This window comes from Tetranychus urticae, chromosome 2 (genome assembly GCF_039701765.1).
Source record: "Tetranychus urticae isolate SD_2017Ah chromosome 2, NJAU_TeUrti_SD_1.0, whole genome shotgun sequence".
Taxonomy (NCBI): Eukaryota; Metazoa; Arthropoda; class Arachnida; order Trombidiformes; family Tetranychidae; genus Tetranychus; species Tetranychus urticae.
The window spans coordinates 1,949,365-2,050,294 of record NC_142959.1 but is presented as its reverse complement, the minus strand read 5'-3'; the positions used below and the strand labels follow the sequence as shown (position 1 = coordinate 2,050,294).

Below are 100,930 nucleotides of genomic sequence, written 5' to 3'. Positions count from 1 at the left end.
ACTTTAGACGTTTGAATGGCTGTATTTTTGTTTTCATAGCGTCTATGAGCATTCTGATTTCTTCTGAATGAAGAAGAACACGAAAAAAGATTATATGGACAACGTTTTATATTGTAGTGAAAATCAAACATCCTTTTCAATTATCAAGGATAAACCAAATTTTCTTCTGACCTGAATCAAAGCCTGAAGATGAATAGCTTCATTTTGTTCTGAACTAATATCTTTTCTTATCATTGTTATTTCGATGTAATGGATATGATTTGGCTCAGTCAATCGGTAGACTTGAATCGCGGATTGAATTAAGTTTAATGCAGCAATGATCGTGATTTGCACCCAATTTCACTATAAAGATCTTAGTCTAAACGATTGAGAAAAGGACAAAATTGAAATTGTTAAATAAAATAAACGTTGATAAGACGTACATTGAAAATCAACGCAATCAAAATTAATAGTAGGGATATAAATTAATCAGTATTTATTCAATCAGTTTGTGTAACACGAACGTAAATTAGTTACCTTCAATAAACTTATTCATATTTGGTTAAATTTTATGACCTAACCTGTGGCGATAAATTATGTGAATTTTTATGGTATATTTGTATTGTTTGAAATCTCATAATTAATCCACACAGGTTAAAATCATGTGGTTAAAGTAACAAATGACATAACTTGCCTTTAAGAAGGTAACTCTTGACAATTTTTTCCATCATGAGTCTCATATCTATTCTAGTTTTAAACTTGCAGAAATTAGCAAAACATGAATTTCTAACACATCATTTCAAATATTTATCTTCGATAAAATTCGATTCCGATTAGTCACTTTGTTCAGCTTTTTTGCTTTTTATTTCCGTAAATTCTTATTTCCATTACCGGCAGTGCGCAATTAGATCAATGATCAAACTAAAATAAACAACCAGAAATTAGTTAAATTATGCTTATCATGAGGTAGAAAGCAAAAAATGATCAAACAATAAAAGTTGCCTGTTTGTTCGCTGTTAATATTCAGTACATACCACTGAGAATACGTTGAATTGCGAAATGAGCTGATCAAACGAACTACTCATGAGAATCAGTATAAAAAGATTTCATCTCAACGATAAAACTCATTAGTTTCAGTTACAGTATATTGACAAATTTCAGTTAACCATTTGTAGACGAAAATTACATCTTATTGATAAAGAGAAATGCGAATTTTCAGTGATATATCAGTTATCTTTTTCCTCACTATTGTTGTTATTTACAGTCTATGTGAGCGTGCTGTTGGAGGTTCATCTGATATTGAGGATAAATCAAAAGCCGAAGGTGGTGCTGTTGCACGTGTTAAAGCTGATGGTTATGGGTCAAGATTGGAATTGGGCCGTGGAGTTGGTTATAGTTATGGACAAGGAGCTGGAGCTGGAGCTAAAGCTGCTATAGACTTGAGAACTGCTGATGACAATGGGTCAGGAAGTTAAGTTTAAGCTTTTCGTTGGCAGTCGAGTACTTGCAACTACTTCTTTGTCAATTTTCAGTTGAATTTCAATAATCGAATTGTTGATTAACTTGTACTTTTCAGTTCTTTTACTCAAAGTAAAGTTTTGCTGAATTATACATTTGTATCTACATTTGTATTTGCTCTGCACAGGACCCTCTGAAACCTCTTAGTAAGCTTTTCGCTAGTTTTTTCGTTAAAAGCACTTCTAATATCGTATTTCTTTTACATGCTTGACTTTTCTTTCAGAATCCTTTGGTGATTTTTTCAGATGCGTTAAAACTCAATTTTTAACACTCGCATCGGGGAAAGTTCTACGAATCAACGGGGTACTTTTCAAAAAGTGCACGGGACGATACGATTAAATTGACGATTACGAAATTTACGATTGAATTATCAAAATTTGCTACCTCTCAGTGCTAACAGCTGACACCACGTGAAGGTGGGGAGCCTCGGCAGCCTCGGTCAGTTTTCGCTTTCGCCTCCACTTATCATTCCGATCACCAGCCAACACCTAAATAGACATATTTGATAGCTCTTATGATATCAGAGAATGGATCCAGATTATTGTTTCGACAGCCTCTTCTCCAGAAGAGTTCACAAAGGGAATAATCAAGATCTTCACCTCTGACACTTCCTCTTTGTAACCACAACGGTCTCCATTGTGACTCGATGTCATTAGTATGAGCACCGGTGCTGTGGTCAACAAAAGTGACTGAGTGATTTACAGTAAGGTGTAAGTACCAGCACTTCATACGGTTTCCAGCAGTCAGAAACAATAACACTGCCGGGGACAATGGGCTTTTTATGATCGGAATGAGATTATCCCGATCTCTTTTGTTGTCTGGACAAACCTCGAGACGAATTCCCCGAGTTTCAGGATCAATCGCACCGAAGATCCACTTGCCCTCAGCACACCTGCCGCGGTTGTATTTTCTTCGGCCAAATTCCATCTCGTCGATGGCCACTAATTTCCCATCCCCTCCGAGTTGCCCTGAATCACAAAATATGCAAAACCCCTGTATCTAAACGAAGCATACACACTTGCCTTACAATATGAATAGATATCCATTACAGTGGACTTCGAAATTGTAGGGCGGCCTATTTCGTTCACAGCATCATCCACTTTCATTCCACGAGCGAAATAATACTTAATATTTACATAAAACATCCTGAGCCGATATATATTCAAACCAAGTATCTTCGGCCAATGTCCTTTGAATGGAATGCTTTCGGCACATCCATCTAAGATCGAGGCACGTCTGAGCTCCCCTATATTCCCTCCCTGATAGGTTAAGAACTTGGATTTTTTGGAAGAGGTTTTTTTGGATATTTGATCATGAGTACTACTCTTCCACAAAATTTCATCATGATCAGACGTGTGTGCCATACCGTAAAGCAGCTTTTTTTGTAAAAACTTGTTAAATTAATTATCGAGTTTTGGGTATTGGTTTTGATGTGCGAGAGGAGATTGACAGTATTACCTTAATATATCACAGAGACATCACTCATCAAAAGAAATTAAACCGTAAACACAGCCGAAGAAAAGATAGAGATTGGAAAAATTTACAACAAAATATGACATTCAAAAAGAAAAATATAAAAAAGCAAAAAAAGAAATAAAGGATTTGGGGCAAGAAATTGAAGAGTTATCGGAAATTTTAAACGCATCACACAACAGGATTGGCAACCTCAATAAAGAATTTGAAGCTAAAAATGCTGAAATCGCCAGTTTAGAGGAGCGAAAAACGAACTGATTTCATAAAGAAATGGCATCGATTCATTTTTGAAATATATTGATATTAAATGTGAAAAAAGGAATTTTCGGGAATTTCAGGAATTACGATATACACTGTATCACTGAAATTATCGATATGAAATCAAATTGAAGTCATGGAAATATTGATGATTTTGATTTCTCGGTAAGTCAGGCGAAAGGTCCGTAAAGTCTATTTTCCGAGCAAAGCCACTTACTCTGGTTCAGCTTAAGACTGGTGGCAGCTGCTTTAACTTAACTTATAATTTTAATTTTTAACAATTAACTTGATTTAAAGTCAAATTTAATTCGATTTACATTAAAACAGAAGCATTTAAGCACCATTATCAGCAAAATCAAGTCAATCTACTAACAGATTCAAGCCTTTCATCAGATTAAGTCCAGAACAACTTGATATTTTTTCGATATTTTTCATCAAGAATTCATCAATTCTTTCCGTTGGCTTATTCAGCTTTACATAATATCCAGAATTGCTAGATTGACTTGATTTTGCTGATAATGGTGCTTAAATGCTTCTGTTTTAATGTAAATCGAATTAAATTTGACTTTAAATCAAGTTAATTGTTAAAAATTAAAATTATAAGTTAAGTTAAAGCAGCTGCCACCAGTCTTAAGCTGAACCAGAGTAAGTGGCTTTGCTCGAAAAATAGACTTTACGGACCTTTCGCCTGACTTACCGATTTCTCTAATTGCTGGAAATAGCTTGTGTGCATAGCTTAAAGTTTAGGTAGCGACGATTTCAGAGACTCAACTATATTTTCTTTATTCCTTTCTATCTCTACAACAATTTACTTACCTGGAATAACATTAGACTTTTGTATTATGCAGTTAAATTCGAGGGTCTCATTGAGACAACAATAAAATTACTAATAACAGCAACAATGGAAACTTCAGTCTTTTGAAGGACTCATTAGTAGAAATGGTTCATTAAATTAAAGAGCACTTAACTGACAATGGTTGTTACAACATTATTACATTATTACTTGTAACTCTGTTAACATTTTTCTGTTACCCCCTTAACTATTGTCAAAACATTTAGCTGCAAGGCAAAAGGATAGAAATATTTATATGTACAAATATATATATTGTAGGTATATTAGCATCATTAATTGAACAGTTACTCCATCATTTATGATGATAACAATCCATTGGTCACGTGTATAATATCATCTTTCCCTGGAATCCTCATGATCGCCATCATAATCATCAGCAATAATACAAAAATATCAATAAACCATTAAACAGATTAGAGATCTTTACAGTTAGTCGCTTTACAAAGCAATGGTTAGGTCAACGTTGGCTCATAACAATGGTAAAGAAGCAAACCAAAAATGAAGCTGAAGCGTAATGCTCAACAATAATGAAGGCGTCAGTCGAGTACAAATGTTGAAAATTAGAAACAATTATGAGTATAAAATGTCAAGAGAGGGACTTGAAGATATCAAATAACAATTGATAATCAGCTGGGAAGGAATAAGCTTTCAATGGAAATCGAAAAGGCGCGGATTACAAATCTATTTGGCAGCTCTTTTTGGGTCAAGATTAACATTATTTAACTGGATAACTTTGATAATTTATCTTGCCAATTACCTAATGTTATTCAATATTTCATTGCCTAAAGCCGTTGATCCTTATTTCATCTTGATCATCGTTCACTATTAATTATCAATGTTAAACTATGAAAAAAGGTTGCCTGTTATAATGAAAATAAACTAACAAGCAAAATTAACCAGCAAATTTTTGCTTCTAATGTTAACTTTACATTGGTATTAGCTTATTGAAGCTTAATAAGGGAATTAATGGATTAGCTTAGCTACTGTTTACAATGTTTAATTAGAATCAGCAAATTTCAACAGTTAATCTGTCTAAATTAAATGTTAAAATTAACAAGACTCAAGACGCTAGTAATTAGATAAGCTGAATCATCAAACTTGATTATCCTGAACATCTCTTTATGTGAGGTTAACCTTTACATTTTCAACTTGTCGAGCAATTTAGTTGATATTAACAAAATTTGTTGAGTTTCAATGTATTCCTATTGAATGAATGAGAGCAATTTGTGTTATTTAAACAACAATCAACACTTTAATTGTGGTTGATGTCAAAATGTGTCAAACATTTCCGAAGGATTTACTATAAGAGTTGCTCAAATCAAAATGATATTAATATTGACAACACAGTTTTATGATCAATTATGAAATAGGTAAAATCAATTGAGTTGATGATGATGATGATGATGTTGTTGATGGTATTGATGTTTGATATTTTCATCATCGTTATTATCATCATATTTGGTTCCTCATTGAATATGAACAAAAGAGGATAACCAAGACTATTAGACTTTAATAGATTATATTAACACAACATAATTCATCCTTTTTTTGGACTCTTTGCCTCTCTTTGTACACAATAATGTAATCAAGTTACTGATTGCTAGTCAATTGTTGACAATTGTTAACATTAAATTCCCAGTTCTCATTTTATATCAACTCCTAACCTTGTTTTATTTACTTGAAATATTATTAAGTTACATGAGTATAACAAATCAAATCATGAGCAATCTTTTTCAGTCAATTGATTAATATTAACAACACCTAACAAAATGAACAAGATTGTTGATGATCTATTTTTATGGTTTACTTTGACCAAATGTTAACCCAAAAACAGTTTCAAACAAAGGCACAAAAAAAGGACAAGACGTTCAAATCATCAAACACTGATTAACTCTGATCATGAAACATGATTGAATGTACATAAAGTACTCATAAGCACATGAAAGGCGTAAAAATTGACATTTAATGACATGAAAAAGCGCATAAAAACACATAAAAAGCACGTATGAATGATGAACCAGAAAATTTGTAAACAGACCCACAAAGCATTGAAAGACAAAGGTTAATCTCATTTACCTAATGAACCCAATTTAATAGTGTTTTAATCATTCAAATTTAATATCATATAATCACTGGTTTAACCACTCCTATTATTATAATCATTTTTATTTATATTATTATAATAACAAGCATATAAAGTATGAATAAGAAGCGTTTGCCTGCAAGAAATTATGGAAACACACACAAGATCTCATTAAAATGGAAAGAAGATTATCACAAGTTGCACTTCTAATTGGCTTAATCATCTCTTATTAATATTATAACATTTAAACAAATTAATAAACCTAATAATAGATGTACAACAATTTAATTGCGAACAATTTATAAAACAAAAAACATAAATAACAATGAAAAAAGGATATAAAACGCACCTTTACTAACCTGCTTCTAGGTCTCTCCATAAACATAGGACTAGGCCTAAGCAAAACCAACACTTGAAATAAAAAAACAAAGGGAATCAAAGCAATTAGACTAACAATCAAATTGACAATCTTAATGAACAATAAGAAATTAATAATATACTGATAATCAATTGATTGAAACATTTAGTTGGCAGTTGATAATGATGATCCTTTAAGGCCTCAAGTAATGTTGTTAAGATGTAAGCATCAATGTCAATTTGTATTAAACATAATCTTTTTCATCTTTTTCCTTTCACTTTTTTGTTGGCGCTGTTGTACTTATTCCTAATCTTCTCGCACGTTGTTACGATTATTATATCATCATGTCAGTTGATTTAGCTTCAAATTTCAATTTATACTCATCATCATCAACATTATGACCACTTTACTCCTTGTTATTTGATCACAGTTAACAGTTGATCATTTCACTTTCAACTTTTTTCCTGCTTCATCTTTTTCATGTAATCTTCTTTACGCTCAAAGATTGTTCATTATATGCTTCTTATCCTTTTTTTACATCCCAATTTTTTCATCATCATCCTCATCTCTATCATCATCTTCAACTCACTTTTTCATCTTAATTTGACAAAAAAAACAGAGGAAACACACAAGCTTCATCATTTGACAACTACACCTTGAACCATTCACTTATTTACTCTTCATCTTCTTACTGGGATTTATCTGTTATTAGCTTCTCACTCCTATTTTTGCCATCTTCATTATAATCATCATTATAATCATAGACAGTAATAACATCCACAATTGTTGAACATTTGTTACCCATTCAAGATCAACATTCATTACAATCATCACAGATCATCATTACCATCATCAACACCTTTCAATGAGACACTAGAAAAGTCTTATTACAAATTGACACCAAAATCAAGTAAATTAGTGTTAATTTGATTTCCCATTTAAATCCCGTTTTCTCCAAATGTTAATTTGATTAACAGTCAAATGATCATTTAACAATTTAATTGACAGTCAAATGTTTCATTAATTTTAATTGCAACTTTAAAGCAACCTCATTACCAATGAAAAATGTCCTACCTTTACTGATTAATCCTCTTTTTTTCATTTCATGTCAAATTATATTTCATCCTCTTTTTGTCATAATAATAATCATAATGAAGACAGGGATTCAACTGAAATGAACATTGCTCAAGGCAATTGCATAATACAATAGCCAAATACAATTATTATAGTAAAAAGTAGACTAAAAATGGTTCAGCATTTAATTGGTTTGCATTATCATTGATAAAATCAATTAGAGGGCCAATAATTAAATGTTAATCATCAATTGAGTCAACGTTAACAACATGGATACTTCAAGCTGAGAGGTGAAACTTTAACTCGTGGAAATGGCAAGTATCAGGTTGATTAGAAGACGCAATTCATTTGGTTCACTCAATTACATTGATGATCGATCAAAACACAACAATCAATAGTTAACAAGCAAACAATCAAACTTGTAAAATGAAAGGTAAAGGTTGCAAGAAAAGTGAATCAAATTGAATGACAATTGTTACACTTTTACATTCAATTTCATTACTAATACTTGTTAACACTATACATTCAGCTCATTAACGTGTAACATTATCATCATCATTCTCATCGTTTTCATCATCATCCAAAAGTCTTAAGTGAATTAAAGTAAAAAAAGAGACAAACTTTACAAAAAGAAGTGAGTTAATAATAGGAAAAAACAAAACAAAGCTGATGTTATTTTAATCAGCATGTTATTGTATAGAGAGTGAGATGTTGGATGATGAAAATGATGAGGTGAAGATGAGGAGAAAAGGAGAAAGAAAGAGGAACAAGAAAGAGCCAAGGTGGAGCTTGATAAATGATAAACCAGTAAAAATATCAAATACAAGGCTATGGGCGTGAAGATGCTAAAGATGCTAAAGGTTACTAAGGTAACATGGATGCTGAAAGATGATAATAATAATCGCAATAGTAAAAGTATTTGCTCTTTTGGCTTCTCTTTCTTTCTCTATCTTCTTCCTTCTTCTTCTTTTGGACAAAGACCATGAGTTTAAATAACAGGTAAACAAGAGAGTGGAAATTGGATTCAGGGAGTGAAAAAAATGAAATGATGATGATGATAACTGGGAGGTGATGTTAATGTTGATAAAAATGTTTCTCATATCCAACTTGCATTATTGATTGCGATTCAGGTTGAACTAATAGTTTGCACTTGATTGACTCGTTACGTCTTCAAGTTTTTTATGCTTTGTTAACCAACATATGATTGACAAAAATAAAGTTCAATTGATGTGCATCATGGATCCAATTATGTCTAAATTAGGTGATAATTGTTCAAACTCTTTGATTGTGGCTCCAAACTCGTCTTTCTTCATTAAGGATATTCTTTCTGAGTAATTAGATTTTTCTTTAAATAATTTTTCCAATCTTTGCTTTTTGTCCAACAATTCCAGTTTGATTTGCAGAAATGAATTAATTTAAATGTTTCTTTCTTCTTTTGTTTTCGTGATTTGTGTTTGATCAAAGGAAAACATTGGAAACAAGTCAGGATATCAAAGAAATCAGGGATTCATATTATCATCACCATCATTCTCCTTCAACTGGAAATCCATTGAATTCTTATTCTTCCAATGGTTATCATTGCTCATTCCATCCAATCAATGGTAACAATCAAACAATTTTACCAAACAACTCAAATGATCCATCAAGTTTAGCTGCTGCCGCTGCCGCTGCTGCTTTACTTCATCCCTCTTTTGCAGCCTATTCAGCAAGGTAAGTCTCGATCCAAATTTTTGTCAATCTTTTAATCTTTTATCCATTAATGATCCTAAAATCCTGAATCTTGATCTAAAATTGTTTATCATAAAGTCACCATCATGATTTAATACTGCATCATATGCAGAGAGCTGCCTCGGAAGCAGCAACTCATGTTGCCTCTCATCGGCGGAGGAAAGCCAGAACGGTGTTTTCAGATCATCAGCTGCACGGTCTTGAGAAAAGGTTTGTTTCTGAAAATGAAACAAAGAAAGACAATTAACTAATGTACTTTTTAAATATTTGATCAAGATTTGAAACTCAGAGGTATCTTTCAACACCTGAACGATTAGATTTGGCAACAAGTTTGAATCTTAGTGAAACACAAGTGAAAACATGGTTTCAAAACAGAAGGTAAGATTATAAACCTTTATCAACTATACTTTTGGGATAACTAGACATTATTATTAGTATTATATTATTAGTTGAAGTAATTATAATTTCAGAGAGTATTAAAAATACATTTCATACTAAAAAGCCTCATTATCAACCGATTTGTACAAGATTTTTGTCGAGACATGATACTTTGTATTGTATGAACATGATAATCATCATCATCACTGAAACTTACAAATCCTTCATGAAAAGATAATGTTGATATTACCTGAAAATGGTTTCCAGATAGTTTAATATCTCTCCAGTTTGCCTTAAGTTAAGCTTAACTTTTGCCTTTTTATCCTCCAGAGAAAGACTAGTTGATATAAAAAATAGATCCAAAGAGGATAAATTGGTAACTATTAATATCAGATTAACTCTTTCTTTTTTTCGGCTAACCTTAACTGTTCATAATCGTTTTTTATCCGACTGCTTTTTACCAATTGATCAAAATTGATAACCATTTAGTTGAGCTTATCATTTGAAATGCTCATTGAGGTTGACAATCCAATTGTTATGGCTCAATCCAAAATACAGACAAGAATATTAAATAGGAAACCGATAGATATGAAAACCTGTAAAAGTAAATACAAGATTAGAGATACAATTGATGTAACAGGGAATTATTAAAGTTAATTGTGTTTTGCTATAATTTCCGTATTGTTATATGATCCAGAATGATAAAATTGACCTTTTCTCACCATAAATGGCAAATAATTGCACAAATTATCTAACTTTAATTGCTAGAAAATAATATTAATGAGAAAAGGAGCAATTTTGATTCAATGGAAAACAAAATATTTTGTCAACTTTTGATACTGACAAGGCTTGTAAGACTGGGACTGAGAAGATATTATTGGATGTAAATGCGTTTCTATTATTAGTATTTTGATATATTTTTAGACCCATTTATTTTTTGATTACAGACTTTAATCTGTTATAAAAAAAGCATTTTTAGAGCTAAAAATATGGTTGATTGGAAAAACCCTTGATATTTGAGCAATTGAACCATTTAGTGAACTGAATAACCAAGATACTTCAATAGGAATGTTAACTAACTATTATAACAAAACTATTATCAATTGAATTGATGAAAACTATGATAGCCAAACTGTTAACGTCATTATTGTTTCAAGAATGTATCATAGTGCGCCACAGAAGGGATGAAATTGTATGACTTACAGTGAGAAAAAACTAACATTGCTTGTCATGTTATTGAATCAATTATTATTACTGATGCATCGTGGATTAAGATTATCACAATTATTATTATTAATAAGATTGCGAATTTCTTCTTCTTTCTCTTCCTTGTTCATTAACCAGGATGAAACATAAAAAGATGATGAAAAAAGGAAACACTAATAATAACACCAATAATAGCCAGCAAACATTGACAGCATCTAAAGGCTCACCTCATTAGTAGCTGTTGGAAAACAATGAACCCTAGAAACACTTGGTACATATCAATCCAGATCCCTATCACGGATGGAGTGTCACAGTCCCAGTTAACTGTAAATTAAAAAAACAATTCAAACAAGGTAAATAGATAATCAAACTAACTAATACAACAATTACAAACCAAAGATGGGCTGCAAAAAAAATCAACACTTGTAAAAAATTATGGTTACATTAGCTTTAAAAATGGCCAATTTCAATCCATTTATTGATAGGTTTGATGAATCCTTTGCTGATGGATAACACAAAATCAAACTTGTACTAATAATGTATTAAATTTCAAATTAATAGCCATTTTTATCCACAATTAAATATTAAATACAATTACAAAAAAGATGATCAACTTGTTGAGCCATTTATTTCACATTGTCATAAGATATTAAAAAAGAAACCGCGATTATGCCTTTCAAGCGGTCAATTTGAATTTATTAATCATCTCAATTTTTCATTTAATTTTTTTATTTATAAAACTGAACAGCTTATTGATTGATAAATTAATCACAGCCATTTGAGGTCAATTCAGAGGCACAAATTGATTTTTGATTGAAAAATGGAAGATTCATATTGACAGAAGTTGTTAATTATCAGATTACAGCTGACAAAAGCCAAGCATTAGTACAATACATTTTAGTTGAAAATGTCTCTTGATAATTGACAGTAAATTGCTGCTAAATGGTTGTTCAATTTTTGTTCAATTGTTGATTAATTGGTGATAAATCACGTTATAAATAAGGGTTGAAGCTGTCAGTAAAATGATTAACACAAAGATTTTCCTACAAAAGACTAAAATGATGATCAAAATAATGGTCAATAAAATGGTAAAAGACTTGAAAAGACTAATAACATCATATTCATCCTCTATTTTCATCTTGATTCTCATCATATTTTTTTTCGTATTATCTTCAACACTGATTTCAATTCAATATATCAACTGTTCAACATTAAAATACTGTAACATCATCAGTTATTGTTGTATTTTGGATGCATCATTAGATAATAATGCATTTCTCGTTTACAATTTACATTGTACATCTCATCTTAATCATGTTCATCTTTTTTCCTCATCTTCTTGACTTAAGCACCATTGAGATGAAAATAAGACAAATTTCCTATTCAATTGCATTTATAGTTCAACTTTTGTTCATAATCAGATTAACAAGCATCTTATTCAACATTTAAGCTTCTTATTGTTTTTACATTCACTATTAACTTAATCAAATTGATAACGGAACCATTTTGAATACATAATTAAACATTTAGCCAATTTACTTTCCAATTAGTATCATTCCAATTAATTTTGATGTGTTAATAAGCAACTCTAATTGGTAACAATGAATGTGTTTATTAGACAATCGCTTTTTACCATCGAAAAGGATAATTTCAATAACCATGATCATCATCATGATTCAATAGCAAGGAATGGGTTTGAAAGATAAAAATGAAATGTAATTTTTGTGGATAAATTGAATGTTTTGTTTTAATTTTGATAATTTATTCATTTAACATTCTGATATTGTTGATTATGTTTAAATTGACAAAATAGCACAATTCTGATTGCAATAGCAGATGGTTAATTGTGAGGGTTAAACTAGACAAACATAGGAAGAAATGTTTATTACAATTAGATTATTATAATTTAGTTTTTTGGTTGTTTGGCCGGAAGCACAGGGCATTCAGTTAAAGGAAAGATTAACATGATTAGTCAATGATTGACATCATGTTTCTTTTTTCTTAACATGACATTTTAGTTATTGTATGTTACGAACATTGATTGCAATTTCTGCTTATTTTGATATAAGATTTTTTTATGTTTTTAAGCTTATAGCAAAAAAACAAGATAATTATTATAATCAATGTAAAATTATTGGATTAATTGTGAATATATATTCATAGGGGATTTATGGTTATAATTGTTGTAAACCTTGTAAATCATATGTTAGTTATTTGCTGTTGTTGGTTACTTTTGCTTTGTACACTTGATCAATCCATTATACAATATGTAGACTTTTTTCGTATCTTTGTGTTAAACTGGGCAATGAAAGATACGATGATGATGATTAAAACATGTGAATGATCAGCTGAAGGATGAAATGTTAACAAAATTGAAAAATGGAAACAATTTTGGGAAATAAATGAAGGTTGACTTTGGCGTATAAACTAGACTGTTACCAAAAATGGTTAATGATGATGTTCAGGTGAAGGAGAAGGGTGAAGACAACAGCTATTATTGATTTGTATTTAGGCAATGGAATGCCAATGATGATAGCAGGTAGTGAAGAAGAGATTTGGAAGATGAAATGATTAATTTGACTTGTTAATCAAATTTCAAAGGTGTAATGGTTTAGAGTTGGAAGTGAGAAAATGATCTCCAATATGTTATTTTGCTGTCTCCTGCAGGCTTTGGTTGTACAAAAGTGTATTATTAGTATGTTTAGATTAAAAAAGGAGTTGATTAGTGGTTAGAATTAAGAGTTTAAGGATTAGGGATTAACAATTGTTTAGGTAATGAGAAAAAGTAACAAATCAATCACAATAATAAGTTAATAAAGGGTTGAAATGCTGGAATTATAAGTTTGATATAAAGGCGCCTTTTGCCTAGCAACGTAGACGCTTCATTTTGATAATGATTTTACAGCGGAATTTTTAATTAACAAGGCTTTAAACAATTGTTTTTGATTTTTCAATATTTAACCTTATATTGTAACAATTTCAACTTGATTTGCTCATTTACTTGTCCCATAAAATTAAAATTGGAATATCAATGATAAAATAAAATGAATAACTGATTGAAATAAATGTAATTAAATTAATTCGTATAAATATATGCTTTACATTAATCTCTTTAAGCTATTGATTGCTGATAAATGCGTGTTAAATTTAGTGTTTGTCTTGTTGCGATGTTTGAATTAGATCAGATTTGGATCCTTCAATCTAAATGGGTCTTGAAATGAAATTGATTTTGGGTAAAAAATTTTATAATTTGATTACAATTACAAATGTCGATTTGTTGAACAAGGGAAATATTTCGTCAAAAATAATTGGATATTTTTCAGTTTTCAGTCTGAAAAGGATACATGCATTTTGTTTTCAACGAACAATCAAATATGATTTGTAGATTGCAAGACAATAGAGATAATAATCAGGTAAATAAAGGGTGGGAGTGGAGGTTTTTTTTGCAACAGTAAATGACAAGACAACTTATTGAACAATATAATATCTATATTTGAAGCTCCAGTCAGCTGGATGAAAATAAACAAAAGTATTTAACCCAAAATTCATGATCAAGTTAAAGCTTCAAGTCTAACTGTAAATCAACTGATATAAATTAGCTTAACTTCAACATGGAATCAAACATCAATTGTTGCCGATACTTTTGTTCATTTAAATCCCTCTGGTGAAGCCATATGCTTGAATAGATTGACCATAATGTTTATGATCATAAACATACGGATTAACGACAAGAAAAGGAGATCAGACAAGGTCGAAGAATCAATTGTTAATGCAAATCGAGATAAAATGCAATTTCGTTGTCTTTCTTGTTTCTCTCAGTTGTTATCCTCTTCATCCAACCCATCACCATCTCTTCTTCAATCGTATAGCAAAAATTAATTTATCTCCTTGCGTTTTTTGTTGATAAGGCATAATTATATTGTTATTTTCATCTATAACTTTAGGGCAAAGACTTCTCTGGCAGAGTAACTTGATTTGATTTTTACTTTCGTTTCCATTATGTAAATTTGAAAAATATGATCATATGATGATAAAGATGATGATGACGATGATAGAGATAATTATGATAATGCATAAAAATGGAATCAATTATCAATTTATTGGTGATGGTGAGCTGTTATACGATGTTTCACTATGGTATTCGTGATACTCCTCGTGTGATTTTTTTAATGTGTATTTTGCTTTGCGAATTGCCGTTAATTTTTCTTGTGCATCTTTTAATTCCTTTTCTTTCCTTAAAATTTCTTCTCGAGCTAAAATTTCTTGTGCAATAACGGGAACTCTTCTCTGGCTTATGACAATACTTTGCTCCTCGTCATGCTGTATCGCTTGTTGAGCAGACTTGACCAGATTATCAGTTGCCTTTATAACCGCATTACCGGCTCCTTGTAATCGTACCATTGTTTTGGAGTAAGGATCTGCTTTCACTTTACAGGCAACTAAAAGTTGAGCTGTAGATGATGCGACTTGTTTAGCTGATGAAATCAATCTTTCCTCAGAAGCGTGACCTTGAACCAAAGCATTGGCAGCTTCAACAAGGGAATGTGTTGCTGCAGCAACATGACGAGCTGCTGAGATAAGACCTTCTGACCATTGACCATCGACGGAAGTTGATATGGGTCTACGAGCAACTTTGCCAGTGGTAACAAGTTCTCGCTGGGCCGCTGAAGCAGCACGGACTAAGGCTGAGGTCGCAGTTGTAATTGATTTGGCAGCTTCTAAGATCATTTCATCAAAATTAAGATCCTCATCGGGGAGCTGTAGAGATATTAAAGTTATCAAATGAAATAAATTAGTTGCTTTTGAAAATTGAAAAAATGCGAATTCGCTGGAAGCTTGAAGATGAGCAACAATAATCAAACAAGACTTTACGCTTACAAATAGAAAAGGTTTGATTTTGATAAAGGTTGACTTTCATCCAAATATTGGATAAGATCACAGATATAGATGATTATGAATTGTTATTTTATTTGGCAATCATTAAGGTAAGCCTTTTAATTTTTGTAAGCGTGAAATCTTGCTTATGCGGAATTGATTAAAGCAGAATTGATGATTTTTTGGTAGCGATCCTGAGCATATGTCTGATTCTTGGTTGATTTTGCAAAAATTGACAACCAAGAATATCAAACATATCTCAAAAGCGGTACATTTATGAGACAAACTAGACAGCTTTAACAATAAAGAGTTTGAGCATAGCAAAGAAGATAAAGGCAACAATAGCGATATAATTAATAAACAAGGAATCTTAAATCACCTTGATACTTGTTCGTCTTGGTTGAAGGGATGCTAATTTTTTGGCAGCTGCATCGATGGATGATGCAGCACCAAGAAGTTCAGTTTCAGCAATAACAGTAGGATCATTTGGATCGACCCAATCGCCTTTGAGTGTTTCAACACAAGATACAATTTCGGTAACTGAAGAGGCAATGTTGCGTGATTTCTCGATTAATAGTTGTTTTTCTTCACTTGAAGCTCCACTAGGACGTTGGATGCACTGATGAACTAACTCGAGAAGAGATTGGTATTTAAGAGCGCAACTTCTACCAGTGTCAAGAACACGCCTTGTCATTTCAGGTGAATCGGCTGAATATGCACATTGTTTAGTGGTAACAAGAAGATCAAAGATAGCTTTTCGTCCCATATTAGCAGCAACAATAACATCATCTTGTTTACCACTATTACCTGCAGCAACAGCTTTTGCTGTGGCAAGAGTAACGGGTTTGTGAACTCTAAGTAAATCATCTGGAGACCCTTTTTTACTTGGTGGATCACCTGAATCAAGAACTTTAATCTCTTGATCAATGGCCTCTATGGTGGACTCCAAGGCTCGAGTACCTCGTTGATGTTCATCTTCAACTATTTTGACCGTTTTTAATAAGGATGTCACATTGTTAATCATAACCTAAAAGATAGAACGAGAAAAAAAATGTTAGACATAAATTGTTTAAACATAATTGTAAACATAAACAGAAAATGTAATGAAAAAATTCTCGAAATAAATATTATCATTAATAAGAACGAGGATAATTGTGGATATAAATTTGAAGATTATTGTTGACTGAGTTGGTTTTGATGTGATGATTCGTCTGATAAATAAATATGAGACAAATGCAATAATTTGATACAACCCTTTCAAGGAAAACTTTGCAAGATTCTTACCGTAAGTTAATTATTTAAAGACTGAAAGAAAAAGGGAGAGATAGATAAAAATGTCATGAAGAGGTGATAATGAGATGGAGTAAAATGTCAAAAAAGAAGAGAAAAAAGATAGAGGATCGGAGAATCACCACAGAAAAGATGAACGAAGCACGGATGACAGAATGGTCTTTGTGAGATTTTTGCTGATTTTCAGACCATTTCTTTTGTTTCCTTTTCACCGTCAACCTTTTTGTTTTGTTTTAGTCATTTGAATAAGTTTTGGATGGAAAGGTGTAAAAAGAAGAAATAATAATAGAACCTTGAAATGAATTGTATGTAATAAAATATAAAATCAAGTTGACAATAAAGGAAAATTTGCCCTCAAAATTAGTAACATTGTCTCAATTAATAAAACAAAAGAAATAACAAAATCAAGCTTTGATGGTCTGAGACAATTAAAAATCACTACTGCAAAAAGTCTACCAACAAGACTTTGATGAGTGTGTTAATGAAATCATTTATAAAACCGACTAATAATAAGGAACCACTAAAACGTGCAATGGAATCAAATGCAAAAAATGAAACAAAGTTTAAAAAAACGTGAAAAATCAGGACTCTCATATAATTAATAATGATACGATTAATGAGTTGAGATTTAGATTAATTTCCATGAGCGTTTCAAGCAAATAAAATGTATCCAAAGTTTGAAATGAGTAAATGCAAAGTAAGTGTATGTTAAGCGAAAACAGTCAGCAACAATTGTTTGTTAAATTAATTTAAATACCACAGGCTGTTAATTAAATCTAATAATGTTATTATAAGTGACTAACCTTTGCGGATTCTTTCAGTTGGACCATAGCCGGATCTTCATTATCTTTGCCGGATGCTGCCTTGGTTGCATGGATAAGATCACCTAAAGCGGCAGTCACATCTTTGATTGCATTAAGAAGTAAAACTTGAGCCTCTGAATTACTTGATCCAAGAGAGGCAGCATCTAATTTAATTGTTTCTGAAAGGTGAACAATCGTGGTAACCGCATTTTGGGCTGCATTTACTAATTGTTCTTGATCGGAAACAGCTCCCAAAACTAGTGATTTTGTATCTTCAACAAGAGCCTTTGCCGATGTTAAAATGGTTTGCTTGTGGGTGGCAAAACTGTCTGATTCACTTTCGGGATTTAAGGTTCCTGCGGTTGCAAACATAATTGTTGTATCCAAGTCACCTATTATACCGCTAACAGTGGACACTGCGTTGTTCCAGGCTTGATTAGGATAACGAGAAGGTGAAATTTCACATCGATTGATAACCTTTTCACTGAGTACACTACTGGTTGCAGCAATTCTCAAGTCTTCAGCCGCTTTTCTCAAAGCAGATTGGGATACAGAATCTTCAGGATTGGTGGCACAACCTTTGGCAGCCTTCATGAGACGAGTTGATGCTTCAGCAAGAGCTTTAGCTGCAGCTAATAGTCTTCTTTGAATATCTCCTTCTTGGTTTTTTGCATTACTTTTAATGTCCACTATCAATTGGATTGTAGCATGAGCTAAAACTTTAGCTTGACGGATAATCTCGGGCGGATCGCTAGAAGAAGTGAAAAGTCGTTCAGTTGCATCAAGAATTGTATCAACAGATCCTTGAGCTTCAGAACAGCGACCAGCAACGCTAAGTAAAATCTCTGAAGTTTCCTTGTCATAACCTTCATATTCTTCGTTGATAGTTGATAAAACAGAATAAGAAGCAGTTTCAACTCGATTGGCAGCTGTGATAAGAGTTTGTCTAGACACTTTAGTACCAGGTTCGGCTGCTTTTAGAAGATCAGAGAAAGCATTACACAAATTCTTAGCAGCCTCAATGAGGCCATCACCTTTTGTATCATCATCCATAAGGGAAGCAATTAATTTAACATCTTTTGACATTTCAGGCAAACTGGTTGCTATGGTAGAAAGCGCTGCATCTAAAGCTGATGCATCAATCTCATCTTCAGGAACTGATGTGAGGGAAACAATCTTTGCTGTGGCTGCATTCATAGCAGATAATTGTGATGAAACGGCAGATCGTTTAACATCCAATTGATCACGTTTCGATTGAAGTGATATTGAATCCGAGGTTTGGAAGTAAGGAGCATCGGTAGGCTCGTCTAAGTCTTTTTCAACTCGAGCAATGGTAATTCGGCATGTTTCGGTAGTTGTAATGAGAGCTCTTTGAGGACTTGGGGTTCCATTTGTATAAATGTGAGGTACTTTTGGCCCTGTGTCGGATGGCGCAGAATGGCCAACATGAGCAGTTCCTTTGACTGACGTTAAAGAAGCAGGTGGAATCTCTTTGGTGACGATTGCTTGAGATCCATTGGTTCCAGCTCGAAGGATAGCAGGTAAAGCAATGTTACTCATCTCAGGCTGGGCTCCTTTTGAAAGTGTTGAATATTGAAGGACAGTAGCTTTATAAGGAGACACCGAGTCTTCAACCATGGTTGACCCTTCATCACCTTCGATACCAAAATGATCTTTAGCTTTTTTTCGCTTCAAAATAATATCGATGTAACCAGCAATCAATTGAGAAATTTGTTCCCCTTCTGATGTTTGAACTGAATAATAAGAGTCAGCATAATCACCAAAGTCGAGTGTAAATGAATTAGGTGATGCTGCCCATCGTTTAACAGTAGTTAAAGGCCATGATTTTAAAATTTCTTTCGTCTTTTCATCTAACCGTAATACAGAATCTTTAGTAACACCAAGCAATCGAGGAACAAGTTTATTTTTTCTATTCATCTTTTCTTTAACCAAGAAAAACGTTACCCCATAAGTTTTAAGTGATCGAGCTAATTGAACATATTTTCCTTTTGATTCTAATTCAGTAAGTCCAGCGTGTTTCATGTGCTGTTGAAATATTTTCTTCTCAATTCCTTTTATCTTAACATAATCTTTGGGCACGAATTCTTTTAAATCTAAAAATCCAGGTCGATGTTTACCTTCAACATGGTCACCGAATTGTATTTGACACTGAATACCAGCAAATTTACAAGCTTCTTCAACAGCTACTGGATGAGTTCCAGCAATTATAGCATCACGGGTTTGAACATAAAGTAAATTAAGCTCAACCGGATCTCTTTGGTCAATATTTTGATCGGAGAAGAAAAATTTTCGTCGAAGGAGTAAAGTTTCATCTTCACCAATACCCTGTTCACTAAGAGTTAACGAGTGATCAACCCAGTTAAGATCATCATCAGTTTTCAATTTTTTCTTCAACTGTTCCATTTTTGCATCAATAGTTTTATCTCGATCTTTTTTGTCTCGTCGAAGAGTTAACGTACCAGTTGAATAATTGGCATTCTTTTTATCCTCTGGAGGTTCCCTGACCAGAGAATATTCGTCATGATTTGTGATTCCTGAAGAAGATAAAAATTCATAAAATTAATAAAAGTTGATTCAGAAAAAATTATCAAAATAAGAAAAAGTTTTTTTCCCTTTTTATCAAAAATAAGTTGAAAAGGTAGGCGCCATCTAGTGATGACAAGTTTATTGTCACCAACTAATTTTTCAATCAACTTTGAAAGGACAATTCAATGCATCAGTCAGATGATATTGAGCTCATGAAAGGAAACAAATTACCATGAAATCGTCAAGATGAAAATTTTGGCTCAATAAAGAAGTTTCAATTTTCTTCATTTCATTTCAAACCAATTTCTTAATTACATGTTAATTGAAAATGATGGACATGAAAAAATGCAACTTCAATCAATCTTGTTCTTTAAGAAACTGATCAGAAAGAAACAGCTACTGACCTGATCTAGCTACTTATAATGTTTTTTAGGTCATCGTCCAATAAAGTTTTCAAATTCCTATTTCATTCAATTTAACTAATCAATGTGAAAGTTTTTTTTCACCATAAAACCACCCATCTTTCATCCTCAATCATCTACTTTTTTACTCCGACTGTTACATGTAATCCATTTTTGCTCATATAAGGTTTGACGGAAGTCACCAGCAAGAAGAAAATATGATGAAAACAAATTTCAAGTGAATCAGGCTAAGCTTCCGATCTGAGTTCCGTTTATCAATGCTTCCTTTCAACAAGGTTAACCATGTAAATTATAGCCTTTATTTGTTTTTTATTTCACAGGTAAACTAGATTAAAGGGGAAACAATCTGACATCTGTGAAATTCATGATTATTTCAAGTAAATATAAGAGTTGGTTCAACTCAATCAACAGGTAATTTTATCTTATCAGCTTGATGGCTATCAATTTGAAACAGATTTGAGTAAATGTCGAAAATAGAATAAAAATTTACAACTCATTTTCAATATACTCAAATCATTAATATTATCAGTACTTAATTTTGACCCTCACGTCTTAATCAGATTGAATTAAAAAGTCAAATATGTTCAAACATTTCAATTGATTAACCTTTTCGCAAATTACAGCAACACTCACACACAAATCGAAAAGATAAAATACCAAACTGATGAATGAAAAACTTTCATGAATGAATGCGTGGCTGGAAATTTGGTGTATTTGTGTGTGAGTGTGTTAAATGGCAGTAAAAAATTTTCAGTATACAAGTTTAACTCATAGAAAAATATAGCCAAAAGTAAGTAAACAAGAACCAGCAACAAGACAAGACACAACTTTTTAAGCTGATTCAATCTTAGGAGTGTTTTTAAATCATTGCGTAGGAGCCTTAAACCGACCTTTCCAAGATTCAGATTTTTCCTTTTATAGCAATATACAGAATATCTTTCTTATTATTTTTCATCATATTCATCTCTCAATCATTTTCTCTCTCTCTCTTCCTTGCCTCTCACAACATCTTGTTTCATCATTCCGTTCGTTTTCTCCTTGTTCCCTTTGACTGTATTTGACTGTACTTTGTATGTTTATATTGACTCTTTTCATAGCTTCCTTTGCTTTCACGGAACTGTCTGCATGTTAACATAAACTGTATGTTTGTCTAGTCTTTTTTACTTTTTCTTATAATTCTATGTGTGAAGAGCGAAAGAGTCAAGGAAATTTGAATTATAACTTCTTATCCGGTTCAATGGGACTCAATGAACATTTGAATTGTGCTTTAAAGAGCGAGAGAGAGGGAAAGAGAGAGAGAGAGAGAGGGAAAAAGGAAAAGGCAAAGAGAAGTAAAAATGAGTTTAACTTACCGATTTTGGTACAAATAACGACCATTAAGTTGGCAACATTTTGACTATCATCAACCAATACTGTCTTTACGGATCCATCCAGCATACGAACTCTTATCTTTCTCTTGTTTTCTTGATTTTCCTTAAAAAGGAGTGAAAAGTAGTGAAGGACAACGAAATTTGAGAAGAGTTGAACAAATAAAACATGTTAAAACACAAAGTAAAGTCAACAATTGACATTAACAAGAAAAAACTAACTAACTTGCTGTAAAGGGAAAAACATGAGTATTCGTAAATTTTACTAAATAATCAGGAATAAATGATGAGTCAGAGAAAGTAATACTAATGTTAAAAAACTGTATGGAAAAGAGGAGAAAAAAATGCCAGAAGAAAACTGTTAAAGTGTAGAAAAGAGAAGCTTCACAGTATGAGCTAAATATTAATAAACAAACGGCAAAAAAGTACAGTAAAGTTGAGATGTAAAGAAGCAAGAAACTGAAAAAATGAGAGTGATTGCCAGATAAATCCATAACATTTAAACGAAAGAAAATGTGACAACAAAAAATGCAAAATTAAGGGTTTAAGCACAGACACAGATTGAAACCAATGACCGTTCACATGTTTGTTTAACCATTTCAATTGTTGAACTAGTGTAAAATTTGAAACAATCCTGAGGTGAAAATGATTGATTAAGGCACAATTAATAATCTAAAAAATATTTGAATTACCCTGTACTGAAGATAACAAGAGAAGAGAGAAAGACACAGAGAGAGAGAGAGAGAGAGAGAGAGAGATAACACAAACATCAATAATAAACAAGGCAAGAGAAACAAGACTTACCATGATGAAAAAAAGTTAATTACTGCTAGTTGATTGTTAAGATGATTAGCTTAAATGTTTCAGAAGTGTAGACAAAGTTTTGTTAAACCACAATTAATAACAAATTGATTTGATTCATTAAGTGATGAACACAAAAAAAACAAGAAGAAGATGAAGAAAGTTTAATCCCAAAACAGTTGAACCTTTAGGTGAAAGAAAAAATTGACACAGGCAAAGCTAAAAAGATTGCCTGTTACTAAAAAGCTGCTACTGATCATGCGTTAATAACATGTGATGCGCGAAAGGTGTTTTCAAAATTGACTGTCCTTTTTAATAAATTAATATAAGTGAATTAAGTTATCTTGATACTGGTTTTAATAAACGCCTGGTAAAGGGTGCGAAGGCGGTCATTTCTACATGTCATTCTTTAAAATTAACGAAGAGCTTAATGCTCTAAAGTTTAAAAATCTGGAGACACCTGTCCACGTGGGATCAAGAAAACCTGATAGACAAGAAATTCATAAGTGTGGATTTTTTATCCAATTCTTCCAATTGCTTTTTTGATCAACTAATGGTTCATGTACGAGCGGTGGATAAAGAGAAAATTGAGCAAAAATCAACAATGATCAAGTCGATATTCAACACAATATTTACGAAATTGGCCAGTGACGAGAGTAAAAACTCAATAACTTACAGCAACAATAATGTCAATAAAATGTGATATTCAAGAAATCAAAAAAAGTGTAATGGAAAATAATGTTGTTAACAAAAACATGGCTAATAACCAGAACCTTTTGCTGAAATAGTCAAAGAAAAACCAAAGAATAAATCGTGATTTTTAAGCCAAATCAAGATCAAGATCGTGATGATGTAGCAAATGAAATCGCAAATGTTGTCAATAAAGATAAATGTCATCAAGTCCAAGGTATGGTTCGAGTTGGCTATCAAGATCACTTCATCAAAAAAAGATGTCATTGAAAAAGCTCAAATAATTCACTCCGAACTTGGAAATAAATCGAAAATTGAAAATGAAAGGAAAAAACATCCGACGATCAAAGTTGGTTACAAGAAAAGAAACCAAAAAAGATGAGGAGACCTTTAAGACCAGGAACCATCTGGATGAAAATGATGAAATTAAGTTACTCTTTCAGAAGAACTTTAAGTCAGGAATAGAAACAGCTACTGACCTGATCTAGCTACTTAAAATGTTTTTAAGGTCATCGTCCAAAAAGTTTTCAAATTCCTATTTCATTCAATTTAACTAATCAATGTGAAAGTTTTTTTTCACCATAAAACCACCCATCTTTCATCCTCAATCATCTACTTTTTTACTCCGACTGTTACATGTAATCCATTTTTGCTCATACAAGGTTTGACGGAAGTCACCAGCAAGAAGCAAAATATGAAAAAACAAATTTCAAGTGAATCTGGCTGAACTTCCGATCTAAGTTCCGTTTATCAATGCTTCCCTTCAACAAGGTGTAAATTACATGCTTTTCATGTAATCATACTTTTTCGCAAATTACAGCAACACTCACACACAAATCGAAAAGATAAAATCCCAAACTGATGAATGAAAAACTTTCATGAATGAATGCGTGGCTGGAAATTTGGTGTATTTGTGTGTGAGTGTGTTAAATGGCAGTAAAACTTTTTCAGTATACAAGTTTAACTCATAGAAAAATATAGCCGAAAGTAAGTAAACAAGAACCAGCAACAAGACAAGACACAACTTTTTAAGCTGATTCAATCTTAGGAGTGTTTTTAAATCATTGCGTAGGAGCCTTAAACCGACCTTTTCAAGATTCAGATTTTTCCTTTTATAGCAATATACAGAATATCTTTCTTATTATTTTTCATCATATTCATCTCTCAATCATTCTCTCTCTCTCTCTCTCTTCCTTGCCTCTCACAACATCTTGTTTCATCATTCCGTTCGTTTCTCCTTGTTCCCTTTGACTGTATTTGACTGTACTTTGTATATTTATATTGACTCTTTTCATAGCTTCCTTTGCTTTCACGGAACTGTCTGCATGTTAACATAAACTGTATGTTTGTCTAGTCTTTTTTACTTTTTCTTATAATTCTATGTGTGAAGAGCGAAAGAGTCAAGGAAATTTGAATTATAACTTCTTATCCGGTTCAATGGGACTCAATGAACATTTGAATTGTGCTTCAAAGAGAGAGAAAGAAAGAGGGAAAAAGGAAAAGGCAAAGAGAAGTAAAAATGAGTATAACTTACCGATTTTGGTACAAATAACGACCATTAAGTTGGCAACATTTTGACTATCATCAACCAATACTGTCTTTACGGATCCATCCAGCATACGAACTCTTATCTTTCTCTTGTTTTCTTGATTTTCCTTAAAAAGGAGTGAAAAGTAGTGAAGGACAATGAAATTTGAGAAGAGTTGAACAAATAAAACATGTTAAAACACAAAGTAAAGTCAACAATTGACATTAACACAAAAAACTAGCTAACTTATTTAAAGGAAAAAAGACGAGTATTCGTGAATGCAGTAAATACAGAACCATCCAGCATACGAACTCTTATCTTTCTCTTATTTTCTCGATGTTCACTTATAAATTTCTTCAACTCCCTTCAAGAAAAAGAAGGTGGAGTGAAGGGAGGCAGCCAGAATAATGCTCTGAATACTGATAGTAATTTCAAGAAAATTGATCAAAAGTATCATTCCCTTTTGCACAGATAAGCATTATACATAGAAGTAACCATTCTTGTCATGAACCTTTTTTTGCTTCACTTTTATAAGAACTTTATAAGAACCTATCACAGGGAAGACACACCTTTTCCACTCCTTCCATGAGCAATCTCAGTGGTTTCATTTCTTCCCATTGGACTTTACAATTTGAAAGGTTATCTTTCAGTTCTGATGAAAGAAATGCTTTCGCTCTTTCTCTTCTGAACCCCTTAAATATATTAACATTATCACACTGGGAATGAAAATTTATCATTATATTTTTCTTTATATTTCAACTTATATCAAATCTAATGTATCATCTTATTCTTTACAGATTTATCTTTTCGATTTCCTCCATTATTATAACTTCAACCTGAAGATAGGAATAGGAAATGAAGATTCCTGAAAGTACATGTAATTATGATTTGAAAAAAAGAGTAATCTAACATTCTTGATACAACCTTTCATCAATATCATATATTCTGAATTGAAACTTTTACTGGCCGAGCAAGTAATGAATACGCATTTCCAGTTTCACTTCATGCCAAAGTACAGTTCATCATTCCTGTGCTAATCCAGTTGATCAAACAAGAAGTTAAATAGGAGATGAAGAAACACAAGACCAAAGTAAAAAACAACATTAAATCAAGAGAAGAATAGATGATAGCATGGAAGAGTAAATGAATCCATTTTTGTGTTCATCTTTTCCCTCAACTTCTAGAGAGGAATGGTTCCTTAGCAAACATCTTTCATTCACTTGCATCTTCTTTGTCCCATTTTTATTCTCTTTCTGGGACTTTTTGGCCTTATTTAGGTTCATAAATCAGAGAAGCATAGAGCATTGAAAAGACCAAGTTGAACTCTCTTTCTTTTACCATCATAAAGGCCCGATATTTCAATCAATGGAATGACAAGCAATGAAGGATGCGGATGAACCATGGAATGAGTAAAGAAAAATGAAAGATAAATCGATGAGTAAAAAGTACAACAAGAATAACAACAACAATCTTGTGGAACGAAACAAAAAGAAAACAAGAAAACATAAAGGAGAAGGAAAAAAATTGCCAAAAAAATGGAGAAATTCAATATGATAATATACTGATCGACAGTTCATGTCCCGGGATACTGGGAATCATCTTAAGGAAGGAAATGAAAAGGAATACACTTGCATCATAATAATGATAATGTTTATAATGATGAGTATGATGATGAAAGGCAAAGCAAAAGAAGAGTATCGGGACAAAGGAAACAACAATACAAGTGATTGATACAAAAAATGAGCAACTGCAGCATCTATTAAATGATGTGATAGAAAGGCCCAAACAGCAACAAAAAAAACTGCAACTATGGCCACTTTTGTTGAGGATGAAAATGATTACTTAAAGTAGTCGCTCTGTTGCTATCCAATGGATTATTCCAGGAGCTTTGGTAAATCCCAATATTTTTATTTCCAAATGTAAATCTCTTTGCATGTGCATCATCTTTTTCAACTTACTTTACTATTATTTTGAATCTTGAGTACAAAACAAAAAGGACAACAACAACACTCCCAGTGCAACCTCCAAATACTCAACAGCGTAATGCTCAATATAACCTTATTAATCTTGCCTTTTCTTCGTCTTTTTTACTCTTTTTTTGAATAGGTCAACTTGTTAACTGGATGTGTTTTTTCTCGACTATTATAATATCATTGAAAAGAGGAACCACAGAAAACATCAATTACATAAAGCCATTTTATCCTTGCTCTCGTGGGATGATTATCATTTAATCAATTGGTTTTTGTAATGATTGAGAAAACACAATCAAATGTAGAGCAATGTTGAACAGTTAACTCGTCAATTTTCATTTAAATGGGTTATCAACAAATTGTTACCAGTTATTTAATAAATTGCCGATTCTCGTCAAGGGACATAAAGTTGATCAATTTACAGAAAATTGTTTAAAGCATTGGTTCGATGTGATTTGCTGGTTGATTCCATTCCCATCTTACAATTTTTAAACAAAATTAAATTCTTCATGGGAAATGAACAACAATTTGAAAATCAGAATTCGTCATCCGACTGATGCAGATAATTAAATCAAAGAAGACACAAGATCTTTTCACAATTTCATTGACCTTGTTCAATGAAAAATCTCATTAAATTCAAGTAAAATGCTTGTTAAAACATTAAGTAAATCAAAGGATTTGTCAGAAAGTGAAACAATCAGATAAACAATCAATTCATGTCATTGTTACCGAATTGTAAACACTATTTGATCACAATGTTTAATTTAGTTCACTTGAATCAAGACTATCTTTTACTTACAACTTGACTACCTTGTGTAGTTAACAATTGTCGTTATTTTAGTTACATCAAAACAAGTTGTTAACAAAGCTGACTGTGAGATTGATTAACCTTGAAGAGGGTAAACAAGATTTGAATTGCTAGTTATTGACCTTGATTAAGTGAAAAAATTAAATGATTTAACTATGATTTGCATGAAAGTCAAGTGGTTTGATCAATTGCAAGGGACAATTCAATATTCATCTTATAAGATTTCTTCTTCCAAACGTAATAATTTGAATAACCTGAAAATAAACAGCATTCATTAAAATATCATAACACTCACTAAAAATTGATATTGCTCATCAATGACCTCATCACAACTGATCAATTGATAAAACTAATAATTAACTTGTTACAACCTTTCAAAATCTTCAAAATCATTGCATTCAATATGAGAAAAAATTAACATCAAAAGTTGAAACAAGCTTGAACCTGATTTGAGTTTATCAATCTTTTAAGAAACCATTTAAGAAGCCAATTTATACAGAAATAACATCCAAATTGTAATTGTAAGAACTGTTCAAGTAAGTTGATTGTGTGAAAAGGCTGAGACGCCATTTTGAGCTTCTTGTCTTGTCAGATTGAACAATCCCTGAGTTCGTCGCCATTTTGAAAATATCTTGAGAATCATGAAAGCTTTTTCCCTGAAAATCAGAGAAGTTTCAATTTCATCTTGTTCAGTGGCATGTCATTGGCCAAGAAGAAGCAGTTGAACAATGAAAATACAGGAGCAGATGAAACAGAGTGTGTAAACACAGGATTCTGTGATTATTATAATAACTATGAGATTGCGTATTTAACCTGTACTATTAGCATAATTTAAATAATTTACAGATAAATGCTTTTAATAAATAAAACATTTACTGATTGCTGTTAACTTGACAAAATTTTTACACTAAAAAATGGTCAATTTCAATAGCCAATGAAGTTATTTGATTCATACGATAGATTCAGCTTGAACCGAACCAAGGTTCAAATGATATGAAATGAAGACGCATTTGAATTAGTTAATGCAAAATCAAATTGGTTGATATATTAAATTAATGTTAACATAGATGAATGTTAATGCATTAAATTTACTAATAGGTTAAGTAACCAACAAGATGACGACTTCTCAGGACCAAGTTAATCCATGTTTAGTGTTAAATAAAGTGGTTACTCTGTTTACATTAATACAGTTAAAAGATGAGGATGATGAGAGGAAAGATGATGCAAAAAACTGTAACCTTAAACAGGGTTTAGTATAAACAAAGTGCAAAATGTCAATGTGGTTTTAACATCAATTCAATCAATATTAACCATTTTGACTGGAGTAAAAAAGGAGATCTTTTTCCTATTGAAGAGGAACAAATCAAAAATGTTAAAGATGAAGATGATTATGATGGTGATTATGTTGATGACTACAATGATGACTATGATGATGGGTATGTCGATGAGAAGGATAAAAGGGAGAAGAAAAGTTAACACAATTAAGTATATTGAATTGATCAATGTTGATCTTTACTCGATACTTTTACCGTTTATTCACAATTTAAAAGATTCTGGCTAAAGACAAAGATTTAAACCATTCACAAGATTAAATTAATCATCAATAATGGCTATTGAAATAATTGTATCATTTAAATTAACTGTTTAACTGTCTAAAATCAACTTGATTTTATTTCTGTTCATTTGCCTTTTTGTTTACATTTTTTGTTCATTTTTTGTTTATGTGCTAAACCCGCGCGTTTTGAAAAACAAATTTACTGTAAATTAAAGATTAATGTTTATTAAGCCTTATCGGTGAATAAGGATAATCATTCTGATGAGATGGTTTTATGAAAAAGGGAAAAAGATGAAGATGAAGTTGATATTGATTGTTGAACATTAAACAAAATGGATAACCAAACAGGCCTGAATCAATGGGGACAAAACATGTATTTGTGAATGTATTGGGAGTGAATGAGGGTTAAGAGTTAGGACAAGATCAATGGGATTGACACTTTGGTTTAAGAAGAGAGTGACTTTTGGACAAAAGAGAGGGGATTCAGTGAGATTAGGATGATAAGAGATGAGATGATAGCCTAATTACTTGAAAAATCATTCAATGCCTTGAAAAAAAAGGTTTACAATTGGAAATGGCGCTCTTGACTTTATCTTGTTTACATTTTTACGCTACTGGTTGTCAGCTATGTTGGCCATCTTTGACTGTCGATACCAACAAACGCCAATCAAAAAGGTAAGATAAATGTTTTATTTGTCATTTTTATTATTATATTCAAGTGAAAAGGTTTTCCTAACTCGGTAAAGGTCCATCTTAATTTGATTTAGATTGATTAAGATAACGTCAAACCATTTTTGTTATGCACATTTTACTCTCACACATTCATAAGTTAATTGTACTCTGGTGAGTTGAAATCTTGTTATCAAAATTTCCTAAATCGCTATTTTTCATCTGCATCATCTTCATCTTGCAACCATTCCCTCTGTTTACATTTTATACAGATAGATTGGTCACAAAAATGCTAAGAAATGACCATTTATTTTTTTTTTCGCCATGTTTACTACTTATCAGAAAATTACTCAACTTACTTTATTCAGTTTTTATCTTTTACATAAACAATCCATAAAAACTGGCCAAATACAATAATTACAAAGTCTATCAGGTTTTATTATTTCACTCCAAGTTATATAAATATCTATTTATCATCATTATTTTTACCTTTTATAATTTAGCTTCCAATGCCTGGTTTGTTAATAGTTCAATCTAATCAACTATATGCATCTTTAAGGCTGTCCAGTTGATATATAAAACTTTATACTCCATTTACAAATGACCAGCCAAATGTTGGCAATTTACTTTTCTTTTGCCAGGATCGCCATTACGTAAGTGTCCACCTAATCCATTCAAATGATATTGTGGTCAAGTTTATGCGTCAAGGAATTGAAAATGTAAAATTGGCCAATCAATCAATGGTTATACAATCCAGTCCAATGGATGATCAATGCAACGTCTTCTCGTCTCATTTCAATCAGCAATTCATTAGTGGACTTGATAATTCAACAATAATTGTTCAGCTTGATTAATCGTTTCATCGGTTGGCTCCAACATTGTACATCTTTTGATATAAATATAAGTTCCAATCTTAATGAATAATACAAAATTATCATGGAAATGATGAAGACGTCAAGCTAATGATAGAGAGCATGAGCTCAAACGATGGTTCAACTCGGCAAAGCATCTTAAAGATGCTACTGATCCTGTTGATGACGAAGTAAACTTTATAGGACTTTATTTGGGCCTCCAACTTGTCTTCAATTTTATCCTCTATCTTATTCCCATCTTTGGATAACAGGCTGTAAAAATATGGCCAACATGATTACATTTTTTTAAAATGTTCAGCTTCTCCAGCTTTTATACCATTTCTTGTAAGACAATCACATAATTTATTATTCAATATTAAATTTTCCTTGATTATTTTGAATTAAAGCTTGGTTATTACGGGTAAAGTTGAATGAACAGGCAACAGAAAAATGTCTCACAATCCATTTATAAGATGAAATTTGGCGATGACCTTTGTCAACAATAGAAAGCTTATCGCCATTATCCTCTTACTTGCTCTACTGTAGTTGTTGATGTTGCTGATGATGATGATGATGATGGCGATGATTGAACAACGAATTGGAAAATAATTTAATTTTATTTGATAAATGGTATCACATTTGGTTTAAGGGATTTTCATTTAACAGCAAATAAAGTGAAGAGCAACTGAGGAAGCAAAAAGACGAGAGGGAAAAATTTGCATTAAGGCAACTTTCAAAATGTTGACAATGCAAAAATAATAATGATCATGATGGGATGATGATGTTTATTAATATAAATTGTTGTAAACTAAACACCTTGTTAAGTAATTTAAAATATAACAGCAAATGATAAAGACTATATCATTTATTTAAAAAAAGCAAAAATAAGAATAACAAAACTAAAAGCAAAAGTAGCCGCTCTTTTGGATAAATCACGTGACGTTTATAAGCATTAAAAGGATTGATTCAGCATTTTTGCTCAAGTATTATCAACATAATTGAGACGTATTTTATAATTTGTTTAACTATATTTAATTTATTATGTGTTATCTACCAACATTTAAACACTCCTAACATCTAATGGTTATATTACTTGATTGAATTTTGGCGATTCTTGTGTCTAAAACTATCATAAGGTAAGTACCGTATCAACAAGCATTAAGCCTCAGTGCTTTCAAATGAGTAGATTTATAAGCACATTCAAAAGCATTGTCCATGTGTGATAAAAATCTGTTTGGATTAGGACAATAGATTCTAACTTGGTAGAAAGAAAGCCTTTCGATGAAATTCTGGCTTTTTTCAGACAGCAGTCACTCAACAGTTCTGATTTATAGATATAAGCTGAGGAAGCTCAAAAATTGAAAATTGTTTCAGGTAAATCGGTTAATAATTGCTGAATTTGGTATCTCAATTAGTAGCTCATGTGACTGCTTGTGGATTGTTATGTGCTTATAAATGGGTTCATTTCACTGTTAGAATCACTGTGCCTTAATACGGTTCCATAATTTCTTTTGGATGGACTTGTTCAGCCAACCTTGTTTGGATGGACATTCCTAGAGTAAAGTTGAATCAATTAACCTCTTTCCTGCAAATATTTATCAAACTTTAGTTATGGAGAGACTGTGCCTTATAAATAATGGATGGCCAATGGGATGCAAAATTTACTCAATAAAGTGATCGAGTCAAGGATTCCATTGAAACACTGACAAACATGTAACAAAATGGATGAATACGAGAACCGTAAATGCAAATGGGGCGATGAGAGCCGATTTATCAGCGTCTACGCTTACAATAAAACCGTGTTTGATTTGGTTATTATTATAATATTTTTAAAGTATTATACGTTCTTGTTTCTGTTTAGCTCGTTCTGTGGATGTTATTATTTAACACCAACATAGTTATGGTGAATCACCATCTTACTTGGCCCTGCTTTCAAGATCACCATCTTTTATTTTCAATGTAAGCGTTGACATTTTTATTGTCCACTTGAATAAAGTCTTTTAAAAAGAATCTAACATTTCTCCCTTTCTTTATCATTTTTAGCTTGTTTAACCCACCCTCAGCCACCCCTTGATCATCATAACTGTAATCATCATCGTCATGATCATCTTCCAAGGAAAAGGACTTTTCTATCGCTCTCTTTTTTACAACATTTCAATTAAGGATGAGGGAACATTAAGTGAATGGCTTGAAGATGAAGACGAAAAAGCTTCCGTTATATACATTGGAACCATTATACAATGGACTTTATTATTCTCCTTGTTGATGATAATGATGATTGGCCTGTCTTCTCGTCTTCTTCATCATCTTCTCTCATCCTTCTTTGCTCTTACCAAAAAGCTTTAATGTTATCCTTCAGTCTCTTCAACATCTTATTCATACTCAATGGGACTTTCACATCATCATACGTCTCATTTATTTTTGTCTTTACAACTGCACATTTCAATTTGATCAACGGTTATATGGCGAAAAGAAATTGCTTCAATTAATCTTATCGTTATTATTATTATTACCATTATTGTGATTATGATTTTGCTGATTATTATTCCCATTATTCATTTATAGATGTTAAAGAGTCTCTTTTTCGTTGTGTACTAAACCTCATCTCATTGAACAAATTGAATATGTTTAATAACCTTTCTTTATTGACCAATGAATATTAATGGGGTTAATCATCTTTCCTATTTGACAGTTAAAGAAGCCAACCTTAAAACAATGAACAATTCCAGATGAGTTCCTAATCATTACCCATTTGAAAATGTATAAACATGTTGGAAAGGCTGGGATTTCTTGGTTTCAATTCAATACTTGTTTTTAATTCTAGAGCTGTAAGTAAGAATGTTAATGACAACTAAATTGTATAATCAATCAAATTACGTCATTGAGCATAAACAATTGACCAAGTACTTCCTTCATGATACGATTCATGCAAAATAGTGGATTAACAAGATGAAAAGGTTGAAAGTAGCTAATCTATTTGTGCAGTCTCCTAGTCATTTGCTTCAATTGAAATCAAAAACAAAGGTAATTGTAATTGATAGGATTTTTAGGTTGACTTTGTTGATTCGTCTTAATCGTCTTATTGATCACGTTTGAGGCTCCGATAATTAAACGTGAAATGTCTGCTTCTGACAATAAAAGGTAAGATTAACTTAACCATCAATTGGTCAAGTTTTCCTTGATTTTCGACCGACTAATACAGTTATCTAATTGAGACCAATTTTCCCAATAATAAACTCAGACATTCTCAATAGTTGATTCATGGCACAACAAAAGTTATCCTCAATTTTTTGTTATTAATTTTCAAACTCTTTGATTACTATACTCTGATGACTTTACCATTTGGGTCAGTATTAGCCATATGGACAACACATGATTGTTTTAACCCTCAAAATTTCGTTAATTGGACTAAACAGGAAACTAATTGACAATGACAAAATAGTGTTTACAAATTAAGTTTACAAAAGATCAGTTTTCATAATTGATTGCACACTTTAGATAATGCATCAACTGTGCGAGAAGATAATAAATTACAAGTTAGTCTTTACATGAATTTGAATTGATTAGTGTAATTTTGTGTAGTTAAAAGTTCACCATTAGTAAATAGTTGAATAGAAATGTCACTGAATGTAAAATATTTCCATCATTTCTTGAGTGAAACTAAGGCTTGTTTTCTTGATTATCCGTGTTTCATTGAATAAGAATTACAACTGAATTTAAAATACAGAAAATACAATCACAATTAAGATCTGTGATAGGATTTCACCTTGCATATTCGTGCTTTTGAAAGTCAGTTATTTAATCATGAAGAATCATTTCAAGCTCAAAATAAAACTGTAAATCTGAAAGACAATCGATAGCTGAACAAAATGATATTTGAAGATTAAACTTGGAATCACTTGGATGCTTATAAATTATGATACATAAAGATTCAAGCACGATTGTGAATAAATTGATTAGTTATTCTTGATATTTTTGGATTTCATCGCATGAAATTGTCTCAACTGTGACGGATTAAGTTGACAATAAGCAAGCAGCTCATCTCGAGGAGCATCCTCAGCACATGCCCAATCACGGTCCTGGAGAGGGAAAATCATTGAGATAAGCTTCGATCCAGTTTATTGTTATGAAAATCACTTACCATTAGATAAATTGGAATAATAGAGGACAACCAGATTCCCATTGAAACATCTTCACCCTATTTCACAATGAAAATGAATATGATTAGATTTATTTAAGGAGCAAACAAACGTTCAATCTTGTTGATGAGTTACTTGAAAATAATGGAGAAATTTTTTATTCATAGTAATCCAATTGGCAATGTCAGACGAAATTATGTAACCCGAACCACAGGCAAAGGACGGATAAACTGAACCAGGAAAAAAATTTTCAGCCCATTTACCATAGACATTGACCAACATGTTATGTCTGAAACTTTGACAAGAAAAAAATCAATTGAAAATCAATTTAAGATGAATGCATTTAAATTCTCATCTTACTTTCCCCACCAGATTGATTTGCGCTCAGTGAGTAGGTTGATTTTATGTGATATATTAGCCAGATCAATAAAACAATCATCGTCTGTTTTCAATATTAGATCAGCATTCTCTGTAGTCATGGTCCTGTTGATTAAAGAGACTGGGTATTAGTCGGAGGATGGCGAATAATATGGCATAATCAATAATTTCTAGAACCAACCAAGCAATAGCATGGACTAATTTCTCGGGTAGATTACGATAAACATCGATAACATCAACCAAAATGATATCCTCGTGTTCCAGTAATTCATTTTCAAGCTTCACCTTGATCTCACTCAGCTCCTTGTCAAATTCATGATAGTTTTTCTCTTTATCTTTAATCATTTTCAAATAAGCCGACTGATCTGGAAATAAAAATATTTTTTTAACGTGAAAAGTACATAGACTTTATAACTATCGGCAAATTGCTTATTACCTGCCAACTCAATCACAAAAGATGCCATAATTATTTCCTCTCCGTGAAAAACTAGCGATTCATAGTCATTCAAATCTTTATAAACCTAAATTAAGAAGCCATTTTCAAAATCTCTTCACTGATCAGACGAATCTATTTCATTGGTTAGTGTAACTCAACTAACCCTGAGTATTTGAGTAAGTTTGGCAAAGCGATTCCATCTATGAACACGTTCAGGTTGGCAATTCAAATTATCTGTATTGAGCACAAACAACAATCCTGTGAATCCTTTAGGGAGGAATAATATGGGGGCAACAGCTTGATAGTTGAATCCGTAGTCATTTTGTTTTTGCTCGCCAACAAAACTCTGGTTCAATAATATTTCCTATTGAAAAAAAAACAAAATTGGTGCTTAGAAATCGATCAACATATAAAATTTTCTCGACTTTACCTGGGTCAGAACATTTTTCAATATAATAGTATCACAGCGACAGGGGAAAAGACATCCTACCAGTTTCAATAAAATATCTTGGTGGACCTAAAAATAGAAAGAAATAAAAATTGGTTAAACATTGAAAATTAGTTGGGAATACCAGACTTTACTTTGAATGAGAAGCCTCTGAAAATATGAGAGCTGAAAGTATTGCCATAAGAAATTGATTCAGTGTCATGACTGAGCACGTTTGTTTTACAATCTTCCGTTTCATTGTAGACCCATTCCATACAGCTATATTCGTCTTCACGATAATCGATTGGAATACGACAATCATTTTTACCAACAATGAAGTGAAGCTTGATGTTCACATTACCGGTATCATATGTTGACTTGCCATTGAACCAAGTTTCTCTCAATACATTTCGCTTGTCAAAATTGCTTCTCGCTGAAAGCACAAGCCCAACCAAGTCAGTCTTATTCTGATTTATGAACTCTTGTTCCCCATGATAGTTGATTGAAATGTAAGCAAAGAAACTAATAATCACAATTAAAGCTGTCACAAACCAATGAGATGAAAAAAATGTACAACCTGGTCTAGCTGCAAGCATGATACAAAAGATGGTAACAAAGAAAATAAAGATGATATGGAGGATAATGTTGGTGGCTGGAAAAACATGGTTCACTGATAATTTTTATAACATTTTCACAATTAATTGACTTTAATAATTAAACATAAAACATTATAATTAACACAATGTTTACATTATGGAAAGAGAGAAAACTGGTCCAACCTGCTTCCCTCAACATATCCCCTTTTGTGCTGCTGTTTATTCCATTTATGCCAGACTCTTTATGTTCTGTAGGCTTAACCAGTATTGAAGGGAAAAGCATAAAAGACTAAAAGGCATAAACAGCATAAGAATCTGTTCTGGAGTTTGTTGTTTTGCTGAATATTTTTTTATTCACTTCACTTTACAATCACTCCTAGTGATTGAGATTTTTGTTATCACCGTTCAATTAATATTAATTTAAGTGATTTTCGGTAAAGTATTATTAATTTAAGTAGATTTACTATTATGTTTCATGGATACAACTGACTCTAAGGTTGACACTGGTCCAATCTATCTTATAAGATAAGATTTCTGGTATTTTAGTTTGTTTTTTTTTGGTTTGTGACAATCGAATAGTGCTTCATCTCTTAATTGTCATTGATTTTCTCAACAATTTACTAACTTATTAACCTGCATTTTGGTCTATTATCGATCTGATTCAAGGAATAAGCTGTTTAATCATATTTGCTTCTCATCAGGTAAGTTTTATCTTTTGCTTATTTTCCCTTTAAAAACTCGAAATTGTCTCCTCACATGTCTATCCATCGATTTTACTGAATAGGTTTGAAATCCCGAGGTTCTTAGACTGTACCTTATTATTTTTCTTAAGAATTTTCTCATCAAGCTCAACTAGTTGTCTAAATTGCTTGATTTGCTCTAACTCTGAACCTTTCAGTAACTCTGTCAACTACAATGAATTTACAATGTACAATGAATTTTTGTAACTTTTGTTTTATCATTCTTTATTTAAATGTACAGGAAATCATAGCGAATTACAATGAAATTAAATGATTATTGTCCATTGGTGATATGTTTTTTTAGCCTATTTCTCATTGCAAATGGAGATCAGTCTACTGGTAAGTAAATATACGCCATCCTCAGCAACCACAGAATAAGACGTAAAGCTCATTGAGCTGCTCCTCCTTGTCTATTAATAACTTAACATTTTCTTAATTGGTAACTTATTCTCTTTTTCTATGGCTCTTTTTAGGTTCAATTTTTCCACAAGATCTTTTAGTCTTTACCGTTGCCACAAAACCAACCGATGGATTCCTTCGTCTCAATCGATCTTTAAATCTTTTCGATCATCGGTTTGAAGTAAGTCTGCATTCTAGCTCTAATTGATTTAACATGTGTTAATTTATTTCAATTTCCGTCATTTTTTTAGGTTCTTGGCTTAAATGAACCTTGGGTTGGAGGAGATGTTGCCAGCACAACCGGTGGTGGACAAAAAGTTAACTTGCTCAAAAAAGCTTTAGAAAAATATTCAAAGGAACAAAATTTGATAATCTTATTTGTAGATAGGTAGGAACTTCAATATCTTTCAGAAATGTTCAAAAATTCTAATATTATGATTTAATTTTTCAGCTATGATGTTATCATTAATGCTAAACGAGAAGAAATATTGGATCGATTCAATACACTAGGAGCTAAAGTTGTTTTCTCAGCCGAAGATTTCTGTTGGCCCGATCCTTCACTTGCCGTACGTAAACAGCACATTGACCGTCTTCCTATCTGGTTCTAAACCTAACTCATCAACACTTTTTCTCTAATTCAATTTCTCTGAATCTCTCAACAGAAAGATTACCCAGACAAAGATAGAGACAATGTTGGGCATCGTTATTTGAACTCTGGGGGTAAATTACCTTTATAATTGTCATATTTACTCTTTAGACATTTCAAATGTGAAAACATCACCGTTCAAAAATAATTACCCATTTCTAATTCTAACTCTTTTTCAGGCTTCATTGGATGGGCTCCTCAAGTTTACGAGATTGTCTCCAGTTCCGCAATAAAAGATACTGACGATGATCAACTATTTTACACAAAAATTTACCTGAATAATGAGCTTAGGGTAAAATAACTATCTTAATTGATGGAAGAGGGTTAACCTCTTGAAGTTAATTATGCTTAACACAGATGATCATTTTTTTCTCATCCTTACCGTTCATTTCTGATAGACTAAATGGTCCATCAAGTTGGATCATAAGGCCGTGATATTCCAAAATCTTCAAGGCGCTGTAGGTGATGTTCAGTTACGGTTCAATGAAGATGGCTGGGCTTCCGTGCATAATGCAGCATTTCAAACTGAGCCTGTTGTAATTCATGGTAACGGGTTAAGCAAAGTAAGCTCATCTTATAAACTTGATAAACTGTTAGAGTTTAAATATTTTTCACTCGACAGATTTTCTGTTGTTAAATTATTTCTCTTCAATTTATTTTTTGAATATTACTGATGAACTTTTTTTATCTTTTCTCCTCTCAACTGTGTTGTCAACAGGTTGTGCTTAATTCATTAGGAAATTATATTGCCAAAGCATGGTCTACTAAGCATGGTTGCGCCTCTTGTCAAGATAATCGTATAAGTTTGGACGGCTTAAAGGTAATGAAATCAAGAAGGGTTATTGATGATGATAGTCATTATCTTTATATTAAAATTTCAAAAGTCGCATAAAAGTCAACTTGTTTGTCAGTGAATGTCAATGAATCTAAATACGTGTTATTTCAGATTCTAAACAAGTCAAAGTTGAGAAAATGCAGAATTTTCATGCTAAAAAATGAAAAGATACTTTTGTTTATGATGATGTGACAATAATTAAATGCTAATCCATTTCTTTTTTCTCTACCCTTTCACAGCCTGATGACCTTCCATCCGTATTAATCGGCATCTTTATTATTCATCCAACCCCATTCATCGAGAGTTTCTTTGCCAGGATTGTTCAATTAAGCTATCCTAAAGAAAAGATTAGTTTGATAATTTATAATAAATCTGCTTACCATGATAAACATGTTGCTGATTTTGTCAAGCACAATACAAGCGTCTATCGAAATGTCTATGTATTACCAGAAAGCGTTGACAAGGATTGGCAAGCTAGAAACTTAGCATTGTAAGGATTTCAACCCGATTTACTTCAACATCTTTATTGAAATTTCATTGTATTTTAATTCCTGTTTTTTTATCGTTCATCTTTTTTTCACCTTCTCAGGGAAGAATGTGTCAAAATTAACTGTGATTATTATTTCTCAATCGACTCAGATGCACGTCTCAATAATACCAAGACTCTGATATCTTTAATTGAGCAAAACAGGTTAGTAAAAACAACAAATTATAATAATCTTTTTGATTTGATGATATTTATGATGCATGTTTGTATCTTTTGATAACTGGAAATTTATTTGTCCATCGTTGCTCATCCAACCAAATTGTGTTTACACCACCTTTTGTTAACATATCTTCTTGTTTTGGGTACTAATTTGGGTTTTGATTACCCTCCAACTTTGATTATCATTTAGGCGCATTATTGCACCACTGCTCGTCCGTCCTGGTAAACTTTGGTCCAATTTTTGGGGAGCATTGTCCTCTGATGGTTTCTATTCACGATCACATGATTATATTGAAATTATCAAGAATGAGAAAAGGTAAGAAAACATTTACACAAACATTTCCAATGGCTATTGACTAGAAATTTTTAGACAAATGAATGGTTGAAGTTATTGATGGTCAGGTTAACAATGAAGAGTCCAGATTGAAACATCGCAACCATGAGAGCAACATTGCTCGGCTAATCCTGTAGATTTAAAGGAAACACAATTTAATTAGTAATTTTAATCCAAAAATAGAACAGATTGCTTATCAAAATTACTTACCTCTTACTGAGTGAAGGCGGTTTTTCCTCAATTTTTTAATCTCATAATCACTGAGCTCACTTTTCCGACGTGGATGGATTGAACAAACCATTGTTAAAATATCGTGTAACTCTTTTGCGTTACACGCTTTATAAACTTCAGGGTCACATTCAATTGTTGCTAATAGGTTGAAAATTAAAAATAATGAAACTAATGATTTAATCATTTCTGATTTTAATTAAAAAAAATGGATATGGAAAATTAAAAAAAAGTGACTTTTTACAAAGCAAAATGTTGAATAAGCATTAATGGTTAAAAATGAAAATTAGACGAGAAAAAAATGGTTGAAATAAACACCATCTTTGGTCAAACAATTAAACTCACCTTATCTAACAGACAAAAAAGATCAAAGGATTGCAAATCAAATTTAAAAAAATCGTTTGCATTTTGCTTATTCAAGTCTTCAATTCAAAAAGGGACAAAATTAACCAGAAATGCTTATGAATATCAATATTTTGTTTTTCATTATTTTATGAGGAATTTTTTATTTGATTTTGATAGATCAACAATTCAATCAAATTTTACTTTAATTTTATTCTTACTACAGTAGACTTCATCAAAATGTCATTCTTATTATTGGACTGGCTGTCTCCCAGCCTACGACTTTTACAGTCGCCGTCTGTCCCTTGCTACTTAAGTAGTTTAACCTACCTTTCTAGGCTCACCTAGTGCAATCTCAATATGAATTTATCCTCATCGAGATAATAAGGTGATCAATCAGCAATCTAGATTCCATTGTTTTTCACATGCTACTGATGTCTATCCATGAAGTATTTTGAATATTTCATACTATGTAGCCTCAGAAGTGTGAAAAAAGAGCGAATAATTTTCTCCTCATTTTCAACTCTTGATTTTCGAAAGTCACATAAAAATCATTTTTAATTAATCTCTCAGATTAAACATATTGAGCTTAAAAGTTCTGCAATCAAATCTACATGCAAGTATAAAATGATACAATTTATGTAGAAAACAAATGGCACATTGAATGGTAAATTTAATATGATCAAATCAGTTAGTTATAGTTAGACATTGAAAATTGAAGTGATATCCTCTAAACCAGATTTCAATGCTCAATCCTGAAGAGCTTTAAAAATCTGCCTTGAAATGTCTCGTATCAATTGCATATTTGTTATTTGCTTGGCACATGTACGTTCCAGAGTCCATTTGTCGAGCAGGATCAATCTCGAGTTTACTTTTGATTTGGTTCTTCCCAAAATGCCATTCTGATACCTAAAGTAAACCCAAAACATAGTAAAATTAATATCAAACTATTACTTTCACCAAAACTTCAAAGATTGCTTCTGATCTTTCCATTTCAAACGAACAAACTATTTCGAAATGGCCAAATGACTCTTTCCAGTATTAATGACCAGCAATCCTGTTAATCACACAATGTTAACAGTCTTTTTGAAATATTATATTTCCTCAAGATTTCATACAAATTGACTTGTTTTTCATTTTTAACATTGTTCAACCCACAGATGAAGGCTAAATTGATTATAAACACTTTACAGTTGACCCTATCTTGCGAATCATTAGCAAGTTTAAAAACAACTAATCTCAGCACAATTGACTTGGAAAGAGCAAAAATCGGATTCAACTCTCAAGTTTCTTTCCTTTCATTGAATCAATTGACTTTTTGTTTTCACCATCAATTAAAAGTGTCAACCACTTTGAATCCATTCTTATTAGTTAATGATAGAAAGTGCATCTTCATTTATCTTCATCCTCTCATCCTGAAGCTCAACAAAGAAATAATGTTTTCTCATCTTCAATTGAACACTATTCATCCTGATCCCTTCATTTTTATTTCACTAATCGATTCGATCATTTATAAAACAATCTCGTTATCTATTCATTGTAAAATCATTATTTATCTGTACACATCATCACTACAACCATCATCATCATTATTATCATCACTTCCTCTCCCTTGTTCACCTCTTCATCTTGAACGCACAACATCACTTCAATAATTCATAATCATACTCATGTACACTCATAAACTCACAAAAAACTACTCTGAATACAATAGGAAAACAGTGAAAAAAGCATCAGATGATGATCTTCCTTCGCTTGTCTTTTGTAGATTCTTGTTATTTTAAAAGCCAAGTCAAAGCATATTTTTTATTCCTTGCGCTTGATTAAATTTCACTTTCAAAACATTCGCCTCAAATGGTCCGTGTTAATCTAGTCAGCTTTGCTCTTCCTCCTCCCATCGTTCATCCACTTTCATCATCTCTTCCTGAATGTTCCCCTCTTTCCCTGTGACTTCCTCTCGATCATCCTTAATCATCTTGAACACAATCAACAATCAAAAAAGGACAAAATCAAAAAGTTGCTTACAAGTAACAATCTCTTAGAGCAATAATACAAATTGAGCAAATCTCCATTATATTCAATTTAACTTCACAATTTCCTCCAATCTTTGAATTTATATCTCATTTGTTGCTCAGTTATGAATTTTAACATTTATGGCAATGATTCAGTTTTACCTGCATAAAGGGATGTGAAATAATCTCAACTCCATCCTTGAACCAAGTTATCCTCGGAACTGGATCTCCTTTTGCGACACAGATAAGCTTGATTTTATGGCCAAGAAAATATTCATAGTCAAAATGAGATGCTTTCAGTATATTGGCTCCCTTTGTAAATTAATATGATTGCCAGTGAATTTGATGGGGAAAGGAAAGGGTAAGGAGAGAATGAAAAAGTAAGCAAAACATGTAAACAATGATTATCATGAGAGTCAATAGAAAATTGATCTTTGATGACCACTCATTTCCTCATCTCTCCCTTCATCATCTTTCCATCTTCCTTATTTATTCATTGGGCTCAATCAATGAACCTTGTCTCACTGAATATCCAACATTGTTGATTGATTTGTCACAAAATTATATCTCTTCCTTAATGCTGCTAATCTTGTCCACTTTAATGTCCAATATCTCAATTTTATCCAACCTTCATCATTCATCTTATCCTTAACTTTTTTTGTTCATGTTCATATCAAACATCAACCTATACAATCTGAATAGTCTTGTTCATATTAATTGTAATCAAGAGCAACAAAAAATAGTTATTTTAACATAATGATAATCAGATACAATTTATGGTCATTACTTATCCATTCAATATCGATGAGCCAATCACCAGAAAATCATCAAATACTGATGAATCTCGATCATCTGATTACTATTTATAGATCAACATTTAATTCGCTTTTTAACTCGATTGTTTATCATTTGGTTAACAACCAATTTCATTGTTAAATATTGTTACACTGTGAAGGTTGCTGCTTTGATTTTTGATTTGATTTTACATAAAAAGCATAATCCTGTTAAAGATGGAACCATTAGCATGTCAATCATGGTCAGCTTAGATTAAGCACAGTCTGAGAAGCAAAAGCTGACCCTTTACCAACAAAAAGGAAATGACCAGATATAGTAAATTCCCTGGGTTACTGTCATTCCCTTGATTAGCATTTGAATATATTTTCTCGTCTCCATTCATATCAAACTGTCAATTTATACTCATCAATCCTTTCTACTTGTTTCCTTTAACATTTGTTACAATTGAAACAATCCCATACAATTGACTTTGCAAATCCATTTCATTACAAAGTATCAATATTACCCAAAATTATTACACTTTAAACCATTACCATAACTTTATCGCAAAAGTTAAAATTACTAGAGAAATGATTATAAATTAAGATTAATTGTTCAACTTACGTCTGGATGATCATAATAATCCTTTCGTTTTGAACTAGTATAATGAATAATCCGAGGTGAATTATATTTACGCATTTTACTTCGACCACGACTTGCTGATTTAGTTTCAAGGGTTATAATGGATAAGATAATGAAAACCATTGTCAATCCAGTTTGAGTTATTAATAATAATCGAGAGCACAGCATGTTGTATCCATTACACATTATCTAATGATAGAGTTAAGGTAAAACTAACAGCTATTACTTTCCTCCATAATAATCAACTAATTGTTGAAAACATTTGCAACCCCACTCATGGAGACACCCATCACTCTGACTCTCTTAATCAATGATAATAGTCCAAGTTAAAATACTTATCACCCAGTCCTTGAGTTACAATGAAATGTAATGTTTCCCTTCAACATTGTGGCCAATATGGTTTACAATAAACTTTGAAAGGACCGTTCAAACAGACAATTTAATAACATCAAGTGATTCCCAGTTTCAACTGAACCCCAGCAATCTCAACCTATTATTTGATTAGATTACTCTCAATTGTAAAACATTATTTGTAAACCATTGACTTTCCTTTGTAATCCTTTTGTTACAATTTATCCAAAAAATAAAAGGGATTCATTATTTTACCCTTTTCTTTCAGCAATTCTCAGTTCTCTTTTATATTCACTTTACTCTTCTTAATTTGTCTTTGATGCATGTTTAACTCCATCATTTCAACCCTCTTTTACTCCTTTTAATTGTATCAACTCTTTTCATCACTTTCCTTGCAACTTTTTCACATTATTTATGGTTATTTATCAACAATATTATTACTTCAATCCTGGCAAAAGATCCTATCTTCAAGTAATTCACTTTTATCATTTGTCTTTCCATTTCCTATCCAATAATTCATTCATTGCTATTACTCCAGAATCTTTTGTTTAAAAGTTTACTTGCCATTTCCATCAACTTAAATATTAATAGTTAATCAACCTTGTTGACATTTTTTTCATATCAATGGCAATAAAATGAATTGAAATATAACTTGATGTGATAACCATACAAATAATGATCAAATGTATACAATTCAAGTGACAGTTACTTGTAACCACTTTTTTACTATATTTTGTTATTTTTTCAAAATTTTCACTCATTTATTATCATCTTTAAAATCAGTAGCAAGCATAAAAAAGTAACAATAATCAAGTGAAATATCCATTATTTTCATGAGTTTCAACCATTTCCATCAACTTCTTAGTCTTAATTTCATCTTTATTCATTTGAAATGCATTCATTTTATTATCAACATTATTATGAACAATCAAATACTTCATTGGAATGTGAATATCTCTATTGATAGGGAAGGAAAAATATTAACAAGTTCTTGCTTCACTTTACTCTTCATTTTGCTGTCAGTTTTGTACATTTGAATTGGTGAAAAGCAAAATATCATCAAAATCATTCTGATATCTTTGAGATGTAAATGTCTCATCTTTTTCAGATGAAAATCTAACAAAAAAATGGTAATAAACTATCCACAAAGAGATGAAAATGTTGAAATAACTCAATTATCATAAAATTTATCAACAGATAAAAGTTTGGGTAGAGGTTGAAATTAACCGTACAAAATCAATTTGATATAATATATATATTTTGCCATTACCATTATTATTATCATTGTTATCATTATTTTTGCTAGATATTTGTGTCTTCCCATTTCCAAAAAGATGTACAAAGATGACCCTTTTATATCGACCAAACCAGATTACTTTGGTCAATTGAAAGGATTTTTGGTTACAATTTTTGCATTAATTCATTACTTTCATTGACATTTATGTTCCTATTGACGATCATATCAGATATTTTCTGTGTCAACAAGCTCAATCTTTCAAATCAAATTGTGATTGAGTTTGCAAGAAAACAAACAAAAAAACAAACAATTCTTATATAAATGTCCATTCAATTTTATCTTTATTCATCTTTGTCAATGTTGCTGTTTAATGAAGATGAAAAAAAGTTGCCATCAAGCGAAATATTTCTGGACAAGCTTCATCAGATTTATACCCTGGTTTCATATCAATGATTAAACGAGAATACTTTGTTGAAATTGTCCATTTCCGTTATCATGATCAACTTTTTGTCCACAATAAATCAGAAAAGTCTTATTACTGTTGTTGAAGATTAGCCAGATTGGCCTTTTCATCAAGCTGATTCACTTGATTAAATGAACTAATGTTTCATTTTATTTTCACAGAGGCATTTGGAATGTACCACACATAACCGATTGTTACCTGATCAATGGAACCGTATTGAAGGAAGGTTTAGCTGGATTAACTGAATCTGAATCAGATGAAGCCAATATGGTTGATGCACCGATAAACAAGAAAGGAGACACTCCAGATGAGGTCGGAACAAAGAAAATTGGCGAAAAGGTCAAAATTTATTATCCATCTTATAGGAATGATAAAGATCCTTCCATGGACACAGACATGGCTTTCTCTGCCAGCCTTCGGTCACAAGGAATTTTCATTTACGTCTCCAATATAGAGGATTACGGTCATCTGGTTAATTCTGAACCTTTTGAAACCAGCCATTTGCATAATGATTTATACGAAATTTACAACAACCAATATGAATGGGCTGAAAAATATATTCATCCAAATTATTCTGCAGTTTTGAAGGAAGACCATACAATTGAACAACCCTGTCCTGATGTTTACTGGTTTCCAATTGTCACTCCAACCTTCTGTAAACATTTGATTGAAGAAATGGAAAATTATGGCCAATGGTCAGATGGATCAAATTATGTATGTAATTGAATCAAATTATTCATCAATTAATTCTGTTATAGTTGAAGATGGTGATTATGAGAAAAGCTGTGTTTGAAGAAAGATTGTCATGATAGTCATTGCAGAGGATGGATTAATTACATGGGTAATTGTTCGTTAAAATTTAAGCTCATTACCAATCTTTTAGACATCAGGAGAGACATAAAAACATACACAATAACGTCTGGCTTTACATTGATCAATCTGTTGTTTACACTATTCAAGTCTCTTCATCTTCAATCCATCCTCATCAGCAATTACTTAACCAGATGAAAATAGATCAGAAAAAATAGTAACTGTTTTTGTAATCAGTTATCCATCATTTATTTGCTAAAGCTAACGAGAAAACCTTTCAAGACTGTTAGTCATAAAATAACCCAAATTCACTTCTTTATGCTTCTCAATGGAAAACGTCATGAAAATTAACTCTAACCTTAAAAACATTGTCCCTTTACCTCAACATCAAATCATTTTTCTCTACCAATCTAATGAATTTTATTTAGACCAGTTTCCATTCCAATTATATTATTTCTGGACAAGTCAGGTCATCTAAGGTTTATGTAGCCATGAATTAGCTGAACTTGGTGAAAACCGAAAATTTTCATCTCTCATCGATAAACTGCTTTGATTGTCTGTTGCTCTATCTTCATCTCTTTAAGCTCATTCCTTGAAACTAATTGTAAATTAATATACATTGAAACAAATCATTTAGCCAGCAACATACGAATATCACTTAAGAGTTTAGATCGAGAATTATGGACTTTATGTCTCTTTGCATCCTCATCACCATAAGAAAGTTCAATCTCTTTTCTCTTTTTATTTGAATACAAAACTGTTGTCTAGATGAATTTATATGCAACCCAGATGATGATGATGATTCTTTCTAAGGAAGTACCTAAACATGGTTGAAAGATTTCTCTGCTCAATTCTTTTCTTATCTAAATCAATGGAACCCTTTTCCATCTTCAACTTTCTTTTCATCGTTTACAGCTTTACCAGAATTTCTTTCAACTTTTCCGTTTCACCTCCAACTTTTAAAGCTTAATATTTTTTCCTTTTCTCTTAATGTTTTCTCTTTTCTCATCATTTCTGTTTCCTTTTTATTTCCTCTGCTCATTTTCCTCCTCCTCCTTCCTCCCTTACTTTTTCACTTACTATCATTTTCCCTCCTTATTATTCATCATCATCCTTTTATTCATAGGAAAGGCACTTTTTACAAGCAATATTTATATAAAAAAACATTCATTCAAGAGTTTGCCTGATTTAACATCTGATTGATCGTCAATCTAATCAAATTATATCTTAATCACTTTATTCACTTAACAGTCAACTTGATTTATCGAAACAATAATTATAACTTGCATCATCTTCATTGTAATCATTTTTGTCTTCCTCTCATTAGGATCCAAGACTTAACGGTGGATATGAAAGTGTACCAACGGTTGATATCCACACTAATCAAGTTGGACTCGAGCAACAATGGCTTTACTTTCTCCGTGAATATGTAAGACCAGTCCAGGAGAAAGTATTTATTGGCTACTTCCACGATGTAAGGCTCATAAATAATCAGTTATCGATCAGAATTAAATTAATTTTTCTCTTCTTCTCTCTCATCTTTCTTATAGCCACCCAAAGCAACCATGAACTTCATTGTACGATACAAACCAACTGAACAAGCTTTCCTCAAACCTCACCATGATACATCAACTTATACCATTAACATTGCTCTCAATCGTGTTGGTATTGATTATGAGGTTAGATTTTGAACAATGTTTCTTTTACATCGATCGTAATGTTCATTTCTCTAATAATTGTTTCTTTTTTGTTGATAGGGAGGTGGATGTCGATTTGTCCGGTACAATTGTAGTGTTGTCAGTTTGAGGCAAGGCTGGACTTTGATGCATCCCGGTAAACTGACGCACTACCATGAAGGACTTACAGTTACAAGTGGAACTCGTTATATCATGGTCTCTTTCGTGGACCCTTAATCATTAAAATTTATAACAAATGTTTGATGGAAAGAGATTTTTAATCAATGTTGAATTGTGGATTCCTAAAAGACAATAATCACCTCTTTGCTTTGGATATATTTTTAAACTCATTTTAAATTCTGGTCAAATTTCATACAATTACTTGTACAGCAACTTTTAACTGGAACGTTGATTTTGTTGCCTGTCCAAATTGACTTTAAACATTGAGCAACTATTCAACTCTAAAATGAATATAATTATGGAAACATTCATTTTACTCAAAGAGTTAATATGTTAGATCAGTTTTTGAGATTTACATTTTTTCATCATATCAATGAGAACCGGTGGACAAGGTGGTCAACAGAATATGGACAAAAATCAAAAGACTAAACTCAATATTGTACCGTCAATATCATCATTTATTATCATCTATTTAATAATGATTATCTATTTATACTATTTTATTATTAGCTGATTAAATTTGCTAGTAATTTACCAAAAATTGTAACAATGATATGCATAGAGAAAATAAAGAAGCATGAAAATCAAAATAAATTTCCGAGTAAAAGAGTAAAAAATAACGAATAAATCAGTTTTTAAAACAATCCAATGCTGGTAATCAGTAGTTGAATGGCTGCAATTAACAGCCTTGACAGAAATTGAACAATAAAATCTTTCAGATCTATTTGAATACATGTAACTATAGCCTGAAATTAAATTGGAGACTTGAATAATGATCTTTACAAGATGTTGAAAAGCGCAGAAAGTCCGAAAATTTAGATTAATGGTCAGCTGAAAATGATCTTAATTAGATTATTTTAGGAAAAGCTGTAAAAGTAGTTGAATGAGTTGTCAAAGAGGCAAGATTCGTCTTTCTTTTCAAGATTGATGAAGATCAATTTAAAACAATTGAATTGGCCAAATTTGTCTGATCTTTTTGAAAGCTAAACGTTAATATGAGGTAAGATTGATTACAATGTATTTAAAAGCTTCGATTATCAAGTAGCTTTCATTTAGAGGAATCAACGACTAATTAGGACAATATTTCTTCGATAATTTCAATCTATCTCAGTTGATGATGACTCGGTGCAGACAAATTAATGCTTTGCCGAGATACCAGAGATTAAGCCTCTATTTTTACGGAAAATACGGTTAATCAGGCTAAAAGATTTGCCATTAGAGATCAGATAATAGCCTTATTTCAACTTTCGTCTTGAGTTGTTTTGATTATTTCCAATTCTCCTTAAATTCATGATGATTTGTCTTAATAAATAAACCTATCAACATTAGATTGCTTTTATAAAACATTTTGTAGTAACTGCTCATTTCAGTTTTGAAGCCTTTTGTCTTTAAACCACATGTATGAAGTCGCTCAGTTAGTTAATTGTGTAGAAAGTATCATTTATGTAGACTTGGAATGGAGTCAGTTCTCGCTTTCATCCATCAGAATGATTGATTTTTCTTCCAGCATTAATATCTTTGATGTTTGCAATAAAAAATAGTAGCTAGTTGAAGTCGAAAGATGATTTTTTTGATACATAAGTTACCAAAACTTGAAGCAGTTACCAAAATGAAGAAGCACTAGTAGTAAATGAGCAAGAATTATCAATGAGCACCCAAGTTTTCCAGTACATCAACTCTATGGTACCTCATAAACTTTGTCAATTACTAACCAAGCATAGAGTTGTATAGATTAAACATTCGAGGTTGGTTAATCGGGTTATCATTGAAGATATTCTATCATGATGATGGCAAGATGAAAAATTGCTTCTCTTAAACATATTCTCATCAGTCATTGTCTAAGCCACATTTTTTATGCTGTTTGTTCTGTTTCCTTCTTGTAAAAATTTTCCGGTGAGTTTATGTCTTGATGAAAGATACATTCTAGTCTGGTCAAGTCTGAAACAAAATATAAAAAAAGACCTGAGCATTAATAATACAATCACAAATGTTTTTGGCAAAGCAAGAAACTCGCACAATTGAATAAGAAACACTACGGCAAAAATTATCGCTTACCTTTTAAATGGATATAATATCTCACCCAAATTATCCAAAATAAAACAAGTGTAAATCAAATAGCCTAACGATCTCGAAAAAGGTAACTTTGGTTACAATTGTCCGTTCTTCTCGAATTTGAACAGCTGTAAAGAAAAATTCACATCGAGCGCGAGTTTTGAAATTCAATTTGCGTTAATTCCCAAAGCGTAACATTATTTGACTAAGCCCGCCATCTAGGGAGTTATTAGAGAATGTTTTGTCTAAAAATTGAAGCATTAAATTACTTTTTCCAATTACAGAGTGTGTTCAATGAATTTTATATCTTGATCAATGATAAACAATTGGCAAAAAAAAAATAAACCAAAAACCTGAATTTATCTGAACACTAATTGCAAAATTTGGCATCTTACTTACTCCGGGAATTTCAGTGAATTTACTTCAATTTACGTTACAGTGAATAACTTCCTAACTAGAAGAGTTTTTGACTCAAAAATCGAGTCATGATTCAGGTGACATTCATTTTGACTGTTCGAATTTCAAGGTCACTTAAGTCCAATCTGTTATTCAACCTCTAATCATGATTAGCTCATTTTAAAGCGAAAAGAACAATAGTCGAATCGGTCCAAGATTCAGAATGACAGATTTCTTCACCTTCTTTTTCTCTCAAGCTCGGACATAACTGGAATTTTAACGAAATCTTGTTCCTGAACCCAAGACCATCTCTTGCACGAGTTGCTGGTCCATACGAAGGTTCACTTCCATTATTATATGGTGGTGGGTTTCCGAAGAAATCAGTTCCACCAACGCACATAAGTTGAGGCATCCACCGCGATCGTCGGGCCGCTGTGAATTCACCTTTATATAAAGTAATCACTAGCCCATCCTAAAGTTTCACTTGATCTGATTGTGAAACTACTTGATCAATTAAAAACAAAACGAAAAAAGAAGTCACATCTTGAATACTGACAAAATATGATGAAAATTTTCGGTAAATTTACCATGTCACTACTATCTATGAGACTCATCCTGTTCTATGAGAAAACTGTCGGCAACTCAATTTCTCAATCTCCGGATGATGATGACGATGCTTCGAGAACGATTCTCTCATTATAGTAGGTTTAATTGATTGCCAAAAAAACTTAGCATGCTAAAGATATACTAAAATCTAAAAGCTTCGATATGTCAAGTCGATATACTAAAAACCATGTTCCGAAAAGAGTCAAAACATTAAACAATTATTCCGTCGATAAAAAAAAGTTGAAGGCATACCACCAAGTAAATCCTCGATAAAGATTTGACATTAAAAGAAGAAAACAAACTACGATGAGATAGCCCAATTAGATCTCTATCGGTACCAGTATCGACGCCAAAAGAGCATTTAACCCGTGAAAGAAATTGCTCTTTATCAGCACAAACTGAAATAATTTTTGTGTTCATCTTATTAGAAGATAGAGGCAACAAAAACCCTTACTAAGGGCTCATCACTGGACATCGGAGGACCTGAATAATAAAGACAAAAATCGTTTCAACTATTATTATAAAATCACTTTCAGCTACAGTAAATCCCAAAGAGTAATATAAACTGATGTTAAGAGGAGGCAATCAAGAAATCGCGCAGAAATCAAATTTAGTCAAAGATTAATAACTTTTTAATTCATATTGTTGAAATTTATTTATATTAATTAACTCAACAATGATTTTTTACTCACAAAGTTAGATCATCTACTAGAAATCAACATTATTCATAAAATTTTTATTGAAAGTGTTCAAAATCAAAGTTGTTTGAACAGAAAAATGAAAAACAGAGACAAATAAATTTAAACAATCTCAATCAGAATCGAAACAGCATGAAAAGTTTTGTATAAATTTGGTGCACTCATTCTGCAAATCAGATATATCCATGAATTCAGCTGTAATCTCCAAAGCATAAACATTTTTATTTGATATACAAATTTGCCTATTATAAGCGTAATCCATTATGATGTCCAATGTTTCCGTATCAACACCTAGTCTCATACTTTTGTCTTCCTGACCTCTTTTCCATTTCAGATTCGGACTCGGTAAACGCTCATAAAAATATGGAATGGCCGAGTACAATATAATCTTATGGACTTGATATACTTTTTATCGTGTTGTATATTTTAAAATCGCTAAATTTATCATCCATATACCTGGTTGGTGAACAAGTACTTGCCTCGTATTTAATATAATCATTAGAACCCGACGCGACAAAAGATTCACACTTTTCGAACAGGTCAGTGATGGACATTTTAACAGCTAGTTCTTTCAATTTAAATACATTTTCATTTGTTATACAGATAGGCTTATTGTAAGCCCAATAATGATGTTTAATATTCCCGTTGGATGATCCATTTCTATTTCTTTGGCATTTGATTCAAGCATTCTAAATGAAAAATTTGTATCAAAGTATGGGATGGCGAATAAGTCAATTTCTCTATTAGTTGGTTTCTCACAAGAGCAAGAAATCAGTGTTAGTAGATTCAGGGCTGATTTTTGAGTAATTTTTGTTGATTAAAGAAAAGACTCAATGTCACTGTTTAATAAGTCGTCTATCAAACCAATAATCTTTTCAATTATTAAATAGTTCATGTCATTTGTTGGTAAATCAATGTTTATTTTGGTTGACTTTTGTTCATTGTAAAGGAAGTTAGGAAAAGCTCTAACGCTCAGCTATGTTTTAGTCAAGTCGGAGTCAAGCTCCGAGTTTTAGCCAAGTCAATTCATTATTTGACCTCTAACTGACATTGGAAGGTGATTTTGCAATGAACATATAACTAACATAATCGGGTCAGAAAAATTTTGCGATTTCAGAAAATGACCTTCCAATGTCAATTAGAGGTCAAATAATGAATTGACCCTGAGCGTTCGAACTTATGGCTGTGCAATCTGCATAATCTCATCGTTCAAGTCTGAGGTCTGTAGAACTAACAGTAATGCCCGCATTAAGGCGTGAAATGAAAAAACGCCCGGTATTTAACCAAATTCAAATCAAAGTATCTTGAGCAAATCTTAAATCTTGACAACATGTTGAAAGTAGATAACATCGACTATGGTACAATGCTTACGAGCTTGATTAATCAATAAACTTTGTCTCAAGAGTCTCAAGTCAAGCAAGCCTGAAAGTATAAGTTTCAAAAATCACTCTGATTCAGCTCCATCGTCATCATCATCAAGACGATGGAGAAACAGAGTTTCCGACAGCTCAGGACTAATTTCATAGATTAAAGCAGGACAGGAACAACATTGTCGCTAAAACTCCAGTGATACTTGCCAAGCTCGAACGGAAAGTGAGGGCAAAGAAATCTGACATACTTGAGCATATTGTGCCTAAACGATGACGAGAAGTGGACCATCTCAAAGGATAAGAAAGTCACTGAAATGCAAATCAGGCGAAATTTCTGTTTCCTCAAATTATCAAATTTCGGCCTTAACCTACACATCCATTAATTAGTTGCAAGTTCATAGACTTTTCTGTACTTACAAACTAACGACTACGTAGTCGCTCGCATTATAGCCCTGTGCTTGAAAATGAATCAAAAATTTTTCTGGTCGTTTTCTAAATGAACCATTCGTAAGTAAAAATTACCAGGAATTGAGGTAAAAACGTCCGCTTTTAATGTGCTGCTTAAGTTTTGGTAGACATAACTGTGGATAAATGATCCTTAAAACTGGGCAAATGTGCAAAAATTAGCATTTCAATATTGATTAAAAATAGGAAAATTTTATTCTGTCATCAATAGATTTACTTTAGATGATTATATTGTGACAGCCATCGGATGTTTTCAGAGTTCTGTTGATCAGCTGGCCTCAAACCATTGGTTTGGAACTTCAAGTTTAAGGATATAAATGAATGAAAAAAAGGACAAAAAAGACAAAAATAAGATTAATAAAAGTAATCTTTCAAAATTAGGATGAATGTCAATGATAACAAATAAATTAGGCCAAAGTATCTCAATGAAAAGCGAAACACTTTCATTATGTACAATGTTTATTGTGAATCACTTGATGCATCTTTTCAGCCCTTTGTTCATTAGTTTATGATGAATTGCGATACATTAATGATCATTTATGCCAATTGATGAGGACAGTTGAACATTTGAAATTGAAATATCGAGCAAACATTTCAAATAAAAAGAAATGAAAAAGTAAACAAAAAGGAGATGAAATCATTAAGCAAAGATGATGAAAATGATGATAATGAAAATTGCACTGATGGTGAAGATTGAGGTGACATTGATAATGTTTCCCAAAAGTTTCAAGCAAATGAATTTAATTCAAGTTTTTCTATTTTACCAATAATAAGCCAAATCAATTAATTGAATGATGTATATTAATATACAAAAGTTTGAGAAGCAGTTTCTTAAATCGTTTCAATTTATCTGTGACAATGTTTATCCACAATTATTATAATAAATATAATAAATATAATATTGTAATAAAATAAACATCGATAAAATCAATCAAAAAATATCCCCGTGTTCAAGTAATTCATTTTCAAGCTTCACCTTGATCTTCCTTGGCTCCATTTCAACTCATGATAGTTGAATCCGTAGTCATTTTGATTTTGCTTAGAAATCGATCAACACATAAGATTTTCTGAATTTTACCTGGGTCAGAACATTTTTCAATATAATAATATCACAGCCAATGGCTTGGTGGACCTAAAATTAGAAAGAAATAAAAATTGGTTAAACATTGAAAATTATTTGGGAATACCAGAATTTACTTTGAATGAGAAGCCTTTGAAAATATGAGAGCTAACAGTATTGTCATAAGAAATTGATTCAGTGTCATGACTGAGCACGTCTGTTTTACAATCTTCCGTTTCATTGTAGACCCATTCCATACAGCTATATTGGTCTTCACGATAATCGATTGGAATACGACAATCATTTTCACCAACAATGAAGTGAAGCTTGATGTTCACATTACCGGTATCATATGTTGACTTGCTATTGAACCAAGTTTCTCTCAATACATTTCGCTTGTCAAAATTGCTTTCAATTGATTAAATGTAATCAAAGAAACTAATAATCACAGCAAAGTTGTCAAAAAAATGTCACCAGATGAATGTACATCAACATGATTAGCATGGCTAAAATAAGACCAGCAGAAGACCAATTTTAATCTGAAGTTTACAGTGAATGCAAATCGGTAAAAATAGTGAAAAGGTTGACATTGCTCAGAATTTCTTGACAAATATGTTGAATATGATTTCGATGCCTCACAAATGCTATTCAAGCGATTTAGATGGCTCAAATGATAGTAGTCTATCATTTGTTTTTCTGGTTTCAAACCTAAATGCATATTAGGCTATTCTTTTGTGACAGAAACATGAGTTAATTTTTACAATTACAATGTAATCAATTTGATCCATTTGCCATGTTTCTAACTTTATCATTGAATAAAATGAAGTGTAATGAAATATAATGTCCCATTAAAATCTGAAAACAAGAAAAAATGAGCGAAATATGAAAAGATGAAAAACAAGGGTAAGAGGGAAGATGATTAAGATGAAAATATTTTGATTCGAGTCGATTGAGAAAAGGAACAGACGAAGATTTTCATAGTGAGAGAGAGATGATAATGAATATATTCAAAGTTAAGGTCCACTCCCTTAGTAGTTCGTTTCAATAGCCACTTGTTTTTAAATCTAGTCACTTTTACAGGCGGAGTTATTCAATATCATCATTTGTGTAAAGCAAAAAGACAGGTAATAAAGGAAAAGAGGGAAGACAGAGGGAAAAAGAAAGAAGAAGTTAGAGGGAAAGAAAGAGAGAGAGAGAAAGAGAGATATCAGACGATCAACAGGTCTCTATTGACTATCAAAGCAAGGGCGGATTTTTTGTTTCTTTTCCCCTCTCTTTTTCTGGCTCTCTCTATCTCTCTCTCCCTCCATCATCTCTTACCTGTGGGGTATACTCAAAGTTTGCTGTACCTGTAAACCCAGTTTAAGTTGAGTTGAGTTTGTGAGCACAATCAACATCACCATCACAATATTAAGAAAAAAAGAGCAACATTTTGTGATTTTGCCAGGAAAGCTTTTCTCTCGTTTAATTTTTCCATGTTTTTATCTTAACCAATAAAAAGCAAACTTGAGGGCCCGTTTATCAGTTGCGATCGACAAATCATCAAATCTCTTTTGTGTTACTTTGTTTCTTCTGTTGAAAATTAATTAACTGTTTATTTTTTGGTCACCAAGAACAACGGTTATATCAAATTGCCAACAATTTACCGTAAAATTGTCAAAACGTCTTTTTAACCAAACATGTTACCCGGGACTCTTAACTCTGTTAATCTTAACAGTATCAATGGATCCAATATGATATCCTCTGGAGTTTCATCAAACCTTTCAACAACCATTAACAATTGTAACAGCCACACTTCCCTTGATGGTATGACAATAATTTCTTCAATCACATCATCTTCACCTTTATCATCTGGAATCATATCATCATCAATGATCACAGGTTGTCCAAGTCCATCTTTATCAACATCATCGTCTTGTCTATCATCGACCTATGATCCTCTAGAATCATTGTGGCCAAAAGAGATTGATGAATTTTCCAACCTTGCTCTTCAAGCTTGCCATCAAGAAGTTAAACGAGTCTCGGATAATCTTGGCATTTCACCAGGTAAATAACAATTCCCATTGTATCCTACTTCCAATGAATCCTACTAGCGCAAACATATCTAATCCCCACCAACAAATCAATCCATCTAAATCCAAACAAAGATTGTAAGATGACTTTTACTGGTGAAGATAGAAAACCAAAACTTTATATCCAAACATCGATAAAAATCAACCAAAATGATATCCTCGTGCTCCAGTAATTCATTTTGATGATGCTTCATCTTGATCTTCCACAGCTCCTTGTCAAATTCATGATAGTTTCTCTTTTATCTTTAATAATTTTCAAATAAGGCGATTGATCTGAAATGTTTTTTGTTAACATGAAAATTCATAGTTTTTATAACTATCAGCAAATTGCTCATTAGCTTGGAAATACCAGACTTTGAATGAGAAGTCTTTGAAAATACGAGAGCTGAAAGTATTGCCATAAGAAATGGACCAGTAGAATGCCGTTTGAAGCTGAAGTTTCAAACAAAACAGTTTAGCAAACAATATGAAAATGGTAAAAATAGTGTGAACGTTGATATAATGAGTTGATAAATCTCTAATCTCGATCAACAATTCCATCCATCTATAATAAATCCAAACAAAGATCGTAAAATGACTTTATATTAATATTAAACTTTATCCAAACTTTTCTTTCTCTCTGCCATTTCTAGATCCATTCACCTGGACTGTAAATGATGTGCTTTCATGGCTATCCTGGCAAGTCAAACAATCTGGCCTTCCAATGTTCCCTCTCCATTATTTTCAAATGGACGGAATGACATTGTGTTCCCTGAGTGAACAAGATTTCAAAAATCGAGCTCTTTATTGTGGTGATGTTCTTTATGCTCAACTTGAAATTTGGAAGACACTGAGTGAACAAAGTAATTAAACAAGCAATTTACACCAAACTTCGCATGATTGGCAATATTAGTTCATCATTGCAAATCACATCGCAAATGATCAAACAAACAGAATAGCCACCAAAGATGAGCCATTGTTGATAGAGTTCAACTTTCTCCTTTAAATTTCTATCAACATTTCTCATACCTAGATATAACAATTATTTCATTAGCCAAGTAAATCAGACGTCAGTTTAGTCAGTTTAAACAGATGAACCAAACAAACCAAAATTGTTACAATTAGAATGTAACTCAAGAAATATTCAGCAAACCGTTGTAGATACATTGTGAACTTGCAATTCTGAACCAACTATTCCAATCACATGCCAATATTAATTAATGCTAAGCCATCTTATTTCTTCTCTTTTTATATCTCATCCTGATCTACCACCTGATAATCTGCTATCTTGACACCGTGATCCAATGTGATTGTGTTTTTGTGGATTACCAATTAATTGAAATTACTTCACCCATTTCATTACCATCAACATTATCATCGTTCTTCATCATGAATAAAAACATGAACCTGAAAAAAAACAACAAAAACAAAAACAGAAGCATGTAAAGAATCAGACATGATTGTTACCAGTGATTATGGCTCTGAAGGAACCCAAAGTGATGGTGAGTACCAGTAACCCTCATCAAACCAGAATCCAAGAGCAAACCAGATGAATATGATTTTGGTTCATCTGAATTTACTCCATAAATTCCCGTGCTATCATTAGCCCATAAAGCAAATGCCGTTTCTCATTTTCTCAGTTCTTTTCTTTTCTATTTCTTTCCATCTTTCTTTATCCCCCTGTCAAATCCATAGTCTACCATTAGAAGGTTCATCATCAGTATTTTGAAAGAAACTTGTTCTTAACTTTGGCCCCTTTTTTTCATCTCAAACTCCCCTTATTAAGATTCCCTTTAAGGTATATAATATACTTGTTGTATACATTTAAATGGCAATGTTGTATTTTTTGAAAAAGCCAAACCAGGGTCTAAAGCGATCTGAAAATCAATCCTGGTGCCATGACCTTTATTAGCCCCGTAAACCAGCTTAACTCTATCACCATCCTAACACTTGTTTGCCTTTTCATTTGCATCTTCAATCATTCCAATCATCTTTCAATCATTTTTGCTTTGTCTTTTTGTTCAAACAAAAGCCATCTTACAAACTTGTTAAACTATTCACACTATCTTCACCATTCTGAGCAATTGTTTCAATTCACAAGGTTGAATCAAAAAATGAAATCTTTTCATATCAACAGCAAACTCTGCAATCTATTACAAGTTGAAGCCTTTTTTCAATAATCAATATCCATTTTTTTACCATCAATTGCTATCTCTAACCATTATCAGGTAAATACATTAAACCCATCTACTGATTGAATATAAATCATCTGACAGAGTTGACAAATCAGGAGAACACCATTAAAACAATTAACTATTACATCCAATGATTGCAATATTGATACACAGACTACAAAAGGATAATCATATGATTGAATTGTTTCCAATTCATTATCACTTCGCAATAACAATTCTTGTAAGGTCTAAATCAATGCTCACTCAATCAAATCATCAACTAATATCTTTTTTGCCATCAAATTCAATCAACAGATTTCCTTTTTTGTCACTTTTGCACATCAATTCCACCTTGATTTAGTCAACTTTTGTCATTTTTTCACCATAATTGAACATTAATGTTTAATCAAAATAAACCTAAATTAACCCAAATCCAGATTACTTTTGATCAATAAAATCTGACAGACTTTGAAGAGTGAATTGACCAAGAAAATTTTCTGGTTAACAAATAGCTTTACAATTAATTTGTCTGGTTTACAATTATTTAATTACTGTGTCAAAATTAGGTGAAGCTTTTTTCAAATTGAATCTTTTTTTCCCAACCTTATCAATAGCTGAACATTTGTTGATCAGTTTCATGCTTAGTGACCCATCTAATTAACTTGATTGTACCCATGATGTTGATCATCCACCAAATCAACCTCATCTTTTGACAGAAAAAAAGAAGATAAAAAATTTGAAATTAGCACCACTTGAAAGTCAAGTTTTTGTGTTGAATGTTCAATGTCAAGGTTGATATTTCAATGATGATAGGGAGTCCCTACTGGTCAAGGGATGAAGCCAGGGAAAAGGCTGGTTTAATGGCTCATTCAGGGTGATGATGAGGATGATTATGATGATCAATATGAACACTTTGACTGATTTTTAACTTGTATTTGTTTCCTTGTTTAAACCTTTCCGAGTAAATTGTTGCCAATCCAGTTTGAGGTGGATTTTGACAAAAAAGGGTTCCATTAAATGTGTAAATTAATCAATGAGATGTCAAACATTTTTACTTAATTAGGTTATCAAGGTATTCAAAGCTTAGTAAGGATTATATTCAAAAAATCTCAATATTCTGAGCTGAATAAGTGAAGAAAAAAGAGAGAAAAAAAATCTAAATCTGATCAAGAATCTTAAGAGCTTTTATCTTTCATCTTTTATCTTTGATATATTCTGATGAATCCAAAGTTCACCTGTATACGTGTTCAGTGTTATGCAATTAAATACTAAATTTTCAATCATTTGACATGACATTCAACATTAAAAATCAATTGGAAAATGAAAAGATTTTTGAAAAACTCAAAAAACGCTTTTAACATCAAAATTGAAATGAGCTTCTAATCCAAGTCAACAATCAATGAACTGTAATTCAATTTGTTGATTCAAAATCTGTGTTGAATTTAAAGGCAAACTAAATTAAATCCAATTGATTGTAAAGCCAAATCTTTTTGCATTTAATTTCACGAATCTTTTTACATTTAGTTTTCCCATTGCAATTTTAATCACAAAATTAACATTTACCATTATTGTTCAATTAGTAACAAAGTATTAATTTAAAAGTGGCGGTTAAACAAACTAAATCAAGTTTAATGAAAAAGTTTCGGCTCCATTTAAATATTAAATGATACGATATGTTAGTTAATTATATAAAGAAACTAGAAGTAAAATTGTGGTTTAAAGATAAATGGTTAATGGTGGATAATAATGTGGATAACAATCGTGAATCAGTAATGATTAACTAATTTTAATTGACATTAGGAGAAACATTATGAAAAGCATTTCCCAAAACAGTAGCCTTAATATCATGACTTTAAAATTTTAATGGTCTCTCTCTCCATAGTCTTGACCACTATTTGGGTAACTTGAAGTAACCAGAAAAAAATATAAAAAACTATGAAATGAAAAAGGCCAAAAATTATATCAAAATCCCGTTGGGAGGTTTTAAGGTTTTGTTGTTCAACTTGATGGTTATTATTATTATATATATTTTATATCATTTAGCCAAGGTAAAGTGAAACAGACTAAATCACTGAAAGGTATTTTCAGATGATGATGATGAGAAATGGAGAGAGAGAGTCTTTAATAATTAGATAGTGAAGAGCCTAGCGAAGATGCTGATGAAAATGAAGATGATGGTGAAGATGAAAAGCTAAGTAACTAAGTAAGTATTAAATGTTGGACGAAACTAGTTTTTGGAAAATCATTTTTTCTCTTGCAGTTATTTCTTGTTCTTTTTGAAGGTAAGGCCTGGGCTAAAGGGGATCGATGTTTAATATATTATAACCTTTGGCCGAATCTATGAAGATAATAGAGAAAGGGAAAAGAAGTAAGAGAAGAGAAGCTTCTTAAGTTGCTTAAGACCTTCTTTCATCTTTATCTTCTTCTTGAATCCACCTTTTTTACCCAAACTTGCCATTTAACCTTCATACATATTGTTTGCTTGTTGGTGTTTGAAGCGATCTTTTAGGCCCTACCTTAGTAGCCTCTGCTTCTTAAACTTGAAGAGGCCAGGTTAGTCTTGATATTCTCTCCTTGAGTTTAATGCCAATCATCTGAAGATGATGATGAGGGAAGAAAATGCGAAAATGCGAAAATGCATTCTACAGTTTATAATGAATTAGTAAGAAAAAGGTAACATTGAGAGTTAATTCATTGTCAACTCAATGTTGGAGAAATTTTTGTTTTCTCTTCTTCATTGGTTGTTGGATGATAATGGTGAAGATGCTCATGATGATGATGAGAAGAAAAGGTAATTTGTTTTTATTTCTCTTCCAAAGTCAGCTTCTTCTTTTATTCAACTCAAGACATTGATTGGATTCTGAGTAACTTCTTGCTCAACTTTATTCAGTAATGATGGCAAAGAAGCTCAGACCAACCCAGTAATCATCTATTTTCATCATTTATCTTCCATATCTTTTAATCTCTTCTGTTTTGTCCCGTGATTTCAATCACAACTAGTATTTGTTTTGCACATCTTTTCATCAATGATTCAAGTGATGAAGTTTTTTTTTGTATTATTTGCTATTTTCTTTCTCTTTTTTTATTAACATTTACTTGTTTCGATTTTACTTTAAATTTGGCGTTAATTATCTACTATCTTGACCATGGGTCAACAACTTTCCTTTTTAAAATTGATGTTAATCAAGATAATGATAGTTGAGTAGATGAAATGTTATCATTTTGTTATTAACTTGACGACGTTTCATTGGTAAAATAATATTGAATGGAAAGAGCAGAAATATTTTTTCCCTCAAAATACTATTTTATAACAACTTTTACCTCAACAATCATCATTCCAGTCAGATTTAATTTCAAGAGGAACCAATCTTGATGTCAATGTTAACAATAGTTGATCGACAATTGATTACCTAGAAAATGGTTTCCCATTCAATAGACTAAATTACCTTTTCATTCATTGCTCTTTTTACCTGAAGAAAGTCAATACTAATCGAAATATTAGGTTGTCCGGCTCAAAGTGGCGGAACTTTAAATGTTAATATTTTATTGTTAATCGAAGCAATTAAAACAATTCTTTTGCTAATCATATAAGGAAGGATGCAGAATTTTTATGATACATGATTTATAATTTTCCGTTTTCTAATTCGAAATTTATTGGAAAAAAATCAAAAAAATGAAATTTCGTGCGACTCAAAATTTTCTAAAAAACCAAGGGTCCCCCCCTGTGATTTGCTCGCGATAGAAACTTTTTTAATCGAACATTTCTCGAAAACTTGGTGATCAGGATAAAAATTGAGAAAAGTGATTTTTAATCAACCCAATTACTATAATTAGACGAAATGACTTTGAAAAATTTTTCATCGGTAACAACGCTATAAAGCCACAAAGTTCGAAATTTACAAAATTGCCATTTTTCGATTTTTATCTAATTACTTTCGAATTACCAATGTCTAAAGGGTTTAAGATGTGTCAAAAAAATTCTGAATCTTTACTTAAATTATTTTTAAAAAAATTGACTGAATTGATTCAGGTATAAATGAAATATTCAAAATAAAAGTTCCGCCACTTTGAGCCGGACAACCTAATATAATGATGAAAAAAATATTAATAGTGAATAAGATGAAAAGTGAATTTAAAAAATACCTTTTCTAAATCAAATTCATTAATTTCAATCTAATTTCAATGTAAGTCAATGTTATGTCAACGTAATGTCAATGGTTTTGTTTCATTGCAAAGTCCCACTCAAAATGGTCATCCAACAATTTAATAATTAGCTTGAATGATCTATTTCAATGAACCACTTTTGTGAGTTTACAGTTTTGCCATTATTAGGCTTATAATTGAATGAAAATGAATTTCATTTAAATTGCTGGTCAATCAATAATAAGTGTATCATTTATATGCTATTATTTTTGATGGTGATGAGGAAAGAAAAGAGTTCGTGATTGTAATATCTTCTCTTGATCTCATCTTCTTCCTATCATCATCACCATCATAATGACCATCTTCAACCTAATCGTGAGTAACGAGTCCCTATTGAAGGTGAGTGTTAAAAAAAAGATGCTCTCATAAAGATCATCATCATCTCACCTTTCCAATTTGATTGTATGTAATTTAAACTGGCAACAGAAAGCTACTCAAAACTTTAACACATCTTGACCTTAAAAATTGTTTATCAATAATTGTTTTCCACTTGACCACAATCAAACCTGATGATCACCAACCTATCATAACTGTAAACTCAATGATTTAACAACAAAACCAACCTATTTAATAAGGTATTATCTATTGTTTGCCATCATGTTCAACTTGAAAACAATGGTAAACCATTGAGTAACATTGATATTGATCATCTGAAACTGTAAAACTATCATACAATTGAAAAACCTTTTTTTTGCCTAATTATATCCATTTGAAGACAAAAACAATGTACAACAATCACTTCAATTATAACAATTTAATTTGCGATATGAGACCAGTTTTGGTAGCACATGAATTTAACCTAAAATGACCATTTTTATCATTTCTTTTTTGCTGCGTTTGTCTAATTTGTTTCCGTTTCTTTTTTGTTCTCACAGATGAACTCAGTCAAGATGGAGCTTGCGAGGTTTCCTCTCCCAGTTCAGTCTTGTCATCATCGTCATCCTCCTCTTCCTCCACCTCAAGTCCCGGAAACCCTGTCAATGGGTCAAACCGTAATACCGGTTCTCATATTCATCTGTGGCAATTTTTAAAGGAACTCTTGAGTCAACCTCAACAGTATGGAAGCTGTATCCGTTGGTTGGACCGTACTAAGGGCATCTTTAAGATTGAAGATTCCGTTCGAGTGGCCAAACTGTGGGGTCGACGAAAGAACCGTCCAGCCATGAATTATGATAAACTATCTCGATCCATTCGACAATATTACAAGAAGGGAATCATGAAGAAGACAGAGAGAAGTCAAAGGCTTGTTTACCAGTTCTGTCAGCCATACTGTTTTTAAGCACAACATTTCGCCTCAACAAACTGACCAACCCACCTAATCATGTTTTTTATAAGATAAAGAAATCATCACAATTTAAAAGTGAATCACTCTTTTCCAGGCTGGTTTCCCTGGAAATTTGTAAATCACTTGGTAACTGTAGACACATTAGTGTCTCTCATCACGTATCAATTTTTTGTCAACAAACGAAGGTATTATTCGTATTGTTTTTTTTGTTTTATTAACCAATCATAACACTAATTCACTACTGACCATCATACGATAACCCATCAAACCACCCTCTAAACCCACCTCAAAGTCCCTCAACAGTTGCGTTCATCTCAAACAGTCTTGATAGTTTACCTCAACTATCAATATCATTGCCAACATGATAAAAGACAGTACCAATGACTGTTTTTGTTTTTCAATTTAAGCCAAAATATTTGGTGATGGATTAATCTTTTCATGACTCCCATCAGGATTTCACTTGATAACTAATTAGTAATTAGTCTTGTGTAATCACAATTAGATTAGATTAGACAATTGAGATGTAACTGTTGAACAAACCTTCGCCATCTATGGTTGGTCGTGTGAAATTTAGTGTAAATGCAATGGTTAACAATTTACTAAATTCAATTCAAAGAGTTACTTTGATTGAATTACATTTTTTCATCCCTCATTCACTCATTTTTCACATTCAATGAATACTTTTCATTCATCATGGACAAAGTCATGAAACAAATGTTCCCCGAATCCCAAGAAAATCCTAAATTCATTTTTTTGTTTATTTTCAAAAACGCAAATAATAACCATTTAGTTTATTGGTTTTTATACTTTATCAATTTTTTAGCCTCAACTGGAAACAAAGGTAATTCATTCATTTCATTATTACATCTTTTAAACAACATGTTGCCCTAATAATTGTTACCAATTAGACTATTTACCTTAACAATTAATTGGTATGAAAATTAATTGCAATCAGATCATGAGACTTGAACACGCAACATGAGTTTCCAATGATCTTTAATATTCAAGTTAAACCTCGTTTTAAACCTCTGTGATTAACTAACTGGAAACATGCAACAATCAAGAAAAATTAAACGCAACTGTAAGCAGATGTAAGATGTAACAATGAAATTGAAACCTTCCAGGCTAAAAAATCTGGTGAATCAATTCCCATATATCAATGATATATCAGTTAATTGTATGTTCTATGAACATTGTTTACTGTTTCAAAGATTGGTTAATCCATTGATTAACCTTTCTTGATTCCTTTAAACCCTAAATCACCTTAAAGATGCACAAAGTGAACCCAAATTGATCTAAACCTGGATCCAATGTTGATCTTTGGCTTCAAGTGCATTTCAATCATTTGACAATCTTAACTTGAGATTTAATGTCAAAGGTTCACCATCTTTACCGTGTCCCAACCTTTTACCCTTTCACTGCCCAACTCCTCTTGACCATTTCCCTTACCAAATATACAATTTTAATTACACATTGATCTTGAAATATGCAACCTTTTTTATCCCTATTTACCCACAAACACAATTCAAGTCAATTCAATTCACTTTTGGGTTCAATGGCAATATCATGTTTTTATTTTTTGATACAATTTAACCCTAAATTTGCCTCTTTTAATCACTATTGTTGAGTTACAAAAATATCAACCTCATGCGATCTTATTAATTGCAAAGGTTTCCTTTTATACGTTAATTACGAAACCAACAATTGACTTTAATTGTTTGGTTAAAAATGATTATGGAAAGCAAAAGTGTAACTAACGTATAAAAGGTTAATATACTCGCTGTGTTTGATATTTCAATTGTAACAATAAACCTTTCAATTTACATTTGGTTTTCACCAAAATGAACACTTTTTTATATAAAAATATACATTTACAAGTTTCTATATTTTTCTGGATTACAATTAAAATCTTTGTCCTAACAATTAAGGCTCAAAACAGTTGATTGTATCAATGCATCATTTTTACTGGGTAAACTTGATAATTTTCACGTCTTTTTATTTCTTTGTACAATAAAAGATCAAAACAAACAACAATTAAATCTTGTCCATCTTTATTTAAACCAACAATCAAACTAACAAAATCTTGAAATTTTTTTCGGTTGAAATTTCATGCAAAAAAACGGATCAATAATGAAACAATTTAGATGAAATTGTTCAATCTTTTACTCTAATCTTACATGTTGATCTTTATTCAGTTGCATTGATCCTTTACAATTATTACAGTCGATTATTTAATTGCAGCTCAGATATGCTAAGCGTTGGTTAATTTCTGAAGGTTAATGATTAGAAGGTAAGACATTGGATTGGATTAACCGGTGAAGATTTTCAATTTTATGATTATTGTTCAGGATTTGTGTTATCATTTTTATCATTTGGCAAGTTGAGGTAAGTGATTCAATGTGTTCAATTGGATTTGATTGTTTTCGCTAATTGTCAGGTTAAAAGCTAAGTTTAACCAATAACTGAATCAGAAATAATTTTAACTGTGATGAACCGAATTTGGAAAAATTGGCTTTTAAATGATGAAAATGTCATGACATGATCATGAATTGTCTTGAATTGTTGCCATAATCTAACAATTGTTACCCAAGGACAATCTAGATCTGTGAATGAAGACGATCAGATATGAACAATTTACAATGTTAATTATACTAATTCATGTTAATTAGTAAAGACAAATTTTGAGTCTCTGAGCCTTAATAAAATAGCAAATCTAATCTAATTGAATGAATCATTTTATTTAACTTCAATTGAAAAGGCTCATCATGACATCAATCAGCCTTAATTTGACGTTATACATTTATAATCAAAGGCCCAATTTACTAATCAATCCAACCATTGAAATATTCAGTTTGGATCATAACTAAATATACAGTAAAATGGATGTAAAGTGTATCTTGAAAGCTGCTTTGGTTTTAATGCCTTAACCAGATTTTCAATTTTGGGTTGACTTTGGGTTTCAATCTTCATACTTTTACCGTTTATATTGTCATTTGCCGATACAATTGTATTTGTGTTGTTGGCTAATTGTCTTGTATTTTATTAGTTTTTGGCCTTAAAGGTTACTATTCTAGTATTTAATTTACACAATTGTGATAATTGTAACTGCAAAAATTATAACTCCACCTTCAACCATTTTTTTATCATTAGATTCTCACTCTGACATTATCTTTGTTTCTCACTCTAATGCATTTCAAGAATAATTACAATGATAATTGTTTATTAGCTGATTAGAGTTAACTGTAACACAATTCGTATAAATATAAGGAAACACCGAGTGGTAAATAAAACAGTCCACCACAAACTATCCAACTCATGGTAAACCTTAAGTTATTTTCATTGCCAACAGCTACTCGAAGCTTAAGCCAATGTTTAGCCCCGCTTTCACACTTCAATTACTACTTGATTCTCGTTAATTTATTCTCGTATTTAATTTTTTCCAATGGAATCCCAATTGACAAGTTTTCAAAAGTCCAGATCGATTCAGGTGCCGTCAATCCATTCTATGGTAAGTAAAAGTTCATTGTTCTTTGTTCATTTCATTCCTTTTAGGGTCAAATTTTTATAGAAATCAATGTTCTTGTTTACCTGATATTATTTTCTCAACTCAGACATAGAAATCTTGTGATTGAAATCACTGGCAATCAGTGATTCTAATAGTACTTCTGTGTATGTTATTTTATGATATTTTGCTTTATCAAAGATGGGTTCACTTGAGTTATTATCATTGGAATCTGTGTTTGTCCTCATCTTAAGAACAGAAACCAACTTCTCGGTCTATCTCTAGCTGATGTTTTTATTATGCTGTAATGTTTAATAACATGAGAGTTTCCATATTTTTCAAAATGAATTTGGAGTGATTTCAATCTTGAAATTTATAAATGATTACACGGTTATCCTGTGATTTTACAAATTCACTGAGCAGACTAGGTAATGTTTATAAATGGGGCAGATTTGATTCACAGCCATTTTTAGAGCTTCACATTTTTTCAATGAAAATTCTGGTGATGATGATTGAATAAAGATTTGATAGCATTCTATTCAGGCCTTGAAACATGTATTGTTGATAAATAATCAGCAGCATGGAATTTATATTTGAAACTGTTATGTTGATAGCATGCTGACTTGATACATCCATTTGTAGCTGTAAAAATAAACATGACAAAGAAAGTCAAAACAGGTTACTGTAAAAAATATTTGAGTAGATTAACCGGGAAATCAAAGGACAATTATTTGAGCTAATCGTAGTATTTATTAAATGATCAAATTTGATTAGTAATCGGCAGAAATTAATTCACAAAGACTTGAAACAGTTACATAAAATTACAAAGAAAGCTTTAAGATTGATTTCCAATAGATGGCAGATAATAAACTCCTTCGTTGATTGGTTAATTGGACAGATAAAAGTGTTAGTTATTAGAGAAAAATTGTTTTTACTGTTAATCATTTTGTTTACTTTCCATTATCGAGATTCCAATTTTCTTTGAGTTTAATTGTTGTGTGTTTTATAATTTTATTACCATCTTTTAGCTGATGCACCTGGAGATATTCCATCTATAACTGGTATTCATGCTGAGCAAGCAAAAGCTGCTGTCAGCAATGAAGGTGTCAACATTATCTTTGCCGATACAAATACTCCGGTCCGTTTATTTGGTACTAACCTTAGCAATGAAACTATTATAGCATTAACATCCCATCCAATGCACAATGAGCACCGGTCATGTGATGACTTTGCTAGAACTGATTCTATTAAAATTTCTTACATATCTGATAACATGGGGTTCATCAGTTTGAGCCTTCCGAAACAAAAAGGTCAGCTTTACATGTGTGCAAAAAATCACGATGAAAGTCATCAATTTGGTTGGTATCATCAAGGTAACGATCCATGGTTAACATTTGAGGTTGAAGGTCAAGTTTTACCTCTTTGGTTACATATTATCGCCATTATCGTTCTTCTTTGTTTGACTGCTTTGTTTGCCGGTCTTAATTTGGGTTTAATGTCATTGGATAAAAACGAGTTACAGGTTGTTGCCATCAAGGGATCAGATTCGGAAAAGGCCCATGCCAAAGCAATCGCACCTCTTCGTCGTCGTGGTAATTTCCTTCTCTGTACCATTTTACTTTCAAATGTTTGCATCAACGCCACTGTCACTGTTTTAATTGAGGAGTTGACTTCAGGAACCGTTGCTGTTATAGCTTCAACCTTGGCTATCACCATTTTTGGTGATATCGTTCCCCAAGCTATCTGCTCTCGTCATGGTTTAGCTATTGGTGCCAAAACAATTTGGATTATGTATTTCTTCATGTTGCTCACTTCACCCCTTTCTTACCCAATCTCAAAAATTTTGGACTGGTGCTTAGGTGAAGAAATAGGTGCTGTCTATGATCGTGAAAAGCTGATGGAGTTCATCCGTGTTACCAAAGATTACAATAAATTGGAGCCATCAGAGGTTAACATTATTTCAGGTGCATTGGAATTGAAGAGGAAAACTGTTGCTGAAATTATGACTCGACTTGAAGATGTATTCATGTTACCTATATCTGCAAAATTAGACTTCGAAACTGTTTCCAAAATTCAAAAGTCAGGTTACTCTCGTATTCCTGTTTACCGTGAAGATAGGAAAAATGTTGTAGCTTTGTTTTACGCTAAAGATTTGGCTTTCGTTGACCCAGATGACAATATGCCGTTAAAAACTGTCATTGAATATTACAAGCATCCTTTGATTTACACTTTTGATGATACCACTTTGGATGTGGCTCTTGGAGCTTTTAAAGAGGGAAAATCTCATTTATCATTTGTTCGTCACCTTTATGATACGGATACAACTGATCCCTATTATGAGATTATTGGGGTTGTAACATTGGAAGATGTTATTGAAGAAATATTACAAACCGAGATTGTAGATGAAACCGATATCATAACAGATAACCGATTGAAACAACGTCGTAAAGCTAAACCCGAATCAGCCGATTTGAATGAATTTGCTCGAATCGGCGAAGGTCAAGATGGTACAATTGTTTCTCCTCAAATGATTCTTGCAGCCTTCCAGTATTTATCATCATCTTGCCCACCATTTACTCCTGAGCATCTAACTCCCTCTGTCTTACGTCGTCTTTTGGGTCAAAAAATTTACTTCCAGCATGTTGTTGACCCTGATAGAGATGAAAAAGGTAAGCTTAAACTTTTCTTCTATTTCATATTTTTCACATGTTTAACTGGCTTTAGTTTTTTGCGAGCTTTAATCAGCCAAATAAAGCAAGATTTCCACGTAAATTACTCATGATTTCCATTAGAAACAAGTGCAGCTATTTTTCCTAATTGTTGTTAATGTTTTAATTGCTGAAAATTGAGTTTTTATTTTTGCGTTTTACTTGCAGTAAACCTATTGATAATTTATTGAACATAAACAATGAAACATTAGTCCTCAATATACTAATTGGATATCAATAAATCTGCCAACATTATTGCCTTATTATGAATTTAAATTGTTTGCATCTAGATGGAGAAACTACAAGATTTCAAATTGCACAAAATTTTCAATAATTTATTGATTTTCATTTTTTATTCCTTACAGAACCAAACTTCAAGCTTTATACTAAAGATAAATCAGTTGACTATTTCGTTATGATTTTGGAAGGCCGTGTTCAAGTTACTGCCGGTCAAGAAGGTCTTTCCTTTTTCTCTGGGCCATTTTCATGCTTTGGTGTTGATGCATTAAAAACAAGTGATATTCCACCTGACTCCGAAACTGGATTATCTTACAAACCTGATTTTACCGTTGAACTTGTACAGACTACAACATATCTTCAGCTCCCTCGTAAATTATATTTATCGGCTGTGAAAGCATCTCAAATGGAAAAGGCCTCTGGAATCATTGGAACTGATGTTGGTAAAGCTTTGGCTAAACAAATTACAAAGGATGCCGAGATACCGACTGAAATGATTTTGATGACCAACAATGTGAAAAAGACTGATTCATTTTTTGATGGAAGTTTATCGAGACAGGATACAAAGAAAAACAAGAATGAAGCCAACAAAAAGGAAGGAGATAGCTGATAGCAGCTTAATTAACTTATTTAAATTTCTACAACAAACAATCATCTGTTCATAGTTTTACTTTTCTTAGTTGCATCGACATCATTAGCAAACTAACCATCACATGATTATAGCATTATATAACATGATATAACCAAAAAAAGGATTAATCTTTTAATATTGAGACAACTGTAATAGATAGTTCAAGATAATGTTAACCAATAAATGACTTATTACAAAAACAAATCTTTCTTCATTTGAATAACCCACTGGTTGAGCAAAGTTCATAAAATCAATAAACTAGTTATGATTGAATAACCTTCAATATTGCTTGAAAGTCAATGTTTTGGCCCAATATGTTGTTTCAAAAGTGTTACACTGTAATTATCATTACGGATGGTAGTTGATGATTAACTGTTATTAATTGTATTAATATGGTTTAACTGATAATTCACAAGGATTTTTCTGATGGATCAAGATAGAATGTTCAGACTTGTTCATTAATAAACGATAAAAACAAATCAATGGGTGAATCATGTAATACATTTTAGAGACAAATATTACATTATCCATCCATCTACACACTATGATAAAGTAGCATGAATAATAATTTAATATCGAAGAGAAGTTCATTAATAAATTAAATTGTCTCTAATAACCGTTTAAATTGTTATTTATGTAAATATCTTTTCATCTAAATACAAAATACAAGTTAATGATGTTACCATATAATCATTTAAATTGATTCAAAGTCATTAGTAAGAAACAAATAAGACAAAAATGATCACAAAAAGCAATTTATTGATTTCTCAATGAATTATTGTTGTCATGTAAATAGATCAACTATTAGGTTGTCCGGCTCGGTGTGTCGGGACTTTTATTTTGAATATTTTATCCATTCCTAAATCAATTTAGTCAATTTTTCTAAAATCATGTAAGTAGAGATTCAGAATTTGTTTGACACATATTAAACCCTTTAGACATTGGTAGCTCGAAAGTAATTCGAAAAAAATCGAAAAATGGCAATTTTGTAAATTTCGAGCTTTGAGGCCACATAGCGTTGTTACTGATGAAAAATTTTTCAGAGTCATTCCATTAAATTATAGTAATTGGGTTGATTAAAAATCACTTTTCTCAATTTTTATCCTGATCTCCAAGTTTTCGAGAAATGTTCGATCAAAAAAGTTTCTATCGCGAGAAAATCACAGGGGGGACCCTTAGTTTTTTAGAAAATTTTGAGCCACACGAAATTTCATTTTTTTATTTTTTCCTAATAAATTTCGAATTAGAAAACGGAGAATTATAAATCATGTGTCATAAAAATTCTGCATCCTTCTTTATATGATTTTCAAAAGAATTGTTTTAATTGATTTGATTATCAATAAAATATTCACATTCAAAGTCCCGACACTCTGAGCCGGACAACCTAATATAACTAGACTTGTAATTATAAGGTCAATGATGAAATAGACATTAAGATTTCAATAAAGATGGCGATGAAAGAAGAAGAAAAAAAAGACATCGGAATTCAATTGATGATCGGAATCATCATTAAATTTAATTCTTACAAGTCAAACCTGTTAGGTAACCTTGACTGGCCCATGCAACCTGAAAAACATCCTTGACCCTATTTCAATTGATCAATGAGCAAGAAAAAAAGTCATAAGAATTTAAATTCTGCAAATGACCAGAAAATATTCAAATTGTGAATGTTGATGGCTGTGAGTCGATTAATTGGGTTAATTTGCATGATCAAAGTACAACTTTGATCACATGAAAAGTCTAGGTTCATCGTGAGATAAATCAATAAATCACGAAGGATTTTGTCAAATTAAGACTTGTTAAGCTAAAGATATTATTGTAATCATAATTCAGTGGCTTAATTTTTCTGATTTTTCAGTAAATCTTTTGCTTGATTGAGTCTCGATTCAGCCGACTTTGATTGTTCAGTATTAATCTTTAGTCATGTGTTTTCATTTATCACTCAATTTGGGTATTTTGAAATGTTGCTCTTTGGAACTACAAAAATTAGTCATTTGGAATGATATCAGTTATTATAATTATTATTTGTCTTGTATTGCTGACTTAATTGATAATCGACAGTTAGTTTAGGATTGATCAGAAGCTTAATTATTTTGGTTTAATAAGTTAAATCTTTATGCATTTATTTCCAAGAAATGGGCAAGTTGAAAAGGTCACAAATCAGGTTGTGTGGATGATGCTGGGAACGGTGAAGGGTCATCTAATGATTAGTGGAGATGGCTTTAGTTGATTTAAATCAATTTAGGTTCTGGAATTAACCAGCAATTTCCAGTCCACTGGGTCAGTTACCAATCTTTACCTAATATCATTTTATATTTAGATCTTATTTGGTTACCTTCTCCACCTTAACAGGTTACTTTCGAGAAACTGTCAAACAATATTAATCGTTCATCGGCCAACTTTCAGTTAAACTAATTAATCTAATTTGATAATTTGCTGGATTCCTTGCCAATCGTCAATTGATAACCATTTAGACAGCATCCAAAACAATCCAATATCAAGCAAATGATCGTTAATGTTGAGTTATCCATTGAGTTATCAGTTTGTTTCTCGTTAAGGTTGGTGTTTACATTAAGCCAATCCAAAGTAGATCGTTAATTCAGTTGTATGTTTTCAATTAATTTCCAAATGATAAGTTAAACAATTTAACATTTGTATTGAAAATGAGAAAACAAAGATTGAGAATTAAGATGATCAAGATGAGGATAAAGCCGACAATACACAAGCCGCTCCTAAAGTAGCCTCTGAACATTTTTCTTCTCATTCTGTTATCGATAGCATCAAAAAGTCATTGCTTGAAAAATAATGATAATAACAATAATAATCATCATATTTTGCAGGGAAAATGGTATCAGAAGAAAGTAAAAATTGACCAAAAGTAAATTTCGCCACGGAGGTTGATCTCATGACCTTGATCTTCCTTTCTCCTTCTCTTTGATCATCTTCTTCTTCTGGCTCTTTTCATCTCTTTTTTTCACAAGTGTTAAGAGATTTGATCATCTCCCTCAACCTCTTGGCCAAAGCAATTTACGATTTTTAAGGAGTGCCTTTCACTGTAAATTGGCCGTTCTCTCCGCAGATCATTTTGATTCCAGAGGCTGTTTCTTAATTATAATTCGTGTTATATAAAGATTCTTGCCGATGTTTTACAACTTTAACTTTCAAGTATATTCCCGATTATTTCAACTTCAAAATTGATTGAACTTGTAGGTTGGCGTTGTTACTGTAATGGAAACAATCAAAAGAAAAGGAAAGCATAAAAAATGATGATGAAGATGAGATTGATGTTACTTGTTGCAGTTGCTGTTGTTGTTGTTTGTATCGCTAATGATGATGATGATGAAAATATCTATTGGTTTTTGTAAAGTAATCAAACAACCAAGAAGCGCAAAATGAAGGAATAACAATATTTACAATAGAAAACGTTTCACTGCCTGTTGAGATGAAATATCACTTTGTTGCACTTCATTTGGTATTGATTCGTTATCAGTTTCTAGTGGTTTTCAGAGTCCAATATTTTTGTTATCATGTATTTCAATATTCCACATTCATTTCAATTCATTCAACGATAAAGTTAATAATAATAATGGTAAAGAAAACAGTAGCAAATCGTGATTTACCCAAACAAGATGTTTTTCACTCTCACTTTAACACACAAAATACAATCAACAAGATGTAACCAACCAACCACACAATTTGATGTTAGTTTCTTTAATTTCATTTTTTCCCTTCAGTTTTTTCCTAACTTGTTCATGTTAACAGGGTGGTGCTGGTCAGGCTGTGAATATGATTTCATGAGGTTATAACCAAAGTATAACAACCAACAGAAGTTGACTTGATTAATTTGAATACCGTGATTAAACTTAATTAAGGTTAACATTGCACGGTAGCAGATCGCTGGTATTTAACTTTGCTCCTCCATTGTTGCCAAATTTACTTGAGTTTCTTTACCATTTCCCTTGTAGAGAAGCGTCAATCGGAGATTTGCAGTTGCGGCTTTTGAGATTGACTATGATAATTAATACCATTACATAAGGTATTGAATATAATAGTACATGTACCATTATAATAACAGTCAAGGTAAACCAATAGAGTGGCCGGAAAGATCCATTGTGATCCAGACAATAATTAAAATTAATTACGCATAGTTGATTGAGTTGACTAGCGGAAACTTGCAAGAAATAGGCGAATGTCGATTACACGGGCAAAATATTGTGTTAACTATGAGAATGTAACACATTTTAGTAGACTGTCATCACAATAGAATCAACAATCAAAGGTAAAACCGGAAAATGGGAGAATGGACACATTTTTGGTTAAATTATCAACGCAAAGGAAACGATCAAGAAACAATTGTTAACAAAAAAGTATATCACATGTTAATGATGACATGTGATTTTATCGCGGTAATAGCGTAAAGAGCGAAATTTAAAATCAATGAAAGGAGCAAATTTTTTTGCCAAAATTAATTATTAAATCCATTTTTAGCTATTAATTTTTTTAATAATCCAAGCTGGCGTTATTTTATTTGCTAACATTATTATACTCCTTGCCCATTGAACCATTTTAGCTAAAATTCCCACAGAAATGAATGAAAAAAAAGGAAAATCAGTTTTCATATAATTTTTCATATTAGATTTTTATATCCATTTTCAACAGGAAAAAATTGTTGCACAAGTATTATAGTTAATCGAGCAAAGCCCACTTTTCAAGTGGCCCCAACCACACCCATGATGATCATTGTATTTATATTTGGTAAATCAATAGCAATTAAGATTGGATGAGAAAACATTTCAACCAACAAAAAGTCTTTGCCTTTTACCCGTTTCAGTTTTGTTTTTTGTTTCTTTCATCAGGAAGTTTATTTCCGTGGATTGGTTTTTATATTTTGTCGGTTAAATGACTGACTGACTGACTGATTGACTGATTGACCCAAAGGTTATAGACAGTAGAAGTAATTTAATGATACCTTTAATTTAGTCAGTTAATTGTTACTTATGCATTTAATGGTAATATTAATTGATAGTTAATAGTTTTTCATGATTTATAATCATTTTTTCTCCCTTCTCTTTTTTCTCTCCCTGTTTTTCAAGAACCTCACGAATTACCATGAAGATAATACAATATACAGATAAAGATTTGAAAGATGAAAATGATGATGATGGCTAAAATAATAACAATAAAAAGCAAGAAATAAATATTACCATTGAATGAAAGATTATGATTGGTATCAATAAATATTGCCATCGATTAAACTTGTTCAACTTGGTACGGAAATGAAATCTGTTGAAGCAAATGGATGATGAACTTTGATGGGTTAGCAGGTTTTGGGTAAAAGATGAGCATTGAAGATGATGGCGAGGATGATGGTGCGATGATAGTGAAGATGAAAAAGAGAGTTAATTTGATTGAACTTCTAGATTTTAAGATGTTTTTTTGTTTCTCTCTTGATCATTCTCTGTATCATCATCTTTATCTTCTTTAAATCTTCTTTTTTTTCTCGGTTGGATTTGACGATGATGATGATGTTGATATTGGTAAACACTTCTTTAAAAAAAAGGCCACAGGGTATCGGTTGACGGGCGTACCAGTCCATCTTACGCTTCATCATTTATCCTCTTCTTTAAAGTTTACTAATGCTTACAATTAATTTCAAAAATAAGAAGAAATATTTCTCTTTTTTTAACTTGCTTTTTCTCATCTTTCATCATCTTTTTTCTTCCTTCCATTCGCATATTTGTTATTGAAATTATTGAACACAAAAATAGGTTGGACTTGAAGCTTGTTTGTTTTTTGGTCGTTGAATTAATTTATTTGATTGACCTTTGGGCTTGTAAAATCATTTTTCAAAGATGATCATGACACAAATGCCTTGTAATGAAGATGAAATTGAGATGAGATGAAGTTTTCGATTGTTTCCAGTTGATTTGTCTTCTGTCTTCAAGTGTGATGTTGGACCAGAATGAAAGAGTTTTGTTTTCCTTCCAATCATTGTTCCGGATGTAAATGTTTTCATCTCATTTTTTTGCCTTCTTTCATGATGTTGTTATTGACACTTAGCTGTTGAAAGTTGAAAGTAAGAGAGTGAGGCAAATTAAATAACTACACCTTAGATAAGATTCAGGTTGAAATCCAGGCAAAAGAATCACAAAATTATGGTTAACCCTGGCAAATTGAGCACACTTGGCTGGGTTCATGTTAATTGTGACTCTTGGATTCCATTAATTTAAATTGTTTACCTTTGTTGTCTCCGGACCACACTGACATCATTGTGCATTCTCTAGGTAAAATAACCATCAGATGTTTTCAACATTGAGTAACGCGATGCATCTAGAATGTAATTACAAAAAAAGGAGAACAATAAATGAAAAAATGAACAATACTGGCTGTTATAAGAGGTTACATATTGTAACAATGATTATAATAATTACAGATGAGCTTAAAGGTTGACACAACCTCAGGCCACCAACATACAACGGCGTGGTCCTTATTTAAGTTGAAAGATAGGCCAAGAACACACAAAATTTGGATATTCATACAATACTGTACTTTACTGATGAAAATGCTGGTAGTTGACATTCATCTAGTAAAGGAAAGAAATAAATAAAGGTAAATTAGAAAGGTAGAAAGAGGAATAAAAATGAAAATGAGATTCCATTTGGGCAAAATTATAGCTTTAATCTAACTTTGGGTAGACCTAATTGAAAAAAATAGGCAACTTTAGAAGTGCTTTTTTCTAGTAAGCTATCATTTTAAACTTCTTACTTTTTCTCTTTCTCTCTGTTAATCGTCTACCTGTAAGAAGGTCTACTTCAAGAAAGGTTAGCTTCAATTTAGCTTGTCTATAGTTAGACTAAATACGCACCTAGACTATGATAATTTACCTAACATAGTTATGCAAAGGCAAACTACTTGAGTGAATCATTTTTTTTAGAAATCATATCAAGAAATGATTTTTGCATCTTTTGCTCCTGCCATTCGAATCGATCGTGGTTTATTCCAATGTCATAAATAACAGTTTCAGTTGAGTTCCTTTGGCTTTGTGCCTTTCAAAATAAAAAGTGGTTCCATCACAATAATACAGCGAAACTTCATATTTGACAGATCATTTACGGATGATGATAGTAATAACGTATACAAATAATAAAAGTATGAGGTTTTGGTTCTCCTTTTATTCCCGTTTGCACGAATCATGATCTGTTGATGGCCATGTTGATTTTACCTAGAAAGGTAATGGTTAAAGAAAGGAGAACAAAAAATATTAGAGAACATCATTTCAATAAAAGAGATTTATCAAGATAAATGTGATAGATTTAGCTTCTTGAATAAGCATCAAGATTTACTTGACCAACTGTAAGGCGATTCTAAAACTCTGAGATAATCTGTCTTTATCAACAGCTAATGAACGGTTAATAATGGAATGCATCATATTTCCAATCTTTTTCATGATCTCGTTTTATCTACTTTCATTTCAATTTACACAATTTTTGTTGAGAAAAATTTGTTGTAAATTAAAATGCAAAAAAGTAGCAAACTTATCATTATTTACATTAAACACAAATTTATTTGCATAAATATTGGATGATGAATGATGATCAGGTTCTGTCAGTGGTAACAATTTCAAGTCTAGGCACCATCATGGAGATATAAACCTTTAATTTAAACTTTTGTGATTCCATTATCCAGAGTTTAACTGTTTCAATGAGTTAAAATTGCATAATATACCAATTTGCTAATAAAGCTTGCACACGGAATCAGGTAAGGCGCTAAATGTACCACGTAAATTGATACCCTTGAGCATTATCTGATATAAAAAGAGGAATCATGTTGATTATGATTGTAATGATGATTGGCTTGGATTTGGACGGAAATCATTTGACTGGAATCTAGAGAGCAAACAAGAATCTCGTTCTGCTTCTACATCTTCAGGGTAATAAAAAAGTACATGAAATCTATTAACTTTGATGAATTGAATAACCATCACATGGAAAGAAAGAAAGAAATGGCGAAACAGAGGAGAGTGATACAAACAAGAATGCATACCAGTTTAATGGCCCAAAGCAGTTCAGATCAGGTGTCTGGGATGCAAATGATGTAAACAGAAGAACGGATTCAAGGTATTTCCGTCTGTAACATGAAAAAAAGAAGAAACAAGGAGAGGTTTAAATACATTGATCGCTTCTTTACTAGCAAATGTACGATATAGCTTAAAATGGGACATAAAAATGATAAATTACCTCATTAAATGTTGGTCCATGTTCCAATCGAAGCTTTTATTGAAGATTTGTTTTCCATCCGTCAATCAGCTGGTTTGTTTTCCCAGAAATATGATCAAATTGGATTGATATCAAGTATCGATAATAAGTACTAGGATTAATGAACGCATGGAAATCTCTTTACTTGGAAAAAAGTAACACCAAGTGGTTAATATCCTCTGAGTCATTGCACCATATCGCACATCTTTATCAGTCATTGAGTTAATATCCTTTCTGGATTAATGAATATTTGATGTTGATCTTTTGAATCCTTTCTTGTCTTTCACTGGTTTTATGTTGGTGTAACAAGTGAACTTGAATTGTTGATGACATCCAAAAGACCTCTAATATAATAGTGAACTGGTTTATTAAGTTGATTTAATAATATTTCGCTATTCAAAAAGTATATCATCTTACTGACTTAATGACTTTCAGGTGAAAATAGCAAAATTTAGCTATTTTTTTATCACAAACATCAGCTGAATAGATTGCTTTGTTTTCGCTCTCTTTTATTTCCATTGTGTTTCAACATCTTTGTCTTTTTGCGTCTTCTAATATCAATGAAGACTATTTTGTTTATATTTTTGCTTTTTTTTGATAAAACCTGAAAAGAGATGAATATTAGTGAAGATACTACTGACACAGATGACAATCAGGTAACCACATTTATATTAATTAGAGTAAATCTCATGAAACAGCTAACACACTAAACTACTTGTGTTAGGATAGACAAATGAAGATTAAACAAAAAAGACAAAATTTCTCTTATTATGGTTTAAGTAAACTCAACTCCGTGAAGTTCACTGCGAGGTTTAACATTAATTGCTAATAAATATGATTGAAAACATTTAATAAAAGAATTGGGTTACACTTTTGATTTGATAAGAAGGTTGATATAATTGGAAACAAGATTGTCAACAGTCTAGGTTGTTGATGAACAGAAGGGTAATTGAATTTTTCGTTTGAAAAAAGTACAACTTACTGTTGGCCAAAAAATGTCTTCTTGATGAAAAAATTGAAATGAAACTTACCAAATGATGAACATTTTTTGTTAATTGCCAATTATCCAAACATCAATTAATCTTTAAAGTGTTAAACAATCACGTTGGTCTCAAATTATATTTCAACGTTTCCATTGCAGAAAGAAATCCTTTAAGGGATAAAGATACGAATAATCAGAGGAAACTTCTAGAAGCAGTAAAATTCTTACAATTCTTAAATTGTTGTCACTGTCAAGCACGGCCATGTAATAAGACTACTTTAAATTGCAATTAAATGATTATTTTGCTAAATATTTAAATTAATGGGACCAATGTTTGGATAAAGGGATGAGATTTATGAGTAAGATTTGCAAGGCTTGAGAAAAATCATTCGCTTCACTAAAGTTCATGATAGTTTTTAATGCTCAGTGTTTCTTATTTTTCGAGTTGTCGATTGTCTCTTTGAAGTTCGGTGTTGAATGGTACTAACAATACTTGTAAATATCAATTTCCTATTGTCAACTGGTCATCTTTTTGTCGAGATTAAAAAATTATGCTTTTCAAAAATTGCTTTCATTTCGATGTGGTTTAAATATTTCAATCTTTGGTTATCAACATTATCTTGAGTTAAAGACTTGTGTTCAGAAAATGAAGTTTTTTAAACCTAGAAGATTTCTTCAGGATTTTCAGTTCGGTGGTATTAAACTTCACGTGATTTAATAATTGTGCATTAATTGGAACGTTTATTGAGGAGGAAAACATTTAAATGGTTGCTTTTAATTTAATTTAATTTAAATTTTGAAATGAATTTGGATCAGTTACCGCCATCTATCTAAATTTTTGTAGCTCAATACAACTGTGAAACACAGTGTTAGTCTTACAGAATGAAATCCAGGGAATAGATGATACGGTTTATTACAAACTTACTGTCAATATTTAATCATTCATTGCTATTTTTTCAAAACAATCTGGATTACAATCTCATTTTGACTCATCTTGCAGATTTTTGTAGCTCATGGTATCGAAAACAATAAATCAGAATCTGATTTTTTATGACTCATGCATTGAAATTGTTGACGTAATCTGCATCAATTTTTGTTATTTTATTGACTTGACGTAACTCGACTTTTGTTGACATGTTTTGCTGTAAATTAAAAAGGCAGACATTTTTGGTTAGAAAGTATTTAATACAACTGAATAAAGAAACGTAAGGATTGAATTAATTATTTCAAGTCAGTTTAATGGTATAATTTTGACAATCTAGACATTCATAAAGCGAGTTAACTCTCACAGTAAATTGAGTTAAAATACTTCTTTCAGTGCACAGAAATAAATGTTGAACAATTTATCAAGGAAAAAACTAAAATTTAAATAAAGATTCATATCAAGTTTAAAATTTTGTTGAAATTTGATTATTCAAACTCAACTTTGGCTTCATTTTTTCCGTTTTTTCCGTTTGACGAGAGGATATCAAAAACAATACATCGGAACAAGGCAAATAATAGCGATTAACTGTAACATTTTCATTTAAAAGATTCTTGATTGTATGATGAAAGGCCTGGCTGTCTATCTAGGATACTGAGGATAGGGTGAATATGGGTTCGGGTATGGAGGGTAACCAGAGGGAGGAGGTTGAGGTTGAGGTTGCTGTTGGTTGGGCTGAGGTTGAGTCGGATAAGGATTTTGTTGAGGGGGAGCATAGGGATTAGCGAAAGCGCTGTAAGTTGGAGGAAGAGGTGGAGGAGGATAGTAGTATGGTTGGTAAGGATTGGGATAAGGTTGTGCAAAAGGGTAACTTGGTGTTGGTCCTGAAGTTGGGGCTGATTGTGGAGCCGATGCCGAAGATGGAGCAGATGCTGATGAGACTTGTGGTGGAGGTGGTCGAGGGGGCTTAGACTTGTCATCGGGTTTGGAATGATATGACGGAGCTGATGGTGGAGCTGGATTAGGACGGGAAACAATTTCATTTTGAATCGCCTTGACAAGCTCTTCAGCCTCTGTTTTACGAGCAAAACACAAATCGTCTACTTTGCCTTGTAAATTAACCAATAAAGTTGTCAAGTCATTATAAAATTTAGTTCCTTCAGCAATGTTGGTCATTAATTCGGAAAAAGCATCATGAGCAATAACAAGACGGGTGAGGAAATTTTCACGATGGGAATCTCCCTGGTTACTCATTCTTTTAAGATTTGAGAATTGTTCATTGGCTCGTTGAATCCTTTCAATCAATTCTTCTTGTTTAGCTCTACTATCACGAACTTGCTTTTGTAGCGGTGCATAGATTTCAGCAATTGTTTCGACTCCTAGAGCATCTTCATTAACTGATCCATTAGAAGATAAGGCCGCAGAAAATTTGGCTTTCATATCATCAAACACAGCATTTTTCAGGTGTTCTTCAAGCTCATCTCGTTCTCGTTTTAGTTTATCCACTTCATTCATTAATGATTTCAATTCTTTGGCACTTGGAGAGCTCAATAGGTCTGAACCATTACCTGATCCATCAGGAATAGCTTTTAGTATTCCATTGTCATCTTGAGAGAGAAGTCTGATCAGATCTTTATTATCATTATACTTTTTCTGAATCTTTTTATCGGCATCTATAGCATTTTGAATTATACTCTGGTATTTGATCACATGTTCCCGAAAGACTCCTGTCAAAGAAGAAGATGGAGAACGAGACCATTTCTCTTTGAATTGCGCACGATAATTGTTATCAGTTGTCTCTTCTTGTTCCAACATTTTCTCGGTAACTTCAAGTATCTCCCTATTTCTATTTAACAGATTAGGAAGCTCGTTGACAAGTTTTTCTAATGCATCGATGCCACCTTGTCTTCTCACAAATTCTGCTTTTTCTCTGATGGAAGCAGGCAACTCAGTTCCGACAACATCTTCAAGGGAAGCAGGTAAATTAAGAGAGGCCAAAACTCCATTCAAAGTTTGAGTCAGCTCACGCAATGTTGCAGTTTCTTGGTGGACCAGCTCTTGTTTTTTAGACTCAAGCTTTTGAGTAGCTTGTTGAATAGCAAGAGGGAGAAGGTTGGCAAATGGATCAGGCACATTAGGCCTGAATTTAGTCGGTAATGGTGTAGGTTGAACCAGAGATGCTTTACCAATAGGGTCTAGAGCTTTTTCCTCAGGAACTCTTGCATGATAAATAAAATCATTGTCTTTCCGAGCTTCTTCTAGAAGTCTTTGAGCTTTCTGTAAGAAATTTTTGTAAGAATTGTTAAAATAAACACCTCCCTTAGATTGGGCAGCTTTCAAGCAATCATCAGCTTTTTGAGCTCTTGCGACAACTTCACCAAATTCCTTTTTACTTTGACAGACATTAGCTTGATGAAATTCGGCGATACCGGCAAAGACACTTTGCTTCATTGAGAAGATAGCACTCCAATCTTTCTCGATCCCAGCCAATTTTAGGATAGGAAGGTGTTTCAATGCATCCATGTAATACTCTTCGCATTGAGAGGCTACACGAGCAATAATATTATCCTTCATATTATCATTAGAGGCTTTAAAGAAGAACAGCTCTTGAGCCTGGGCTAACATGATGGTGTGGAGGGTGTTAAGCACGTCAGAATTAAGATCAGATGTCAAGTCTTGGCCAATTGTTGGTGTAATATGACGTAAAGCAAGGAATATGCCAGCTGCGGATTGAAAATGCTTGGCAGCCAATTTGAGGGAAATATCATTTTTTATACCTTCATTTGCAAGCATAGAACCAATCTGAGTTTTCATAGCAGCAATATTGAATAAAATACAGACCCTTTCATAAACAATGCTAGAAAGAGACAATGTATTAGTCGATAGAAGGAAAGAGCCTCCCCTGCCGAATGCATCTTTCCATTTGAAATTAATTTGCAGCTCATGTTGAGGACATTTCTGCTCCAGAGATGTTATTACATCATAATATCTATAAGAAAAGAATAAGATTGAAAGCAATTGAAAAGAAAAACAGATTATGATTGAGACTTACCTTTCCAGCAATTCAATAGATTGTTCATGTTTTTGATCAAGATTTTTACTTATACAGTTAGATCGCATTCGATTGATTTCCTCAGCAACAGCTTCAGCATTGAAGGTACTATTGTCACCACCATAATTAGAAGCAAGACAATTTTTCAAAGGTTTATTTAAATCAACTTCATAAGATTTTTTAGAAGGTATAGATATGAATGCCATGATTGATTGACAATATTAGGCTTAAGATTTAAAACTGCAGAACAAAAGCGATTTCATAAACAACTGACAAATATGAAAAGTCAGGTGAGCAACAGAAATGTTGAATACAAAAAAAGCAAACAGATGGCGCTAACAAAATACGATTCAAAAAGTCATTTTATCGCTCATTAAGTGACTTTTAATCATTAAATCTTAATGAACTCTTACATCTCGAGACTTAAGCAACAATACAACTGTCGGTCTCTTTCGTACAGCCTCATCATATGCGTAATTTAACTCGTTTTGCATGATTTTGAATCACTTTATATTTGAAAATATTGTACTCCAAAATAACTTATAATTCAATAATTGTTTAAAAATGATTAACCATTCTTGAAATATTAGGCCACAGAGTCTTAAGGTCATCCATCAAAATCACGAAGACTGATCACTAATCACACAAAAAACAAATGCACAAATTGACACAAATGGGCAAAAATTCGTGGAAAATAATTTCTTTCAAATTTAGACTCTGTTAGTTTGTACACACGTAAAAACTGAGTTCAATCGTGTGATTCAAAAGTTTCTCTGATACATAGTTTTCGTGAAAATCGAGTTCAAAGTTGAAACTTTGATGGTTTTTTGTACAATTACGGAAACAGTTTTTTTCGTTTGCCTTATGTAAAGGAGGGTGACAGAAAGCCTATGTAAAACTGCCCATTGTGAGCCAGCTATTTGAAAGTGCCATTCGATAGAGGACATCTAAACAAGCAAAAGTCCCCACAGGCATAAATTTCCCAGTGCGGACTTAAGGCATGAAAAACGCGTTTGGAAGTCGGAAAAAATAACATCGAGATAACAACTTTTAATGAATATTCGAGGCTTATAAACGATAATTAAACACACCTTTAAGTTTATTTTTTGCAAACAATACTCCGTTAGCTAATTAACTAAGTTTTTGTGTATTAAAGCATAAGGAGTTGCCAGATTTGGCAAGAAAGTCAGTGAGCCAGAGATTTGATAGATTTTTTATAGGTGTTTTTAGATGACCTTTCACCTAGACTATGTTTGGTTATTGTCAGTTCGGAATTTCGGATGATCAACCAGAAAATGTACTTATTTTGCAAAATAAAATACTTTCTTTTGTCTTATTTCATTTATTTTGAATGAAGTATCACAAAAACATTACTAATACATTTTAAAATGTACAATCATCGGGTCATATAATTTCGAAGTCTTTTGTTTCTTTCTGGTCTTTCTGGTCTGAATTATTACTTCCTTAGTTTTCGTGCATGAAAATTGTTGGTACACAGCCTAGACTAGATACTTTTTTCGATCTATATACATGCCTCTTGATTTTAGCCATCAACCTGAAAACTTTGAATCTCGATATTTCGAGAATTGCATCACATACATACATCGTTTTTTAACCAATCATAAGATTTTATTATGGACTACGATATATTGAAGTTTTAAGATAATTCAAGAAACTACAAAAAAAGTTATAACACTAAATTATTTGGTTAGCTGATTTGATACCAGATTAACAAAGATAAATAGTTACTCATGATGTGTTAGAAGAACAAGCATTATTAAATGAATTAGTTATAATTTTTTTTATATTTATTCATATTATTTAATAGCTCATGATGAAATCTTATGATTGGTCAAAAAACGATGACTGTATATGGTGCCATTCTCGAAATATCGAGATTCAAAGTTTTCAGGTTAATGGCCAAAATCAAGAGGCATGTATATACATGTAGATTGAAAAAGGTATCTAGTCTAGGCTGTGTACCAACAATTTTCATGCACGAAAACTAAGTTTCAGATTGCTAACTGTACGGTCACTGAGATCAATCGGTTTAAGTTAAAATCGAACTTCCCTGTTTTACGGAAAAAAGAAAATTCTATGCCTTAAAATAACTTCATTTTCTGATTGTAAAAAGTTACATAAGGAAAATGAGTTTCACGAAAAAATCTGCTTGCGTAAATGTACAAAAGGCGATCGAATTTTCAAATTCGACCTCGATTTTCTCGGAAAAACTACCGATCATAGAAATTTTTTATTAACGCATATGGATTCAGTTTTCATGATTCTACAAACTAATGAAGTCTAAATAGCGAAGAAGTTGATTTTTACCCGTTTTTGCCCATTTTGTTGACAAGTTTGCTTCATAAATGTTGCAAATGTGTTTATTGTGTCTTTCAGTAGCAACCTGAATATTTTGGTGAAGATATTCACTAGTTACAACAACATTTACATTATAATTACAGCTCCAAAAGCCTGGTTGAAAAATTAAGTTCTTTATTTTTCTTTACAGAATTTCTCGATGACTTTTGACAAGTACCCATAATGTTTAGTCGGCTTCTCAAAATGTTTAGACAGTTCTCATATTATTTAGTCAAGTTCTTATAATATTCAGACAAAAGGGAGCTGTAAAATTTATTTTGATAAGCAAGAAAACATTTTATTTATTAAAATGAATTTAGAGTTACTTCCATACGCTTTACATTGAATTGACTGTCGCGACTTGAAAGGGCTCTACATCACGAGCCGCGCACTTGCAAAAAAAGCCAAAATACGTGTCTAATAATTTTCGATCCTCTACAATATAAACCCAAAAAAATAAGCGTACCACTTGGGATACTTCCCTCGTCAGCTTCATCAGAACCCTTTTTTTCAGTCAAAAGTTGATATCCTGAGTTAAACAGAGGATTTCCATATTTGTCATAATGAGATTCAACAACAGCATTTAATTGTGAAAACAGTATCTTTAGTTATTCTGAATGGGTAAATCGGACAAGGTTTGGTTATGTCGAATATTGCAAATATTGACCTTCTCTATTTTGCTTTCTCTGTTTTGGCCCTTTACCAAAGAAACTTGTTCTTTGGAACTATTCGAACCGAATGATTGTTATCTGGATTTGCGTAATCGTCAGTTTATCCTCGACTTTGATGTTAAAGTAACATTTTCAAATTACACCATATTGCAAGCTGACGCGTTTAAGTTTACTCAGATGAACGAAACTCATAATAATACCGGGTGTGGCATAAGTCACGTACAGCATATTTTCCGCTTTTTCTCAGCAACTGTAATAGTTATCGCCGCCAAATTTTTTAGGTGTTTTTCTCAAGCCGTCGGTTGAGTTCTGTGAAAGTTTCTCGTTAAAAATTCGAATTTTGAAAAATGCCGTTTCTTAGCGGCAAGATCGCAAATTTTTTATAAAACTATATTATCTTTACAAAGAAGACATCAAAGCCGCTGAACGGAACTAACCAAGTGCCACGAAGGGTCGAAACACCCTTGCAACTAAGCCATAAAGGCGTAGGAAGAAAAACTTCAATTCTCGAATTTCTCATTGCGAGACAATATTTTGCGTTTTTCGTGTCAGAACGATCGCTAGTAAAGGTTGGCACTTCCAGCATATAGTCAAATGACAACCGAAAAAGCGCTGATTACAATGAGAAAAACCGTTTTGAAATATCTCTATCGGTGCAAAAGTTATTCACGAAAATATGCTGTACCTGACTTATGCCACACCCGGTACATTACATATGATAGATTTAATTTGTGAATGTATTTTAAAAAATTGTCTTATTTCATTCATTTTGAGTGAAGTCAGTGAGCCAGAGATTTGATAGAATTTTTGTAGGTTTTTTTAGATGACCTTTCACCTAGACTATGTTTGGTTATTGTCAGTTCGGAATTTCGGATGATCAACCAGAAAATGTACTTATTTTGCAAAATAAAATACTTTCTTTTGTCTTATTTCATTTATTTTGAATGAAGTATCACAAAAACATTACTAATACATTTTAAAATGTACAATCATCGGGCCATATAATTTCGAAGTCTTTTGTTTCTTTCTGGTCTTTTTGGTCTGAATTATTACTTCCTTCATTATTCTCAGCTTCATTAGAACCCTTTTTTTTAGTCAAAAGTTGATATCTTGAGTTGAATAAAGGATTTCCATATTTGTCATAATGAGATTCAACAACAGCATCCATTAGGTCTTTGAAGTGGGACACTGGTAGCAACGAGGAAAGTATATGAAGTAGAAACCAATTCCCTGGACTTTCCAATAGGCACCAATAATTTTGGGCAATATGCGATGAACTTGTAAAGGAAAGTGCAAATGATCGAAGTGGAGGAACCAAGAGAATCAATGTTCGCCAAGTAAGGACAATGATGATGAAAAGAAGAGTAAAATGATAAAAAAACCATTGGGAGAGGTAAACCTTTTCATTCAAAGAGTTGGCAGCGAGGAAACAAAGGCCATCATATGTACTCGGATCTCCGGAAGGTCCATAAAATTTCAATGTACACTTGACCATCCGAGGAAAGATGTGCAACAAGGGATCATTTGCATTGAATGAATCTAAAGAGTGTGATGAGGATTCGGACGATGAGGTGGACAGAAAAAGTGAAGTAATGCTTTTAACTTTATAAGATGACTCAAGCCAAAGGATACCGAGATAGTGAAAGTTGCCGCTAAGGAATCTGTCAGTTATCCAAATTTGAAGAAGCAAGTGAATCAGGCAAAGTAACTCCATGAAAATAATATTATTGTAAAAGGGATTATTGGAAAATAAAAGATCAGCAACCGATTGAACCAATGTTATCCTCTCATTTTCACTATATTGGTTCAAATTTTTTTTATCTTTATCTAATTTTGTGAGTAGTCCGAAGAAACGATTATCATGGGTAGATTTCCAGATCCATTTAACGCAGTAAAACATGATTGACTAGAAAATTGAAAAAAAATAATTATTAGAATGAATTCTTAGCTTTTTCCCTTGTCCGTGTAAATGAGATCACACTTTAAAGACTAACTTTCGTTGTTTATTAAAAATACTGAAATTCACCAAAATTAGCAAGAAAAAACAGAAAGTCAACTGAAAGGTGGATTTTTGCTTTTGGTTTATTGTCAATCACACCCATGAGTGTATGTACAGTAAACCCTCTCAAATTGTCTTTTTTCTCAGTGTGGACCGGCTGTCTACCAGCCTACGGCTTTTAGGGCGCCGCGTGTCCCTCGTTACTTGAGAGGTTCCCCCTCTCAAGTGCTGGGCTTTAACCAGCTAGGTAGGGTGTCCGAAGGGAAGAGGAAGGCGGATAGTTCAGGGGGCTTAAACCCTGATAAGCGAGTTACTGTATTTTGCCTAGACACAGGACTTGGCGAGATTCGAACGCTAACCCCAGGATGCAAGTACAACATATGAAGGTTAGACAATCTTATCGCATAGGTTAACCCACTGGGCTAACAAATTGTCACCCTCTCTAATTGTCCCAGAGTCATGGTAACCGAGTAAACAATTGCTTTTAATTCAGTTTTTTTAATTAGGAAAATTTTGAGAGGAATCTTAATTACTATTTTATACTGTTCAATACAGGAATTATCAAATTAGAAATCAAAAACACCTAAATTGAATTAATAATTAAATTTTAAAATTTAATTAAATTCGTAAAAGGGCTATTTTGCCTAATTATTATAGGAAAATAGCCAAGATGCTAATCCCACGACGTGACAATTTGAGAGGGTTTACTGTATTCAAAAAACCAAGATCATTGACATTATACTAGGTGTTCGGATGAACTATCCCTACATTGGCGCGTTTATAACTCAGCAACTATAAATACTAGAGAGATATGATATAAGCCATTCGATAGAAAAAATGTGAAAGTTTTGTATGGCGCTACTTTGGAAATTTTTCGAATACAGAGTGTTTTTCGGTAAATCGTCAAAGTTGAAAAAGTGTCACATTTTGCTGTGCGTGATTTTTTCTAATTTTTATCAGGCCATATTGAAGTTCCAAAGATCTTATTTCCGATGGTCTTATGCTGAAAATGCTCCGATAAATGGTTCTCAAGATATCAGCGTTCAAAGTAAGGGAATTCTTCCATAGGAAACAATGGGACTCAGAACGCAAACACGCAAATGAGCCAAATGACAAAAGGAATATGCTAAATCAATCAGAAAGGATCAAGTGATGACATCCTGCCGTCAAAAGTTCTTTTTACATACCTCCAAGAACGGAGAAACAGTGACAATCATTGTGAATTCTTCAAAATCAAATAACAGAATTCGCAAAAAAATGGTAAAATGTGAGCGATTGACTGTCAAGTGATCCTTTCTGATTGATTTAGCATATTCCTTTTGTCATTTGGCTCATTTGCGTGTTTGCGTGTTTGCGTTCTGAGTCCCATTGTTTCCTATGGAAGAATTCCCTTACCTCTTGTTCGTATTTGTCTAAATATTGTAAAGTGGTTAACTTTACCGATATCATATATGTGTTAAAAACAGGTGAAAGTCAAAAACGGAGCTAACTATGGAGAAGAAGGTCATACTCGTAAAACTTAGCCTCGATGAAATAAGGAAGAACGGTACATACACTATTGGCAATAATGATAGGGACATCATGTTTTTCTCGAGAAAAAAGGATTGTGTGAGACTTATAAGGATTTTAAGGTTCATGAAGGCTTCAGATGATAATCTGTCAGCCATATGCTGAAATTAACTCAAAACAGGACTTTGCCGACAGGATTAACTTGTTAAGAAAATTAACTCTAGCGGTGGGCAAAAAAGATAGGGACACTGATCCAATTTACTAATTTCCCAGGAATTTCAGCCTAGATCAGGGTATAAAATGAGTGCATATTCAAAATAGAGCATCAGTTGGCAAATTCAGTTCCAATTGTCAAGTAAATTTCTTATTTTGTGTGTAATTTAACAATGGGTCGTGGTACAACTTTAACCCCGTACGAAATTGGTCAAATTGAGGCTTATCGCAATTCTGGTGACTCAATTAGAACCATTGCTGACAAAATAAATAGATCCCCAAATGTGGTTCACAATTTCCTCAAATTAGTGAATGTATGTTAATGAACTTGCGAAATTTAAATCATCACAATATCTTAAGTAATCGAGTTTCTCATGAAAATATGAAGCAAGTAAAAGAAAGTGAATTAACTTACTTGGATGATTACGGACAAGTAGACCCATGGATAGTAGCGATGATAAAATTTGGATCCATTTTCTGCATACATTGAACTGACTCCGCTGTAAGGGGACTGATCTGGAGACTCGGCAGGTATTGTGAAGCTTCCCTCCAACCAACAGTAGTCAACAAATCTGTGTCTAGTAAATCTCGGTGGTTCTTCGACTGAACAAGTAATCTCTTCACCAAAATATTCCTTATAAGTGAGAAGTATTGCCTCGAAAAGAAGTATCTTTGGCATCATTGATGAGTTGATGACAATTACGAAATTATTGTAAAGGTCTTTTTTATCTTTCTTGAAAATATTAGAAAATTTAAATTCCTTAAAAACATCGAACAATTTAGTAACATTAGATGAACGCGTTTGAGGGTCAGGAGACCATGCCATGTTGATTAACAATGTAAACTAAACTGTATTCAAACAATTGCTTTAAAATAACATGAAGTCTTAAAAGAAGAATAGATTTGAGCTTTTGCTGGATTTCTTGAGTTGCCTGGTAAAAGATCAAATTACAAGCAACTATTAGTTTTGCTCAAAGAGTAATATAACTTGTTTTACGAGTTGTTTTACTCTTTGGTTTTGCTGTAAGTGACTCTCTTGAAATAACAATTACAAAAGGATTACCAAAGAAAGATTACAAGCGTCTGTTAATATTTTATGTGAATCTGTTACCAATGTAGCAAATTAGATTGAATTTCAAGCTATAGTTAAATTACTTTGGAATAGAGTTCTTTCTTGCAGTTTGTTAGCTTTACAGAATCGAAATCTTTATCAGCTTCTGAAATTTAACTTTTATTATCCACTCTGGAGCTTCACTCCTTATCCATGCAATTAATCTGCTTTATCGCAACTTGAAATTGAATCTAACAATTGTAAGAAGTGTCGATGAAATAAACAACTCACTCCCTAACAAAAGGGCAAACAAGTGTGATATTTTGTCATAGATGACGAACGGACTTTATGTCTTTTGGTTTTCAGATTTTGCTACGACGATTTGGCAAACACTGGCTCTTCATAGGTCAGACTAGTCTCTTTTTCAAACCGTTGGCAAAACTGTACAGACCAATAGGTCGATCATCTATGACAAAAAATCCTCCAATAAACACTCTTGTTTAGGTCGCTGACTTTTATACCCTAATGCAAGAATAATTTTTATGGAGTTTATGATATTTTTTAACCAAATATCATTAGCTCTTCGGAATTATATTTTCAATTTGTGAAGCTATTAAATTGATTTAAAATCACGTTCAAATATTTACAAAACGGTTAGTGTGAGGCTAATATTCGGGCGATAATGGTTGTCAAACAGCCTTTCTGATTCAGAAATTTTGAAAGGCCGTCACAATAGTTCATATTCATTGAACTTTTGATGATTCAGTGGAAAAATATTGACAAATGTTTGAGTCTGTTGAACTAATGAATTTTATTTTCTTGTTTTACACTATGTTTCTGTCTTACACTATGTAGTCTAGTATAAGTATGTTTAATTTCATGGAAAACTGTTTTTGCACAGTTTCAATGAAACGAGAAATTTTTGTGACTATCTTTGATGAATCATTATTTTTGCCATTCAAAGAAAGTGTTGTGAATGTAAGAATCGAGCTCTGATGGAATAAATTAATTTTCTTGTTTATCTGCAATCAACTAATCTTACAATAAGCTTTTCTTTATTATATCCAACTAGATGAACTGGAAAATTGTCCTTCAATTAGCGTTTCTTATTAATTCATCAGCTTGAATGCCTCACTGGTTCGCAGATTTACTCTGGCAATAATGAAATTATGTTTGACCTTGTTGATTGTTTAATGTATTTTGCAGTAATGACAATATTTGTTGAAAGAAAAGTATGGAATAAGAATTATCACTTGTGTATGAATTAACATGACTTTTTTTTATTGAAGGAAAAGGTCGAAGAGCGAGGAAAAGAGATGAAGGATAATATTGAAATTTACAATTTAGATGAAATGAATATTTAAATACAAGATCAATGAGAGAGGAGTTTTTGGCGATGATTTTCATCTTTTTACAAGAACCATTTTGATTCCTTTAAGCCTTCGATGATAAAAGTTGAATTATATGATTGCATTGAATAACCTTTAGTAGTACATAATCAGGCAGTAAGAACTCAATCTTAATGTTGAAAAATCGTTAATTTTGGAAAGATTTCCGTTTGCCGTCAGGAAAAGTACATGGGCAGATAAACAGTGAGCTTACTGTGTAAATGTAAAAGTAAAATATGGCGAGAAAACGAGATACTAGGTGATGAGAACATTCTAATCAAACCATTATACCAAATGAGAATATGAAAAGTATAAAAATACGTTGACTACTTTTTCACATTAGATTGGTTGAGTTTACATGAGAAGCATGCCTGTACTGATTGAATTTGGAAAGTAGAGAAATCAGGAAGCAATGACACGAGGAAGAAAGTTAGACAACCTACTTCATTGACAGATTAGTTGAATATTGAAATATCTTCCTTGGAACATGATGTAGACAATTAGTTTTGAATCATTGGCCTTTTTCCAGATAGATTAACAAAACCATTGCATGATCATGTTTCATAGAATGATATTGCAAAGATTCTTTAAAAACAAGGAAAATGGGAAAATTAATGAAGATGGGAGGGATAGATGGTATAAGGAAAGGAAAGTAAATTATGGAAAAAAGGAGTTTTCAGTTCAGAACAGATAGGCTTCGTTGTCAATGTGATAATTCATTTTTAGGACCATCAAGGGTGTCTCCATGATTATGACTATTCATTGTTTGAACAGTTGTAGCATTTGGAGCAGTTGGAGCATATGAGTGGTTTTTAACGGCTTCTTCATAAGTAGGTGGTAGCTCATCATGAGATGGTATTTCATAAGATGATTGTCTTGATACTAGGTCTTCTTGTCGCAACGAAAAACGGATGCTGCTTGCAGGTCTAGCTGTACCTCCACTTTCAGCGTATCTTAATCTTGAATTGGTGTCTCTACATTCCTGTGTATCACTGCCGTTTGTGTTATCTGAGCAAAAACAATGATACATAAATGCTAAGCAGCAAGGTATACTGATAACCAATGTAATTAAGATCAGTATCACCCACAAAGCTGCTGAGGATAACATGGTGTAAAAAATATTGAAGGTAGACCGCTGCTGCACTGACTCTGGAAAAGATAAGATGAATAAAAAAATAAAATATAAGTAACGGATAGATATTTGAGATACTATAGTAAAATGAAAATCTAAAGTATCACATTGTATTTTCAAAATGATACATGAGAAGAGAAAAACAAAACACTTACCATGGACACATTTTATTAAAAATGGATCATAAGTATAGTTGGACACACAATTACAGTGAGAATTGTCACAAAAAGAATTATTATCAGAATAAAGGCACTCTTGATCCGAAGAACATTTATCTCCATGAGATTTATTGCGTTTACATGCATGAGGACCAACTACCACTGGAGTCTCAGGCCTACACCGACACGTTCTATTTTCATCACAATAAATGTGAATATTGAGAGGCCAACAAATTCCTAAAGGTAAACAAGGTTGACCAATGTGCCCTGAAGCAGGAAGATCTAGGAAAATGTGTGAAAAATAAGGAGGAAAACAAAGATGAACCAAAAATCTAATGTTAACAAGTTGAGTTCCAAGATTAGATGATAAAAACAACTCAAGAAAAGAATTGTTAGAACAGCATACCTATGAGCATTAAAATGATTAGATAAAAACCAAGAGTTGAAAATATCTGCAAGTTGAAGCAGTTTTTCCTTTTAATTGAATTAGCAATCAGGTCATTCATTGTTTAACTAGTAACGATACACGGTATTTAAATTGAACAAGGGGAACCATAAAAACATGTCGACACAAATCAATAAAAATCAATTATTGGCGATACATAGTAAGATATAAATGGATGATTAAAAAATTGATAGCAAAGCTAAGTCGTCAATTAGTTGATCACAGCTAACATAATTGTTGGATAAATCTGAGAAAGCGAAAAGGTTTGTCAACAAACAGAAAGCCAGCTGAGAGAGAGGGAGACACAAGATTGAATTCAAAGAACCCAAATCATCGCCATCTTGTGTGATTTTTCTCAAGCACTATTTAAATTCCAAACAAATCTCTATTTCAATTAAAACAATTAAAATGATATTTTAGCAAATAACCTTACTCTGTAGACATAGCTATCTAGGCGAAAGCTCAGGCCACAGAAAAGTGGGTTCTTTCGTCGCGTAAGAACGGGTTTGCTTAAGTGCAAGGATTAAATAAATACTCAATAAAATTACAATTTTTTGGATCGATATTAAGATCAAATCGATGAAGTAAATCAGCCAAAAATAAACTTCCAAAAGTCATTGGAAATTTAACTCAATACTGATCATTTTATCTAATTTGGTTTGAAAATCAAACAACTCATTAACTTAATCAATTAGAAACAGAATTGGTAATATTAAATAGTATTTAATAATAAATAGATGATCAATGAAGATTAAGAAAAGTTATGAGCATGAGCAATTTCCCAATTCCTTTTTCTTAAACATTGATTTTGCTAGGGACAGCTGAGATTCATGTTTTAGCTTAATCATATTTCATTAGGAAATTTTATCAAAATGATCAAAATTAGATATTAGGCTGATCCACTCAAAATTTCCGGATTTAAATTTTGAATAACTTTTTTATTTCTCAATGGATTCTTATGATTTTTGCATCAAGTAAAATATGCACCTTCTACATCTGTAGGTCTGATCATCTATATTAAGATAATGACAACAATTTAATTTCATCAGTTTACTTACCGATTATGGAAATCTGTAGACGATAAATCGAAGTTTGTTTATTAAACTTGAAAAGTACAGGGTGACAATTCATAACCGAGAGACTTTTTTTCGAGATAACGACCGAACAGTACATGCGGTGGCTCTCATATTTTTTTCTGGGCATTAGGGCCTCAAAGGTAAATGTTTGGGCTACTTTGCAGAAATTCGAAAATTTTGAAATTTCTATGGGATTTTACATAGAAAATATCATTTTTTGAAAAAATTGGAATTTCAAGCTCAAAAGTCGATTTTTTTGCATAAAGTCATCAGACAGCTACAAGTTGTTCTTAAAACACATTCATTCAGATGATACATTCGATATTCAGAAAAATCGCCTTTGGAGCTCGAAATTCCAATTTTGCTAATAAATTCTATTTTTTCTATGTAAAATCCCATAGAAATTTCAAAATTTTCGAATTTCTGCAAAGTAGCCCAAACATTTACCTTTGAGGCCCTAATGCCCAGAAAAAAATATGAGGGCCACTACATGTACCGTTCGGCCGTTATCTCGAAAAAAAGTCTCTCGGTTATGAATTGTCACCCTGTATTTGTTGTTGTGACTTTTTTGCGAAGTGCAACAAATGAAAGTAGAGAGTTAAGCAGTGAATTGAATGAATGACATCAATTTTCAAGAAATTTAATTAAAGACTCACAACTAGAGAATTGATTTGGGCACCGGTTCTGTGGCCCTGAGAATATTTTCCGGCATTACAAATTATTAGCTATAAGTGTAAATAGAGCAGTAAAATGAAAAACTGCTGAACATCTCGGCTTGTTTAGCCTCCATTAGTTGTTTCATGTCTGCAGGGGCATACATTGGGGATATTTTGTTGTCAAAGTTCCCTGACATGTGTGCTTCGCTATGTTCTCTGCTCTCTATTATTTTTCCAGGTAGCTCGCTTGCGGAAGGCATTTCAAGTAGACGGTCTGAGAAAAAATCATTAGCAATTGAGTATAAAAAGCACATCTTAAGAGTCCCTTGCCTCAAGACACTCAATCGTGATTCTTTTGTGCTAATTATTTTGTCAGGGTTAACAGGATTAAGTACTTGGTAATTGAATGTTTGGAGGAGATCTTTAACGGCCGTTTTAATTTGTGGACTAATTTTACCAAAGCCACCATAACCCTTTGCCATAGCGTCCTGTGAACCTCCATAGGTTATCAAAATTTGTTGGGAGAGATGACCAAGAACCTCGAATCTCTTACCACTAAAAAATTCAGGTATCCCATTCTTTGTATAACCAATGTATGGTCTCCACCAAATTTCTTGCGCGATGTTGACAAAAGCATCAAAATCTGCAGGAAACTTTCCGTAAGCTTTTTCCCATGGGAAACTTGGGAACTTGGCAAAGGCAGACACAACAAATTTAAAATTAGCCATCTTATTAAAAGCTGTGTACTTGTGCATGTTTTTGAAGTTGATAGCAACTTCACCACTGATGTAAGAGTGTAGTTTTCTGAAATAATCATGAGACACACTCTTATTGATGAATTCTACACCGTACTTGTAAACACATTTAACTGATTCTTCCGAAATGTCAATCTTTTTACCAGCGAATAGATCCATATCCCTGGCTATCTTGTCTCGGTTGTAGGTGGTTGCTTCACCTAATTTGCAATACCCATATGGCATGTCATAATTTGGTTAGCACGGATTGCATTATGTTCTATCTCTGGGCGGGACATCTGGTATGTGCAAAATTCTTTAAGGAGCCCTAGAATCCGAGTCACTGTTTTCCTAACAGTGCCAGGAGCTGTTACGAAGTCTTCTGGGTTGCCATTGACTTGATGATTAGGGAATAATGCTTCCACGAGTGAATTAGTTCTGAGATCTGAATCGAGATGCCACAAGTTGGGCTTTAAGATTGTACAATAGGGTGCCTGCGACGTTAGCAGCAAAGATGGCAGATCCAAAATCAGATAGACTCAACGAGAACCTTTCCATTGTGTGAGAATATTAGGTTCCCGTACCACTCAACGGCAGCACGACTATCTGTCCTGTTCATCCATTTTCCGTCAGGTACTCCTGGATACAACATTTCACATGCATTGATAGCATCACGTATAAAGATATTTGATGCAAATGTTGAGGACAGCAAGATAATCTTTCCGATGTTGAGGATACTCACAATATCAAAGGATATAGGGTCATCATATGTGGCACGATTTAGGATATGGCAAACTTCATCATCAAACTTCCTAGCAAAGAATGATTCAAAGTATTTTCTGTTGCTATCAAAGTTCAGCATAAAATATAGCATCATCTAGTTTAAATGGAGAATCCAGTGCTACACCATATATAGACGATACAGATCCTGGATCTGGCGTTCCTCTGTTATCAGTTCTTACTTCGTTTCAAAGGAGCTATCGTATCGGTAATAGGTCTTTTTGCATTGGTTGATGAAGAAGACCCACCTACAACGTTTACTCTGGATGTACCAGGGTTGTTACCCACAGAGAGGGCTCGAGAATTAGGGTTCCCGCCACCTGATGCATTCATATCAACATCATTGGGATGTCCCACAATATTGGCTCCTGGCAAAGGTACATTGGGGTTTGGACCACTAGGTGGAGGAGGCGGTGGTGCGTCCATAATCATACTTGATGGAACAAAACCATAAGGTAGTTCAGCAAGGAGTTCTGTTTCAGTTGCTAGAACTGCATTGGCAGGGAAGAATCTCAGTAAAGGGTTCTCATAAACAACTGCATCATCAGCATGTGTATTATAAAAATCATCACCCTGATTCTTAAAAAATGGTTTATCACTAGATACTTTCCCAGTACCTTGTGATCCCCTCTTGTAAGTGTAGTCACGGATATGGGCATAGTTAGCAACATTATCT

The 100,930-nt window shown here is 32.3% G+C and overlaps 10 protein-coding genes and 5 long non-coding RNA genes across 25 annotated transcripts; 6 read left to right on the top strand and 9 right to left on the bottom strand.

Moving 5' to 3' along the window:
* Positions 1–7,745: 7,745 nt before the first annotated feature.
* Positions 7,746–11,538, bottom strand: LOC112538982 (uncharacterized). Of its 2 annotated transcripts, none has more exons than XR_016198382.1 (5): positions 11,352–11,538; positions 11,136–11,232; positions 10,123–10,298; positions 9,953–10,039; positions 7,746–9,542 (listed from the first exon to the last, which is right to left on the bottom strand). It is a non-coding gene; the product is annotated as an uncharacterized LOC112538982 (long non-coding RNA). The 2 variants fall into 2 exon arrangements; XR_016198383.1 differs by having other exon boundaries at positions 8,963–9,542; positions 11,303–11,445.
* LOC107363603 (uncharacterized) lies at positions 8,797–11,180 on the top strand. Its single transcript, XM_015930850.3, has 5 exons — positions 8,797–8,927; positions 9,061–9,306; positions 9,403–9,534; positions 9,601–9,702; positions 11,047–11,180. Exons 1-5 carry the CDS (start codon positions 8,797–8,799, stop codon positions 11,141–11,143), a joined length of 708 nt encoding a protein of 235 aa, XP_015786336.2. The 3' UTR covers positions 11,144–11,180.
* A 2,419-nt stretch (positions 11,539–13,957) lies between the features above and the next one.
* Positions 13,958–25,638, bottom strand: LOC107363632 (talin-2). Of its 3 annotated transcripts, none has more exons than XM_089267048.1 (5): positions 25,238–25,638; positions 22,198–22,318; positions 17,877–20,431; positions 16,163–16,810; positions 13,958–15,666 (listed from the first exon to the last, which is right to left on the bottom strand). In XM_089267048.1, exons 2-5 carry the CDS (start codon positions 22,280–22,282, stop codon positions 15,001–15,003), a joined length of 3,954 nt encoding a protein of 1,317 aa, XP_089123174.1. In that variant the 5' UTR covers positions 22,283–22,318; positions 25,238–25,638; the 3' UTR covers positions 13,958–15,000. The 3 variants fall into 3 exon arrangements, with proteins under 3 accessions (XP_089123174.1, XP_089123173.1, XP_089123172.1); XM_089267047.1 differs by lacking the exon at positions 25,238–25,638 and adding an exon at positions 23,017–23,210; XM_089267046.1 differs by lacking the exon at positions 25,238–25,638 and adding an exon at positions 22,439–22,616.
* A 4,633-nt stretch (positions 25,639–30,271) lies between these two features.
* Positions 30,272–31,490, top strand: LOC149093693 (uncharacterized). The gene is made up of 2 exons (XR_016198384.1): positions 30,272–30,407; positions 30,737–31,490. It is a non-coding gene; the product is annotated as an uncharacterized LOC149093693 (long non-coding RNA).
* A 540-nt stretch (positions 31,491–32,030) lies between these two features.
* On the top strand, positions 32,031–35,531 carry LOC107363549 (uncharacterized). Its single transcript, XR_001568916.3, has 4 exons — positions 32,031–32,220; positions 32,694–33,043; positions 33,128–33,912; positions 35,391–35,531. It is a non-coding gene; the product is annotated as an uncharacterized LOC107363549 (long non-coding RNA).
* Positions 34,509–37,379, bottom strand: LOC107363544 (UDP-GalNAc:beta-1,3-N-acetylgalactosaminyltransferase 2). The gene is made up of 9 exons (XM_015930782.3): positions 36,620–37,379; positions 36,468–36,554; positions 36,201–36,401; positions 36,038–36,122; positions 35,783–35,966; positions 35,584–35,706; positions 35,359–35,518; positions 35,226–35,282; positions 34,509–35,163 (listed from the first exon to the last, which is right to left on the bottom strand). Exons 1-9 carry the CDS (start codon positions 37,058–37,060, stop codon positions 35,041–35,043), a joined length of 1,461 nt encoding a protein of 486 aa, XP_015786268.1. The 5' UTR covers positions 37,061–37,379; the 3' UTR covers positions 34,509–35,040.
* Positions 37,380–37,425: 46 nt separating this feature from the next.
* Positions 37,426–50,029, top strand: Plod (procollagen lysyl hydroxylase). The gene is made up of 16 exons (XM_015930781.3): positions 37,426–37,761; positions 38,042–38,139; positions 38,274–38,380; positions 38,451–38,587; positions 38,651–38,765; positions 38,862–38,919; positions 39,025–39,137; positions 39,244–39,408; positions 39,564–39,665; positions 39,920–40,170; positions 40,270–40,371; positions 40,577–40,702; positions 46,931–47,483; positions 48,907–49,053; positions 49,130–49,258; positions 49,337–50,029. Exons 2-16 carry the CDS (start codon positions 38,061–38,063, stop codon positions 49,490–49,492), a joined length of 2,340 nt encoding a protein of 779 aa, XP_015786267.2. The 5' UTR covers positions 37,426–37,761; positions 38,042–38,060; the 3' UTR covers positions 49,493–50,029.
* Positions 40,189–41,200, bottom strand: LOC107363547 (uncharacterized). Its single transcript, XR_001568915.3, has 2 exons — positions 40,931–41,200; positions 40,189–40,851 (listed from the first exon to the last, which is right to left on the bottom strand). It is a non-coding gene; the product is annotated as an uncharacterized LOC107363547 (long non-coding RNA).
* Positions 41,937–45,068, bottom strand: LOC149093692 (immunoglobulin domain-containing protein oig-4-like). Its single transcript, XM_089267049.1, has 3 exons — positions 44,701–45,068; positions 43,465–43,614; positions 41,937–42,199 (listed from the first exon to the last, which is right to left on the bottom strand). Exons 1-3 carry the CDS (start codon positions 44,902–44,904, stop codon positions 42,056–42,058), a joined length of 498 nt encoding a protein of 165 aa, XP_089123175.1. The 5' UTR covers positions 44,905–45,068; the 3' UTR covers positions 41,937–42,055.
* Positions 50,030–57,452: 7,423 nt separating the features above from the next.
* Positions 57,453–67,834, top strand: LOC107363545 (DNA-binding protein D-ETS-4). Its single transcript, XM_015930783.3, has 4 exons — positions 57,453–58,128; positions 58,787–58,996; positions 59,570–59,635; positions 65,386–67,834. Exons 1-4 carry the CDS (start codon positions 57,762–57,764, stop codon positions 65,787–65,789), a joined length of 1,047 nt encoding a protein of 348 aa, XP_015786269.1. The 5' UTR covers positions 57,453–57,761; the 3' UTR covers positions 65,790–67,834.
* Positions 67,835–69,092: 1,258 nt separating this feature from the next.
* LOC107363743 (unextended protein) lies at positions 69,093–73,077 on the top strand. The gene is made up of 3 exons (XM_015931011.3): positions 69,093–69,303; positions 70,326–71,966; positions 72,371–73,077. Exons 1-3 carry the CDS (start codon positions 69,111–69,113, stop codon positions 72,850–72,852), a joined length of 2,316 nt encoding a protein of 771 aa, XP_015786497.2. The 5' UTR covers positions 69,093–69,110; the 3' UTR covers positions 72,853–73,077.
* A 4,751-nt stretch (positions 73,078–77,828) lies between these two features.
* On the bottom strand, positions 77,829–82,290 carry LOC107363686 (uncharacterized). Of its 8 annotated transcripts, XR_016198918.1 has the most exons (10): positions 82,160–82,290; positions 81,550–81,732; positions 81,274–81,472; positions 81,111–81,179; positions 80,917–81,000; positions 80,526–80,677; positions 79,739–80,095; positions 79,305–79,456; positions 79,113–79,203; positions 77,829–78,933 (listed from the first exon to the last, which is right to left on the bottom strand). It is a non-coding gene; the product is annotated as an uncharacterized LOC107363686 (long non-coding RNA). The 8 variants fall into 8 exon arrangements; XR_016198913.1 differs by having other exon boundaries at positions 81,111–81,732; XR_001568958.3 differs by having other exon boundaries at positions 81,111–81,488; positions 81,550–82,272.
* Positions 82,291–83,327: 1,037 nt separating this feature from the next.
* On the bottom strand, positions 83,328–86,315 carry LOC107363685 (programmed cell death 6-interacting protein). Its single transcript, XM_015930952.3, has 2 exons — positions 86,085–86,315; positions 83,328–86,021 (listed from the first exon to the last, which is right to left on the bottom strand). Exons 1-2 carry the CDS (start codon positions 86,288–86,290, stop codon positions 83,675–83,677), a joined length of 2,553 nt encoding a protein of 850 aa, XP_015786438.1. The 5' UTR covers positions 86,291–86,315; the 3' UTR covers positions 83,328–83,674.
* Positions 86,316–90,028: 3,713 nt separating this feature from the next.
* LOC107363811 (innexin shaking-B-like) lies at positions 90,029–94,678 on the bottom strand. Its single transcript, XM_015931080.3, has 2 exons — positions 93,250–94,678; positions 90,029–91,019 (listed from the first exon to the last, which is right to left on the bottom strand). Exons 1-2 carry the CDS (start codon positions 93,658–93,660, stop codon positions 90,090–90,092), a joined length of 1,341 nt encoding a protein of 446 aa, XP_015786566.2. The 5' UTR covers positions 93,661–94,678; the 3' UTR covers positions 90,029–90,089.
* Positions 94,679–95,145: 467 nt separating this feature from the next.
* Positions 95,146–97,247, bottom strand: LOC107363790 (uncharacterized). The gene is made up of 3 exons (XM_015931060.3): positions 96,970–97,247; positions 96,561–96,845; positions 95,146–96,422 (listed from the first exon to the last, which is right to left on the bottom strand). Exons 1-3 carry the CDS (start codon positions 97,067–97,069, stop codon positions 95,977–95,979), a joined length of 831 nt encoding a protein of 276 aa, XP_015786546.2. The 5' UTR covers positions 97,070–97,247; the 3' UTR covers positions 95,146–95,976.
* Between the last annotated feature and the right edge of the window lie 3,683 nt (positions 97,248–100,930).

Coding starts and splice junctions, on each gene's coding strand:
- LOC107363603 (XM_015930850.3), top strand. CDS start 8,797: ATGATTGACAAAAATAAAGTTCAATTGATGTGCATCATGGATCCAATT. Junction 9,307..9,402: donor TTTGCAGCCTATTCAGCAAG/GTAAGTCTCGAT, acceptor TTTATCATAAAG/TCACCATCATGATTTAATAC. Junction 9,535..9,600: donor CTGCACGGTCTTGAGAAAAG/GTTTGTTTCTGA, acceptor TATTTGATCAAG/ATTTGAAACTCAGAGGTATC.
- LOC107363632 (XM_089267046.1), bottom strand. CDS start 22,459: ATGTTTTTCCCTTTACAGCAA. Junction 20,432..22,197: donor CGTTATTTGTACCAAAATCG/GTAAGTTAAACT, acceptor TATCTTCTTCAG/GAATCACAAATCATGACGAA. Junction 15,667..16,162: donor CAAGACGAACAAGTATCAAG/GTGATTTAAGAT, acceptor ATATCTCTACAG/CTCCCCGATGAGGATCTTAA.
- LOC107363544 (XM_015930782.3), bottom strand. CDS start 37,060: ATGCTTGCAGCTAGACCAGGTTGTACATTTTTTTCATCTCATTGGTTT. Junction 36,402..36,467: donor TGAAAAATGTTCTGACCCAG/GTAAAGTCGAGA, acceptor TTTTTTCAATAG/GAAATATTATTGAACCAGAG. Junction 35,164..35,225: donor TTATTCCAATTTATCTAATG/GTAAGTGATTTT, acceptor TTCCCTCTCCAG/GACCGTGATTGGGCATGTGC.
- Plod (XM_015930781.3), top strand. CDS start 38,061: ATGAAATTAAATGATTATTGTCCATTGGTGATATGTTTTTTTAGCCTA. Junction 38,588..38,650: donor ATAATCTTATTTGTAGATAG/GTAGGAACTTCA, acceptor TTAATTTTTCAG/CTATGATGTTATCATTAATG. Junction 39,138..39,243: donor ACCTGAATAATGAGCTTAGG/GTAAAATAACTA, acceptor CATTTCTGATAG/ACTAAATGGTCCATCAAGTT.
- LOC149093692 (XM_089267049.1), bottom strand. CDS start 44,904: ATGTGTAATGGATACAACATGCTGTGCTCTCGATTATTATTAATAACT. Junction 43,615..44,700: donor ATTATTATGATCATCCAGAC/GTAAGTTGAACA, acceptor TAATTTACAAAG/GGAGCCAATATACTGAAAGC. Junction 42,200..43,464: donor TTTCACATCCCTTTATGCAG/GTAAAACTGAAT, acceptor GGTTTACTTTAG/GTATCAGAATGGCATTTTGG.
- LOC107363545 (XM_015930783.3), top strand. CDS start 57,762: ATGTTACCCGGGACTCTTAACTCTGTTAATCTTAACAGTATCAATGGA. Junction 58,129..58,786: donor TAATCTTGGCATTTCACCAG/GTAAATAACAAT, acceptor TGCCATTTCTAG/ATCCATTCACCTGGACTGTA. Junction 59,636..65,385: donor TGAAGGAACCCAAAGTGATG/GTGAGTACCAGT, acceptor TTGTTCTCACAG/ATGAACTCAGTCAAGATGGA.
- LOC107363743 (XM_015931011.3), top strand. CDS start 69,111: ATGGTAAACCTTAAGTTATTTTCATTGCCAACAGCTACTCGAAGCTTA. Junction 69,304..70,325: donor TGCCGTCAATCCATTCTATG/GTAAGTAAAAGT, acceptor ACCATCTTTTAG/CTGATGCACCTGGAGATATT. Junction 71,967..72,370: donor CCCTGATAGAGATGAAAAAG/GTAAGCTTAAAC, acceptor TATTCCTTACAG/AACCAAACTTCAAGCTTTAT.
- LOC107363685 (XM_015930952.3), bottom strand. CDS start 86,290: ATGGCATTCATATCTATACCTTCTAAAAAATCTTATGAAGTTGATTTA. Junction 86,022..86,084: donor TCTATTGAATTGCTGGAAAG/GTAAGTCTCAAT, acceptor CTTTTCTTATAG/ATATTATGATGTAATAACAT.
- LOC107363811 (XM_015931080.3), bottom strand. CDS start 93,660: ATGGCATGGTCTCCTGACCCTCAAACGCGTTCATCTAATGTTACTAAA. Junction 91,020..93,249: donor ACTTGTCCGTAATCATCCAA/GTAAGTTAATTC, acceptor TCAATTTTCTAG/TCAATCATGTTTTACTGCGT.
- LOC107363790 (XM_015931060.3), bottom strand. CDS start 97,069: ATGAATGACCTGATTGCTAATTCAATTAAAAGGAAAAACTGCTTCAAC. Junction 96,846..96,969: donor AATCATTTTAATGCTCATAG/GTATGCTGTTCT, acceptor ACATTTTCCTAG/ATCTTCCTGCTTCAGGGCAC. Junction 96,423..96,560: donor TTTAATAAAATGTGTCCATG/GTAAGTGTTTTG, acceptor TATCTTTTCCAG/AGTCAGTGCAGCAGCGGTCT.